At 42.3% G+C, this 123,578-nt stretch overlaps 3 protein-coding genes and 1 long non-coding RNA gene across 6 annotated transcripts; 2 read left to right on the forward strand and 2 right to left on the reverse strand.

Moving 5' to 3' along the window:
- Window positions 1–16,216: 16,216 nt before the first annotated feature.
- Window positions 16,217–17,941, forward strand: LOC131274379 (uncharacterized). Its single transcript, XR_009181645.1, has 2 exons — window positions 16,217–16,650; window positions 17,359–17,941. It is a non-coding gene; the product is annotated as an uncharacterized lncRNA (long non-coding RNA).
- Window positions 17,942–26,282: 8,341 nt separating this feature from the next.
- On the reverse strand, window positions 26,283–32,860 carry LOC131274378 (orphan sodium- and chloride-dependent neurotransmitter transporter NTT5-like). Of its 2 annotated transcripts, none has more exons than XM_071209383.1 (9): window positions 32,557–32,860; window positions 31,976–32,133; window positions 31,680–31,806; window positions 30,589–31,498; window positions 29,082–29,268; window positions 28,566–28,664; window positions 28,463–28,485; window positions 26,803–26,965; window positions 26,283–26,584 (listed from the first exon to the last, which is right to left on the reverse strand). In XM_071209383.1, exons 4-9 carry the CDS (start codon window positions 30,828–30,830, stop codon window positions 26,342–26,344), a joined length of 957 nt encoding a protein of 318 aa, XP_071065484.1. In that variant the 5' UTR covers window positions 30,831–31,498; window positions 31,680–31,806; window positions 31,976–32,133; window positions 32,557–32,860; the 3' UTR covers window positions 26,283–26,341. The 2 variants fall into 2 exon arrangements, with proteins under 2 accessions (XP_071065484.1, XP_071065483.1); XM_071209382.1 differs by adding an exon at window positions 28,186–28,345 and having other exon boundaries at window positions 28,463–28,664.
- Window positions 32,861–56,521: 23,661 nt separating this feature from the next.
- LOC131274377 (ubiquitin-like modifier-activating enzyme 6) lies at window positions 56,522–58,072 on the forward strand. The gene has a single exon (XM_058280568.1). It carries the CDS (start codon window positions 56,557–56,559, stop codon window positions 58,036–58,038), a length of 1,482 nt encoding a protein of 493 aa, XP_058136551.1. The 5' UTR covers window positions 56,522–56,556; the 3' UTR covers window positions 58,039–58,072.
- A 16,611-nt stretch (window positions 58,073–74,683) lies between these two features.
- On the reverse strand, window positions 74,684–109,318 carry LOC101428853 (orphan sodium- and chloride-dependent neurotransmitter transporter NTT5). 2 transcript variants are annotated; one of them, XM_058280567.2, is made up of 13 exons: window positions 109,090–109,318; window positions 96,132–96,236; window positions 95,069–95,535; window positions 94,512–94,669; window positions 94,202–94,328; window positions 93,812–93,987; window positions 93,483–93,593; window positions 93,056–93,297; window positions 79,716–79,902; window positions 79,191–79,392; window positions 78,881–79,040; window positions 75,186–75,348; window positions 74,684–74,931 (listed from the first exon to the last, which is right to left on the reverse strand). In XM_058280567.2, the coding sequence occupies exons 2-13, from the start codon at window positions 96,179–96,181 to the stop codon at window positions 74,692–74,694; spliced, it is 2,283 nt and encodes a 760-aa protein (XP_058136550.1). In that variant the 5' UTR covers window positions 96,182–96,236; window positions 109,090–109,318; the 3' UTR covers window positions 74,684–74,691. The 2 variants fall into 2 exon arrangements, with proteins under 2 accessions (XP_058136550.1, XP_058136549.1); XM_058280566.2 differs by having other exon boundaries at window positions 108,831–109,318.
- Between the last annotated feature and the right edge of the window lie 14,260 nt (window positions 109,319–123,578).

Genomic DNA, 123,578 nt, shown 5'->3' on the forward strand with positions numbered 1-123,578 from the left:
ACTTAAACACAAGAACTAAAACTAGGGAAACAGACTTGGCCTAGTGGTTAGGGCATCCATCTACCACATGGGAGGTCCGCGGTTCAAACCCTGGGCCTCCTTGACCCATGTGGAGCTGGCCCATGCGCAGTGCTGATGTGCGCAAGGAGTGCCATGCAGGGGTGTCCCCCGCATAGGGAAGCCCCACATGCAAGGACTGTGCCCTGTAAGGAGAGCCACGCTGTGCGAAAGAACGTGCAGCCTGCTTAAGAATGGTGCCACCCACACAGAGAGCTGACACAACAAGATGATGCAACAAAAGGAAACACAGATTCCTGTGCTGCTGACAACAACAGAAGTGGACAAAGAAACAAGATGCAGCAAATAGACACAGAGAACAGACAACTGGGGTTGGGGGGGAAGGGGAGAGAAATAAATAAATAAATAAATCTTTAAAAAAGAACTTAGACTATAAAATTCCTAGAAGAAAAGCTAAGGGAATATCATCAGGGCCTTATATTAGGCAATGGATTGTTAGACTTCACACTAAAAGCATGAAGAAGAAAAGAAGAAATAGATAAACTGGACCCCTTCATGACTGAAAAGCCTTTGTGGAGAGGTCTGGTTGAACAGAATGGCAGTGTAAGAGGCTCTAGGCTGCCATTTCCCTACAGAATCTTTGAGCAACTAGAAAAAACTAGCAGAACCATCTTCCTCAAAACTCCAGAAATCAGTTAAAGGGTTGCAGTGAATGTTTGGGCAAATGCCAAAACAAGAAAACAAAGTCTTAAAAATGGTAGACGTTCCTGGTGCCTTGGCTGGCCCCTCCTGCATACCTTCCCCAGTGAGGGGTACAGTCAGCCTGTGCTCCCATCGTGGGTCCCTGGCCCTGACCCAGAAGGAGCACAGTAATCCTAAGCACACACCAGGGTGCCTGTGTGTCAGTGCCAATCTATGGGGTGGCAGCCTAAAAGACTAAACCAGGAAACTTGCCTCTGACTCACCCTTAGAGAACTTGCCCTGGAGGCAGAAGCAGTTTTGGGGAGAGCTAACACAGAGTAAGAAACGATGAAGTCCAAGTGGCCTGGGTCGAATGATTACCTGCTTTAAGAAATACAATAAAGTACCTCGGAGGGGTCAAGTCTTTTAGTTCAAGGAGACAAAGGAAAGAACAGAGAAAGAACTAAAAGATATCAAGAAAACAATGAATGAACATTAGGGGAATCTCAATAGAGAGAACTTTTTTTTAACGGAACCAAACAGAAATACTGTAGCTGAAGAACACAATATCTGAAATGAAAAATTTCCTAGAGAGTTTCAATAGCAGATTGGAGCAGGCAGAAGAAAGAATCAGTGAACCTGAAGACAAGCTTGAGGAACAGGAAGAAAAAATAATGAAAAAAGTAAGCAGACTCTAAGAGGCCTGTGGGACACCATGAAGCTACCAATATAGGCACTATGGAAGGCCCAGAAGGAGAAGAAAGAGAGAAAGCGGCAGAAGGAAGATTCAAAGAAAAATAATGGCAAAAAACTTCCCAAATTTAATTAAAGACATAAATATGCACATTCAAGAAGTCCAGTGAATTCCAAACAGGATGAACTTGAAGAAAAGCATACCCAAACACATAGTAGTCAAACTGTTGAATGCCAAGGCTGAGAGAGCTCTGAAAGATGCAAGAGAAAAGCAATGGGTTATGTCTAAGGGAGTCCCAACTGGATTAAGTGCCTATTTCTCATGAGAGCAGGAAGGCAGTAGGGTGAAATATTTAAATTACTGAAAGAAAATAATTTCTAACTAAGAATTTTATATCCAGTGAGACGATCTTTTAAATTTGAGAGAAAGATTAAGAAATTTCCAGAAAACAAAAGCTGAGGGAGTTTGTCACCACTAGACCTGCCCTACAAGCGGTGCTAAAGAGAGTTCTTCAGACTCAAAGGACACTAGCCAGTGGATCAAGTGGCATAAAGAAATAAAGACCTTTTGTAAAACAACAAGCAAAAACAATAAGCAAACAACATGCAGACAATGAGAAAAAAAACAAACATCAAATGGGCAAACAATGAGCAAAAAATGAGCAAAAAAAAAGAACAACAAGCAAACAGACAAGAGAGCCAGGTCAGGGGAGCTGATGTGTCTTGCTGGTTGAGTGCCAGCCTCCCACATATGAGGTCCCAGGTTCAATGTCCAGTCCCTGTATCTCAATAAATAAATAAATAAATAAATACAAATGTCATACGCAGAACTCCAGTATACACCTATACCCAGATACTCAAATCCAACAATTTCCTCTTTTTGCCACATTTGCCAATCATTTTAGCAATCTATTTGTCAATCCATTAGTCCATCTACCCACCTATTTAACTGTCTATGTATTTTTCAACCCATTTTCTGAACACTGGAGTATAGTTTGTGTACACTGTGTTCCTTGAACACCTCATACTGCCAAGTACATTTCCTAAGGGCAAGGATACTTACTTGTGGATCCACCTTAAGTGCAGTTATCAAGTTCAATAAATTTTTTAACATTGATATAAAGCTTACAGTCTATATTCCATTTTTTTCATGTGTACCAATTATGTCCTCTTCAGCTTTCTCTCCTCCCTTGTTAGATCCGTCCAAGATCATGTATTGCTTTTAATTTTCATTTCTCTTTAGCTGCTGTTTTTTTAAAATGTAGGAACATGTATACAATATAAATTTTCCCATCTCAACCACTTCCAAACATAAATTCAATGGGATTAATCACATTCACAATTATGGTACCCTCACTGCTTTCATTATTAAATCTTTCCCATCTCCCCAAAGAGAAACTCCCCAAAGAGAAACCTCATCGCGCATTAACTCCCCATTCTCCTCCACACCTCCCCCCCTCCACCCACACCTGGCAACCTGTATTCTAATGTCTGTCTCTATGAGCTTGCACAGTCTCCTATATTTTCTTTGTAGTTATAATGGGGCTTAAATTTACCATCCTAAATCTATACAAGCTCATTTTCTTTGATACTAACTAAATTTCAATAGTATATACCAAGAATGTTCCTATATCCCCCCATCCTTGTCACAAATTACATGTTTATACATTGAGTCCCAAACCACTGACTTATTATATTTTATGGATTTTCCTTTTAGAGCCTGTAGGAAGTTAAAAGTGGATTTACAAACCAAAATACAACAGAACTGGCATTTCTATTTACCATGTCATTACCCTCATCAGAAATCTTCATTTCCCCAGGCAGTCTCAATCTATTGTCTATTGCCATCTCCTTCAAATCTGCAGAACTCTCTTAAGCATCACTTGTAGGGCTGGTATAGTGGTGACAAACTCCCTCAGCTTTTATTTGGAAATGTCTTAATCTCTCTGTCATCTTTGAAATGACAGTTTTGACAGATAAAGAATTCTTGGGCAGTTTTTTCTTTTGCTTTCAGCACTTTAAATATGTCATTCCACTGCCTGCTTGCCTTCATGGTTTCTAATGAGAAATCAACTCTTAAACTTATTGAGGCTCCCTTTTATGTGATATGCTGCTTCTCTCTTGTAGCTTTTCGAATTCTATGTTTGGCATTCAACAGTTTGATTATAATATGTTTCAGCATGGACCTGTTCAGGTTTATCCGTTTTGGAGTTCACCAAGTGTCTTAGATGTGTATATTCATTATTGTAGTGCTGATTGGCACTTCTCTAATGACTAAATAGTTAAGCATCTTTTTTCACATGCAGATTAGCTGCTTGCATATTGTGTATTAGCCATGTGGAGATATATCTCTTCAAATCTTTGCATATTTTAAAATGGTCTTGTCTTTTAATTACTGAGTTGTATGAGTTTTATATATTCTAGATATAAGTCCCTTATCAGATGTATGTTTTGCAAATATTTTCTCCCATATTTGGTGTTGCCTTTTCACTTTCTTGGTAGTATCATTTGTAACTCTGAAGGTTTTTATTTTTTGTAGTTCAATTTATTTTTTCTTTTGTCTCTCATTCTTTGGTGTCTTACTTAAGAAACCTTGCTCAGCCCAATGTCAACAAAATGTTTTTTAGTTTTCTGTTGTGGTCTTTATTCACCTTAGTTCATTAAAAATGTCCTTGTTTTAAAGATCTTATAAATAAAGCCACAACCCACTAATGTGGGATAGAAGTCAAAACAAAAAACAAAAGCAAACAAACAAACAAAAAGACCTTTTGTAAAGGTAACCAGATGTGTAATTATGTCAGTACTACTGTACTGTACTTTTTTGGTATGTAACTCCACTTTTTATTTTTACAGGTTTTAAAAAGCAAATGCATAAAAAGTAACGATAAATCTATGGTTTTGGACATACAATGTATAAAGATATAATTTGTAACAAGCATGACAAAAGGTGGGGGTGGTGGTGGGTACATTATAGATTTAGGATATTAAATTTAAGCTCCACGGTAACTACAAAGAAAATACATGGAAAAAAATATAAGAAAGAAATGAGAAGGAACTCAAAATTGTACACTACAAAAATCAAATAATAATGAAATTAGGCATTAATGGAAGAATTGAGGGACAAAAAAAGGTATGACTTACAAAAACTGAAGAGCAAAACGGCAGACGTTTTTCATCGTCAGCAGTTACTTTAAATGTAAATTGATCAACCTCTCCAGTCAGAAGCAAAGATTGGCAGAGTGGATAAAAAAGCATGATCCACCTATATGCTATTAATCAGTGACTTACCTCAACTTCAAAGACACAGTAGGTTGAAAATGAAAGGATGGGAAAAAATATACCATGCAAATATAAGAAATATATATATACCAAAAGAGAGCTGGTGTAGCTATACTTAAAGCAGATAAAATAGACTCTAAGTAAAAAACTGTTACAAGGGACAAAGAAGGTCACTACATACTGATAAAGGGGTCAATTCAATGAGAAGAGATAACAATTATAAATATACATACAACTAATGGCAGAACTTCAAAATATATTAAGGAAATACCAACAGATTTGAAGGGAGAAATAGATGGTTCTATATGAATAGTAGGAGATTTCAATACATCACTTTCAATTATGGATAGAACAGATAGATTGAACCTCAGTAATGAAATCAGAGACTTGAACAATATTATGAACCAACTAGATCTAAACAGATACATAAAGAACACTGCACCCAACAGCAGCAGAATATGCATTCTTTCCTAGCGCACATGGATTATTCTCCCAGGATAGACCATATGTTGGGTCATAAAACAAGTTTCAATAAATTAAAAAATATTGAAATCATACAAAGTATCTCTGACTACGATGGAATATAGCTAGAAATCAATAAGAGAGGGAGGACTGGAAAATGCAAAAATATGTGGAACTTAACCAATTTGTCAAAGAAGAAATCACAAGGGACATTAGGAAATATCTTGAGGCAAATGAAAATGAAAACCAAAACGTATGGGATGCAGCAAAGGCAGTGCTGATAGGAAAATCAAAAGCTCTAAATGCTTACATTAAAAAAGAAGACTTGGGAAACAGACTTGGCCCAGTGGTTAGGGCATCGGTCTACCACATGGGAGGTCCCTGGTTCAAACCCCGGGCCTCCTTGACCTGTGTGGAGCTGGCCCATGCGCAGTGCTGATGCATGCAAGGAATGCCCAGCCACGCAGGGGTGTCCCCCACGTAGGGAAGCCCCACATGCAGGGAGCGCACCCCTTAAGGAGAGCCGCCCAAAGCAAAAGAAAGTGCAGCCTGCCTAGGAATGGTGCCGCACGCACGGAAAGCTGACACAAGATGACGCAACAAAAAGAGACACAGATTCCTGTGCAGCTGACAACAACAGAGGCAGACAAAAAAACAAGACACAGTGAATAGACACAGAGAACAGACAACTGGGGGGGGGAGGGGAGAGAAATAAATAAATAAATAAATAAATCTTAAAAAAAAAAAAAAAGAAGACAACTTCAGAACTGGAGGCTCTAGAAAAAGAAGAGCAAACTAAACCCTAAGTGAGCAGAAGGGAAAAAAACCCACAATGATTAGAGCAGAGATAAATGAAAAAGAGAAGTTAAAAAAAAAAATAGAATCAACAAAACCAGAAGTTGGTTCTTTGAAAATAAATAAAATCAATAAATCAATAAAATAGACAAAGCTTCACCTGGATTGACAGTGAAAGAAAGGCATAGGGTGCAAATAACTAAAATCAGAAATGAAGGGCAGGACTTTACTACTGACCCCACAGAAATACAAAGGATTACGAGGATGTTATTACAACTATACACCAACAAATTAGATAATCCAGATGAAATGGACAAATTCCTAGAAACACATAAAGTGCTGTGGCAGTTTGAAATTATTTAAGAATCCCAAAAAGAGATAGAGATTATGCTTGTAAACTGGTCTGTTCCCCTGGGCATGATACCCTTTGACTGATTTAAATTCAAAGGCTTTACATTTACTTGATTAAATCAAGATTAGGGCTTTGATTCAACCACGTCATTAGGGCATGTGGGATTGAGTCCCTACCCGTTTGGTGGGCTATATAAACAGACGCTCAATCAAGAACACATAGAAGTAGATACACAGAGAAGAAACACACAGAAGAATAGAGAGTGTTCCATGGACACGAAAGAGGAGAGAACCTGTCAGCTTTCATCCTGCGGGGGAAAAGAGATGAGCCATTCACCTGATAATTTACAGCTGACTCTGTGAAGAAAGCAGAGCAGCCGAGCCCAGAAAGAAAGAAGCCCTCCAGCCTATGGCTAAGATGGGAAGAAGCTTGGCCCACAGATCTTAAGAGGAAAGAGGAAAGCTGAACCCTTGCAGACATTGTCGCCATCTTGCTTCAACACGTGGCAACAGATTTTGTTGAGGAAATACCTCTAATGGTACTGTAAGTTGGATTCTTTAGGGTCTTGTGACTGTACACTTCTACCCCAAATAAGTACTTTTTATAAAAGCCAAAAGATTTCTGGTACTTTGCACCAGAACCACTTTGGCTAATACAACTACCTACACTGACTCAAGAAGAAATAAAAGATCTCAACAGACCAATAACAAGTAAATACATTGAATCAGTAACCCAAAACTTTCCAACAAAGAAAAATCTAGGACTAGATGCCTTCACTGGTGAATTTTACCAAACATTCCAAAAGAATTAACAATCTTGCTCTAATTCTTTTAAAAAATTGAAGAGGGAAGACTCATTCTATAAGGCCATCATCTTCATCCCAAAGCCAGATAAAACACAAGAAAAGAGAATTACAGACCAATACCCATGACGAATACAGTTAAAAAATCCTCAACAAAATACTAGCAAACTGAATCCAACAACACATTAAAAGAATTTTAACCTTAAATAAGTGGGATTATCCCAGGTATGCAAGGGTGGTTCAACATAAAAAACTCAATTAATGTAATACCATATTAATAGAATGAAGGAAAAATAAACCATGAGTACCTCAATCTTTTGCAGAAAAGGCATTTGACAAAACCCAGCACCTCTTCTTGACAAAAACACTGAGAAAATTAGTAAAAGAAAGAAACTTCCACAACATGATAAAGGCCATACATGAAAAACCCACAGCTAACGTAATACTCAACAATGAAAGACTGAAAGCTTTCCCTCTAAGATCAGTAATGAGGCCAGGATGCCCACTGTCACCAATGTTATTCAACAATGTAATGGAAGCTCTAGTCACAGCAATTAGGCAAGAAAAAGATATAAAAGTCATCCAAATTGGAAAGTAAAAAGTAAAACTTTCACTATTTGCAGATGACATGATCCTATACACAGAAAATCCTGAAAAAACTACAACAAAGCTACTCGAGCTAATAAAGAATTTAGCTAAGTGGTGGAGTACAAGCTCAGTACCTCAAAATCAGTGGTGTTTCTATTCACAAGCAAAGAACAAGTGGAAGAAGAAATCAATAAAAAAATTTCATTTCCAATAACAACTAAAAGAATCAAATATCTAGGAATAAGTCTAATCAAGGGTGTAAAGGACTTCACGCAGAAAAATACAAAACATTGCTAAAAGAAATTAAAAACCTAAATAAATGGAAGGATATTCTGTGTTCATGGACTGGAAGCCTAATATCATTAAGAAGTCAATACTTCTACCCAAATCAATTTATAGATTCAATGCAACCCCAATCAAAATTCCAACAACCTTCTTTGCAGAAATGGAAATGCCAATAAAAAATTTATATTGAAAGGTAAGGGGCCCTGAATACCCAAAGCCATCTTGAAAGCTTTGAATGAGGGGAGGGGGGAAGGGGGGGAGGGGGGAGGGGGGAGGGGAGAAGGAAAAAAAACAAACTTACTACAGAGCCACAGTACTCAAACAGCATAGAACTGACATAAGGACAGATACGTAGACAAATGGAATCAAGTTAGAGTTCAGGAATAAACCCTCACATCTATGGCAAATTGATTTTTTTTTTCGAGGTATTGGGGCCAGGGAATGAACCTGGGACCTCATACGTGGGAAGCAGGCACTCAACCACTTGAGCTACATCCGCTGCATATGGCCAACGGATTTTTGACAACAGTGCCAAGTCCACTAAATGGGGAAAAATGTAGTCGTTAACAATGGTGCTGGAAAAACTGAATATCCATATACAAAAGAATGAAGGGGAAGGTGGAGGTGGCTCAAGCGATTAAACTCCCACCTACCACATGGGAGGTTCCTGGTTTGGTTCCCTGCGCCTCCTAAAGAAGACAAGCAAGACAACAAACGGACATGATGGGCTAGTGTGGCAAGCTGACGCAACAAGAGACACAGAAGGAAAACAAAATTAGAGACACAACAAAAGCAGAGAGTGGAGATGGCTCAAACAATTAGGTGCCTTCCTTCAACATGGGAGGTCCCAGGTAATGGTTCCTGGTACCTCCTAAAAAGAAGATGAGCATACAACAAGGGGGTAGGGAGAAATAAATAAATAATAAAAGATAAGTCTTAAAAAAAAAAAGAATGATGGCAAACCCCTACCTCACCTATATACAAAATTAACTCAAAAGGGATAAAAGAGGGGAGCAGATGTGGCTCGAGCAGCTGTGCACCCCCCCCCCCACATGGGAAGTCCCAGGTTTGGTTCCCGGTGCCTCCTGAAAAAACAAAAACAAAAGCAACAAGCAAAACAAACAAACAAACAAAAAACAACTCAGGAAAGCGAGTGTGGCTTATTGGATATGTGGTTTCCAAATATTTTCTCCCATTCTGTAGGTTGCCTTTTATTTTCATAATGAAGTCCTTTTGTTACTTGTGCTGTTGGTGTAAAGTATAAGAAACCAATGCTTAATATAAGGTCCTGAAGATACTTTCCTATGTCTTCTTCTAGGAGTTTTATTGTTTTGATTCTTGTGTTTAAGTCTTAGATAGCTTTTTTTTAGGCACTGGGGGCTGGGGATTTCCAGAATATATAAAGAATCCTACAACTCAACAACAAAAAGACAAACAACCCAATTTCCAAATGGGCAAATAGCCAAAAGTACGTGACGAGAGGCTCAACATCAATAGTCTTTAGGGAGATGTGAATGCAAATCACAATGAGATACCATTTCACATTCACTAGAATGGCTACTCTCTCTCTCTCTATATATATATAAAACTGAAGTGCTGGAGAGGATGTGGAGAAATAGGAACACTTATTCATTAATGGCAGAATATAAAATGGTGCAGCTGTTATGGAAAACAGTTTGGCAGTGCCTCAGAAAGTCAAGTATAGAATTACATGGGACCTGGCAACCCACTTCTAGGTATATACCCCAAAAGAACTGAAAACAGGGAGTTGATCAGAATGAACAATGATATGCAAAACGGCATTATTCACAATTTCCAAAAGACAGAAGCAGTCCGTTTCTCTCCACAGATAAATGGACAAACTATATATATAAAGGAACTTTATTCAGCCATAAAGAGGTATGAATTTCTAATACATGCAACAACATGGACGAGCCTTGAAGACATAATGTTGAGTGAAATAAGCCAGACACAAAAGGACAAATATTATATGATCTCACGAATATGAAATAGTTAGAAAATGGAAATTTGTAGAGTCAGAAACTAGAATATAGGTTCCCAGGGGCCAGGATGGAGGTGGGGAACGGGGAGTAAATGCTTAATTGGAACTGAGTTCCTGTGTGGGGTGATGGAGAAGTTTTAGTAATGGATGGTGATGACAGCACAACAGTGTCCACTGAATTATATATTTGAATTTGGTTAAAATGGGAAATATTAGGTTGAATATGTTACTTGCATAAAAATGTTAAAAACCATAAGACTATACAACCCAAACAGTGAGCTCTCATGTAAATTATGGACTATAATTAGTAGTATAATTATAATAATATTGTTTCATCAATTGTAACAAACTACCAAACTAATGAAAAGTGTTAACAGGGAAAACTTTTATGTGGGGTGGGGTATATGAGAACTCTATATTTACTGCATGAGTTTTCTGTAAAGCCACAATTTCTCCAATTTAAAAAAAAACTTTGTGCATCAAAGGATATTATAAAAAAGTAAGAAAGACAATCTACAGAATGGGAAAAAATATTTCAATAATATATCATTATAAGGGTCTAGTATCTAGAATAAATAAAGAATTCATACAACTGAAAATCAAAAGACAAAACAACCCGATTTAAAAATGGACATTTCACGGAAGAAACACAAATGGCCTACAAGCCCATGAAAAGATTCTCAATATTGCTAAGCAGGAAAATGCAACTCAAAACCACATCTAGGCCCTGCCCAGTACTGATGGTGGAGTGAGAAGCTTCAGGGCTCTGTTCCCTAATGGTAGCTTTGAACCACCAGCAAGAACTGGCAGGAACATCTTTCTCAAAGCTCCAGAAAACAGTTAAAAGACCACAGTATCAGAACGCATGCTGAATCAAGAGAAAAGCTGCTTAAAAGTGGTAGTACCTTGTGGCCCCTCTCCCCTCTTGCGGGCTTGGCGCGCCGTGCTCCCTGCGCCATGCTCCCTGCGCGGACCCCTGGTCCCAGTTTTGGAGGGAGTGGGGGCCTCTGCACAAGCTGGGAGCGCGGACGCCCGGCCCAATCTGCCTGCTGGTGGCCTGAGGGACTTGCTGTCCCAGAACCGGCCCTGCACGTAGATGTCGGCACAGAGAGCTCCCCTACAGGACACTGTGGGAGAAGAGTCAGGCGGCTGCCCAGGGTGGGGCTGGCTGGCTGCGCATGGCAGGGCAGAGGGCACCTTCCTATCGTGTCAATGTCGAATTCCTGGGACCAAATGTGCACACCCAAGACAAGACACCTGCCCAGGAAGGACCGGGGAGGCCCGCGCCTCATCCTGGACCTATCGTCTAGAATCACTGTGAATAAGCCCTCAGGAGAACACTTGCATAAATCAATCTTCAAAGACTGGAAAGGGTGTGTTTTCTTTTTTTCCTTCTTCTTTCTTTTTAAAAATTTCCCATTGGCATTCAAGGAAAGCTCTGTCGTAACACTAGCTGGATACAAGCTTAAGGAACAGACATCTCTGAGTCTAAAATATAAATAAAAAGAAAAACAAAACACACAAAAAAGAAAAAAGTGAAGTCCAGCAATAACCCGTAAAATATAAAAATGTCCAGGTTTCAACAGAAGATAACAAATCATACAAAGAAACAGGAAGTGACGGCCCAGGCACAGGAGAAGATTAAAGCCTTAGAGACCATCAATGAAGAGGACCAGACCTGGGACATTCCAGACAAGGACTTTCAAAAAGTGCTCCTAAATATGTTCAAAGAGCTAAAGGAAAACATGGCCAAAGAGCTAAAGGAAATCAGGAAAATGATAGATGAACATAAATAGAATACAAATAGGGAGGTGGAAATTATGAAAAGAAACAAACAAAGCTGAAGACCACAGTAACAGAAGTTTTAAAGGTCCCTAGATGGAAGCGGATGTGGCTCAAGCAATTGGGCTTCCGCTTACCACGTGGGAAGAATGGGGTTTTGTTCCCGGTGCCTCGTGGAGAAGGTGGGCTGGGCATGGCTGGCAGGCGCAATGAGCTGACGCAGTGAGAGACACAACAAACCAGGGAGCTGAGGTGGCTCAGGTGAGTGAGTGCCTCTCTTCCACATGGGAGGTCCTGAGTTCAGTTCCCGGTGCCTCCTAATAGGAAAATGGGCAGACACAAAGAGCACACAGTGCGTGGACACCGAAAGCAGATAGTGACAGCAAACAACAAGGGGGGGAGGTGTGGATAAATAAAGAAAATAAATCTTTAAAAAGTAAAACGTCCCTAGAAGGATTCAACAGCAGGTTGGAACTGTAGGAGGAAGAATCCAAGAATAGAAATTGAAAATAAGACAAATAAAATCATCCAGTCTAAGGAACAGAAAGATGAAAGAATGAAGAAAAGTGAATGGAGCCTGAGGAGCCTATGAGACACACCATCAGGTGTAGCAGTATATACACATTGTGGATGTCCCAGAAGAAGAAGAAAGAGAGAAAGGGGCAGAGAGAAGATTCGAGGAAATTGTGGCTGAAAACTTCCCTAATTTAATTAAAGACATGAACATACACATCCAAGATGTTCAACAAACTCCAAGTAGGATGGGAAGTAGACTTGGCCCAGTGGTTAGGGCGTCCATCTACCACATGAGAGGTCTGTGGTTCAAACCCCGGGCCTCCTTGACCCGTGTGCAGCTGGCCCATGCACAGTGCTGATGCGTGCAAGGAGTGCCCTGCCACGCAGGGGTGTCCCCGTGTAGGGGAGCCCCACGGGCAAGGAGTGCACCCCATAAGGAGAGCTGCCCAGCATGAAAGAAAGTGCAGCCTGCCCAAGAATGGCACTGCACACACGGAGAGCTGACACAACAAGATGACGTAACAAAGAGAAACACAGATTCCTGTGCCGCTCACAACAACAGAAGCGGACAAAGAAGAAGATGCGGCAAACAGACACAGAGAACAGACAATCTGGGCTGGGGTGGGGACTGGGGCGGGGGCCGGGGCGGGGCGGGGTGGAGGAGAGAAACAAATAAATAAATAAATCTTAAAAAAAAAAATAAACCAAAAAAACTCCAAGTAGGAGGGAAGTGGATGTGGCTCAAGCAATGAGGCTCCCTTCCACCATATAGGAGGTCCAGGGTTCGATGCCCAGGGCCTCCTGGTGAAGGCAAGCTGGCTCACGCTGCAAGCTCGTCCATGCGGAGTGCCGGCCCATGCAGAGAGCTGACGCAGCACGATGACACAACAAAAAAAGAGACACAGAGGAGAGAGAATAAGAGATTTAGCAAAAGCAGGAAGCTGAGATGGCACAAGAGAATGATCGCCTCTCTCCCACTCCAGAAGGTCCCAAGACCTGTTCCCGGAGCCACCTAATGAGAATACAAGCAGACATAGAAGAACACACGGTGAATTGTCACAGAGAGCAGAAAATGGAGGGAGTGGGGAGAAATAAATAAATAAATCTTTTTTTTTTAAAAAAAAAAACAAACTCCAGACAGGATAAGCCCAAAATAGACTCACAGAGCATTAGAATCAAACCATCAAATGCCAATGATGATGAGAGAATCCTGAAAGCTGCCAGAGAGAAGCAATGTGTCACCTACAAGGCAGCCTCAGTAAGATTAAGCCCCAATTTTCTCATCAGAAACCATGGAGTCAAGAAAGCAGTGGAAGACTTAAAGAGTTGAAAGCAAAAAATTGTGAACCAATAAATAATTCTATATCTGGCAAAATTGTTTTTTAAAAAATGGGGGTGGGCTGGGGATTAAGTCATTCCCAGATAAACAGAAGCTGAGGGAGGGGAGTGGATATGGCTCAAGCAGATGGGCACCTGCTTCCCACATGGGAGGTCCCGGGTTCGGTTCCTGCTGCAGGAGAGCAGATGTGACTCAGTGGTTGAGCCCCCACTTCTCACATATGAGGTTCTGGGTTCCTGGCCCCAATACCGCCACCTCCAAAAAAAAAGAAAGAAAGAAAAGGGTGAGGGAGCTTGTCACCACTAGACTGGCCCCCTAAGAAATGCTAAGAGGAGGTCTGCGGCCTGAAAAGAAAGGACCCTAGAAAATTGACTGAAGCCACATGAATAAAGATCTCCAATAACCATAATGACCTGGGTAAATATAAATACCAGTACAACCGTACTTTTGATTTGTAACTCCATTTTACTTCCTACAGGATCAAAAAGCAAACGCACAGAAGGTAATGAGAAATCAGTGGCTTTGGATTCATAATGTGTAAACAGGCAATTTGTGACAAGAACTGCATAAAGGCGGGGGGGGCTGGAGGGGTAGAGGAACACAGTTCATGTTGGCTATTAAGTTAAGTTGGTATCAAAGTAAACGAGACTGTCAAAGATTAGGATGTTAAATTTAAGACCCATGGTAGCGACAAAGAAAATATCAGAGACTGTGAAGACATAAGGACCGAAAGTAGACTACAGGTTACAGGGTGGAGGGCAGGGGTAATGGGGAGTTGTTGCGAAGTGGGTCTAGGATTTCTCTTTGGGTGACGGGAAGGTTCTAGGTATGGACGACGGGGAGGGTACTGCAGTGTCCCACTGGGCGGTGTGCTGGCCGGGCTTGGGATGGGAAGATTTATGTTGTATATATGTTTCCACAATTTAAAAAAAAAGAAAGAGAAACTAAAGAGACATGAGAAGGGGACTCATGGGGATGTTATTTGCAACACGGGCCCTCCTCCTGGTTTAAATTTTAGGTTTTAGTTTACCTGCAAGGCCTGTACAGTCTCAATAGATGCCATGATCTTAAATGTTTGCTCTCTTACACATTTCCGAAGGGGGCACAGCCAATCTTACAAATTTGTATATTTTTATATTATTTTAGAGGTGTATATACATATTATATATGTATAGTTTGTACATGTGTATTTTTTACAAATTGGAATTGTATAATATATTGTGTATCAGATATTGTTATATATTATAAATAGGATAAAGACATATCAATACATAGTCTAATAGTCTATGAATGTGTGTTTATCACAAATTGGATATTAAATAATATATATAATGTACTGGATAATATTGTTAAATATGACATATAGGCTATAAATACAACATATATACGTATATAATTATATACGTAAATATGTGCTTTATGAACCTGTGTGTGTCTTACAAACTGGAGATATGAGTTTTCCTATGCCATAAAGGATTCTGTAAACACATGACTTTTAATGGCTATTAATTTTCCAGGGTCATCCTCAACAGTCCAAGCCCCTCCCGCGCCCCGGGCGCAGCTCCCGCTTCTCACCGGTCGCGGGGCGCTGCCCGCAGCCCGCTCTCCCTCCGCCTTCTCCTCCGGGCGGTGCCAGCTCAGGGTCGCCCTCCGGGATTCGGGTCACGGCCGGCTCTGCGCGGGGGCTCGGCCCGCGGGCGCCCTGCCCCGCCGCCGGCTCTTGGGGCCCCGGTGCGCTCCTGCCACCGGCTCTTGCCGGCGGGGACCCTGCGCCCCGGGCCGGGGTGGCCGGGAGCGCCGCGCCCACGCCCTCCCAACCCCGGGGGAGGGGGCGAGGGGGACGGGGAGGGGGGCTGGGGGCCACCCGGGGCGGGGGGGAGAAGGACCGGCCCGGCTTCCGCCCCCTGGCGGCTTCCTACCCCGCCCGCCCCGCCTCAGGGCAACAGGGACCCTAAATTCCTAGAAAGGGGAGGGGGAGGGCCGCTGTCTGGCCCCGGAGAGGGCGGGGGCGCGGGGACCGGCGCTTGGCTGCCCGAGAGGACAGGGGCTGGGGACCCTCCTGGACCCCTCTTTACCCGCCACTGGCGCGCGGATCTGAACACCGGTCACCTCCGCGGGCGCTTGGGGCGCTGGGGAGGGGGCGGCCTTGGCGCGCGACCAGGCGCCAGAGCCGATTTCCACCTTTCCAAGCGGTGGGGAGGCCGCTCGGGCCACTGGATCTAGGCCACCCTGGAGGCGGTCACATCCGGGGTCCCCCCGACGCCCCCCAGCCACGCCCTGGGCCCACCCCCGCCGGCCAGACCCGAGGTGAGAGACCCCCGCCTGGGCCCCGCTCCCACAGGCCGGCTCTCCCGCCCCTGCATCCCGAGCCCCAGGGCACCTTCTCTCCCGGTTTCTCCTTGGGGGAGGGTCCCCAGGTGCCGGTTACCCGGCAGCTTCGCCCTGGGCTGGGCCGCTGAGGTCGGCGGGCACGGGCAGGTACTGGCGAGTAGCACCTGCAGGGTGCACTGGGGCGTAGCTTCCCAGGTAGGCCCCACGTCCGGGAACGCAGCCTCGGGCGTCCAGCCCCTCGGCCGGTTGCCACCCCATCGGCAGGCCCGGGCAGGGGCTGGGAAGTGGCAGCTGGGCTCGCTGTGGCTGGTGGGTGCGAGGGGTTCCTGGTGGAAAGGGCAATCCGCCCACAGCCTGTGAGTGGGATCCCAGTGGATCCATTTCATTACCCAGCACTAGTGCTGCCCAGCCCCAGCTCTCCAACCAAACTTCCCCGGGTGACAGCGCAGGGCGACCAGGAGAAGCAGGCGAGAGGGGCAAGGACGCTGTGCCCATGACGCTGAAGGCTGGGCCTGGGCGGGATTACCCAAACGTGCTTCTTCAGGTCAGAGTGTGACCCCTCGCCCCAAGGAACAAGAGGCCCTGGGCCCAGTGCTCCAGCAACACTTGCCAAACGGATGGCCACTTCTGAGGCCATCCTGAGGCCGGGCAAATGATCAGGTCACCCAGTCGCCCACCCAGTCGCCGCCTGCTCTCTTGACAGAAGCTGAGTGAAATGAAACAGGGTAAGCTCAACCTTTTAAAAGCAAAATGTCAAAACAGAGTAATACACAATTTTTCTTGGACCCAAAAAAAAGTGTTATTCCCTCTCCCAGAAAGTTCCCTCATGTGCCTTCCAGTCCTCCCTCTACGGTCATTGATCAGTTCGATTAGTTTTGCCTATTCTGTAGCTTCATATAAATGGAATGTCACACTATATTTTCTTTAATATCTATATATTCTGTGGCGTAACATGAAGTTTTTGTGAACGCGCTAGTAATTCAAGGGAACTGGTTTTATGAATGGGAAAAGTAAAACAAATCTCTTGGGCCTAAAAGTGCTCTCTCTATCCAGGTTTTAAATTATAAATCACTTCTCTTTGCTTACAAGAGAGTCCAAGGAATCAGGATATTTACAACGCGCGAAGCTGAGCAATCCTGGTGGAGGCTAACCAGTATGACCGAGCCTCAATGCTGCTATGTCCTCAATAATCTGCTTCCTAGGCGGAGCTTTCCTGCCATTCAATGAAAAAGACTAAACCTTTCTTGGCAATTTTTGGAGACAGCTGTGTCTGCAATTATTATAAACTTGGGGCTTCAGAAAATTACTTGGAATCATAAAATGTGGTTTTGTAGAAAACAGTGTTAGTTCATAAAACCTCTGCTATTTTTCACTTAAGGTATAAATATCATCACCCATGTATTTTATTTTCCTTTCCTTTCTTTGCTTTCCAGGAAGCTATAAAGAATCAGGACAACTTTTGAGATTTTGAGATGGCCACTCTAATTTTTCATCTCCTTTTTACAAAAGAATGACTAGGACAAGTTTCAAAGAAATAAGACAAACTATAAAGAAATTAAATTGAAAGATGAAGCCGTGATACCACTGAGAGATAAATGTAGTTCTGGAAGACCAAATTCTGTCTCTGGTTCCTGGCAACTTCTTCCTGGGGGATTATCCTACCCCAGACCTGGCTCTCAAAGGCCACATGGTGGTCTGCAGGTTAGGCTGACTGAGAAGAGGGCAGGAGTTGCCAAAGAAAAATAACAACATACCTAAGGGGTCCCTGTGGCATGCTAGAAGGAGTGCTCCTGAAGAGAGAGATGAAGCATGATAAAACGAAACAAAACAACTAAAGAGCACCTCAGGAGATTAAAGCATGGCACAAAAAGACTTTTTGTAAATAGAAAAAGAACATGATATTTAAACTTAAAAATTCAGTATGTGAATTGAATAAGAGAATGGTCACTGTTGAGACATATGTTAGTGGTAGAAGGGAGACACTAAAGCACAGAAGAATAAATTGAGAAAAAATCACGAGTAAAAATATTTGAAAGCCACCTCCAAAAGAACGGAGCTATGCCTAACAATTCCCTAAGAAGAAAAAGGAATGGACGGGGAAGAGGCAATAAGTAGACACATAATAGAAGATCATTTCCCCCAGTAAAGAAAGGCCCATTTTTGCAACTTGAAGTGCGTCATTGTGTTCCAGGCAGTTCTGATGACAAAAGATGTGTATCTGGGCATATCCTGGTGAAATTTGTGAACTCCAAGGATCAAGAGAAAAATGTACAGGCATTTTTCTCAGGACAGAAAGACAAGTTACACACAAAAGAAATGTCTCATCATGCTGAGGGTGGGGGAGATAGGAGGTTTTGGTGAGGGAGATAGGTGGTACCTGGGAAGAAATCTGCCTGGAAAGGGGGCAGAAGGGAGGGGAGCCCAAGGACCCAGACATCCAGGTCCAGGGGACACGGCCTCACGGCCTTCGTCCTGGACACAGGTGGAGAAGCTGCCAGCGGTGACCAGTCCCTCCTGAGAAGCCCGCCTGGGCCAGAGGTCCTCTCATTTGTGGGCCAGGCCGGGCAGATGCGAGAGGCTGAGTCCTCGCCCCCTTGGCCGTCTCGGCTGGAGCCTCAGAACCCTGCCAGTGGCTCACCTGGTCTTGAAACTGGGGATTTGGAGTCTGCCTCTGTGACCAAAAGGAGGGTCCTCCCGTTGGAGCCTGTGTGACACCAAGTGTCGAGGAACTGAGATGTCTGGTCCAAGGCAAGAAAAATGACCTCTTCCCAGTCCCTCTGGTGCCTGGAACTCTTGAGGATTTCTGGGGAATCTTTTTTTTTTTAAGATTTTATTTTACTTATTTCTTCCCTCCCTTCCCCCTTGTTATTTGTGCTCGCTGTCTGCTTTCTCTGTTTGTTGTGTGCTCTTTGTCTCCTCGACTTTTTTTTTTAGAAGGCACTGGAAACCAAACCTGGACTGTCCCATGTGGGAGGGAGGCACCCAATTGCTTGAGCCACCTCCGTTCCCTCCTTGTTGTGTCTCTCATTGTGTCATCATCTCATCGCGTCAGCTCGCTGTCTTGCTCATCTTAAAAGACACCAGGAACCAAACCCAGGACTTCCCATGCTGATTCACTTCCCATTCTGGGGAATCTTTATAGACCATGCTCCACGAAAACCATTCCTTTAGGTCTGTCCTCACTATACTTGAAACCCATGCTCAATAAATAAATCTTGTGTGAATGAGTGAATGAAGCTTCCTGAGGGAGGGGAAAGCCCAAATGTAAGGGGCCACAAGCTGCAGAAAACCCCTTCACCAACTCTTGCAGTGAGGTCCTGAACCCTGACATCTGAGTCCATGCCTGAATGAGTGGGGAGAGAGACCGGAACATTTTGATTTAGGGACCATGTCAGTTACACTATGTATTAACTCTTGTCTTCTAGTTCTTCGGGGCAGTAATATCCCGCTTAATCCTCACTTGTGTGAGTTAGGATGACAGTCACTTCCATCTATCCATCGAGTTGGTGAGCAATAAGAGGTTAAGGAAGAGAAGGTGACTGCCCACACTCGCATGGCTGTGTCATTCGTACTGAAATCTATCTCCAGACGCTGTGCTCTTTGTGCTAAGGTCATGTGTTGCCTCAAAGCAAATAATGCTATCAACAGTTCCAGTCCACTGGGCTCCAAAGCAAGGTTTCTGCCCCAGTTTCTCCGTCATTCTGAGTCCAAAGCTCTGCCTCAAATTCCAACATTTCTAATCAGGGTCCTGACACCTTGCACAGCTGAAAACACAGGTGGAGGGAGGAATTTGAGGGCCCAATGGAGAAAATGGCAAGTCCTCTTCGGGGAATCCTAAGGGTGAGATGTGGGTGGGCACCAGCTTTTGGAGAGGCCGAGATAAGGCACCAAGTAGGAGCTCAAAGCCGATTGACTCATTGCAGGAAGCTAGGAAAGACAGTTTCCCTCCCTAAACTTCATTCTGTTTTGAAGATTAAGGATGCCAAAGCTTACACCTCACAGGGCTTTGTGAAGAGATAAGGAGGTGTCAGGGAAGGTGCCCAGGACGGGGCCAGGGATATCTGCAACAGCACCCAGAACATTCTCTGATTCCCTTCACTGGGTTCAGAGAACTGTTGTGGAAAGGGGTACATGCAACGTAAGTTGTCCCCTTTTCCTCTTTTGCTGCTGGCCTCATCTCTTGAGGACTTCAAGAGGTGGAAAGAAACGGAATTAAAGACAGGTGCCTGTTCCGAGGCCACGGCACTGGGTGCTCAGTCATGGGAAAAGAAGAGATGAACTGGGGCGGGGGCGGGGACGACAAGCAGGAGGGCCTTAGTGGCACGGTCCCCGTTTGCCCCCAATCGCTCTTCCTCAGTCCCAACGTCCCTTTAGAAAAGGCGTAAAAATCTTCACCCTCTGATGTGGAGAAACTGGAACCATCACACACCGCCGGCGGGTAGGTAAAATGGTGCAGCTACTGTGTCAGATCGTCTGGTAGTTCAGGGAAAGGTTACACAGTTACCTAAGCACCCAGTGATTCCACTCCTATGTATAGACCCCAAAGAAATGAAACATGACCACATACAAACTTAGGGTGATGAAACTATTCTAAAGTTGATTGTGGCAATGGTCGCACAGCTCTGTGAATATACTAAAAGCCACTGTTTCGTAAACTTTAGGTGAATTGTGTGTATATGAATTATTCCCAATAAAGCTACTATAGAACCTTAGACCTATAAAACAAAGAAAGCTTGGGAAGCGAGGTGGAAAAAACAAAATTAACAACTGATTTTGAGTACTCTATGGGAAGAGGGCGTACAAGAGAGACTGGGGTGGGGGTAGGGGGTATACGGGAACCTCATATTTTTTAATGTAACTTTTTTTGTGTGATGTATATATCTTTAAAAAAATACCATTTACAAAAATGATGGGGTGGGGAGGAGTGGGTTATATGGGAACCTCATGTTTTTTATGTTTTTTAATGTAACGGTCTTTGTGATCTATTAACTTTAATTTTAAAAAGTGTAAAAAAGAAAAAAAAAAGAGAGAGACTGGGGAGTCCAACTCCTAAAATCTATTGACTGCTTTACTGGAGAGCTGGAAGCCAAGGAGACATAATGGGCGGCCCTACCAGGGACAGAAAAGGCCAATGGGTGTCAACGACTATAGCCACATCCTCAAGGGGACGTGGCCTCTAACTCCAGAAGAATTAGCTTGCCTCTACTGCCCAATTAACCTCTTCTCAGCCCGAGGAGGTAAGGCAGTCCAGTCCCAGGCGAGCCACCCCAAACTTCAAATCCCAGCCCTCGTGCAGGGAATGGATCATACCTCTACCATCATGCAGCCTCCTCCTCTGCCGTCATGTAGCCTTCTCACGGGCTTACCTATCCTGCATTCTTAGGCAATCTAAAATCCTCCTCGGTTTTTTAGGACTTTGTTCATTCTTCTAGGGTCCAAAGTTGTTTATGACATGTTCTCATTAACTTTTGGAATCCTATTAACTTTTTGCATCTGTAAATATTAGGTTTTGATTGTATTAGTTTTTTTTTTTAAAGAAACTTGGCGTTTGACTTTGTTGAACCTATTTTCTATTTCATTAATTTCTGCTTATTATTTTCTTTCTTCTACTTATTTTGGGTTCACTCAGTTCTTTTTCTAGCTTTTTAAATTGGATGTTTAACTCATTTTCAGTCTTCTTTTCTACCATCATAATTTAAAATTAATTTACCACTTCAGCTCCTTTCTGTCAGTATGATATGTAGGTTATATAGTTCACTTCTATACTTGCTGATTTTCATTATGACTTATTCCTTGGCCCATGGATTTTTTTCCAATGAGGATTTTTTTTTATATCATGTTTTGTTTTTTAAAGATTTTTATTTATTTCTCCCCCCCTTCCTCCATTGTCTGCTCTGTGTCCATTTGCTGTGTTCTTCTGTGTCTGTTTGTATTCTCATTAGGTGGCTCTGGGAACCGATCCTGGGACCTTCCAGAGTGGGAGAGAGGTGACCATTCTCTCGCACCACCTCAGCTCCCTGGTCTGCTGCGTCTCTTATTGTCTCTCCTCTGTGTCTTTTTGTTGCATCATCGTGCTGCCTCAGCTCTCCACGTTAGCCAGCACTCCTGCAGGGGGCAGCACTCCAGCGTGGGGGGACGGCACTCCGTGTGGGCCAGCTTGCCTTTGCCAGGAGGCACTGCGTATTTGGAACCCTGGACCTCCTATATGATAGACGGGAGTCCAATTGCTTGAGCCACTTCCATGTCCCATAATGTGGATTTTTAAATGTCCAGTTGTATGTGTTTTTATTTCCATTGTTCATATCTGATATCATTACATTGTAGTCATAGAACATATTCTGTATGATAGCAACTATTTGCAATCTGTTGAAACTTGTACTATGACTGTAATAACTTTATATTGTGTGCTAGAGAAGACCTTTTTTCTCTAGTTATTAAACACAGGATTTTGTATATGACCATTACATCAAGCTTATGTTTATGTCTTATATACTTCCTGTTTTTTCTGCTTCATCCATGGGTTCCTGATAAACATGTATTACTTTCCCATAAAAATGTTGGATTTTGCTAAATTAGGCCCATACAGCTTTCAATTTTTTAATCTTCCTCATATATGCAACCTTTTCACCTCCTTACCTTAAATAATGTTTTATTGCCATGTGTATTATGTGTTTAGTGTTTGCCTTTAGTGTTTATCTTCTTCCTCCCTTATACTTTAAATCTTTGTGTCCTTATATTATATGTGTCTCCTATAAATAGCAGTAGCTGGATTTTTTAGAAATTCAGTTTTCAATCTTTGTCTTTTACTTAGTGTGTTTAGTTCATTTTTAAATAATTGTGATCATTGGCATATGTTTATTTATTTCAAATATGTTATTTCCTGCCATCTAAAAAAGTCTTTTTCTTTTTACATTTCCTTTTAAATATTGTTTCACATTTTTGGGGATTGACTTTTAATTTTTTTCTTCTGCTGGTTTGTGAATTTTGGCAGAGACTTCTAGTGCTAATAGCTGTATTCTCCAATCCTTCCACCTTCCTGCTCTGGCCTTGTTCTTGCCGATGGAATGTGAACAGGAGTGATGAGCTCCACCCCCAGACCTGGCCCATTACACCCCTTCTCCTTCCCCACCTGCCAGCTCAGTGGAGAAGACCAGAGCTCAGCAGAGGGAAGCGCTGCAAGACGGAAGGCGGCTGGGTTCCTTAACGACTCAGTGAAGCAGAGCACCCTACCCCCTTTCCAGTACTTACTAATGTAGGCAAAAAATAAAATTTGATTGAATTATCAAGATTTTGTATTTTGTTAGAGAAATGAGCATGATTATAGATTGTCTTTATTTTATTATTGGTTACCCTTGAAATTTTGGCATGAATCCTTATCAAAGTATAAATATCAATATAAATTTATCACCCTGCTGAAATATTCTGTCTCTAAAACTAATGTTATTTCCAGTACTTTAGTTCTATGTCAGTTTTTTTTTTTTTTTAAGATTTACTTATTTATTTCTCTCCCCTTCCCTCTACCCTCCACCCTGGTTGTCTGTTCTCTGTGTCTATTTGCTGCGTCTTCTTTGTCCGCTTCTGTTGTTGTCAGCAGCATGGAAATCTGTGTTTCTTTTTGTTGCGTCATCTTGTTTTGTCAGCTCTTTGTGTGTGTGGCACCATTCCTGGGCAGGTTGCACTTTCCTTCATGCTGGGCGGTTCTCCTTACGGGGCACACTCCATGTGCGTGGGGCTCCCCTACACGGGGGACACCCCTGTGTGGCAGGGCACTCCTTGTGTGGCACCAGCACTGTGCATGGGCCAGCTCCACACAGGTCAAGGAGGCCCGGGGTTTGAACCGTGGACCTCCCATGTGGTATACAGACACCCTAACCACTGGGCCAAGTCCGCTGCCCTATGTCAGTTTTTTAAACCCTACAGAAGAACCATTGTTGTTATTTACATTAACCCACATTATCATCATTTGCTTGGCTTAGCATTCTTTCCGTCTGAGGTCTCAGATCTTCCTTCTAGGATCATTTCCCTTCTCCTTGAAGTATATTCTTTACCGAGGATCTGTGGATGGGGAACTGTTTTGTCTGTCTGAAAATACCTGTTTTGCCTGGTTCTTGAAAAATAGTCTTGCTGGATTTATAATTCTAAATTGACAACTGTTTTCTATCAGTCCTTGGAAGATACTTCTGGCTTCCGTTGCTGAAGCCATATGTCAGATTATTGCCATTCTTTTGTAGGTAATGTCTTTTTTCTTTGGTTGCTTTCTAGATCTTCTGTTTTTGGTGTGCTGCAGTTTCCTCTTTTAATCTTCCTTTAAATGACAAATTAAAAGGAAATTAAGGATTTCTTTCCTCAGTTTTGAAAATGTTCAGCTTTTTACTCTTTGTTTATTGCTTCTCCGTTTTTCCAGTCATCTATTTCTGAAACTCCTTTTAAATATATGTTGGACTTTCCCATTATCCTCCAAATATCTCAATCTTTTATATTTTTAATTCCTTAGTTTCTCTGTGCTACATTATTGGTAATTTTTTCAGGTTTGTCTCCCACTTCACTAATTCTCTTATTTTTCTGACTGTTTATCTATTAAGGTTGTTATTCTTAATGATTGTAATTTTTATTTCTAAAAGGTTGAGTTCTTTTTAAAAATATTCTTATCATTTTGGAAAATCTCTTGCACTTTGCTCTGAATTTCAAGTCCCTCCTTTTGTCTTTAAATATATTCAGCATATTTATTTTATATTATGTACCTGATAATTCAGGTATGTTACGTCTTTGCAAGTCTGATTCTGCTTCTTGTTTTTTGCTAATCCTCCATTCTCCCTTAGGGTGTCTGGTTTCCTTATTTTGTAATTTCTTTTTGTGACCTCATGTTCATTGAAAGTTTATCTGTGGGAATACTATGAAACCTGGTAGTTGTGTTTCCCACAGAAATGATTTATATTTACGCATGACAGTTACCAGGGTTAGAGTGCTATCCATCTGACAGACACTTTTTTGGGGGGTGGGTACCGGGGGATTGAACCTGGGCGCTCGTATGCAGGTCGCTGGTGCGCGACCACTGAGCCACACAGCTTCCTTGAACTGGCTTCATCACTTGCTTTGCTTGCTGTCTGTTTCAGGAAGCACCGGTACCAAACCCAGCTCCCATGTGGGAGGTGAGAACCCACATGCTTGAGCAACATCTGCTCTCGCCAGATACTTTTTATATTAATGTCAACATGGATTATGTAGGTTGTGTGAATTTGAATCCAAATCCCATGTGAGAGAAGGCTCATGGTTAAAAATTCTCAAAAAAAAAAAAAAAAAAAAAAAACCACAATAGTTTTCTCATTTCAGAAATAAGACCAAGACATAAAAATTTTCTTGCTATCTCACCCTTTCACAGAAACTATAACCCTTCAGCTTTATGTGTATGTAGGGTGGGGGTTCCTCTCTTGTATGGACCCAAAGACCCTTGTCTTCTATGTCCCACCCAGCCTCTAAAACCAAAATCTCTAGGTTACTAGAGAGTGGCAATTGTCCCAAGGCAGTTACTAGCTTCAATACTTGCTTACCAATCTGAATTCAAGGCTTCATTTTTGGCCTCTTGAGAACTTCTTCTCATCTTCTAAGTGCATATGCATTTAAGAAGATTTTAAAAATATATTTTTGTCATATTTTAGGTGCATTTTGTCTTATGTTATTGTCATATTGCCTGAAATGAAGTCCTCCCTGGGTCTTCTTCAATGTCTCCAACCCTTACTCCTTCCCACTTTCCCTGCCAAATACCTTTCCACCAGACTCTCAGACCATCTTAGTAAAAATACATGTTATTTTGAGTCTCTTGGTAGACTTGGTTAAGTAACCAGTTACTCAAGAGATGTGTGAGATCACTAATTAGCAGAGTTAATCACTTTGCCATAATCAGTGAATCCACTATTTTCTGAGCAAGCTGTCCCCACTTGGTCTAGTTTACTTACAGGAAGTTCCAGAAAGAGAGGACCTTAAATCTGTCAGAGCTAGTGGAAGGCAAGACTGGGAGTTGGACACCTTTTTATGACGAAAGTAAGGCTCCACTGAACTGATTTATTTATGAGCACCACTTTTACCCTAGTTTCCTGGGGAACCAACCTAGAGTAGAACAATTCCAAGAGGAACATAGCCTAGGAGAAGTAGAGTCAGCAAAGAACATTATTATTATGGTGCTGGTGAGGATGAGGGGAAGGACTGCTATGTTAGTTATTATCAGGCCAGAAGAACTTTCCCAATCCAGGAGGACAAAGGTGTTTGGATCCAGTTATATTAGCAGTTGCCAAGTTTACCTCTTCTAATGTTAGGTTGGCATCCGGGGACTTCCACTTTGAAAAATAAGTGATGTTATGGCAAATGAACCAAGTCTTTATTTCCAAGAGGAATTACATGGCAAGAAAGTTTTCCCCCCGGTTATTTATCCATTTTAACCATCTTTAGATTTTGCCTCCTCTGATGCCATAGATGAGACTTTTCTGGGCCCTCTTCAGCTTCAGAATTGAAGGCAGCTGTGGTCCCTCTGAGGGTTGTGACTGAGAAAGCCCTCTGAGCGAGGGTGTACAAGGAGTAGGCAGGGATAGGAATGATGGAAATGGTGATGATGAGTCTGAGCAAGGTCTGAGCCCATGATGGGTAGGTTCGGATCACCTCATTTGACTGTGGAGACAGGGGAGGAAGGTTTTAGAATGCCCAGGTTCTCTGAAGTGGGAGGCCTGCAGAGTATGGATGTGGGAGAAGAGCCAGGCAAGATGACTAGGTAACTGAATCCCCAGGAAATTGGGGGATAAAATAACTGGGTCCTAAAGACAAAGGTGGATTGGAAGGTCTGGTGCCCACTCCCTGGGGGTTTCTGGAATTCAGGGAGGGAGGCTCACAGTGGCTGAGTCCCAGGCCAAGTATTTGGGGCTTTGCAGAGACAGGTGAATCAGGCTGGTTGCAAACAGGACTAGCAGCACAAATGGAGTCAGACAGCCCCACAGCCAACGATAGATGGTGGAGATGGGACGGTCCAACATGATCTTCAGGTCTGCAATGAACCTGGGAGGGAGTGCCACAGAACTGTGGAGGCCCAGTCAGGTCTACCCAGCCTTGGGGGGAGGCTAGCCCAAACCTAGCATGGGAAACAGCACGTAACATCTCTTAAATCTTCTTTTTCACCTCTACAAATTTGGCCCCAGCTCAAACCTCATCCTCTCTCACCTGGAACCTAACACCAACCTCATTACTGTTCTTCTTTTCTCCAATTTTCTCATCCCTTAGGCTCTTCTTTGCCGTAGCCCCAGGATTTTTAAAATCATTTCTCTCCCCCGTCACCCTCAGTAGGAAGGTTAATTCCTGAATATAATTTCTCCCAGCCCACATTTCCAGACTTCTTTGGTACACATTTCTCAACCTTAATACGTATGCAAGGTGGGTTCGTTCTGCCTAAAATGCCCTTCTTCCTCTCTCTCCCTTGACAAACTCCTATTCATCCATCCAGACTGTGTTCCAGGATCCTGTCCTCTGGGATGCCTTCTCTGACTCTTCAGTACTCTCTGGATGCCATCTATGCTCTTGGAGTGCCCTCAGCTAACTCAATGACCACCTTATCCTAGGATCTGCCTGTAAATATCTTCCTCTTTGGACTCTGTACTTTTTGAGAACAGAAATGAAAATATAATTCATTTCAGGATCCCAGTATTTACCATAAGGCCTGTCAGGCACGTAGGGGGTGCTATGAAATATTAGAGAGTATGTGGTTTAGTGACCTGATGCCAAGAACCACTATCACCTAAAAATGCTGCCACCTGAGCCTTTCACCCTTGGATTACACTGTGCTCCTGAAACTTCAGTGTGCATATCAATCACCTGGGGGATCTTGTTAAAATGCAGATACCGATTTGAAGGTCTGGGGTAGAGCCTGAGAGTCTACATTTCTAATAAGCTTCCAGGTGATGCCAAAGCTGCTGGTCCACAGAATACATTTTGAGAAGCAAGGAATTATACACTTTAGCTGTCCATACTACCCTGGTTAAAAGTAGGGCTCAGGAGCCCCCTTGGACTTGACATAGATTGCTCACTACTTCTCCATTTCACAGCTATTTTCTCCAGGAACCAGCCCATGCCTTTCTCCTTCCCACCCTCTTAGGGGCTCTTCTTAAGCCCTGAAATCAGAGACCTGAACATTAAAGCAGGGGCAACAAGGGAGGGGTCAGCATTTCCTTGGGCCCTTAGCTGTGTGGGTGCAAGGCAGGAGACTCCTGGGCTTGGGACATCACCTCCTGGCCCCATAGATCCAGGCCATGGCCACGTTCTCCAAGATGCCAATGAAGAAGAGGGGCAGAGATACCCAGTAATCATCCAGCAGATTCACATAGTAGCTGCCCGAGGGCCTCGCGAAAATGAGGCTGCCCAGGAACATAAGCACACAGATACTCACTGGGGAAAACATCAGTTTGGGATGAAGGTCAGAATTCAAGCTGGACTGTACGAGAGTCCCAGTGGAATTAAGCTAATAACGGCCATGGGTGGAGGCAGGGTCATAGGTCAGAGTACCTGTGAGCAGCTTTGTACGTTTCCTGAGGGAGGAGAAGGTGTCCTGGAGGGGGGTGATGATGCCCTGCATGATCCCTACCATGGTGCTCAGCCCCAGGTTTACCAGCAACAGGAAGACAACGATGGCCCAGACGATGGCTCCAGGAAATCCAGAGATGAGGTCAGTGAATGACACGAAGGCCACACCAGGACCCTCCATAACCTGTGAGTGAAGTGAGGAGTGGTGGCAAGGGTTCTGAGCTCAGCATGCAGAGTCCCAACTCCACTGCCCATCCCTTCCCCAAGGAAAGTATCCTTAGCACTGTTGATGGAAACTACTCCACCAGTCTGGCCAGGAAGGCACAGGAAACCCCTGTTTCCACCTGCAACAGCCACTGGTCTAGCAGCTCTTTTGGGCTGGATGAACAGGCTTTATGAATTGTAGTTCTTAAGGCTACAGAGGCTACAACTGCCTTGTCATAAAAGGATACTGTGAACCTTAGTTATGGCTGTCCAGGATGCTTCTGAGAATGGTGTTTTGTTTTTTTTTTGGTTGCTAAAGACACTAAAGAGAGTTGAAACTTCTGGTGCACTGGGGGCTTTGGGGAACTCTAGAGCTCCATCCCCAACTCATACCTACCTTTTTCAATTCCTCCGTTAAGTTGCATGGGGCCAAATGCTCTGTCACCTTGTTTTTCACTTTCTCAGGGAGGCTGCTGAGCCACTTGCTGTAGATGGAGGGTGGATCTTGAAACAGACTGTCTGGAGGCTCGGCTTCAGGAAGCAACACCCCAGCGGCCACCAGAGTCCTCACTGTCTCTGCGTTCCTGGGGACAAGGGTGGGATCACATGAAACCATTTGGCCCTTTGAGAAAACTTCTCCTCCCTTATCTTCCAGATGAAAAGGGATATCGCTAGCCTATAGTTTTTGATAACCAGATCAGAGGTAGACCCTGAACTGAAACCTAGGTCTCCAGGATCCTATGGTATGCGACCACCACCTACTTTCATAAACACAAAGCTGTCTGGAGGAGTTTAGAGAGTGTCTGGGTCAGGTGGACCCCAGGCAAGGTTCTTCCTACAGTACCGAGGGCTTTAAAACTCTTACCTCCTACCAGACAATCTCAGAATAAAGTCAAAGCCTCTCACTCTTGATCTGGGCCCTGCTGGCTTCTCCAACCCTATCTTTCCCCACAACTCTCTTCACCCTCTGTACTTTAGTCATATTCAACTAATGAATCTTCTTCAACTTGCCATGATCTCTCCCATGTCATTATCTTTGGTACATGATGGTCTCTCTGCTTAGAACTTTCAACCCCAACTCTACCCCACACTTGTTCCCTATATGGCTAATTTGTACAAATCCTTACTCAGTTCACAGAACTCTATTTATTACCATTGAAATCTGTCAAGATGTGTTTTAATAAGGGCACATAAACAGCTGCAGAAGGTAGAACAGTATGATTATATACCATATATGGTATATATGTCTATGAATGGGAAATATTTATAAGGATGCTATCAGTGGTTATTTATTAGCAGACAAACTCAACGTAGATTTGCCTCCACTAGGAAACCTTCCCTATCTGCCCCAGGCAGTTAGTGGCTCCCTCCTCTGCAACTCCCCATCATTTCTGCGACCAGTTCCTACCTAGTTTGTGATTATCTCAGTATTTGCTTCTACAAAAGACTGATTTTCCTAAGGGCAGGGATGGTGGCCTGATTCACCGTTGGCTATGTTCCCAGAACTCAACACAGGGTTGGTAGATAGATGTTTTATAAATATCTGATGAATGTTTTTGGAATGAATGTCACAGGAGAAAAAAAAATAGGTGAATGAGTATGCTCTGAGTTCTCTAGTATTTGGGCCACTTTTCTAAAGATGGTTTAGCTGAAGGTATCCCCTAATTTTCCCATGGCAGTTTTCAGTTAAGAATGGGGTGAAAATCTCTAGTTTAGGAAGGCAGCTCTGAAACAGGTACATGTGGAGAAATTCAGGTGTTTCTAAAGTTTAGGATGCTCCAAGTTGAGGGCCCCAGATTTACTGAGCTAGAACCCCTGAGGTTGGGAACCTATAGTAGAGTTCTGTGGGCTATTTCTAAGATTTTGGTTTTTGTGATGATCTCAATATGAAAGATTGGGCTCACATCAGGTAACATTTCCGGGTGTTCACTGTTGCCAAGTGGCCCATCATGGCAAATACAACCAATGTAGCAATCACTGAGGTGGCCAAGTTGAGAAAAGCCACAGCAAAGGCATCACTGATACAGTTGTTGGACCGAGGGATATACGAGCTGATTGCGGTGAAGCTGCCAAAGCCTGGGCCCAGGGATAAAAAGACCTGGTTCCCTGTCCGGCGCCACACTTCCACAGAGAGCAGAGCTGGCATCTGAGGGGAGAAGCACCGTGCAAATGGGGATATAAAAGGAAGAGAGGTCAACTATTATAGAGATGAAAGAAGGGAACAAGGGAGAGACGGACATGTGAGGGCCGCTATCAGACTGACAACCATATTGTCCCTAACATCCCCATTTGGAATAGAGGATTAAAGGAAGATGGGGCACCTCACCTTGGGAGCCAACAAACTCTTGAGACCAAAAAATGCGCCTTCCAGCAGGAGACTTGGGATAAGGAGACCAAAAAGGATGAGGAAAGGAAGGAGTACTGAGACATACAGCATCTGAATAGGAAGTATGATTCAGAAATAGGGTTCAGCAAGGGCAGAAGTTGGGGATAGTAAGTAGGATAAAAGGTGATTGGGAATCAGAGGTGAGATTAGAAAGCAGGAAAGTTGGAGAACTACAGGTATCAGAGTTAGGTAAAAATTAGTGGTCTTGGATGGAAAACAGTCCATCAAGTTAGTAAATTAGTGGAGGCTTACCTTCCCTGTGGACCTGAGCCCTTGGATCATGGAGATGCAGACAAATAACCAAGTTATAAGGAGAGACATACTGAGATGGAAGATTGGTAACCCATGCTTCTCAATTTCATCTGTGGCCTCCAATATTCGCCGGTACCAGAAGTATGTGGTAGATGAAGTCCGCGCACATTCAGGATCTGAGGTGAACTGGCCATGGAGGAAACTGGCCAGAGAGGTGTCCCCCCTTCTTTACTTCCACCCCTCCTTTCTATCCCATTTCATCATCTTCCTGCTCAGAACACGCCTCTCAATGATCTTTCTTTACTCCCTGTCCTTTCTCACCCCTCCCACTTGCCCTTTTCCTCCCTTTCTTCTCACCCAAATCACTGGAGTTCTCCTGTAAGGGGCACACTGTCCAAGGCAGTGGGTACTGGAAAGACTGACTCAAATAGAAAAGGCTCCAGCCCATAAGCATACTGTAGTACAAGCCCACGATGACGCACACCTAGGGACAACGAAGAAGGTGGCAAGGGAAGAAAGGTGGGCCAGCAGAAGGGAGGGAATTTGACCTGGGGATTGGGGAACTGAGATGACTTGGCCCCTAGGGGACCCCTGCCAGGACAAGTGGGGGATGGAGGCGGGATGCCCAGGCTGGGCAGCTCAGGGCTCCTCACCGTGAAGCTGGCATAACCCAAACCACCAATCCAGGGGCTGATGACCTTCCACACACCAAGGCTGCCCTGACGCAGCCTCTGACCAGCTGCCATCTCCAGGAAGAGGAGAGGAATCCCGATCAAAAACAGCATGAGGACGTAGATGATGAAAAAACTGCCTGTGAAGGGGATTTAGAGAGGGGCTTTGAGAACCATCTAGCCTTTCAGTGCCTGGACTTCTTCAGGCATCCAGGAAAACATGTTCCCCACCAGGGCCACAAGCATCAGGACTCAACGGCTTCCACATCCCCTACATCCCAGGTGTCCAGTCCCCAAGCCCCAATTCCTAGGAGATACAGACACCTAGTTTCCAGCCCTGCCCCTGGCCCAGGCCTCCATCCTCACCATCCTCAAGAACCTTTGTGTTCAGATACCCTGCCCCCACCCTCCCAAGGTCCTAGGTGTTCAGATACCTGGATCCTGCCCCAGTCAGGATCCCAAATCCTCAGCCCCTAAATATCTCAGAGACCCCAGAGTAGCCAGGGCAGGCCTCCGGATCCTGACCCCCTTGTGGGCCCATGAGCCCTGGTCCCCAGGCTTACCACCTCCATTGTGAAAGCACAGATAGGGAAAGCGCCAGATGGTGCCCAGCCCCACAGCAAAGCCCACCTGGGCCAGGAGATACTCAATTTTATTGGCCCAGGATGGTCGTTCAAGGAGGCTTTTGTCCTCTGGCTCCTCATTTTCTATGGTCTCCAATGTTTCATCTTCCTCAGACCATATATATGATGGCAGAGGCTCCAACTCTTGTCTCTGCCCAAACGAATCACTCGTAGACAAAAACTCTTTCTTCGAAGGCTGGGAAGTCAATGTAATAGTAGACAGGACTTCGGAATCCAAAGCTCCAGTCATCTGGGATTTCACATTCTGGGCTTCCATATTTTCACTAACAGTCTCCGTTGTGGGCGGACTCCAGTTCCTGTTTCTGTTGACCTTAAGAACATCAAGAACTTCAGGCTATATGTTTGTGCTAAGGAAAGACAAGTCAAATCCTACAAGAACTGAGGCCCTCCCCCAACGCAAGGGGATGTGGAGAACAGGGGGTCTCCACCTTGAGAAAGATACAATGAATATGCCTATGGTTAGACAAAACAAATTTTAAAACAATAACATTTACAACAATACTAAAAGACACAAAACACCTAGGAATAATTTTTTAAAAGTTGAGCAAGACCTTTACACAAAAATTATAAAACATTATTGAAGAAAACAAAGGAGGCCAAGATAAGTGAAGGAATATAACAAGTTCAAAAATTGAAATTCTCAATAGTATAATGATGTGAATTCTCCCTAAATTGATCTACAGATTTAATGCAACTCCTATTGAAAGCACAGACAATTTTGGTGGAGAAGAATAAAATGTAAATACTAATTAGAAAGCTATAGCAATTAAGAATGTACAGGGCAGCGGACTTGGCCCAGTGGTTAGGGCGTCTGTCTACCACATGGGAGGCCCGCGGTTCAAACCCCCGGCCTCCTTGACCCATGTGGAGCTGCCCCATGCACAGTGCTGATGCGTGCAAGGAGTGCCCTGCCCCACGCGCAAGGAGTGCACCCTGTAAGGAGACCCGCCCAGCACGAAAGAAAGTGCAGCCTGCCCAGGAATGGCGCAAATCACACGGAGAGCTGATGCAGCAAGATGATGCAACAAAAGAGACACAGATTCCCGTGCTGCTGACAACAACAGAAGCGGACAAAGAAGATGCAGCAAATAGACACAGAGAACAGACAACCGGGGTGGGGGCAAAGGGAGAGAAATAAATAAATAAAATCTTTAAAAGAAAAAAAAAAAGAATGTACAGTATTGGCACAGGGATCTATGGCACAAATAGATTGATGAACAGTATGCTACACTGTCCAAAATGATAGCTAAAGTCACACATAACTATTTGAGTATATTAATTAAAATTAAATAACATTAAACATTCAGTTCCTCAGGCACACGTGGCTACTGGCTACCAGATTGGGCAGCAAAGATGTAGAACATTTTCCATCATCACAGAAAGCTATACTGGACATTATGGGGAGAGTTCAGAAACATACTCAAACACATATGGAAATCTCATTTACAACAAAGATGGCACTGCAGAGCCTGAGGGAAAGGACAGTTTTTGCAATAAATGCCTAGTTCCTAGGGCAAATGAATGTCCATTTGGAAATAAATGCACATTGCCCTCCCAAACTCACATATTAAACAAAAATCTATTTAGAGCAGATTTTAATTCTAATTTTGAAAGATAAACAATATCAGAATATCTCCATGACTTGGGATAGGCAAAGATTTCTCAAATAGAACACACACAAAAAACTGATCAGAAAGGAATACAGCAGACTGAATTAAAAATAGGAACTTCTATTCATCAAAAGGTAGCACAAATTGAGTGTACAGACAAGCCACAGAGTTGAGGAAGATGACGTGCAGCACATATGCTAGAATAATGGCCCTTGGAAGACGTCCACATCCCATCCCCAGACCCTCTGAGTACATTACTATACATGGCGAAAGGACTCTGCAAATGTGATAAAGTTAGCGGTCTTGAAATGGGAAGATTATCCTGGATTATCTGGATGGACCCCATGTAATCACAAGGTCCTTTTAAAGAAAAGGAGGCAGAAGGTCAGAGACAGAGGAGGAGATGGGATGGCAAAAGAAGAGGCTGGAGTGGTATGCTTTAAATAGGCATGAAGGGGCTATGAGCCAAGGAATGCAAGAAGAATGCAAGAAGCTAGCAAAGGTGAGGAAGCAGATTCTTCCCTAGAGCTTCCAGAAGGAACACAGGCCTGGTGATTTTAGCCCAGTAAAACTGATTTTGGACTTCTGACCCCCAGAACTGTAAGATAATACATGGTTTTTTATGCCACTAAATTTGTAGTAATTTGTTACTGCAGCAGTGGGGAACGAATGCAATATAAAACCAAAAATATATTTAAAAAAGAAAAAGAAAATCCTACAAATAAATAAGAAAAAGCAGACAACCTAAAACATGGAGGGGAGGGGGGCAGAAGGCTTGAACAGGTACTTCAGTAAAGAAGATATATAAGTGGTCAATAAACATATGAAAAGGTACTCCATTAGTCAGGGAAAAAATGTAAATTAAAACCACAATTAGAACAGATAGATAGATATGTGATAAATCTAGTGTGGTAAAACATAAATTGTAACTCTAGGCTGATGGGTGTCTGGATAGTCACTACACAGATCTTTCAAATTTCCTATGTTTGAATTTTTCAGTAATAAAATGCTGGGAGGAAACCACAATTAGATGCCCCTATATCCCTAGAAGAGCTAAAATGAAAAAGACTAATCAAACCAAATGAGAGTAACTATGGGAAACTTCTGGAACTTTCACACAATGCTGGTAGAAGCATAAACTAGTACAATGACTTCAGAAAACTAGCAGACAATATCTACAGACTTTAAGCATTTTCATTCCTTATGAACAATTCCTACGTGATCACCCAACAGAAATGAGTATAGAAGTACTCCAAAAAGAGAAGAAACTGTTTCCTTGCCTTTGTTAGCTTCTAGAGGCTGTCTACAGAAATATAGCAGCACTATTCATAATAGCCAAACCTGAAAACAAACCAAATATCCTTCAGTAATAGAATGGATGACTGGTAGTACATTCATATAATGGATATACAAAAATAAAAAGAATGACTTGATAAACAACCACCTAGATAAATCTCAAAAATATTATTTTGAATGAAAATAGCTAGGCTCAAGAGAGAATATAGTATATAATTCCATTTATATGAAATTCAGAAACAGACAAATGGAAGCCAGGTGTCAGAAGCCAGGAGAGTGTGCTCACACTGTGATAACTTATCCAGCTTTAATTATGATTTGTGCAACTTTCTCTAAGTAGTATGATACTTCAATAAAATTTTATCTAAAAAATAATTATTGGCAAACCAAAAGAAAAATAAATAGATTATAATATAATTATAATAATAAAATTAGAAAATCTATTTTAAAAAGGAAAGATGTCATTTACAATAGCAACAACATTTATATGGCATCAAGAAATAAACCTAAACATTAAAACAGACCTAAATAAATACAGAAATATCTCATGTTCATGAACAGAAATATTCAATATTGTAAAGATGGAATTTCTCCCCAAATTTGCATTATAGATTTAATGCAATGCCAACCATATTTGCAATGCGATTTTTCATAATAAAAAGATTTTACAATAGAAGATATAAGGCAACAAGAATGAAGAGACTATTGCTAGACTTCTGGTACTGGTCAAGATAGAATTAGTCAACTATATACAGTCTAGCACTCCTACTAATTACAGCTCAGAACTCTATATAGAATACAAAAACTAAGTACCCAAAGACCCTGAGAAATAAACAAGAATAGTTGGACTGAGGACTAAAGTAAAAACTTGAACAATGACTTGTAACTGGGGGAGGGGGTGAATGTCATATATATATTTTTCCTCCTTTGTTTCCCAATTGACCCCAAGACTGAGCCAAACCATAGATGTGCAAAAATCACTAAAAGCTAAAACTCAAGGAGAAATACCCTATTTCTAGGCAGAGGACCAGGAAAAGGAACTCCTGAGCACCAAAGAGAGTGGGAGAAATAACATTTTTTTCTTCTTTTCTTCTCCTTTATCTCTACCACCTGTGCCCTGAAGCATGATGGATGGATGCATGGGCACTGAAAAAACCAAGAGACCTGACTCTACAGCTACAGAAACTGCAAAATGGGTCCCTGTTGACCAAAGAGTGTTGGGGTAATTCCCATTATGTTTTTTTTTAGTTTATTGAAGTATACTACTCATACATAAACATACTTAAACAATAAACATATAGTAATAGTTGTGAACTTATAAAACAAACATATATAACATCATACAGGACTCTAACTCACCCTACCACCAATAACTTGCATTATTATTAAACAGTTTTAGCTAATGATTAAAGAGCATTGTCAAAATATTACTACTAATCAAAGTTCAAAAGATTTTTCCCCCAACCCACCCTATTACTATTATCTTTATATCATTTAAATATGAACATACATAAACAATAAGTGTACAGTAAAATTGTGAACTTACAAAATAAACATACATAACATCATACAGGGGTCCCACATATCAACCCTCCACAAACACCTTGCATTGTTGTGAGACATCTGTTACAAATTACGAAGGAATATTGTCAAAATCTTACTACAAATTATAGCCCTTATCTTAACGTTTGGTGTGTTTTCCCCCCAACCCACCCTATTATTGTTTTTCAATATATTTTTTTATGACAGAAGTTGTAAATTTATAAAACAATGGTGCACATGTGCAAAATTCCCAAACAACACCCCTCTATCAATGCACCACACTGTGGTGGAACATTTGTTACAGATAAGATAATATCGTCTGATTGTTACCATGTCCATAGTGTACATTCGGCTCATATTTTTCATACTGCCCCACTATCAATCAGCACAGTACATCTTTGGCACAGATGCAAGAATATTATATTATTATTGCTAACCACAGTCCACAGATGACTCCAGTTGTATTTTTCCCATGATTTTTCACTTTCCCACCACCCTGCAATCCTCATTATATTTAATCTCACCACTTCACCCTTAAGGCTGTCCATTCACACAGAATTACACAACAGCATCGGAATTAAAACCAGAGAGAAATCTGTCTTTTTGTCCAGAGGAACAGTGAAAAGAGGACTCAAGGAGCCAGAAAGCATGTGGGAAATCGTAGATAGGAGAAAGGTGGAGACAGAGATCCTCTCATTTGATATATATACCAACATAAGTCCTAGGGTTACTTCCAAATTACATGGCAAAGAACAAATGTAAAAACAAGTAAAGTAAAGGCTTTGAAACCTGAACTATGATATAAACCACAGATCAAGCCATAGGCTAACCCTGGGTGGCGTATACCAACCCAAATAGTATAGCAAAGGTTTTGAAAATTGAAGTAATGTAATCAACAGCAACAAAAACATGACAGAACTTGTCATCTGAGTCTAACTAGGTTGATTGCTGGCACAAACAAACAAACGAAAGTCAACATTCCCTAGAGGTTACTAACAGGACTCTAAGTCTTACGATATAATATTCAAAATCCTAGGGTACGAGGATACAATCCAAAATTACTCATCACTTGAAAAAACAAAAAACAAAAAATCACAAGATACATAATGTTTATTAGCCTTTAGGGAAATGCAAATAAAAACCACAATGAGAGAACTGGAGAAGAGATATATTTTTAGATAATTCATTTTTCTTTAACCCTTGCTTATTCATACTCTTTAATTAAAATAACCTATCTGGATCAATAACGATTTAGCATGACTACTGTTGAACAAGATTTTGAGTTTTTCTGCCTCATAAAATTATGAGTTGCCAAATTGTTATCTGCTGTAATTCATTCCAATGAAATGTGAAGAACTGCCAAATAGAAATTTGATTATCCAGAAAGAATTATGGCCTAAATGTAAATTAAATAACTAAACCGATAATTTATTTCATTCTTAGAGATTATGTCCAATAGTTAGAGCTGTTATGTAAAAATTAGATTTTCACAAATAAAAAATTTATATTATAGTTTTTACAAATAACTAATTTCTATTATATTTGCATTATTATTTACATTTATAAATGTTTGTTGCTATGCTATCTATTTTTTATAATTGATTATGTTAAAGCTAACCTGGCCTTGCACTCATTTAAAATGTGTACTTTCTTTCAATCTATTTTCTTTTCATTTTATAATTTTATAATAAAGGACTTTTTAGCAGCTAAAATAAAAAGCCATTTATTATACACTTGGGATAGATATGGTAAGTGAATATATCTCAATAAAACTGCTTAAAAAACAAATAAATGTGTGAGAATAGCCCAAAATAGCAGCTATGTATAGCAGGGGAAATGGAGAGATTGAGAGGTGAGGCATTTTCTTGTTTGTCTGTTTTTTGTTTATTATTGAAATAATGAAAATGCTTGAATAATGATTGACGTGATAAACACAACTATGTGATTATACCTAATACCACTGATTGTACATTTTGGATAAACAGTATGCTTTATTAATATTTATCAATAAAATTGATTCGTTTAAAAAAAACATGACATCTGGGTGAAACACATGATCTTTTTTTTTTTTTTTTTAAAGATTTATTTTTATTTATTTAATTCCCCTCCCATTCCCCAGTTGTCTGTTTTCTGTGTCTTTTTGCTGCGTCTTGTTTCTTTGTCCGCTTCTGTTGTCATCAGCGGCACGGGAAGTGTGGGGGCGCCATTCCTGGGCAGGCTGCACTTTCTTTTGCACTGGGCAGCTCTCCTTACGGGGTGCACTCCTTGCGCGTGGGGCTCCCCTATGCGGGGGACACCCCTGCGTGGGGCGGCACTCCTTGCGCGCATCAGCACTGCACATGGGCCAGCTCCACATGGGTCAAGGAGGCCCGGGGTTTGAATCCGGGACCTCCCATGTGGTAGACCGACGCCCTAACCACTGGGCCAAAGTCCATTTCCCTGATCCTTTGTTTTAAAGGATATTATTGGGACAGTTGGCAAAACTTGGAATGGCCTCTCTATGTGAAGGATATATGGGAGCTCTCTGTACTGTTAGTGCAACTTTGCCGTAAGTTTGAAATCATTTCAAAATTTAAAAGTAAATGCACAATAAGAGTGTAATTTAAAAAAAGGGAAAAAACACAATGAGATACTACCTCACACTCATTAAAATGGCTATTATTTTAAAAATGGAAATTAATAAATGCTGATGAGGATACAGAGAAATAGGAATACTTTTACACTGTTGGTGGGAATGTAAAATGGTGCAGCTGCTGGTTCATACTCAAAAGAATTGAAAGCACAGCCTTGAACAGATACTTTTACACCAAAGTTCACAGCAGCATTATTCACAAAAGGTGGAAGCAGCCCAAATGTCCATCAGTAGACGCATGAATGCACATATAATGGAATATTAGCCTTAAAAGAGAATGAAGTCCTGATACATGCCACAACATGGATGAACCTTAAAGACATCATATTGAATGAAGTAAGTCAAAGACAAAGGAAAAAATATTGTATTGTTAGGGGTAATGAAGTGTTAATGCATAAAGGGTATAGAGTTTCTTTTGGGGGCAATGGGAAAGTTCTGACAATAGATGGTGGTGAGGATAACACAACACTGTGAATGAATTAATCCCACTGAATGGTATGCTTGGGAGTGGTTTAGATTGGAAAGTTTATGTTGTATAAATGTTGCCACAATTTTAAAAAAAGAGCAGTTAAGGAGAAAATGACAATTAAATATACTACATGATCCTGGACTGGCTCTAATAATGGAGGAGAAAAGACCCAAAAGGAATATGCACTGCAAGTTTTATATCAATGTTAAATTTCTTGAATTTGTTAACTATACTTAAGGTGGCACATAAGTGAATATCCTTTTTCCTAGGAAATGTATATGAAAGTGTATTGTCAGGGCTCTCTAGGGAAACAGAATCAACAAGAGATATCTGTCAATAGTATGCGATTTTATAAGAGTTTATCCCTGGAAGGATGCAGAAGTCCAGGTTCTGCAGGCAGGCTGCAACCAGGGGCTCCAATGAAAGTCCCATGAAGGTTCTTGATGATTTCTGGGAAATTCTCTCTCAATGCTGGAATCACTTCCCCTTCTAAGACAGTCAACTGATTGGATAAAGCGTCACTCATTGCTGATGGCAATCTCCCTGACTGATGTAATTGTAACTGGCTATCTATGATTTACCACCACAGTAAAGTCAATGATGATTAAAGTCCATAAATGCCCTTGTATTATAGTTAGCCCAGTGCTTACTTGACCAAACAACTGGACACAATTGCCTGGCCGAGTTGACACAAAGCCTGACCATCACAGGAAGTATTATGTGTTCAAGAAGGATTAAGTACACAGAGAGCTGACACAGCAAGATGATGCAACAAAAAGAAACACAGATTCCCGTGCCGCTGACAACAGAAGTGGACAAAGAACATCAGCAAATGAACACAGAGAACAGACAGCTGATGGGGGGGGGTGGAGAGGAATAAATAAAATATAAATCTTAAAAAAAAGTATACAACCTACTCTCAGATGTTTGGAAAATATAGACAGATGAAAGATGCTGACATATGATGACGGGGGGTTGAGAGTGAGAGAGAGAGCGACAGAATGATACAGCAAATATGACAAAATGTTAAGACTGGTGAATCTATGTATCTAGGGGACAGGTATGTTGTAGTCCCTAGTATGAGTTTTGAATAATGTTTGCAAACCATCCTATAAGTTTGAAACTATTTGAAAAGAAAAAGCCTATCGAGAGAAAAAAAAAAACAAAACACACGATAATCTGGTCAATTGCCAAGGGAAAAGACAATCAACAGATGCCAAGCCTGAGGTGACCCAGATGATGGAATTATTAAACAAAAAAAAATTTAAGTAACTATTATATTCTTTCTCCATAAGGTAAAGGTGAACACTCTTGAAATGAGTGTGTCAATAGAAGTTCTCAGCAGAGAAATATAAACTCTAAAAGGTACTAAATGGAAAATTTAGAACTGAAAAGTAAAACACTGGAAAGAAAAACTCAGATGGAATTTGAAAATAAATCACTAGAAATGACCCAGTCCAAAGAAAAGATAGAAAAAAAGATTGAAAACAGAATGAATAGAGCCGTAGGGACTTGTGGGGCAATGTGTATGGAAAACCCAAGAATGATGGAGAAAGAGATTGGTAAAGAAAAAAATATTTGAAGAAACAATGATTGAAAACTCCCCAAATTTGGTGAAAGGTATAAATTTACAAATTCAAAAAATTCATTAAAACTAAAGAGGAGGGAAACGGACTTTGGCCCAGTGGTTAGGGCGTCCGTCTACCACATGGGAGGTCCGCGGTTCAAGCCCCGGGCCTCCTTGACCCGTGTGGAGCTGGCCCGTGCGCAGTGCTGATGCGCGCAAGGAGTGCCGTGCTACACAGGGGTGTCCCCCGCGTAGGGGAGCCCCACGTGCAAGGAGTGCGCCCTGTAAGGAGAGCCGCCCAGCGCGAAGGAGGGAGCAGCCTGCCGAGGAATGGCGCTACCCACACTTCCCGTGCCGCTGACAACAACAGAAGCGGACAAAGAAACAAGACGCAGCAAAAAGACACAGAAAACAGAAAACTGGGGGGGGGGGGAGGGGAATTAAATAAATAAATAAATAAATAAACAAACAAACAAAAAAACTAAAGAGGAGGGAAGCGGACTTGGCCCAGCGGTTACGGCGTCCACCTACTACATGGGAGGTCTGCAGTTCAAACCCCGGGCCTCCTTGACCTGTGTGGAGCTGGCCCATGCGCAGTGCTGAGGCACGCAAGGAGTGCCAGGCCATGCAGGGGTGTCCCCACGTAGGGGAGCCCCACGTGCAAGGAGTGCACCCCGTAAGGAGAGCCGCCCAGGGCAAAAGCAAGTGCAGCCTGCCCAGGAATGGAGCCACACACACGGAGAGCTGACACAACAAGATGACACAACAAAAAGAAATATATTCCCATGCCGCTGACAAAGAGGAGCGTGCAGCAGGTGGACACAGAGAGCAGACAACTGGGGTAGGGGTGGGGGGAAGGGTAGAGAAATAAATAAATAAGTCTTTTTAAAAAAATCTGTTAGAAAAAAAAAGGAATGGCTACGGGTTTCTCACAAGAAAATGAGGCAGCCAGAAGACAGCACAGAAAGTGGCACAGAAAAGAATTATCAACCCATAATTCTATAAATATCCTTCAGTGTATTAATCAGCCAAAGGGGTGCTGATGCAAAATACCAGAAACTGGTTGGTTTTTCTAAAGGGTATTTATTTAGGGTAGGAGCTTACAGATACCAGGCCATAAAGCATAAATTACTTCCTTCACCAAAGTCTATATTCAGGTACTGGAGCAAGACGGCTGCCGACATCTGCAAGGGTTCAGGCTTCCTGGGTTCCTCTGGGCTCAGCTCCTCTGTTTTCTCCACAAGGTCAGCTGTAGACTATCAGCTGAATGGCTCTCTCTCTCTCCCTGGGGCTCCTGCTTCAGCATCAAACTCTAACATCAAAACTCCAACATCAAAAACCCCCAACTCTGTCCTTTGCCATGCCTTTTATCTGTGAGTCCCCATCCGCCAAAGGGTGGGGACTCAATGCCCTACTGGCACAAGACGTTTACATAATTACTTAATCGAGTAAACCTACGAATCCAAAATAATCTAATATGCCCAGAGGAAAAGATCAATTTACAAACATAACCCAATATTTCTTTTTGGAATTCACCAATAATGTCAACCTGCTACATTCAGGAAAGAAGGTGAGATAAAGACATTCTCAAACGAAGAATAATAGAATTCATCACTAGCAGAATTGCTCTAGCAGAAATTTCATTAGAAATGTCCTTACAGGAAATGGTATCAGAGGAATAATGGGACCTTCAGTAATGAGGGAGGAACAAAAGAATGTCTGATGTTTAGGTTTAGCTAACCGAGGGCTGGCATCTGGTTCTGTTGTAGAATTTGAGAGAAGTTCAATTACTTGAGTATAGAGAGGCCAGGACTCAGGAAAGATTTTGAGAAGGAAAAATGGTTTATTGACGGCCGGCCGGACTCGGGAACTTTCTGTTTGAATCCCAAGCCCTGAACAAGATTTTCAAATGTCTTTTATACTGCGAGGAAAGGCCAAATGGTCTTTGTTTCAGTTCTCAATAGGCTTCAATTAGCATATATATTTTGCACATCTTAGGTAAGCTTTTAGCATGGACTCCAGACATTCTAGATAAGCCTTTAGCATATTTGGTTTGCATTTCCCCTGAATACTTAAAGTTTATAGACCTTGCATTGTTAAACTGTTTCCTGCTCCCCAAGGGCAGGACTGCAGCCTTTTATCATCCCACACCCACAAGTCACAGATAGTTTAGATTATCTCTGAAGAGACAAAGAGCCTGCCACCCATAGCCCACATCAGTTCCACCTTCACTAAGATAGTAAAGGTTTGAGTACAGTGGAAAAGGCCATTGATGGGTTTAAGTCCTAATGCATCCTGAAAAATTGGTCTGGATTTGAAAAATCTTGGTTACAAAAAAGTGGATTGGTTCTTGTAATAAAGTTTGTACTAAATATAAGTTAAACAATAGAAAGATTTAGCCAGAAATAAGTCTTTGTTTTGGTGCTGGATTGCAAATGAACTTGCTTTGTAACCAGCAAGGGTAGGCAAGAAGTCCTGGTAAAAGTTTGGTGGTAGAAGTTCCCCCTCGCTAAGGTGGCAGTAATTAAGTTGTAGCTCAAAAACGGCCATATCAGAAAATGAAAATTATGAGTCAAATCGATGGGCTTTGTGTTTCTGTCTGTTTATTTCATTCCAGTGTATATTTTCTTTTTTTTTTTTTTTAAAGATTTATTTATTTATTTAATTTCCCCCCCTCCCCTGGTTGTCTGTTCTTGGTGTCTATTTGCTGCGTCTTGTTTCTTTGTCCGCTTCTGTTGTCGTCAGCGGCACGGGAAGTGTGGGCGGCGCCATTCCTGGGCAGGCTGCTCTTTCTTTTCACGCTGGGCGGCTTTCCTCATGGGCGCACTCCTTGCGAGTGGGGCTCCCCCACGCAGGGACACCCTTGCATGGCACAGCACTCCTTGCGTGCATCAGCGCTGCGCATGGCCAGCTCCACACGAGTCAAGGAGGCCCGGGGTTTGAACCGCGGACCTCCCATATGGTAGACGGACGCCCTAACCACTGGGCCAAAGTCCGTTTCCCTCCAGTGTATATTTTCATGCCTCCAGTTGGTAATATTGTGTGAAATGGTGAACTTTGGTTGGGCTGGAGTGCCTCCCCTGCCATTAACAAAGGAGTAGAATAATTATAGTTTATAAAGCAGACCGCGGAGTCTGAACGTACGCGTACTCCACTCCCTTGCTTCTGAACACATTACGGTCCTTGTGCCATTTGCCGAGGCTCAGGAATTCTCCACGTCTGCACACCCAGGCTTGTTAAATCTGGCCCCAGTCATATTTGTGGCTGGGTCACAGGACAGTGGCTTAAATCATGGCCCTGCTAAGACAGAGGTCCCCCGAGAGAGCGCTGGACCCTGTGAAGCTTCTTCAAGTCATTTTATTTTTTTTAAAGATTTATTTATTGATTTCTCTCCCCGCCCCAGTTGTCGTTCTCTGTGTCTATTTGTTGCATGTTCTTCTTTGTCTGCTTCTGTCGTCAAGTCATTTTAGCAGCCAAGTCTTTGTCCTGGAACTTGCCTGCCATTGCCTTCTCCCACCCCCTCCCCTGGTGGGGTGCATGGCAAGGACAGAGAGCCTAGGGCTCACCTCTCCACCAGGTCCACACCTGCAAGCAACATTCCTATTTAACCACACCCAGTTACCTGAAAAAAAGTGAAGTAGGAAGGCTGCCGGCAAAGCCAAAATAAATGCCATGAAAATCCTTTCCCAGGGCAGTCACAAGCCAGGATACCCTTGCATAATTTACCTTCACCCATGTTTTACCTTTCTACTTCTTGCTACTGAATTTCTCTTTGCAGGTTTGTGTCAGAATGCTTTGGAATGTTTTTAAAACTGTAAAAATAAAAATGCCTTGGTCTAGCAAGGAAGCTATTGCCTCAAACCCCAAACCCTGTTAGCTAGAGCAATTAACCTCTAATCATTTAATGGTCTCTTGATGACCGGTTTAACTGGGAAACTATCAGACAATAAAGTCATAAAACTAAAGCGCCTAAAACTTCTGGAAGAATAGGAGGGGAAAATAAACACAATTTGGCTTGGCAGCTTCAAGTTAAAATCTAGTCAGCCTGTCTCCCAGGTCTAAAACTACCCCAGGAATGCCCGGTGGCAGGGGCTCTGTGAATCAGAGAGCAGCCAAACATTTCCTGAGATATACTTCAGGAACTTCTGTTTGGGTCAGTCAGTCTCAGACCCTATAATGATCAGGGGTGCCAAAAACCAGAGCAAGAAACTGAATGTCCCCCATTCCTCAGGCCCATCCATTCAGAAAACAGCCAAATATCTCCTGGGACAGATGTCACAGGTGCTTTGATTTGGGGCCACTGCTCAGGCCTCCCAGTCGGCTTAGGGTCATTGATCTGATATCCAGAATCAGATAGCCCCAAGAAAAAACCTCACGTGCCATCAATTAAAATCAAAGGGCTCCTTAAAATACTAAAGGAATAAAATTATTTTGTTTGAATCTGCACTTAATTTTGTGTTCAACTTTGAAATCTATTTAACTTTGTCAGTTTCCTTGTGCCTAGAAAATCAAATTTAGGCAAGTGGACATGGCTAAGCTGATAGAGCGTCCACCTACCATATGGGAGGGTCCAGGGTTTGATACCCAGGGTCTCTGGACCCATGTGGTAAGCTGGCCTGCACGGAGCTGCCTCATGCACGGAATGCCATGCCACACAGGGGCGCCCCATGTGGGGGTGCCCCACACGCAATGAGTGCGCCCTGTAAGGAGAGCCGCCCCATGTGAAAAAAGCGCAGCCCATCCAGGAGTGGTGCCGCACACACGCAGAGCTGATGCAGCAAGATGACATAACAAAAAAGAGACGCGGTTACCTGGTGTGACTGAGAGTGCAAGCAGACACAGAAGAACACACAGAGAGTTGACACAGAGAGCAGACAATGGGGGGGAAGGGGAGAGAAATAAATAAAAATAAATCTTTAAAAAAAAACAGAAAATCAAATTTAAAGTTCTCCTGTTACAAGTTGGATGACAGTAAAAGGTAACTTGGAAATGAATCTTTGAATGCCAGTACTGTCTTGCTGGTAAATTTAATGCATAACTCATGAGTGAAATTTATTTAATTGCTGAAAAAAGGTGGAAAAACTGCACAGAATTGTTACTAATAAAATTACTTTAATTGCATAATTAATAAAAGTACCCAAATTAATTTTAAGTAAAACCTTTAAAAAAAACTAAGAGTTAAAATCATTGTATAAGTACCTTTATATATATATAGATATAGATATATAAATTTATAACTGAAATTATTACAGCAGAGCAAATGTAGCCTAGATTTCAGCTATTGTAATAGTAATCTTAAACTAATTTACCTTTGATTATGGTTACTTCAAGTTTATCTAGTGCTTACTATAATAATAGTAATTATAACTTAAACTTATCTTTAATTATAGTTATTTTATAACTAATTTCACCTACCCCTAGACTTCAACTATTGTGATGGTAATTATAAACTGAGTTTGCCTTTGCTTATGGATACTGCCAGTCTAAAACAAAAAAAAAATTGTATCATAGAATTGGGAACATTTTGGTTATAAGCCACTAATTTTAAAAAGCCACAAAGGGGGGAAATCATGAACCACTAATCTGGAAAAGCCAGTAAAAGAGAGCCTTCAGGGAAATCTTTCAAGTGTTATTTTACAGTTAAACTTGTTTTGTGGAAAAAAAAAAAAAATTCTTTGTTTAAACAGTAACAGTTTCAACTTATTTAGCCTGAGTGTTATCTCTTTGGTTTGTAAAATACCAGGTTAATAAGTTAACATTATATGTATTAGATCTTAAAATAATAAAAAAACTGTAAGTTCATGTTTAATAAAATTGAGTTTAAAAATATATAATCTGCCCTCTCCTAAATGCATAAAGTAAAATCCATCGGTTGCCAATTATAATTTAAGGTAAATTAACCACTCTAAGTAATTGTATTTAGGTATAAAAATTTGTGAGAGTAACTTCCAAATTAAAGCATTTAAATGGCTAGTTCTAAAAATCCATTATTAATTAGAAATCTAATTGGTATTAATAGAAAAAAATAACTTCGTAACAATAAAATCTGTCTGAAAGTCACCTCAATGTGCATATTCAAGTGGTGGGAGTAAAATGTTACCTTGATTCCACTGGGAATCTTCAGTTTGCATCTTAAAAATAAAAAGTGGTTTTTCCTCTACTACTAAAATATAATAGCTGTGTAATTAACATCTTCATAATAAAAGTATAAAAGTAAAAACAAAGTACTAAAAATTCATTTAATATATAACACATTGCATTAAAAGTGTTTAAAAGATATATGAAAGTCAAAACATAGACTCCAGCATTGTCAAAGTCTCTTGTGCATTCGAACCAGGCATCCAATACACTGCAGGGTACTTCTCCATGTGAGTTATTGACTAGATTGGTCACTGACCCCTAAAACAATACAAGTATCTACTACATCTCTGTTCATGCTCCTGAAGTGTGTAGGAACTACATTGCAGTTTCGAACTCCTGTAGCAGCCAACAGTGGCTCAGTACAGCCAAATGTACAATGGATATCGTCTCCAGACTGGCACTGTTTCATAGTGCCAGAGATCACTATGCACCAAGCCAGTAAAATCTACTCTCTAGTTTCTCTCTAGTGTCAACAATGCTGCAGCTTCTGTGAAGAACATACAAAGTGGAGCAATGAATATGAGAATACTGTGAGTAGAACTTAAACGTAAACACTGAATTGACACTATAGCTTGCTCCCATGGAGAAATAACCTGTACAGTATTGCAAACCTGAAGCTTAAAGCTATTAATTACAGCTCAAAAAATGACTTATGCATTAAGTAGTACATTAATTAGTATTGAGTACTATACCTACATCCTATTCTAGATCTATGTTTGATAACTATGGTAATGCTTCTAGTAAATCATATGCAAAAAAACATTGACCATGTATTCAAAGTCCTAATCAATTTCATTTTCTGAATAGTTAATGAACATGTCTATAAGATAAAAATGGCCACCTTACCTAAAAGCAGTAAAGTCAACAGCTTTTTAATTGAAAAAGCCACCAAATTAACTTGGAAACAACCTCTCACAGTCTTCACCCCACGCCAGGTAAAAAATGTGCTTAAGTCCAGAGCCATCAGTGGCTTACAGGTAGTTGGTTAATTAATACCAGGCTCAATTATGAGAAACCCCTGAGGTGCAAATAAGGGTGTATCGAACTCTCAAGCCAGGTTTCCTTCCTGCCCCTTATTCCAGCACCTGTCCTAGTACTTAAAGCTCCACAGTGTACCACAGTGTGCCCAGGGCAGCTGGTTTAGGGTTCACCCGGGAAACTGATGGGTGCCTTGTTAAAAATGCTCAGATATACCTGCCAGGAGCAGTGCAGTAAAAAGTTCTTCATGAACTTCACCAGAGCACTCATCTGGGGAGGAATGCCCTAACCAGCTTAGCCAAACAGGTTTTCAAAAAAACAAAAGTCAGATAAAAACAGTCAAAAGAAATTATCAAAAGTTGCTCAATTCAAGTCAAAATATAAAACCTTTACTCTATAATTCTGATCACTCCCACAGCTATTAAAGCTAAAGTAATGTCCAGCTTTATTTACTAATCCTAAATAAAATCATCTACCCAAGATGGCCAGTTCACCAGAATCACCTGATGAAACATACGAGCGCCAGTCATTGGACAGCCTGGGATATGTCTTTAAAAAACAAAGCTAAGTGCCTAATAACATTTCTATTACAATTTCTCTCTGGGGTTAACCAACAGCATAAAATAACTTAAATATTTATTTTTATTTTTATTTTTAACTGAAATATATATATATTTATTTATTTATTTATACTGCTCCCCACCAACTTTGGGAAGGTGCCACCTTTGCAGGCACCTAACCTTTTCTACTTCTGTGGTCCAATATCCTCTTAGAGAAACCATGCTTCTCAAAATTCTAATTAAGTTTGTTTCTTCCAGAATGGGCATCTTGTTAGCCATATGAAAACTTCATCCAGCTTCATACAGAATGCCAAATCCATCTTCCTCCAGTCAAAATAAAATAACAAAGTTTTTACCCCTTGTCAGGTAGGGACTACTGCCCATGGCCAGCAGGAAATAGCTACAGAAAAAAGATCATCTCCCTTCAGCACCCCTTTAAGATTAAAGGTGTAATCTCTCTAAAGGGAAAATAAAGCATGCTAATATAATAGAAAATTAATAGACAGATCTGGAACCTGGCAACCACATGGACATCAGTAACCCCCAAGATAGCTGCTGGAAAACCCCCCAACCCCAAGATTCTGCTATCCAAAACAAAGACTTCTTCTTGGAACAAGAAAAAGCCCCAGATACTACCCAAGAACTTTATCTTTAAGCCCTCACTGGGAAATTAATAGGTAGGGTAATCAATCAAACAACAAATAGCTGCCCTCCTCATAATTCCAACAATAGGGATGCCAAAGCTTAACAAATTAAGCTGGCATCAAAGGGGGAAAAGGATATGGGCTCGGGGGGGTGGGGGGGGGAAGCTGCGTGTTTCTTCATAAATAACCTGGACCGTGTATGTAAGCTAAATGTGTTAATTCAAGTTTACCTGGAATGTGGGGGGTATGTGTTAATTCAAGCCTACCTAGAGAGTATGTGTTAATTTAAAATCTATCTGATACTAGATAAAACACTTGAAACTCTAAGAAACTAACAAAAAGTCCTTTTGCATATAAGCACCATTTAACTCCCCACTCCTACATCCTCTGTAGAAAAGGAACCCAAAGATCCTATTCAGGGCTCAGATTTTTGAACAGGAATCCCCAAGCCTGGCCGGTCATCAATAATTTTTCCTTCCCAAGAATATTACTGAGTCCTGGCCTTCTAAACGCAATCATTGAATCTCTCTGCTTCCACAAGAGGGGAATAGAAATATTTCTTAAATGGGAAAAGGGAGGGGGCTGCCAGAGCAGGCTGGAGAACTGTCTCAGAGAAAGTTTGAATTACAAGGCTCATAGCCTTGACACCAGACAGGAGGCTCTATTATATTAATCTGGTCTGTGTTGTAACAAATACAATCCAACCAAGCATTGAACTGAGAGCTACCAACAATCGCCATCTGCTGGCAGACCAGGTAAGTGCACACATCAAAATTTTAAGTAGGAGAGGCTTTTTCTAGCCTCTATAGCCTCCCTCCCAAGTCCCCAGGAAGTGAGTCTATAACCAGTTACTGGGTCCAGTGCGCAGTTTCAAGCAGCTATAGGATAATCCAAACAATCCAGGTAGAGCCAAGAATTAAAGAGCAGTGGTAATACACTGCCTCCTGCCACTAAATCCCTACAAGAGAAAGAAATTGAGCATCTGAGTAAACTACATCCTAATCAGATGCGTAGATATCAACAAAAAATTACAAGCCATATTAAGAAAATAGAAGACATGGAACAAGAAAAGGAATATATCAAAGCCCAGAAGAGATGCAGAATTTGACAGAACTAATTGGTGAGTTGTACATAAATTTCCAAAATCAAATTAATGAGTTGAAAGACATATGGTCAAAGAGATAAATGACATCAAGAAAACAGAGCGAGTGCAAAAAAGGATTTGAAATTCTGAACAGAAAAGTAAAAGAGCTCATGAGAATGAAACACACAATACTTAAGATCAAAAACACATTTGAGGCATACAACAGCAGACTTGAAATGATAGAAGAAAGAATAAGTGATACCAAAGACAGAAAAGTTAAAATTGAAGAGAGAACAGAGAAAGAAAAGAATGGAAAAAATTGAGCGGGGGTTCAAGAGTTGAATGACAATGCAAAATGCAACAACATACATGTCCTGGGAGTTCCAGAAGGAGAAGAAAAAGGAAAAGGGCCAGAAAGAGTATATGAGGAAATCATAGCTGAAAATTTCCCAACTCTCATGAATGAAATGAACTTACATGTCCAAGAAGCATACTGTACCATAATCAGAATCAATCCAAATAGGTCTATTCTGAGACACATACTACTCAGAATGTCAAATGCCAAAGATAAAGAAAAAATTCTCAGAGAAGCAGGGAGAAGCAAACCATCACATACAAGGGACGTCCAGTAAGACTTAGCGCAGTTTCTCTTCAGAAACCAAGGAGATGAGAAGACAGTGCTATGATGCAATTAGAATACTGAAAGAGAAAAACTGCCAGCCAAGAATTCTTCATCCAGCAAAACTGTCCTAAAAATATGAAGGCAAGTATAAAATATTTACAAAAAAAAACCCAGAGACGAAGGGAGTTTGCAAAAAAGAATCTACCTCTGCAGAAAATATTAAAGGAAGCCTTAGAACCTAAAAGAAAAAGACAGTAGAAACAACCTTGGAGGAGAGTATAAAGAAAGAATACTAGAAAGGATTACTGAAAGAGTAAAAAGATAGACAAAAATAAGATAGGACATATGAAAACCAAAGAATAAAATGGAGGAAGTAAATAGTACATTTATAGTAATATCACTGAATGTGAATGGATTAAACTCCCCAATAAAAGATACAGGCTGACAGAATGGATTAAAAAACAAGAGCCATCCTCAAGCTGCTTACAAGAAACCACCTTAGACCCAGGGATACAAACTGGCTCAAAGTGAAGGGTTGGAAAAAGATATTCCATGTGAAAAGTAACCAGAAAAGAGCAGGGGTAGCTATAATATCAGGCAAAACAGACTTAAAATGCAAAAAAGGGGAAGCAGATTGGCTCAACGGATAGAGGGCCCACCTACCACATGGGAGGGTCCGTGGTTCAAACCCTGGGCCTCCTTGACCTGTGTGGAGCTGGCCCATGCACAAGGAGCGCCGTGCTACGCAGGGGTGTCCCCCACGTACGGGAGCCCCACACGCTGGGAGTGTGCCCCATAAGGAGAGCCGCCCCACGTAAAAGAAGCGCAGCATGCCCGTAAGTGGCACCACACACACGGAGAGCTGACACAACAAAAAGAGACAGATTCCCAGTGCTGCTGACAAGAAAATAAGCAGACACAGAAGAACACACAGCGAATGAACACAGGGAGCAGACAACATGGGGGGAAGGTGGGGAAGGGAAAAGAAATAAAAAAATAAATGCAAAAAGTTATAAGAGATATGGAAAGCCATTATATATTAATAAAAGGGACAATCCACCAGGAATATATAACAGTCATAAATATCTATGCACCCAACCAGGTACCCCAAAATACATGAGACAAACTCTGAGAAAACTGAAGGGATAAACAGAAATCTCTACAATAATCATCAAAGACTTCAACACCCCACTCACATCATTAGACAGAACAACTAGACAGAAGATCAACAAGAAACAGAGAACTTGAACAATATTATAAACGAGTTACACCTAACAGACATATACAGAACACTGCATTCAAACTCAGGGGGTTATACATTCTTCTCAAGTGCCCATGGATTTTTCTCCAGGATAGACCACATGTTAGGGCACAATGCAGCTCTCAATAAATATAAAAAGACTGAAATCATACAAAGCACCTTCTCAGATCATAATGGAATGACACCTGGAAATAAAAAATAGACAGGAAAAAGTAAATTTGCAAATGTGTGGAGGCTGAATAACACACTCCTAAATAATCAGTGTATCAAAGAAGAAATTGCAAGTGAAATCTGTAAATATATTGAGACAAATGAAAATGAGAATGCAACATATCAAAACTTATGAGATACAGCAAAGGCAGTCTTGAGAGGGGAATTTATAGCCCTAAATGCCTATATTAAAAAAGGAGAAAGAGTTAAACTCAAAGATTTAACCAAACTACTAAAGAAACTAGAAAAGGAAGAGAGAACAACAAACCAATCCCAAAGCAAGCAGAAGGAAAGAAATAATAAAGATTAGAGGAGAAATAAATGAAATTGAGAACAAAAAACCAATAGAGAAAATCAACAAAACCAAAGCTGGTTCTTTGAGATCAATAAAAGTGACAAACCCTTAGTTAGACTAACAAAGAAAAAAAGAGAGAAGATGCAAATAAACACAATCAGAAACAATAAGGGGGAAGTTACAACTGACCCCACAGAAATAAAAGGAATCATAAGAGGATATTATGAAAACCTGTATACCAACAAACTAGACAACCTAGATGAAATGGACAAATTCCTAGATATGCCAATAACCTACACTGATGCTACAAGAAATACAAGAACTTAACAAACCAATCACATTTAAAGAGATTGAACCTCTCATTAAAAATCTTCCAGCGAAGAAAAGTTCAGGAGCAGATGGCTTCACAGGTGAGTTCTACCAAGCATTTCAAAAAGAATTAATACCAATCTGCTTCTTCCAAAAAATTGAAGAGGAGGGAAAATTACTCAACACACTTTATGAACACGTGAAGGTTGGGCTCTTGTGCGAACTCGGCCAGGTAACTGTGCCCAGTCATTTGGCCAAGCAAGCACTGGGCTAACTGTAATACAAGGGCATTTATGGACTTTGGTCACCATTGACTTTACTACAGTGGTAGATCATAGATAGCTGATTACAATTACATCAATCAGGGAGATTGCCATCAGCAATGAGTGACGCTTTATCCAATCAGTTGAATCCCTTAAAAGGGGAAGTGATTCCAGCATTGAGTGAGAATTTCCCAGCTCGTCTTTGGACAGCCAGAGTCTCCCAGAACTCATCAAGAACCTTCACTGGACTTTCATTGGAGCCCCTGGTTGCAGCCTGCCTGCAGAACCTGGACTTGTGCATCCCCACAGGCACGTGAGAGACTCTTATAATAAAATTGCATACTATTGACAGATATCTCTTGTTGATTCTGTTTCCCTAGAGAACCCTGACTAATGCAGAAGCCAAAGTAACCCCAATACCAAAACCAGATAAAGATACTACAAGAAAATTACACACCAATCTTCCTAATGAACATAGATGCAAAAATTCTCAACAAAATACTTGTAAATCGAATCCAACAGCATATCAAAGACTTATACCTCAGGACCAAGAGGGATTTATTCCTGGTATGCAAGGCTGGTTCGACATAAGAAAATCAAAGTAACATACCACATTAAAAAAATTGAAGGGAACATCTCAATTGATGCAGAAAAGACATTCGACAAAATCCAGCATGCTTTTTTGATAAAAACACTTCAAAAGATAGGAAAAGAAGGAAAATTCCTCAATACAATAAAAGGCATATATGAAAAACCCACATCCAACATCATATTCATCATCTAAGATTGGGAACAAGACAAGGATGCCACAGTCACCACTGTTATTCAATATTGTACTAGAAGTTCTAGCTAGGGCAATTAGACAAGAAAAGAAAAATTAAAGGCATCCAAATAGGAAAAAGGAAGTAAAACTCTTACTGTACATGTCCCTGTACTTAAAAATCCTGAAGCAGCCACAACAAAGGTACTTGGGCTAATAAATCAGTTCAGCAAAGCGGAAGGATACAAGATCAACACGCAAAAATCAGTAATGTTTTTGTACTCTAGCACTCAAGAATCTGAGTAGGAAATCACAGGGAAAATTCCATTTTCAATAGCAACAAAAAGACTCAAATACCTAGGAATTAATTTAACGAAGGAAGTATAGGATCTATATGCAGAAAACTACAAAACAATGCTAAAAGAAATTTTAAAAGACCTAAACAAATGGAAAGATATTCTGGGTTCATGGATTGGAAGAACACATATTGTGAAGATGTCATCTTACTCAAACTGATTTATAGATTCAATGCAATACCCATCAAAATCCCAAGAGCCTACTTTACAGAATTAGAAAAGGCAATTACCAAATTCATTTGGAAGGGAAAGTACACCTGAAAGCCAAAAACATTCTAAAAAAGAAAAGTGATGTAGGAGGAATTTCACTGCCTGACCTTGAAACATATTACAAAGCTACAGTGATCAAAACAGCATGGTATTGGCATAAAGACAGAGACACCTCAATCAGTGGAACAGAACTGAGAACCCAGACATAAACTCTGAGCTATCCAGTCAAATGGTTTTGTTGTTTTTTTGAACCAGTGTTTGACAAACCTACCAAGTTAATGTTAATGGACAAAACAGTCTCTTCAACAAATGGTGCTGGGACAACTGGATATCTATAACCACAAGAATGAAAGAGGACCTCTATCTCACTCCCTATACAAGAATCAATTCAAAATGAATCAAAGACCTAAATGTAAAAGCCAGGACCATAAAACTAATAGAACAAAATGTAGGGAAACATCTTCAAGACCTTGCAGTATGTGGTGGTTTCTTGGACCTTACACCCAAAGCATGTGCAACAAAAGATAAATAAGTGGGATTTTCTCAAAATTAAACTCTTTTGCACCGCACAGGACTTTGTCAAAAGAGTGAAAAGACAGCCAACCCAATGGGAGAAAATATTTGGAAATCACATATCCAATAAGCATTTAATATCCAGGATATATAAAGAAATGTTACAACTAAACAATAAAAAGACAAATGACTGAATTTAAAAATGGGCAAAAGAAGGGAAGCGGACTTGGCCTAATGGATAGGGCATCTGCCTACCACATGGGAGGTCTGAGGTTCAAACCCCAGGCCTCCTTGACCCGTATGGAGCTGGCCCACGGGCAGTGCTGATGCGTGCAAGGAGTGCCGTGCCACACAGGGGTGTCCCCTGCGTAGGGGAGCCCCACGTGCAAGGAGTGCGCCCCGTAAGGAGAGCCGCCCAGCGCAAAAAAAGTGCAGCCTGCCAGGAATGGTGCTGCACACACAGAGCTGACACAGCAAGATGACACAACAAAGAAAGACACAGATTCCCATGCCACTGACAACAGCAGAAAGTGGACAAAAAGAAAAACACGCCCCTTCCCTGGCTCGGCGTAGCCGGCGGCGGCGTGTGTGGCGGCGATGGAGGAGTTCGAGCAGGTGGCGGCGTCTGAAGGGGAAGAGGCATCCTGTTCTTCCTGGGGGGCCGGCAGCACACATACAAATTTGCCTGTCATGTCAGCAGATTCTGTGGAAATTGATGATGCATTATATAGTCGACAGAGATATGTCCTTGGAGACACAGCAATGCAGAAGATGGCCAAGTCCCATATATTCTTAAGTGGCATGGGTGGTCTTGGTTTGGAAATTGCAAAGAATATTGTTCTTGCAGGGATTAAGGCACTTACAATTCATGATACAAAAAAATGTCAAGCATGGGATCTAGGAACCAACTTCTTTCTCTGTGAAGATGATGTTGTTAATATGAGAAACAGGGCTGATGCTGTACTTCAACACATTGCAGAACTAAATCCATATGTTCACGTCACATCAACTTCTGTTCCTTTAAATGAAAGTACAGATCTCTCCTTCTTAGATAAGTATCAGTGTGTAGTATTGACTGAGATCAAACTTTCCTTGCAGAAGATCAATGACTTTTGCCGTTCTCAATGCCCTCCTATTAAGTTCATCAGTGCAGATGTACATGGTATTTGGTCACGGTTGTTTTGTGATTTTGGTGATGAGTTTGAAGTTTTAGATACAACAGGAGAAGAACCAAAGGAAATTTTCATTTCAAACATAACACAGGCTAATCCTGGCATTGTCACTTGTCTTGAAAATCATCCTCACAAACTTGAGACAGGACAATTTGTAACATTTAGAGAAATTAATGGAATGACAGGGTTAAATGGGTCTACACACCAAATAACTGTGGTATCACCATTTTCTTTTAGTATTGGTAATACTATAGAACTGGAACCATATTTACATGGAGGCATAGCAGTCCAAATTAAGACTACGAAAACATTTTGTTTTGAACCACTGGAGAAGCAGATAAAACATCCAAAGTGCCTTATTGTGGATTTTAGCAAACCTGAGGCACCATTACAGATACATGCAGCCATGCTTGCCTTGGACCAGTTTCAGGAGAACTATCATCGCAAACCAAATATTGGATGTCGACAAGATTCAGAGGAGCTATTGAAACTAGCATCATCTATAAGTGACATCTTGGAAGAGAAGCCTGAAGTAAATGCTCACATTGTGAATTGGCTCTTTTGTACTGCTAAAGGCTTTTTACCCCCACTTGCAGCAGCAGTCGGAGGAATTGCCAGTCAAGAAGTATTGAAAGCTGTGACAGGAAAGTTCTCTCCTTTGTGCCAGTGGTTATATATCGAAGCAGCAGATATTGTTGAATCACTAGACAAACCTGAATGTGAAGAATTTCTTCCACGTGGAGATAGGTACGATGCCTTACAAGCCTCCATTGGAGACACTTTATGTCAGAAGTTACAAAATTTGAATATCTTCTTAGTAGGATGTGGAGCAATTGGCTGTGAAATGTTAAAAAATTTTGCTTTACTTGGTGTTGGCACAGGCAAAAAGAAGGGAATGGTAAGATAGAAATCCATAAGAGTTAAAAGTCTGTATTTCTGTTGCTGCCCATTTTAAGCTATGTTTCTTTCCTAAAATTGTTAAACAAAAAGTTTTCTGCATTGCCTACCTCATAAAATTATTGTGAAGGTGAGATGTGAAAAGGCCTTTCAAACTGTAAAGCACACTATCATTGTTATTATTTCTGATAAATATTACTTATCACTTGGTAAATAAATCTTTTAAATGAGAGATGCTACCATTAGAAAGTCATGAAGTACTCAGAAGTAGTTTACATTGATTGTGAAACAAAGAAGTTGAAATGATATAAACTTTGGCATACACTTTAAATTCTTAAGACTTTTTTTATAAATGTGAGTTAATAAGTCATATCACATATTTAAATAAAAATATACTCTGCTGGTACTGTTTTGTACCAGATGGTAAAAAAAAAAAAAAAAAAAACACACAGCAAATGGACACAGAGAACTGACAACTGGGGCAGCGGGGGGGGGGGCGGCGGAGAAATAAATAAATCTTAAAAAAAAAGGACAAAAGGCTTGAATAGTTATTTATCCAAAGCAGATATACAGATGGCAAAAAAAGCACCTGAAGAAAAGCTCAACATCACTAAAGATTAGGGAAATGCAAATCAAAACTACAATGAGATATTATTTCAAACCAATCAGAATGGACACTATTAAAAAGACAAAGAGGGAAGCAGACTTGGCCAGTGGTTAGGGCGTCCATCTACCACACGGGAGGTCCGCGGTTCAAACCCCGGGCCTCCTTGACCCGTGTGGAGCTGGCCCATGCGCAGTGCTGATGCGCGCAAGGAGTGCCCTGCCATGCAGGGGTGTCCCCCCACATAGGGGAGCCCCACGCGCAAGGAGTGAGCCCCGTAAGGAGAGCTGCCCAACACGAAAGAAAATGCAGCCTGCCCAGGAATGATGCTGCACACATGGAGAGCTGACACAGCAAGATGACCCAACTAAAAGAGACACAGATTCCCGTGCCGCTGACAACAACAGAAGCAGACAAAAAAGAACATGCAGCAAATGGACACAGAGAACAGGCAACTGAGGGGAGATGGGGAAGGGGAGAGAAATAAATAAAAATAAATCTTAAAAAAAAAAAAGACAAAGAACTGCAAGTGTTGGAGAGGAGGTGGAGAGAGAGGAATATTATTCACTGTTGGTGGGAATGCAGAATGGTACAGCCACTGCGCAGGACTGTTCAGCAGTTCCTAAAGAAGTTGAATATAGACTTGCCACATGACCCTGCAATACCACTACTGGGTATAAACCCAGAAGAAACTGAGAGCAGTGACATGAACAGACATCTGCACACCAATGTTCACAGCAGCATTATTCATGATTTGCCAAAAGTTAGAAACAACCCAGGTGTCCATCAACAGATGAATGGGTAAACAAACTGTGGTGTACTCACACGATGGACTACTGTGCAGCTGTAAGAAGTGAAGTCATAAAGCATATAACAACATGGATGAACCTGGAGGACATTATGTTGAGTGAAGCAAGACAGACACAAAAGGACAAATACTATATGATTGTGTTACTATGTAGTAAATATATTGTGTAACATATATTGTATGATTCAAAAAATAATTTATATGTATCCAGTACATTTGAGAAATGTATGTTTTTATTCAACTATGTTTTCTTTTTAGTTTTTATTTGTTTATACTTTTGATTATTAAATGTGCAAAATAAAGTTATTTAAAAAAAAGACAACATACCCCGGACAGAATAAATCCTAATAGACCTACTCCAAGACATCTACTATTCAGATGGTCAAAGGCCTAAGATATAGAAAGGATTTTTGAGAGCAGTAAGAGAAAAGCAATGTACTATTTACAAAGGAGTCTCAGTGAGGCCAAGTGTCAATCTCTCTTCAGAAACCATGGAGGCAAGAAGGCAATGGTATGATATATTTAAGGTACTGAAAGAGAAAAACTGCCAGCCAAGAATTCTTTACCCAGTAGAACTATCCTTCAGAAATGAAGGAAAGTGTGAAGGCTTTACAAACAAAAACTGAGAAAGTATGTTACAAGAGACTGAATCTACAAGAGATGTTAAAGGATGTGTTAGAGACTGATATGAAAAGACAAGCGAGACAGCCCTAGAGAAGATGTAGAAAGGAAGAACACAAGTAAGACAAGTTGAAGGGTTAAAAGACTGACGGTAATAAGGAATGACAACAGAAAGCCAAGGGATGAAATGGACGAAGCAATGCCTTTAGAGTGACACTGAATGCTAATGGACTTAACCCCCCAATTAAAAGACAAAGACTAATAGAACGGATTAAAAAAAAAACATGAGCCATCTATTTATTGTCTAGAAGAGACTCACCTTAAACACAAGGACACAATCAGGCTGAAAGATATTCCACACTAATAGCAATCACAAAAGAGCAGGTGTAGAACTACCATACGACCCAGCAATCTTTTGGTATACACCCAAAAAAATTGAAAGCAGGGACTCAAATAGACATTTGCACACCAATGTCCATACCAGCATTATTCACAATTTCCAAAAGATAGGAGCAACCCAAGAGTCCATCAATAGATGAATGGATAAATAAAATGTGGTATATACAATGGAATATTATTCAGCCATAAAAAGGAAAATGAAGTTCTGATACATGCAACAACATGAATGAATCTTGAAGACATCATGTTGAGGAAAATAAGCCAGACACAAAAGGGAAAAAATTATACAAGCTCACTGACTTGCAACAATTAGAACAAACAAACTCGTAGAATTAGATTCTAGCATATAGGTTACCAGGGGACAAGGTGAGGACAGGGAAGCTAAACCTTAAAATGCACAGGGTTCCTATTTAGAATGATGGATATGTTTTGATAATTGATGGTGATGATAGTAGCACAACATCGTGAACATAATTAACAGCACTGAAAATATATCTGAATATAATTAAAAGGAGAAATGTTAGATTATATATATGGTAACAGAATTTTTTAAAAATTTTAAGTCATGGATGGGGAGCAGATGTGGCTCAAGCAGCTGAGCACCCACCTCCCACATGGGAGCTCCCAGGCTCAGTTCATGGTGCCTTCTGAAAAAAACAAAACTAAACGACAAGTAAAAACAAATGAAAGTACCAACTCAGAGAAGCCGATGTGGCTCAATGTTTGAGCACCGGCTTCCCACATGCGAGGACCCAGGTTCAATTCCCAGTCCCCAGTACCTAAAAAAAAAAGTCATGAAACTACCCAACACAAACAGTGAGCTCAAAGTTAAACCAAGGACCTTAATTAATAGCACTATTATAAAAATGTGCTATCATCAATTGTAACAAATGGTCCACACCAATGCAAGGTGTTGGTGGTGGGGCGATATATGGGAACCCTGTATTTTATGCATGATTATTCTGCAAACCCACAACTTTCCTAATAAAGAAAAAAATGGTATACCTAAATCCAACCATATTAATAATTACATTAGATTTAAATGGTCTAAACACATCAACTAAAAAACAATGATTGTCAGATTGGGGGGAAAAAAGATCCAACTATATGCTGTCTATAAAAACTCACTTTAGGGAAAACGGACTTGGCCCAGTGGTTAGGGCATCCGTCTACCACATGGGAGGTCCACGGTTCAAACCCCGGGCCTCCTTGACCCGTGTGGAGCTGGCCCACGCGCAGTGCTGATGCGCGCAAGGAGTGCCGCGCCATGCAGGGGTGTCCCCCACATAGGGGAGCCCCACGCGCAAGGAGTGAGCCCGGTAGGGAGAGCAGCCCAGCATGAAAGAAGGTACAGCCTGCCCAGGAATGGTGCCACTCACACAGAGAGCTGACATGACAAGATGATGCAACAAAAAGAAACACAGATTCCCGTGCCGCTGACAACAACAGAAGCAGACAAAAGAAGACGACACAGCAAATAGACACAGAGAACAGACAACTGGGGTGGGGGGAAGGGGAGAGAAATAAATAAATAAATAAATCTTTTTTTAAAAAGTGGCCATGGTAGTTGCTGAGGGCAGGGAGAGGGAAGAAGAGATGTGATGTGAGGGCATTTTCAGGACTTGGAGTTGCCCTAAATGATATTGTAGGGACAGATGCTGGACATTACATAAGGAGAGCTGCCCAGCGTGAAAGAAAGTGCAGCCTGCCCAGGAATGGTGCCGCCCACACTTCCCGTGCCGCTGACGACAACAGAAGTGGACAAAGAAACAAGACACAGCAAATAGACACAGAGAACAGACAACCAGGGGAGGGGGGGAATTAAATAAATAAATAAATCTTTTTTTAAAAAAAAACTCACTTTAAATATAATGGTATATGTTTGTGTACGTGTGTATACAGTGTATATAGTAAAAGTATAGGTTTTTGGGAAAGGAATGATGAATATGTTCTAAAATTATATTGTGATGAATGCGCAACTCTGAAACAATTTTGAGTATAGTAAAAATCACTGAACTGTACACTTTAAAGGGGTGAATTTTATGACATGTGAATTATATCTAAATAAATGTTTTTTAAAAAGCCAAGGACAGGAAAAAATATACCACACAAAAATCAAAAGAAAGCTAGAATAACTATGTTAATGCTACACAAAGTGGATTTCAGAATAAGTAAACCTCCCAGAGATAAAGAGGGACAGTACATAATGTTAAAAGGGTCTATTAACCAAGACATAACAATCCTAAATGTATATGCACCTAGCAACAGAGCTCCAAATACTAAAAGAACCTATAGAAGACAAAGATAAACCTTGTATAATACTTTGAAACTTCAGCACTAGTCTGAGTAATTGACAGAACAAACAGAAAACCATTAAGAATGTATAACACTTGAATAACAGTATCAATCAAACCTAATTTATATCTATAGAACACTCTGATCAAAAATAGCAGAATACACATTCTTCTGAAGTACATATACAACACTCATCAAGATAGACCATATTAAGGGAAACGGACTTTGGCCCAGTGGTTAGGGCGTCCGTCTACCATATGGGAGGTCCGCGGTTCAAACCCCGGACCTCCTTGACCCGTGTGGAGCTGGCCATGCGCAGTGCTGATGCGCGCAAGGAGTGCCGTGCCACGCAAGGGTGTCCCCCGCGTGGGGGAGCCCCACGCGCAAGGAGTGCGCCCATGAGGAAAGCCGCCCAGCGTGAAAAGAAAGAGCAGCCTGCCTGGGAATGGCGCCGCCCACACTTCCCGTGCCGCTGACGACAACAGAAGTGGACAAAGAAACAAGACGCAGCAAACAGACACCAAGAACAGACAACCAGGGGAGGGGGGGGGAATTAAATAAATAAAATAAAATCTTTAAAAAAAAAAAAAAAAAAAAAAGATAGACCATATTAAGAAGCAGACTTGGCCCAATGAATAGGGCATCTGCCTACCACATGGGAGGTCCACAGTTCAAACCCCGGGCCTCCTTGACCCGTGTGGAGCTGACCCATGCGCAGTGCTGATGCGCGCAAGGAGTGCTGTGCCACGCAGGGGTGTCCCCTGCCCCACGCGCAAACAGTGCGCCCTGTAAGAAGAGCCGCCTAGTGCGAAAGGAAGTGCAGCCTGCCCAGGAATGGTGCTGCACACATGGAGAGCTGACACAACAAGATGACGCAACAAAAAGAAACACAGATTCCCAGTGCCACTGATAAGGATAGAAGCAGTCACAGAAAAACACACAGCGAATGGACACAGAGAGCAGACAACTGGGAGGGGGGAAGGGGAGAGAAATTAATAAAAAATAAATCTTTAAAAAAAAAAAAAAAGATAGACCATATCCTGGCCCATAAAACAAGTCTTGAGAATTTTAAAAAGAATTGAAATCATACAAAGTATGTTCTGTGACTATAATGGAATTAAACTAGAAGTCAAAAAAACATAAACTGAAATTATTTGGAAATCAAACAAGATATCCTTAAGTAGGTCATGGGTCATAGAGGAATAATCAAGGGAAATGAGAAAATATTTTGTATTGGATAAAAATGAAAATACAACTAGAACTCTGTTACATTTGTAAAACAGAACACAAAATTATACAGCCAATTTGGAAAAGAGTCTGGCAGTTTTTTTAAAAAGTTGAACACATACTTGCCATATGATCCAGCAATACCACCGAGTTATTTATCTGAGAGGTTCTATTCACTCAAAAACCTGGTGTCCTTCAACTGATGCTTTAACAGGTACATTCATGAAATGCAATACTACTCAGCAATAAAAACACAGAAACTACTGGCACACTCAACAACATCTATGCATTTCAAATGCATTATGTTAAGGGAAAGAAGCCAGACTCAAAAGGATACATATTGTATTATTTCATTTAAATGACATTCTGGAAAAGGCAGAACTATAGTGATAGAGAACAAACACTGATTGCCAGGGGCTAAGGCTTGGACCACAAAGTGACAACACAAGGGAGTTTTGGGGGGTGATGGAACTGTTCCGTATCTTGACTGTGGTGCTTATTACGTGACTCTACATATTCATCAAAACTCATGGAACTGTATACCAAAAGAGTGAATTTTATTGTACGTGAAATTTTTTAAAAAAGAATGTTTCTGAAAAGAATATATCAAGGCTTATTAGAAAGCTATAATAACTAAGACAGTGAAGCAATTGTGTAAGGATAGAAAAAATAACCAATGAAACAGAATAAAGAGCCCAGAAACAGACTCACACATATATAAAACTCTTATTAAAAGTTGGAGTTGGCACTGCAGATGAGTGGGAAGGATTCTATTTAATGATGCTGGCACAATTGTATGTCTACATTTTAAAAATTTTTTTGGATTCACGCCTCATACCTACTACCAAAAAATCAACTCAAAAAGGATCAAGTACTCAAATATTTAAAAAGCAAAAATTAAAAACCTGCAGATAACATACAAAATACCTTTCAAGAAAACGTGTATATATATATATATAATCAATAGTAATACACACACATGCACACACACATATTTATAAAGAGAACTCAAAATCAGGTAAACTATATAAGGTTACATACGTTGATTGTAAAACCATAAGAAGCAAGGAACTGATCACCTTAAAAGTCAGGAGAGTGGTTACCTCTAGAAGAGGAGGGGGGTGGGCCCCTGGGGCCTTACTTACGGGGTGCTGATGTTCTAGTTCTTGACCAGGGTGGTGGTGACAAGAGTGCCTGAATGCCCTCCACGTCCCCAAGGCACCACGGAAGGCAGCTCGGCTTATACCCTCCGTAGGTGCACTACCCAAGAAGGCTGGCTGTCGGGCCCAGGAGCCTGGCAGGAAAAGGTTGTGGGGTGTAACACTGTGAGCAGGACGTGAGGGGGCTCAGAAGAGGTTAAGTTAGGGTGAAACTCCCCACATCAGGGAACGATTCTGTCAGGAGACCTGACACGAGTCTCTACAATGAAGTCCCCCCCCTCGCATGGGGACCTCCTGGGCCAGTCTGTTAGCCAGAGGAGAGAGAAGCGGTGACCACCGAGAGAGACCATCGCAGTCAGGTCCCCAGAAAAATGGGAGATGATTGTCTATTATTCCCTTCTTCCCATCCTTGGAGACTTTTGGCTTGGATAAAGGATGGGGCCTTTAGAGCTTAAAAACGGCAGAGGCCTTGGGGCTGGAAACACAGTCCTGGAACAGGGGGAGGAGACGAAGCAAAGGAAGAGGAGCTCGCCCCCTGCCCTGCTCCGTTCACATCCCTTAGGTCACAAACCTGTCCAGGGCTAGACGTGGAGAAGCTGTTGATTCAATCAGATGAGATTGGAATTTTTAAATGGAGGCCAGAAAGATTTTTTAAAAATTGTTATTGTAGTAGTGCACATAACAACTAAAAATTTCCCATTTTAACCACTTTCAAGTATACAATTCACCACATTCACAATACTGTGCTACTATCACCAATACCCTAACTTTTTCATCATCTCACACAGAAACTCTGCACCCATTAAGCAATAACTCCCTCTTCTCCTCCTTATCCCTGGGCCCTGGTAACCTATAATCTACTCTCTGTCTCTAAGAAATTTGCTTATTCTATGTATTTCACATAAATGAGATTATTCAATATTCTCTTTTTGTGTCTGGCTTATTTCACCCAACTAAATGTCTTCAAGGTTCATCCATGTTCTAGCATGTATCAGAATGCCATTCCTCTTTACAGTTGAATAATATTCCAATATTCCACATTTTGTATATTCATTCATCTATTAATAGGCACTTGAATTGTTTCTACCTTTTGGCTATTGCAAATACCGCTGCTAGGAACACTGGTATACAAATATCTCTTTGAGTTACTGCTCTCAATTTCTTTTGGATATATACCAAGAAGCAGAGGTGCTAGGTTATCTGGTAAGTATATTTTCACCTTTTTGAGAAACTGCCAAACTGATTTCCACAGTGGCTATATACCACTTTACAATGCCACCAACAATGTATCCGGGTTCCAATTTCTCCACATCTTTGTCAACACTTATTATTTTGTTTGTTTTTGATAGCCAGCTTAATTGGTGTGAAGTGGTATCTCGTTGTGGTTTTGATCTGCATTTCCCTAATGGCTAATGATGCTGGGCATCTTTTCATATTCTTATTGGCCCTTTGCATATCTTCTTTGGAAAAATGTCTTATGAATGAAAACTACCAAGAGTTAAGAGAGCTGGGAAATGGACTTTGGCCCAGTGGTTAGGGCGTCCGTCTACCATATGGGAGGTCCACGGTTCAAACCCTGGGCCTCCTTGACCCGTGTGAAGCTGGCCACGCGCAGTGCTGATGCGCGCAAGGAGTGCTGTGCCACGCGAGGGTGTCCCCCGCGTGGGGGAGCCCCACGCGCAAGGAGTGCGCCCGTGAGGAAAGCCGCCCAGCGTGAAAAGAAAGAGCAGCCTGCCCAGGAATGGCGCCGCCCACACTTCCCGTGCCGCTGACGACAACAGAAGCGGACAAAGAAACAAGACAAAGAAACAAGACGCAGCAAATAGACACCAAGAACAGACAACCAGGGGAGGGGGGGAAATAAAATAAATAAATAAATCTTAAAAAAAAAAAAAAAAAAAAAAAGAGTTAAGAGAGCTGAAACTCAACAAGAAAAAGAGTCAACACTATATAGACAGGTTCAGTATCTGGGGAAAACAAAAACTTTTCCTATTTGTACCCTACCACTTCAGACTATTAATAGTTTTCTTTTTTTAATCAAAAGGAAAAATATCTGGGAAGCAGATTTGGCTCAACTGATAAGAGCATCTGCCTACCACATGAGAGACCCAGGGTTCAAACTCAGGGCCTCCTGACCCGTGTGGAGCTGGCCCACGCGGAGTGCTGATGCGCACAAGGAGTGTCATGCCACGCAGGGGTGTTCCTCGCGTAGGGGAGCCCCACGCACAAGGAGTGCGCCCTGCATGGACAACCACCTTGTGCAAAAAAAAGTACAGCCTGCCCAGGAGTGGTGCCACACACAGAGAGCTGACGCAGCAAGATGATGCAACAAAAAAAAGACACAGATTCCTGGTGCTGCTGATGAGAATACAAGCGGACACAGAAGAACACACAGCGAATGGACAGAGAGAGCAGAAAGCTGGGGAGGGTGGGGGGGGGAGAAGGGGAGAGAAATAAATTTTTTAAAAAAAGGAGCAATATCTGTGGAAAATTCTCACATGCAGACTAAAAAGTTTTATACCTTTTTAAAATATCAATTTTTAAGTTAGTATTTTACCTATTTGAAATATCAACTTTGTGGGTAAATCTATTTATTTAACCAATATTTTATTGCCTACTTGGCCTTGGGAAAAACATGCATGAGACACTGTTCTGTGCTTTATGGCTGCAGTACCAAACAAACAAAATTCTTGCCTTCTTGGAGTTCACAATTCTAGTAAAATTTTTATTCTAGTAATTTGAAATATATAATTAATGGAGAACATTTTGGTGTGGAATATCTGTTTATAAAATCTGAACAAATTTAGAGAAAAATTATATAATTCCAGCACACTTATCATATTTATCAACTCTCTGAGTTTGGGTTAACGGTTTAATTTTCCCAACAAGCATTTGGAATTGCTTCTTCATTTCTATCTGACAAATAAGGAAGTTCAGACTAAGAAGAGCAAGTGATATGCTGAGGGCCACAGAACTACTTAGAAATTTGATTTAGCATATAAACACAGATCTGTCTGCCTCCAAATGCCATGCTCTTCACACGACGCCACACCCACATGCCATGCTCTTCCCACAAGACCACCAAGCCCCTCGAGACAGGGAGTGCAACAGGCCCTTCAGGGGTGGTTTGTGATTATATTTTGCTGCCCCTCAGACTCCCAAATCAGTGAGAGGAAATGTGAGCATTTCAACTTGAGGCCTGTGCAACCTAACCACATACAGCCCTAAGGCAGATTTTGCTCAGTTTGTCTGCCTGGGCTCTAGGTCCACCAGGGTTAGAGCCCTGCCCTATCCCTGGATGGAAACACAGATAGAGATACAGGTTTGAAGATGGGAAAGTTGACAGAGACCATCATGAATTCACTTTAGGAAATGATGGGAGGGTGAGGAGTTGTGGGCACCAATTTATTGCTGAGAAACAAACATCAAGAGCCTCAGACCACATGACAGAAAAGAAGATAAAAATGTAAGGTTAGAGAGGGTAAGTAAAAACCCTAGAGTTCTGAATTTGAATTGAAAGAATGAGTGTGAATTCATGAGGGAAAGAAAAGTATTCTCTATCTTTATCTATTGAAAAAAGCCTAGAAACAATGATCAAAGCGACAGCACTGAAGACCCTAGCACAAAGCTGTGCTCTTTAGATACCATTTCCCATTACAAAAAACAAAATCAAAAACATATCTTTGGGAAAATACCTTATTTAAGGTTTGGAGCACATAACATACAGGTTAATCCTAGATGAGTCATACCAGAAGCAAGGAAACTATGAGAGACGGGGGTCTTGTCAAAAGGATTCAGGAATTGGGAAGCAGATGTGACTCAGGCAACTGGGCTTCCACCTACCACACCCGAGCTCAGTGGTTCGGATCCCAGCGCCTCCTAAGGAAGACAGTGAGCTGGCGCAATGGGCAGGCACAGCAAGCTGACACGAGACACAAGAAGAAAAATCATAATGAGAGACACAAAACAGGGAACAGAGATTCCCGGTGCCTTCTGAAGAAGACAGTGGGCTGACAGGCAGGAGAAGCAAGCTGATGCAGCAAGATAGCACAAGAGAAATGCAGGCAGGAAAAACACAATGAGAGACACAACAAAGGAGGGAGCACAAATGGCTCAAGCAATAAGGCACCTCCCTCCCACATCAGAGGTCCAGCTTTGGCTCCCAGTGCCTCCTAAAGAAACAAGGAAAATGAACAGACGCAGCAAGTGCAAACAAGGGAGTGGGGAGAAATAAATAAAAATAAAATAAATCTTTAGGAAAAAAAAAGGATTCAGGAGTCAACTTGAAGAGACTCCCACTAGTCAAAGATGACATGATTTAAACATGAATAAGAATAGCTTCAACTAACAGAAACACATCAAATAGGTTTAAACAAATGAGTCTGTAAAGATACAAAAAGGAAAAACACCCAGTGTTTACCTTTGGATGACATAAGGCAACAAACTAATTTTTTTAACTGGTAAATAAAAGGAAAGAAACAAGCACTTAATCTAAATTACAAACTGTATCACTCTCTCTCTTTTTTAAAAGATTTATTTGTTTCTCTCCCCTTCCCCCTCCCCGACCCTGGTTGTCTGTTCTCTGTGTCTATTTGCTGCGTTTTCTTCTTTGTCTGCTTCTGTTGTCAGCAGCACGGGAATCTGTGTTTCTTTTTGTTGCATCATCTTGTTCTGTCAGTTCTCTGTGTGTGCAGCACCATTCCTGGGCAGGCTGCACTTTCTTTCGCGCTGGGCGGCTCTCCTGACAGGGAGCACTCCTTGTGCGTGGGGCTCCCCTGCGTGGCAGGGCACTCCTCGCGCACATCAGCATTGCGCGTGGGCCAGCTGTACACGGGTCAAGGAGGCCCGGGGTTTGAACCTCGGACCACCCATGTGGTAGACGGACGCCCTAACCACTGGGCCAAGTCTGCCGCCCAAACTGTATCTCTTTATAAAAGTATTCCAGGGGAAACGGACTTGGCCCAGTGGTTAGGGCGTCCATCTACCACATGGGTGGTCCGCGGTTCAAACCCCGGGCCTCCTTGACCCGTGTGAAGCTGGCCCACGCGCAGTGCTGATGTGCGCGAGGAGTGCCCTGCCACGCAGGGGTGTCCCCTGCGTAGGGGAGCCCCACGCACAAGGAGTGTGCCCCGTAAGGAGAGCCGCCCAGCGTGAAAGAAAGTGCAGCCTGCCCAGGAATGGCGCCGCCCACACTTCCCGTGCCGCTGATGACAACAGAAGCGGACAAAGAAACAAGACGCAGCAAATAGACACAGAGAACAGACAACCAGGGGAGGGGGGGAATTAAATAAATAATAAATAAATCTTTAAAAAAAAAAAAGTATTCCAGTTAATTTTTTAAAAGAGGGAAATGATAAACTTAGAATATCACGATTTTGTAAACTCAAACAAATGGATCTAGACAATGATCATCAATGGTGGTTAATATCACCAAAAAATAAATAAAAAGGAAGGAAGGGAGGGAGGGACGAAGGGAGGGACAGAGTAAAGAAGGAAGGAAGGGAGGGAGGGAGGAAGGAACCTCGCAAAAGGACAAATATTGTATATTCCAGTTATATGAAATATCTAGGCTAGGCAAATTCAAAGAGGTAGAAAGTCGATTAAAGGTTCCCAGGGTCTGAGGGAGGGCAAATGCGGAATTATAGATGATGGGGACAGGATTTCTGTTTGGAGCAATGAAAAAGATTTGGAAATAGATTTGGTGATGGTTGCACAACATTGTGAACATAATTAATGCCACCGAATTGTACACTTAAAAATGGTTAAAATGGTAAATTCTATGGTATATATATTTTGCCACAATAAAATGAAAAAGAGAGAACCAGATGTTGTGTGCCTCCTGATAGAAGTATATAAAACCATGCATGAAGTATTGTCTCCAGAATATTGAACCTAAAACTAATCAATTTCCTGACCTAACTTTATAAGAAATAAAGGGGACAGTGGAATATATTAAATGATACCACAAGGAGGCAACCAGCAGAATTCAGATGATTGGAAACCCTATAGGACAAACAACCCAGTTTTATCAGCAAGGAAAATAGAAGGGGGAGGGCTATGGATTGAAAGAGTCTTAAGAAAGATAACTAATTGCAATATATGAACTTTATTTGGATGCCAATTTAAACAAACATTTTTAAAATTCTGAGACAGTTCCTTAAACAGTTAAACACAGAGTCATCCTGTGATCCAGCAATTCTGCACCTAGGTGTTTACACACCCAAGAGAAATAAAAGTATACATCCACGCTAAAACTTGTACATGAACGTTCAGAGCATTATTCATTAGAGTCCAAAAGTGGAAACAACCCAAAATGCCCATCAACTGATGAACAGATAAATAAAATGTAGTATACCCATATGATAAAATATTCTTCAGCAATAAAAAGAAATTAAACAGATATGTGCTACCATGTACATGAATCTTTGAAAACATTACAGTAAGAATAGGCATATCTACAGAAATAGATCAGAAAAAAATAACAAAAAACTTTATAAGCATTATTGTTCAGCAAACCCACACTTTACTTATAAAGAAAAAAAGAAAGTAGATTAGTGTTGCCTAAGACTGCCGGGGCGGAAATGGTGGTGGTACCGGGTGTGACGACTAAAGCATACAGGGTTTCTTTTTCAGGTAATGAAAACGTTCTAAAATTTAAAGATGTGATGAATACACAACTGTGAATACACTAAAAACCACTGAATTGTACATTTTAAATGGAAGAATGGTATGGTATGTGATTAAAGCTCTCAATAAAGCTATATAAAAAGATAAGCCTACCAGAAAAAAAATGAGACAACCAAGAAAAACTGCATACTGACTGGATATCTGATATTAAGGGATTACTATTATTTAAGTGTGATAATAGTTTTATGGATTGAAAAGAGCTTTTTATTTTATTTTATTTAAAGATTTATTTATTTATTTAATTCCCCCCCCTCCCCTGGTTGTCTGTTCTTGGTGTCTATTTGCTGCGTCTTGTTTCTTTGTCCGCTTCTGTTGTTGTCAGCGGCACGGGAAGTGTGGGCGGCGCCATTCCTGGACAGGCTGCACTTTCTTTTCACGCTGGGCGGCTTTTCCTCACGGGCGCACTCCTTGCGCGTGGGGCTCCCCCACGCGGGGGACACCCCTGCGTGGCAGGGCACTCCTTGCGCGCATCAGCACTGCGCACGGCCAGCTCCACATGGGTCAAGGAGGCCCGGGGTTTGAACCGCGGACCTCCCATATGGTAGACGGACGCCCTAACCACTGGGCCAAAGTCCGTTTCCCGAAAAGAGCTTTTTAAAGAGAGATACATAGTGATATACCTACAGATAAAATTTTAAACCTGGGATTTACTTCAAAATAATGGGAAAGCACGCGGGGTGGAGGGGTGGAGATGAAAAAGATTGTTTTTGAGTTGATGGTTTTGAAGCTGGGGGATGAGTACTTACTGGTTCATTATGCTATTATGTTATGCGCTTGAAATTTCCTGAAACAAAAGAGCTATAAGCCAGAAGACAAGGAAGGGTCTTTTGTCAGGCCCTCCTGATGAAATATGAAGGTAGTACCTACACCTCACACCATTCTTGTGAGGAGCAGAAGCAAAGCCTTGTAAGGAAGGCTCCACTTCTCTAACGAGGTCCTGTTCCCCAACAGCAGTCCAAAAGTCAACCCTGTGATCACCCCCAAAGGAGCTGGGAAACCCCGCTTTAGACTAGGGACCCCCAGAGCTACGCAGAGAAGCACCTACAAGAGGTCAACCTTCCTATCTCTGTTAGAAGCCTTACAGCACCGGGAGCTGATAACTGCTAGACCTCAATTCAAACAACCCTGCAGTTAAGTGCCAAAGCACATTCGGCAAGGGATCTGAGAAAAATTTAGAGTGGGAGCAGGAGACATTTACACCAAGGTCTTCACCGCACCCCCATCGGTTTACCCGGCACACCCTACTTTTCAATTCCTCTCCCACAGGCTCCATCCCCAAAGCTGAAATGGGGGGGCAGAAGAGAGGATAAACGGCTGGGTTCCCAAAAGGAAGGCGGTTAGAGACCCTGACTAACCATGGGGAGACCGCCTCACCGCCCCAACCCCCCTTACCGGACTCACCAGCACGAGTCGGCAGGCTGACAGGTGGTTTGGCCGGCGCGGGGCGCGCGCGGGGGCCCGGGGGCGGCGGGGCGCGCGCGGGGGCCCCTGGGCGGCGGGGCGCGCGCGCGGGGGCCCATGGGCGGCGGGGCGCGCGGGGGCCCCTGGGCGGCGGGGCGCGCGTGGGGGCCCCTGGGCGGCGGGGCGCGCGCGCGGGGGCCCCTGGGCGGCGGGGCGCGCGCGGGGGCCCATGGGCGGCGGGGCGCGCGCGGGGGCCCATGGGCGGCGGGGCGCGCGGGGGCCCCTGGGCGGCGGGGCGCGCGTGGGGGCCAATGGCCGCCGAGCGGTGCAGGCTGCCGATGTCGGGAGACCGCTGGGTCCGCAGCTTTCCTCAGCCACACCCGTCCTTCAAGTCCCACCCGCCAATAGTTGGGGAGGTCTTCTTTTTTCTTCCTTTTATTACGTTAACTTACTCAGGAGCAGCCTTTCCCGTGGTCCTTAAGCAGTCTGGAATCCTGGAATCTTTGAGCAGCTAAGGGAAACGCCTTCCCTAGATCTTCAGGAATCTCGATGACCTCTACCCCCAGCTCCCAGCCCGGGTCGCTGACTGGCTGGCTGCGGTCCTTTTGTATGGTATTTCATCTTAGTTACGGAATCACTCTTTCCACAAGTTCCAAGAGACCCACTCAGTTATCCATTAGGCAATTTCATTTGATTTAGCCCCGTGGTAAAACCAGTGACGTCTCTTACCAAGATGCCTTACACCCTTGGAGGGCTCAGCAATACAACTTGGTAGTTCCACATCGATTCACAGATGCACTTAGTTCACAAAACAGTCTTGGAACCAGTATTGCAACCTCTTTATAATAAAGTTTTAGACCCATGGTAGGATGGCCATGTCCCATTAGCAAACATTAATTTCCATTCCATCTTTGGTGAAGCCACCATTTCCCAGGAACATTTTCTTGGGAAAAGGCAGAGCAAACTCAGGACTGGATGTTTGGCTCCTGAAGGAATGGAAGCCACACAAGTGGAAGACTGAACACCTGTAACACGTCGAGAGGAAAGGGGCCATTCACAGGCAGTGCTTAGACTCCCTGTGGCCAGATTTACTGACCCGTAGCATTATTCCTCCAGCCCTGTTCCAGGAGATATGCAGACCAGGAGAGGCAGGCTCAGGATGCATCCACAGCAGGCAACAGCATCCATAAGCTATGTGGTTGGTACATTTTGTACAGTATTGAGGAAAATGATGGGGCAAGCACAGTCAGAGTGGTACAGGGAAGATGGGGCCTGGAGGTCTGCAAAGCTAGGTCCCAGGAGCTTCGGTAGATGATGGCCCTACCCTTGAGAATAAAAGGGGTTCCAGATTCAGAGACTTCAACAGTTACAAGCTGATGTTAAGAGTTGCCTGTTAGATCTTCTTTGAAGGATGTATGACGTTAGGTCAAATGAATGAAGTCACCACCACAGATTGTATCATTAACTTGTTTTATCAACTTTTAGGGTTTTCTCCCCTTGGATTTCTCTACTGGGTATTACCTGGTCGTTTACAGGTAGTGATTTGAATGATATAGACTCATTCCAGGTCTCGGGACTAACAGAGACCCCATGTTTATGGTAGTACATACAGTATGTGGGGATGGGTAGGATGACAATGACAAAAAGGATGGCCATCAAGAAGATCGTCCATGGTGGGTACTGTCGAAGCACCTCTGATGACTGTGGAGAGATGGGAAAGGGGTTCAGAATACAGAAGTTCCAAGAAGGAATACGGAGGGGGAAAGTGGGAGGGGTAACCAGGGCAGAGGGCTAACAAATTTCAGGCAGTTAGAGAATGAGTCCTCAGACCAAGAGTGTATTGAATTCATCAAATGCAATGAATATACCACACTAATGAAAAAAAAAAAAAAGTATATTGAAAGGTCTGGTCCCACCTCCCTAGGGGATTCTGGGGTGCAGGGATGGAGGCTCACAGTGCTTGAGTCCCAGGCCACGTAGATGATGGGTTTCACACACAAGTAAATCAGGCTGGTTATAAACAGGACTAGCAGCACAAACGGAGACAGATAGCACCACAGCCAACGATAGATGGGAGGGATGGGGTGGCCCACCATTATTTTCAGGTCTTCAAGGAACCTGGGAAGAAGGGTCAAAAGACTATGGGAGTCCCAGTAATGCCTTGCCAGCCATGGGGAAGGGGCCAGTCCAACCTTAGCTTCTTTCAAATATTCTAGTTCACCTATAAACCTCTGTCGCAGCTCAAGCCTCATCCTTTCTCATATCCTCCCCTAGTTTGTCTTCCCTTCCAACTCAAAAAGATTTTTCAAACATCCCTTACTGCTCAAGAACCTTCCAATGCTCTCAGAATAAAGGCCACGTTTCTTTCATTCATTCCGTGAATATGATAATGTCAGTGGTGTGCCAGGGACTCTTCTAGGTGCTAGGTATCCAGTCGTTAACAACATAGATTTTAAAAAGTAATACACTGCCCTCAAAAAGCTTACCTTAATTTCTTCCAGACAACATATCCAGCTTCCTTAAGCAAACTTTCTCAAGCTTAAGAAATATAACTAGTGGGGCCCTTTGTCCTACTTTTGTCTGCCTATTCATTGTCCAGACTGCTTGAGCATCCCCTCCTCTAGGATGCCTTCCTTGACTCGCTAGTCTTCCTAAATAACCGTCTGTACTACCTCTATTATAGATGTATCCGGCTCTGGGATTATCTACTTATATATGTCTTCTCCCTTTGCACTCTTTGCTTTTTAAGAGAAACTAAATCTAATTCACTACTATCCTTATTATTCACCACAAGACTTTCCTAACAGAGATAAGGTCACTAAAATATTCATGAGTTAATAAATGAGTGAGCTGACTCCAAAGACCACTATCACCAGGAAGTGCTGCCAACTGAGCCTTCCACCCTAGGCTTCTACCACTTGGATAGAAAAAGGTTGGACTTGAGAGTGCCTTGCATTTAGTCTGGATTCTCCCATTCCACAGTTATCTTCTCGAGGCCCCAGCCCCTGGTTACTTGTCCCTCTTACCTGTCCATTCTGCTTTCAAAATAAAGTACTAAAACTATATAGGAATGGGGAATGAATTTTAAAAATCAATTTTTATGTTGTCTAAATAAGAAGGAATTTTTTTCAAATTTACACTTAATTTACAAATAACATTTTGCTAATGCCAACATGGAAAGGTGTAGAGGTGTGAATGGGAATGAGGGTGGAGATAGAGGTGAGAGAGAAATGAGATCGTGGTAAGGTGCCTGCCCTGACTGCAGATGGGGGAGGGAGGGTGGAAGTTCGATAAATAGTTAAATTTAAGACATTTTTAAGAGAAAAAGAAACATAAATATGGAAGTTAATAATTTAAGAGTACCTTCTATATGACTGAATATATACAACTTCAAACTCAGAGAAGGCAGTTTGATTAATCTATTGGAGGGCAGACATGCAGGTGGTTAACCGCTGAGAGGGGAGCTGTTAGAAAGTTTCCCTTATCCCAGGCCCTTCTGTCATATAAGGCAAAAGTCATCTGTCATTATATTACGGAATTTACTTCTTCTATGTCTATTATTCCTTGCTTTATATATTTCAAAGTCATATTAGGTGCAACAAATTTAGGTATACTATATTTCCCTGGTGAATTAAACCTTATATCTTGAGGAAGAATCCTTCTTTATCTCTATTAATACTTTCTTACCTTAAAGATTACTTTGTATAATAACTACACAAGCCTGAAATTGATTAATTTTTGCTGGAATATCTTTTTTATCCCTGTACTTTCAACACTTTTGTGTCTTTATATTTAAGAAGTGTCTTTTGTGAACAGCATATTTTGATTTTATTTTTAAGCCAATTTGATATTGGCCTTTCAAGTAGATATTTACTCTACTTATATTAATGTAATTACTGATATATTTGGTTTCACATCTACCATCTTACTATATAATTTCTTTGTCACACAGTTGTATGCCCTTTTCTCTTTTCTTGCTTTTTTATACCTTAAGTGTTTTTGAATTGTCAATCTTTCTAATAGTATATGTTAAATATTTTTATTCTTTTAATCATTAACTCAGTGCCTTAATGACTTAAAGTAAAATTTAAGACTTTTACCACTACTCAGATACTATAAGACCTTAAAACACATTTAAATCTACTTATATCCTCCTACCGTTATTACTCTTTTTAAGTATTCTTCCTTAACATATTTTAAATCCAAGACATATACACACACATACAAACACAGGCCCTTCTCTCTACCTATACCCTTACCACCCTAGCCCAAGCCATTGTTTGCTCCCACTTGGATTATGAAAACAGCTCCTGGTGCTCCTCCCTACTTCACTCTCAACTCCTTATACTCTGCTCTCCACACAGCAGTAATTGATAGCACTAAGTTCTCATCATGGCTTACTAGGCTCTCCATGATCTGACCCCTTACTTCTCTGCCTCATCTCCTAATATTCTTTTTTTAAAAAAGATTTATTTTATTTATTTATTCCCCTCCCCCTGTTGTTGGTTGCGTTTGCTGTCTGCTTTCTGTGTCCATTTGCTGTGTGCTCTCTGTGTCTGCTTGTCTTCTCTTCAGGAGGCACCAGGAACCGATCCTGGGACCTCCGATGTAGGGGAGAGGCACTCAATTGCTTGAACAACCTCAGCTCCCTAATTTGTTGTGTCTTTCATTGTCTCTCCTCTTTGCCTTTTTGTTGCACTAACACACTGTGCAGGCCAGCTCTCCACGTGGGTCAGCTTGCCTTCACCAGAAGGCCCCAGGAAATGACCCTGAACCTCCCATATGGTAGATGGAACCCAATTGTTTCAGCCGCATCTGCTTCCCTCTTAACATTCTTATCCTCACTCACTCTATTTGAGCCTCCCTGACTTCCTTCAAAGTTTCAAACATAATGCTTCTTTTGGGCCTTGGCACTTACTCTTTCCTCCGCTTGAAATTTTTTTCTCAGCATCTTTTCATGCCTCCCTACCTCATTTCATTCAGGAGTCTGTTCAAATGTCATCAGAGGCCTTCCCTGAAATCCTGAAATCCTTTCTAAACTGGCACCCACACATAATCCCACTTTTTTTTTTTTTTTAGGTACCACGGACCAGGGATTGAACCCAGGATCTTACAGGTGGGAAGCCAGTGCTCAACCACTGAGCCATATCGGCTTCTCTGAGTTGCTTTCTTCGTTTGTTTTGCTTATTGTTTGTTTCTTTCAGGAGGCATTGGGAACCAAACCTGGGACCTCCCCTATAGGAAGCAAGTGCTCAACCACTGGAGCCACATCCACTCCCCCATAATCCCACTCTTGATCATCTTAACTTTTGATTTCCTCATGTTACTTATCACCACCCTATATTTTTGTTTTATAATTTTTATTTGTCCATTTGGTTATTGTCTATCTCCACCACTAAAATGTAAGCACTACGAGGACAGGAATGCTTGTTTTATTCAATGGTATATCCCCAGTGACTAAAACAGTGCCTGGCACATATTAAGCACTCCAATAAGTATGTTAAATAAATGAATGAATAAATCAAAAGGCTTCCCAAAAGGCCCTAAAGGTAAGGGTCCCTGACTACTGGCTAAGAGTAGAAGCAATGAAAAAAGGGTCATCCTTCCCTATAAGCCCAAGCTTTGTGAGAACCCAGGCCCAGGCCATCACCTCCTGGCCCCATAGGCCCAGGCCACGGCTATGTTTTCAAAAATGATGATGGTAACGATGGGTAGAACAGACCAGTAGTAATCCAGCATTCTTATGTAGTAGAAACCTGGAGGTCGAATGAAGAAGAGGCTTCCCAGGAACATGAGCACAGAGACACACACTGGAAGAAACATTGGATTTGTATCAAGCTCACAGGTCTAGCTAGGTGGCAAAAGCTAAGCAGAGGTCACAAACCGATAAGACTGAGGCTGGATAACAGTCTCAATGGAATCAGCACCATGGGTGGAGGCAGGGTGCTAGGTCAGAGTACCTGTGAGCAGCTTTGGATGTTTCCTGGGGAAGGAGAAGGTGTCCTGGAGGGGGGTGATGATGCCCTGCATGATCCCTACCATGGTGCTCAGCCGCAGGTTTACCATCAAGAGGAAGAAGAAGATAGACCATAAGTCTGATCCAGGAATTAATGCCAGGGCTTCAATGAAGGCCAGGAATACAAAGTTTGGACCTTCTTGAACCTATAAAGGGAGAAAAGGCAGGAGCCAAAGTGTTCTTGAACTTAACAAAAAAAATAACAAGGATCTATCTACCTTCCCTGGAAAATTCCCCCTAAGTCCTGGGTCACAGAAAAAAGTCAGACGTCCAAGCTGACCCTCTGACATGGAAAACCAATCCACTTGGCATTGGAAAGACATTCTGTAAGCTACAGCTCTTTGCACTACTAGAACTGCAGGTTACCTTGGTGCTTCCGGGATTTTTTTCTAGTGCTAATAAAAGCTAAAACTTCTGTTTTACACAGGCTTTGAGGAACCCTTGGCGCCCCTCAGTTACCTTTACTGACCTTCAAAATTTGCTTCTGTATGTCGCATTCAGACACCTTGCTGAGGACCATACTCTTGATGAGTGGAGGAAGGCCGTTGAGCCAGGAGGTAAAGATTGCTGTTGGATTACCATGCAGGCTTACAGGGGGCCGGGCCTCGGGAGGCAGCACCCCCTCAGCTACCAGCTTTATGAGTAGTTCAGCATTCCTGGGGAAAAGGGGTAGAATCACAAAGAACCATTCGGCCCTCTAAGAGACTGCCCCCTTTTCCCTTATTTCCAGATGAGAAAGGACATCACTAGCACAGGTAAGGTAGAGCCTGGGATGAAACTTAGACAGTACCTATCTTCAGGGCCATGAATTTGTTTTAGCCTGAAGAATTTATAACCATGGGGGCCCCAGAAGAAACATTTTCTATAGTCTTGTTGGAGACTGGAGTTCCTGCTCTAGTGATGGAGTCTCTTATATTCACCACCGACTTCTCTTACACTCCCTCCTTACACTAATGGATAAAAGTCAACCTTCTAAACTTTGAATTACAGAACATCAAGGAGCACCATTTACTTAGATTTAGACGGCAATGTAAACAGTGCCCCCATGGAGGTGTGATATATAAGAGAAACTGCTTCTTGGGCTCTTTGATATGAGCCCTGCGGATCTCTCCAGCATCATCTTTCCCTATAAACCTCTTCACATTCCATGTCCTGGCCAGATTTAACTATTTACAGTTTCAGGGCTTGCCATAATCTTTCATGCACAATATCAACCCCATCCCACCACCATGCTTCACATCGCTAACTCCCACAAATCTTTAAAAAGTCAGGTCATTGCTCTATAAGAACTACAATGGAAAGCTTACCAAGATTTGTGAATAAGGGCAAAAATGATGCTGTAGAAAAACAGATAGAGTTTGATCATTTTAGAAAATAAAGCATTAGATATTCTTCTGGTAATACATAAATATTTGGCGCACCTACTCACTGAAAGTAACAAAAATCTGGAAAATATTTTTAATCTTCTTAAAACAATAAAAAAATTTGATATGATAATAAAGGTAATATCAGGCAAAAAATGAAATACAGACAAGAGCAGTGGGGATAGAAGACTTCCAAAGCCACTTTGCCCCAAAGGTATATGCAAAATATAGCAAACTGTACCTATAGTTTCCAATTTCATGATCTTTTAGATACAAAAGGGGACTATGGGAGAGTGGAGGTGGCTCAAGCCAGTGGGCACCTACCTCCCACATGGGAGGTCCCAGGTCCAGTTCCTGGTGCCTCCAAAAAAAAAAGAGGACAAGCACACAATGAACAGACAGAGAGAGCAGACAGCAAGCGCAAACACGGGATGAAGGGAGAAATAAATAAAATAAATCTTTAAAAAGAAGAGGAGGGGCTATGGGAGACAGTTATAAAACACCAAGCCCTGCCCAAATTAAGAGTTTAAATAGGTGTGCCCCTTTTAAATCAGATCCTTCAAAAGACATCACCTTCAGTGTAAAAATGAACCTGTAAAGACTTCCGGGAAGAAGGCAGACTAGAATGATACGGGGCTCGCTTCTCCTCCAGAAAAATAGCTAGAGGACAGGCTGAAACAGTCTAAAAAAAGATCTTCCAAAGTTTGGGACACCAGGCAAAGGCTGGACACCAGCCAGAGGAGAGAGGGACAGAACTGTGAGCTGAAACCAGCAGCTGCTGCTGCCACAGGTACTTCCCCCACCCCTAAAGACACTTTAGAATTCTTGGGCCTCTGGGCCTGCCGCTACAGACAAAGGGGGATCCAGGGATCTACCACCCCAGGAAAGGGGAGAGAGCAGAGCCTAAGGCTGACTCAGCTTCTGACTAACAGATTTGGTCTGCTGTGTCCCAGGAGCCCTTCCAGGTCACGTGGGACCACTCCATTGTTTGCCTGGGAGCCAGCAAGGGGCTCAAGACAGACAGCCCTCCCAATCTCCTCCTCTACTAGCAGGGACTGACTGTTGAGGACTCAGACGAGAATGGAAATATTTCCAACCCAGGAAAAGGGAGGGAGCTGCCAGATAAGGCTGGAGAACTGTCTCAAAAAAAGTTTGAATTACAAGGCTCATAGCCTCCAGACAGAAGTTTTATCACCCTGATCCAGACTGTGTTGCAACAAGTACACAGCCAGCATTGAACTGGGAGCTGCCAAAGATCACCATTTGCTGGCAGACCAAGGAAGAGCATACAGGAAAATTAAAAATAAGTAGAAGAGGCTTTTTCTGGCCTCTATAGCCTCCCTGCCCAAGACCTTAGGAAGCGAGTCTACAGCCAATTTCTGGGTCCAATGCCCAGTTATGAACAACCAGCAGGATAATCCTAACAATCCAGGTAGAGCCAAGAATCAAAGAGAAGTGGTAACACACAGCTTCCTGCCACTAAACCCCTCCATAAGAAAGAAACTGAGCATCTGCGTAAACTACATCCTAATCAGATGCCTAGATATCAGCAAAAAATTACAAGCCATACTAACAAAATAGAAGACATGGACCAAGGAAAGGAATATTATCAAAGCCCCAGAAGAGATGCAGAATTTGAGAGAACTAATCAGCAAGATGAGCACAAAATCAAATTAATGAGTTGAAAGACATATGGTCAAAGAGATAAATGACATCAAGGAAACACTGAGAGAGTGCAAAAAAGAATCTGCAATCCTGAACAGAAAAGTAAAAGAGCTCATGGGAATTAAACACACAAAACGTAAGATCAAAAACACATTTGAGGCATACAACAGCACCCTTGAAATGATAGAAGAAAGAATAAATGATACTGAAGACAGAAAAGCTAAAATCAAAGAGAGAAAAGAATGGGAAAAAATGTGCAGGGACTCAAGAGAGTTGAATGACAACACAAAACACAACATATGTGTCATGGGAGTTCCAGAAGGAGAGGAGAAGGGAAAAGGGGCAGAAAGAGTATATGAGGAAATCATAGCTGAAAATCTCCCAACTTTCATGAAAGAAATGAACTTACATGTCCAAGAAGTGCACATACCCCAATCAGAATAAATCCAAATAGAACTACTCCAAGACAAATATTACTCAGGATGTCAAATGTCAAAGAGAAAGAGAAAAGTTTCAGAGCTGCAAAGGAAAAACAAACCACACATACAAAGGATGTCCAGTAAGACTTAGCGCAGACTTCTCTTCAGAAACCATGGAGGCAGGAAGACAGTGGTATGATACAATTAGGATACTGAAAGAGAAAACCTGCCAGCTGAGAATTCTTTATCCAGCAAAACTGTCCTTCAAATATGAAGGTGAGAATAAAATACTCACAAACAAACAGAATCTGAGAGTTTGCAAAAAAGAATACAACTTTGTGGGAAATATTAAAGGAAGCCTTAGAACCTGAAAAAAAAAAAGACAGGAAAGAAAGGATTGGAAGAGACTATAAAAGAAAGAATAGCAGAAAGGATAACCAAAAAAGTAAAAGGACAGACAAAAAATTATATGACATGAATGTGAATGGAGTAAACTCATCAATCAAAAGATACGGGCTGACAGAATGGATAAAAAAACATGAGTTGTCCATATGCTCCTTACAAGAAACTCACCTTAGACTTAGGAATATAAAGCAGCTCAAAGTGAAAGGTTGGAAAAATATGCTCCACACAAATAGAAACCAGAAAAGAGCAGGGGTAGCTATACTGATATTAGATAAAATAGACTTTAAATGCAAAGAAGTTATAAGAGATACAGAAGGCCATTATATATTAATAAAAGGGACAATCCACCAGGAAGATATAACAGTCATAAACATCTTTGCACCTAACCAGGGTGTCCCAAAATAACATGACACAAACTCTCGCAAAACTGAAGGGAGAAATAGACATCTCTATAAGTTGGAGGCTTCAACAGTCCCCTCCCATCATTCAGTAGAGCAACTAGACAGAAGATCAACAGGAAACAGAGGACTTAAACAATATGATAAATGAGTTAGACCTAACAGACATACAGAACACTGCATCCAAACTCAGCAGATTATACATTCTTCTCAAAATGTCCACGGATCTTTCTCTAGGATAGACCACATGTTAGGGCATACTGTAGCTCTCAATATAAAAAGATTGAAATTATATGAAGCATCTTCTCTGATCATAATGGAATGAAACTGTAAATCAGTAATAGGCAGGAAAAAGGTAAATCTGCCAATGTGTGGAGGCTGAACAACACACTCCTAAATGATCAGTAGGTCAAAGAAAAAATTGCAAGTGAAATAAGTACATATATTGGGAAAAATGAAAACGAGAATACAACATATCAAAACTTATGAAATACAGTGAAGGCAGTCTTGAGAGGGAAATTAATAGCCCAAATGCCTATATTAAAAAAGAAGAAAAAGCTAAACTCAAAGCTTTAACTCTACAACTAGTGTATTAGTCAGCTAAAGGGGTGCTGATGCAAAATACCAGAAGTCTATTGGCTTTTATAAAGGATATTTATTTCGGGTAGGAGCTTAAAGATACCAGGCCATAAAGCATAAGTTACTTCCCTCACCAAAGTCTATTTTCACTTGTTGGAGCAAGATGGCTGCCAACATCTGTGAGGGTTCAGGCTTCCTGGGTTCCTCTCTTCCCAGCTCTTGCTTCTTTCAGGGCTCAGGGTTCCTCTCTTCTTGGGTTTGCTTCTCTTTCCTCTATGTGCTTACTTCCCAGGGCTCCAGCTTAAGACTTCAGTATCAAACTCCAACATCAAAACTCCAGCATCAAAAAGCCTCCAACTCTGCCCTTTGTCATGTCTTTTATCTGTGAGTCCCCACCCACCAAGGGGTGGGGACTCAACACTCTACTGACATGGCCCAATCAAAGCTGTAATCATAATTTAATCATGCCCAGGTACAGACCAGTTTACAAACATAATCCAATATCTACTTTTGGAATTCATAACTACACCAAAATGCTACAACTAGAGAAACTAAAAAAGAACAGCACACCAATCCCAAAGCAAACATAAGGAAAGAAATAATAAAGATTAAAGGAGAAATAAATGAAATTGAGAACAAAAACCTATAGAGAAAATCAACAAAACCAAAACCTGGTTCTTTGAGAAGATCAATAAAAGTGACAAACCCCTATCTAGACTAAAAGTAAAAAAGAGAGAAGATACAAATAAATACAGTCAGAACTGAAAAGCGGGTAGTTACAACTGACCCCAAAGAAATACAAAGAATCATAAGAGAGTATTATGAGAAACTGCATGTCAACAAACTAGACAACCTAGGTGAAATGGACAAATTCCTAGAAATGCACAAACAACCTACACTGACACTACAAGAAATACAAGAACTTAACAAACAAATCACTTTTAGGGAGATTGAACCTCTCTTCAAAAATCTTCCAGCAAAGAAAAGTCCAGGACCAGATGGCTTCACAGGTGAGTTCTACCAAGCATTTCAAAAAGAATTAACACCAATCCTGTTTAAACTCTTCCAAAAAACTGAAGAGGAGGGAAAATTACCCAAATGATTTTATGAAGCCAACATCACCCCAATACCAAAACTAGATAAAGACACTACAAGAAAATTACAGACCAATCCCTCTAATGAACACAGATGCAAAACTTCTCAACAAAATACTTGCAAATCGAATCCAAAAGCATATCAAAGACTTATACATCATGACCAAGTGGAATTTATTCCTGGTATGCAAGGCTGGTTCAATATAAGAAAATCAGTTGAAATAATACACCACATTAACAAATTGAAGAAAAAAACACATGATCATCTCAATCGATGCAGAAAAGGCATTCGACAAAATCTAGCATCTTTTTTTGATAAAAACATTTCAAAAGATATGAATTGAAGGAAAATTCCTCAATATGATAAAAGGCATATATGAAAAACCCACTGCCAATATCATATTCAAAGGGGAAAGGTTGAATGCATTCCCTCTAAGATTGGGAACAAGACAAGGATGCCACAGTCACCACTGTTATTCAATATTGTACTAGAAGTTCTAGCTAGGGCAATTAGACAAGAATAAAAAAATTACAGGCATCCAAATAGGAAAAAGGAAGTAAAACTCTGTTTGCAGATGACATGATCCTGTACTTAGAAAACCCTGAAGTATCCACAACAAAGTTACTTGAGCTAATAAATGAGTTCAGCAAAGTGGAAGGATACAAGATCAACACGTAAAAATCAGTAATATTTTTGTACAATAGTACTAAACAATCTGAGGAGGAAATCAGGGGGGAAATTCCATTTTCAATAGCAACAAAAAGACTCAAATACCTAGGAATTAATTTAACCAAGGAAGTACAGGACCTATACAGGACCTATATATAGAAAACTACAACACAATGCTAAAAGAAATTTAAAAGACCTGAACAAATAGAAAGACATTCTAGGTTCATCGATTGGAAGAATAATTATCATGAAGATGTCAACCTTACCCAAACTGATTCACAGATTCAATGCAACAGAATCAATCGAAATCCTAACAGCTTACTTTACAGAATTAGAAAAGGCAATTACCAAATTCATTTCGAAGGGAACCTGAAAGCCAAAAGCATTCTAAAAAAGAAGAGCAACACAGGAGGAATTTCACTGCCTGACCTTGAAACATATTACAAAGCTACAGTGGTTAAAACAGCATGGTACTGGTATAAAGACAGACACTTCGATCAGTGGAACAGAATTGATAACCCAGAAATAACCCTCAGCTATACAGTCACTGGCTTTTTTTTTTTTCAACTCATGTTTGACAAACCTACCAAGTTAATTTTAATGGGAAAAAGTCTCTTCAACCAATGGTGCTGGGACATCTGAATATCTATAACCAAAAGAAAGAGGACCTCTATCTCACTCCTTATACAAGAATCAACTCAAAATGGATCAAAGACCTAAATATAAAAGCCAGGACCGGGAAACGGACTTGGCCCAGTGGTTAGGGCATCCGTCTACCACATGGGAGGTCTGCAGTTCAAACCCCGGGCCTCCTTGACCCATGTGGAGCTGGCCCACACGCAGTGCTGATGCGCACAAGGAGTGCCCTGCCATGCAGGGGTGTCCCCCCACATAGGGGAGCCCCACGCGCAAAGAGTGCACCCGTAAGGAGAGCCACCCAGCGCGAAAGAAAGTGCAACCTGCCCAGGAATGGCGCCGCCCACGCTTCCCGTGCCACTGACAACAACAGAAGTGGACAAAGAAACAAGACGCAGCAAATAGACACAGAGAACAGACAACCGGGATAGGGGGAGAGGAGAGAAATAAATAAATAAATAAATCTTAAAAAAAAAAAAAGCCAGGATCATAAAACTACTAGAAGAAAATGTAGAGAAACATCTTCAAGACCTTATAGTAGGTGGTGGTTTCTTAGACCTTACACCCAAAGCACGTGCAACAAAAGAAAAAATAAGACCTCCTCAAAATTAAAAACTTTTGTACATCCCAGGACTTTGTCAAAAGGGTGAAAAGACAGCCAATACAATAAGAGAAAATATTTGGAAATCACATATCCGATAAGGTTTAATATCCAGGATATATAAAGAGATGTTACAACCAAAACTTAAAAAGACAAATGATCCAATTAAAAAATGGGCAAAAGACTTGAGTAGACATTTGTCCAAAGCAGAAATACAGATGGCAAAAAAAAAAAAAAAAGAAGAAATGCTCAACACCACTAATGATTAGGGAAATGCAAATTAAAACTACAATGAGCTATCATTTCATACCTATCAGAATGGCCACTATTAAAAAGACAGCGAACTACAAGTGTAATGTTGGAGAGAATGTGGAGAGATAGGAACACTAATTCACTGTTGGTGGAAATGCAGAATGGTACAGCCACTGTGGAGGACTGTTTGGCAGTTCCTAAAGAACTTGAAAATAGATTTGCCACATGACCCTGCAATACCACTATTGGGTATATAGCCAGAAGAACTGAGAGCAGTGACATGAACAGACATCTGCACACAGATGTTCAGAGCTACATTATACACAATTTCCAAAAGTTAGAAACAACCCAGACCTCCATCAAGATGAATGGATAAACAAACTGTGGTGTATTCACACAATGGACTATTATGCAGCTGTAAGAAGAAATGAATTCGTAAAGCATATGACAACAAGGATCAACCTGGAGGACATTATTTTGAGCGAAGCAAGCCAGACCCAAAAGGACAAATACTGTATGACTGCATCACTATGAACCAAATATATTGTGTAACATATTTTATGATTCAAAAACAATTTTTATGTATCCAGTACACTTGAGAAATGTATGTTTTTATACAACTGTTCTCTTTTTAGTTTTTAATTGTTTATATTTTCAATTATTAAATGTACGAAATAAAGTTAAAAAAGAAAATGAGCCTGTACCTTGCATCCAATTCTTCCACACAATAAGTAATTCAAAGAAAGTTGGAAATGAGTAAAATGGGGAAATTTTAAAACTTACTAACATGTTATAACCACAGGCCAGCTCTAGCTCAGATATGCAGCCTAAATTTCTTACCCTGGTTTTCTCAAAATCTCAAGCCAAGAACTGAATTTCCATCAGTCTCTTTCAAGTGTCCCTATACATGAGTAGAAGCAAAAATCCTATCTGGATGAATACATCTTCATTTTAGGCCTTAAAAATTCCTATAAATAATAGTCCAAAAAGAATGAGGATATGGTCAAAGATAACCAAGTACACAAAAATGAGACACCATGAGCAATAACCAACAGAAACAACACAGTAAAAATAGTACCTACAGTGACTTCAAAATACTAGAATTAGACTTCAGCTCCTACACTTTGATTTATTGGACTTACTCCACTCAGCTAACATGGAGTTGAAGAAGGTCAACCACCACAACATGGAGCCTAGAGTGTCTACAACTGGAAGCAGGAGGAGTGCATCCAGTACCCATATGGAATCTAAGCCCTCACTTGACATAGATGTGCAATGGACACAACCAATCCAATGTCCACAGAGAAAATGTGGAATGGGTGTGGGAACGGTAGCCATGGTGGCTGCTGGGTGTGGGGAACGGGAGGAAGAGATGAGATGTGGAGGCGTTTTCGGGACGTGGAGTTGTCCTGGATAGTGCTTCACGGACAATTACGGGACATTATAGATCCCCCCAGGGCCCACTGGATGGAACGTGAGAGAGTCTGGGCTATGATGTGGACCATTGACTATGGGGTGCAGTGATGCTCAGAGATGAACTTACCAGGTGCAATGGATGTGTCATGATGATGGGAGAGAGTGTTGCTGTGGGGGGAGTGGGGGGCGGGGGCGGTGGGGTTGAATGGGACCTCATATTTTTCATAATGTAATTTAAAAAAATAAATAAATAATTTAAAAAAAAATACTAGAATTATCAAAGATTATGATACAACTAGGTTTGCTATGTTTAAAAAGTAAAAGGCAACCTTAAAAATATTTGCAGAGAACAAGAAAGTATAATTGACCATGAACATTAAAAAAAAAACTACACAGAAACTTTTGAAATAAAATATAACAAATTAAAAATTCAGTAGACACTTCTACTTCCAAGCATGATGGAGTAAACGGATCCAATTTACCCTCTCACTGTAAACTACTAGACAGAATACATAAAGCAAAGTTTTCAGACACTGGCAAATAGGCATCACAGGACTCTGATCCCTGAAAAAGAGAAACAAGTGAGTTGAGCCCTACGATTGCCCTTGTTTTCTGCCTAATCCATATTCCAGTCTCCAGAATAGGAAAAAGATATTTATATTATATATAGTATATATTAGATATATTACATCTATAGAGACAGAGAAAGCATACAAATGATAAAGCAAATGCGAATTAGGGAATCTGGGGGAAGATTACACAGGAGTCAGGAGGGCTTGGTAAAATTCTCGTGACTTTTCTATACATTTGTAATTATATAAAAATAAAAAGTACTTCAAAATTAGACAGCTTTAAGAGAATGAAAAGTAGACATCTGTGGCTTGAAGTTGTGTGTCACCCAGAAAAGCAAGTTCTTAATTTACTCCACTCCTGTGGGTGTGAACCCATTGTAAGTAGGACCTTGTGATGAGGTTACCTCAGTTAAGGTGTGGCCCACCTCAGTCAGGATGGGTCTTCCTCCTATTAGACTGGAGTCCTTTATAAGCTGAGTGACATTCAGACAGACAGAAAGAAAGCCATAGAGGAAGCAGCCAGAAGCTGAAATCTATGGAACCCAGAAGAGAAACGACAGACCAGGGGATGCTGCCACTGCCTTGCCATGTAACAAGCTACGGTTCAAGGATCGCCAGCAGCCAGCCTTAGAATGCCACAGTTTTGAGAAAGAAAGCACTACCTGATGACACCTTGACTTGGACTTTCTCTTAGCCTCAAAACTATATGCAAATAAACTACCATTGTTTAAGCCGAGCCATTGAGGAGGCTAGGAAACTAAAACAGCATCCTACAATGCAGGAGAAAACAAATTTAACACATGTAACTGATAAATGACTAGTATCCAGAACATTTAAAGAACTCCAAAGAAAAAGACAGACGGTTCAGCAGAAAAAAATGAACAAACAAGTTGACCATGCATTTTACTAAAAGGAAACCTCATGGCCAATAAATATATATAAAGATCCTTAACCTTATTAATCAATAAGAAACTTAAATTAAAATTAAAATGAGAAAGAGTTACATTCCCATCAAATTGGAAAGACCTGAAAAACTTGACAATCCAAGTGTTTGCAAGAAGTGAGGCAATAGGAACTTTGATACATACATTTCATGCATACGTACATTATATAAACTGCCACAATTTCTGAGGAAAGTAATTTGGCATTATCTAGTGACATTCAAGGAAAGTGTAGTGGATTAAAAAATCAAGACCATGGTATTTAGCAACTGTTCACATCAAGAGGGTAAAAGTCTATTTTCCCAACTCTTGAATCTGGGGTGGCTCTGTGATTTCCTTTGACCAAAGAAATGCAGCAGCAATGACAATGGGAGCATCCTGTGCTTAGGCTTCAAGACCTTTACAGATTCTGCCTTCGGGCTCTATGAGCGTTCAGGTCAAGAAGCCCAAGCTGGCCACACGGCGAGGCCTGTTGGAGGAGAAGAGCCCTTACCACTCTGCAGACTGACTGCAGACAAACGAGGAAACCGAGCCAACACCACAGGAAGCAAAGCAGTACAGTCACAGTGGAGCCCAGGCCCTAGCCAAGCCACAGGCTGAATGCAGCCGTAAGTGAACACAAGCGAGACCCCAGAACTTTCAAGCCAACCCATGAGAAATAACATATCATTGTTATTTTAAGCCACTTAATTTGGAGTGACTTGTTATACAGTAATAGGTAACTATGCCCCAACAATCCCACTCACAGGTAGACACCCTGCAAAAGTGTGCATATAGGTAGTACATAAGGAACTTGTAAAGAATGTTCAAAACAGAACTCTTTAGAGAAGCGGACATGGCTCAACTGACAGAGCGTCCACCTACCCTATGGAGGGTCCAGGGTTCAATCCCCAGGGCCTCCTGAACTTTGTGGCGAGCTGACATACGCACAGTACTGCCACGTGCAAGGAGTGCTGTGCCACACGGGGGCGCCCCCGCATCGGGGAGCCCCACGCACAAGGAGTGTGCCCCCTGAGAGCCGCCCGCCCCGTGTTAAAAAAAGAGCAGCCCGCTCAGGAATGGCGCTGCATACACTGAGAGGTGACACAGCAAGTTGACACAACTAAAAAAGAGATGCAGTTTCCCAGTGCCGCCTGATAATACATGAGGACACAGAAGAACACACAGTGAATGGACACAGAGAGCAGACAACGGGCAGGAAGGGGAGAGAAATAAATAAAATAAATCTTTAAAAAACAAAAACACAAAAACCAAAAACAGCAGAATTGTTTACAGTAGCCCAAAACTGGAAAGACTTCAATGTTCACCAATAAAATAAATTATGGTATATTCATATACAGGAACATTACAAAACATTAAAAAAACATAAACTAAAGCTACACATAACAATATGGATAAATCTTATGAGCATATGTTGAATGAAAGAAGTAAACCACAAAATAATACAAAGAGAATTTAAATATAAGGAAACAAATTAAACTACATAAATGGATATACTAAACTATATTGCTTTATATAAATGGACAAATTATAGAGTTTAGATATGCCTACATACAATGATAAAAGTACAAATAAAAGGAAATTAAATAATTACCATAAAAGCTAGAAAGAAGTATGCTTATAGAAAGGGAAATATGGAGAGCTGCTAAGGCACATTCTAGTTCTTGGGTGCTATTTATAGTTCTTCACTCTGCAAATTTTGTCTCATGCATTTTTCTGTCTATATGCAATGTCTCATAATAAAATATTCATATTAAAAAATAATACCACTGCCCCCAGCCCAAAAGACTGGCAAAAATTTAAACCTTTGACCATATCAACTGTTGGCCAGAATATAGAACAAATGGAATTCTCACAGTTTAGGTGGGAGAGTAAACTAACTCCTTTGAAAATCAGGTATTATATGGTAAAACTGAAGACATACATACCTTACCTAGCAATTCCATTCCTAAATATATACCCTAGAGAACTCTTGCATATGTGAACCAGAAGATATATCTATTTCCAGGTTTCTTCTAGAAGAAAGTGGTAGTTATTTGTGGGGAGTAGGAGTACTGGGAACAAATTCAGCTCAGGTCATCTCCTCTGGGAAGCCTCCTCTGAAGTAGCCAGGCAAACAGAGCCTCTTTTGTCCTACACCATCATCCTGCTACCAGTAATTGCTGGCTTATAACTGTCTGACTTGATGTTAAATTCCCTTCATCTCCTCCCTTCCCAAACTGAAAATTCACTAAAGGCAAGGACTATGGTCTGACTCATCTGTCCAAATCCCTGTGGTAGATAAAAGGTATTTTCAAAACCTCTGATGAAAATAACGCTTAAAGAATAAAAAAGTGGATGAGCAGATGAAAAGGTCTCTAGTACTGAGGGTCCTTTTAGGGTTTAGAGAGCCCTAAATTTAGGAGCCAACAGTTAAGCATGGAGCACTAACATAACAGAGGGCCTTAGAAGGTTTTCCACATGGTTATGGCCTTACATACTATTCTGTTGTATACCTGGGACTGCAGTAATCTAGAATATTTGCCATCTTTGACATATTTCCATGGTGGTACTCTGAGGTAAGACTTGCAATCTCTCAGGTTGAGGATTTCCAGGGTCAGAAAAGGGTTCTGAGAAGGTTACTATATGACAGGGGATTCTATTATTCCTATTTTTAGTTATAGGAGGAAGTAGAGCCTTGCAAGTGCACCCAAGGTAGAGATATGGGAACGTGGGTCTTTGCAGCACCCTTAAGGTTAGGGTCGTTGGGTTTTGTGTTCCCCGGGGCTGGGATCCTCAGGTAAGGAGCTGGCCTTACCTCTCGTTGCAGCGGTGTATGATGACTGTGGCCCAGAAGCCCAGCACAGAGAAGATGGCTGGTATGACAAGCAAGATGGTGCCCAGGTTGACCAGGACCACAGCAAAGGCGTCACTGAGACAGTTGTTGGACTGGGGCATGTACGAAGAGAAGGAGGCAATGGTGCCAAAGCCTAGGCCCAGAGCAAGCAAAACATGGATCCCCACTTGGTGCCACACATTTATGGAGTACACAGCTGATATCTAAAAGAAAGAAGACAAGTATAAAGGGTCTCATAAAAGAGAGAGGAGAAGATAACAGAAAAGTCAGGGGTAGGGAGGACAAGTAAGATAACAGGGAGTAAGATAACAGGGAAAGGGGGGCTTAAAAACAGGCAGCTACTGCGCCCCTTAAGACCTGATGGGGGAGTGAGGAAGACAGACCTAACCTTGACAACCACCAGATGTTGAAGGCCAAATAATGCCCCGTCCAGCAGTAGACTCCGAATGAGTAAACTGAAGATGATGAAATAGGGGGACAGTACCAAGATATACATTGCCTGAATCGAAAGGGGGACCATATTAGCAACCAGATACCAGTAGGGTCAACAGTCAACAGGAATCAAGTTCTGAGTCAGAAATTAGTATGAGTTAGAAGACAGCTTTCAGCAGGGGCCAGTGGAAGTAAAAGGCCAGGGAAAGTGAGAAATTAGAAATAATAATTAGTTGAAGGCTAAAGCATCTGAGAATGTTAAGGAGTTCAAAAATGGTGGCTCACCTTGCCAGTGCTCTTGAGCCCATTGATCATGATACTACCAATAAGAAACCAGAACAAAAAGAGGGGCACGCTCAGATGGAAGACCGGTGGCCCACCACCATCAATGCTGTCTGAGGCCTCCAAGGTCCGGCGGTACCAGAAGTACGTGGCAGGTGTCGTCCGTAAACATTCAGGATCTGGGGGAACCTGGCTTTGGACACACCTGCTAGACAGGATGACCCCTCCCTTCTACTTTATTCTCTCCTCCCTTTCCTCACTTCACCTTCCCCCTCCCATTTCTTTTTCCTTTTACTATCTTCATCCTTATTCTTCCTCACTCCTTTCTCCTCCTCCAAATTCCCTTCTACTTCTCAGTTTCCCCCTTCTCCTCCATTTTCTCTTCCTCCTCACCAAAACCACTGGAGTTCTTCAGTAAGGGACATCTCTCCCATGGAACAGGATTCTGGATTGATTCACCCAAGTAGAATAAGTTCCAGGCAGTTACTGCACTGAAGTACAAGCCCACAATGAGGCACACCTGGGGACAAGGGAGGAGGTGACTGGGGGGGAAGGGTGGGAGCAGGAAAAGGGAGGGGAATTGTCAGAGGACTGGGAAATTGGAGAGACTTGACCCATGTGAAGTCATGGGATCCCTGCCAGGGCAAGGGTTGGGATGGAGGTGGGATATAAAGGGCAGGCTGGGCAGCTCAGGGCTCCTCACCATGAAGCTGGCATAACCCAAACCACCAATCCAGGGGCTGATGACCTTCCACGCACCAAGGCTGCTCTGCCGCAGCCCCTGACCAGCTGCCATCTCCAGGAAGAGGAGAGGAATCCCGATCAAAAACAGCATGAGGACGTAGATGATGAAAAAACTGCCTGTGCAGGGAATTCAGGGAGGGACTCTGAAAACCATCTAGCCTTTCAGTGGCTTCTTCAGGGGTCCAGGAAAACATGCTTTCCCCTAGTGATCTCCCTCAGGGCCAGGCATCAGGACTCAACTGCTTCCAAATCCCCCAATTCCAGGTGAACTGTCCCCTGGCCCAATTCCTGGAAGACAGAGACACCCAGTTTCCACCCCTGCCCCTGGCCCAGGCCTCCATCCCTACCATCCTCATGTTCAGTTATCCTGTGCCTCCACCCCTCTTGGGCACCTGGCTACTGTCCTGCTCAGAGTACCAAGTCTCCAACCTCTACATGTCTCAGAGACCCTAGAGTTTGAAGCCTCTGGCCCGTTATCCCCACATGGATCCAAGTCGTGGTCCCCCGCCTTACTACCTCCATTATGAAGCCACAGATGGGGTAATCTCCAGAGGGTGAACGGCTTCAAGGTGTAGCCCGCCTGGGCCAGGATGTAGTCAATTTTGTTAGACCAGAATGGACGGGAGGGAAGGACCTCATCCTCTTCCTTCTCTGTCACCTGCATCTTCTCAGCTGAAGGTTCCTTGTTCAGGTCTGAGGCAGCCTCCATCTCCCCTGCAGAGGTTTGCTTAAAATGGCTCATCCTGGATTGAGCCTCCTGAGCCTGGGTCTCCCAGGCCTCAGCTTGTGCAGCCCAGGCCTCTGAAACCAAGGCCGTTGCAGACCAAGTCTTTGTGCCCCAAGATCGGGTTTCCGAGGCATTTTCAGAAAGCTTTGTCTCAGCAGATAAAGTTTTTGTTGGCAAGGATTCTGAAGACTGGGACTCAGTCTTCACAGGAGCAGCTCTGTCTTCCGCAAGGGAGAAGTTGCCTTCCTGGGTAGACCTTAAGGATACCAAAAACTGTTGATTTTAGATGTTAGAGCCAAGGAAAGACTGAGTTCCAAATCAATCCCCAATGCCTCCTTAAAGTGAACCTTTCATTTCTGTCCCTACCACCACTGAAATTAAAATTACAAAAAAAAATCTCTTGTAAAAGTTTTACTTCTTAGAAATGTTTTGATGCAAGGGTAGGGATGGGCACAGCCCAAGCTAAGAGTCAGGAATCCTACTCAAAGGGATGCTGAGAACTTTGAGGTATACTACCTAGGGATGGAGATACCACTTATAGTGGGCTTTTAAATCAATAAAATTATTTTAATCCTGAATCTGTCTTGTAACCTTGGGAAGTTGTTTACCTTTCTGAGCTTTGGTTTTTCATCTGCAAAACATCCAGGTCTCTGCTCAACTATCACCTCATCAGAAATACCTTCCCTGCCCACCTATCTAAATTAGCAGTTACCTACCTACCACTCTCTCTACCCTACCCACTTTATTTTTCTTCATAGCATCTCCTACCCCTCATGTTATTATCTATGGATTTATATATTCACTGTCTATCTCCCCCACTGCTCTATCACCAGCCAGAGGAAGATGCTCTACCTCCTCCTATCATGGGCCGCTCTCCTCTTTGCTCTCCACGCTCCTGGCATTCTGACCTTTTGTTGGCTCACAAAAACCTTTACCAGGAAATAGGCAAGGAGTGTCCTAAAAAAAAGAAAAGAAAAATCCAGGCTGTTGAAGGAGGGGAAGAGAGAGGGAGCTGAAGTTTTCTTTCAGGAAGGCAGGGATATGCTATCCAAAAGCAGATACAATGGGTAGGCTTTAAGGCAGCAGTGGCACACCTGAGTCACATGGATAATCAGCAGTGAGATACACTTTACAAAAAGAGTTCTTGGTAGCTCAAGAAAATGTTTATAATTGAATGATAGGGAAGTGGACTTGGCCCAATGGATGGGGCATCCGCCTGCCACATGGGAGGTCTGCGGTTCAGACCGGGCCTCCCTGACCCATGTGGGGCTGACCGATGTGCGGTGCTGATGTGCGCAGGAAGTGCCCTGCCGCATGGGGTGTGTGCCCTGTGGGGAGAGCCGCCCAGTGTGGGGGTGGGTGCAGCCTGCCCAGGGGTGGCACCGCACACACGGAGAGCTGACACAGGATGACGAGACAGAGGGAGATGTGGATTCCCAGTGCCGCTGATGGGGATGGAAGCTGTCAAGGAGGAGTGTGCAGTGGGTGGGTACGGAGAGCGGACAGCTTGGGGAGGGCGGGTAAGGGGAGAGAAATGGATAAAAAATAAATATTTAAAAATAATAATAATAATAATAATTGAATGATAGATATAAAAATCAAAACTAAAATGAAAATCTTTATCCTTAGTTCTTTCTCTACTGCATTTAAAAATGCAATTACAGGGAAGCGGATTTGGCCCAATGGATAGGGCGACCGCCTACCACATGGGAGGTCCGCGGTTCAAACCCTGGGTCTCCTTGACCCCTGTGGAGCTGGCCCACGTGCAGTGCTGATGCGCGCAAGGAGTGCCGGGCCATGCAGGGGTGTCCCCCACGTAGGGGAGCCCCATGCACAAGGAGTACACCCCGTAAGGAGAGCCGCCCAGCGCGAAAGAAAGTGCAGCCTGCCCAGGAATGGCGCCGCCCACACGCAGAGCTGACACAACAAGATGATGCAACAAAAAGAAACACAGATTCCCGGTGACGCTGATAAGGATAGAAGCGGTCACAGAAGAGCACACAGCAAATGGACACAGAGAGAAGACAATTGGGGGGGGAGAGAAATAAATAAAAATAAAATCTTAAAAAAAAATGCAATTACAGAAAAGGCTGAAAGGAAACACATCGATATATGAAAATGTTAGGATTACAGGTATTTTCATATCCTTTCTGCTTCTTAAATTAGTTTTGCAAACTGTCTACAAAAAAAATAAGCACTACTTTAATAATCAAGAAAAATATATATCAATTGGTAAAAATAAAAAGGTGATACTAGAAATACTAACAAAATTAATTTTTAGAATAAATAAAATTTTCATTTTAAAAAGGTGATACACTAGATACAGTCAGATTGAAGGGGTTCTCACCAGCCAGATCTGGGAGAATTAGAGCATCAAAACAAATAATAATAAAAATAATAGTAACAGATGAGAACCAATAGAATAAAATGAGAATCCTTGAATTCATAGTGATATAAATAAAGAGAAGTAAAAGCTCTTCTTTACAGTGGAATGCAAACTAATAAATGTATAAGTGGTGGAATCAGAAAATCATTTGGAAACCGTCAAAGGAATAACTGGCTCAGGAAATGGCTTATCAATGATTGTTAACACTAGAGAGTGAAAGTCTGATGAAGAACAAGGCATTACATAGTGTTAATGTATCTCCCACAAGATACTTATTAGGGAAGCAGGCATGGCTCAACTGATAGAGCATTCATCTACCATATGGAGGGTCCAGGGTTCGATACCCAGGACCTCCTGACCCATGTGGTAAGTTGGCCTGTGCGCAGTGCTGCCGCGCACAAGAAGTGCCATGTCACACATGGGTGCCCAGGCATAGGGGTGCCCCGCGTGCAAGAAGTGCACCTTCCAAGGAGAGCCACCCCATGTGAAAAAAGCGCAACCACCCAGGAGTGGCACTGCACACATGGAGAGTTGACACAGCTAGATGACGCAACAAAAAAGAGATGTGGTTTCCCAGTGCTGCCTGACAATACAAGCGGACGCAGAAGAACACACAGTGGATGGACACGGAGAGAGCAGACAACGGGGGAAAAGAGGAAAAAAAAAGATACTTTATTAATTACAAACAAACAAACCAAAAAACAGTACCTTTACAGTGTCAGACACTATCTTAACCAAGTAATAAAAGTCAATTGGGGGAAGCAGAGGTGGCTCAACTGATACAGCATCCACCTACCATATGGGAGGTCCAGGGTTCGATATCCAGAGCCTCCTGACCCATGTGGTGAGCTGGCCCATGCACAGAGCTGCTGTGCACAAGGAATACCGTGCCACGCAGGGGTGCCCCCATGTGGGGGTGCCCCATGAGCAAGGAGTATACCCTGCAAGGAGAGCTGCCCCGTGTGAAAAAAGCACAGCCCGCCCAGGAGTGGTGCTGCACACACAGAGAGCTGACTTAGCAAGATGATGCAACAAAAGAGATACAGTTTCCCAGTGCCACCAAAGGTGCAAGCAAACACAGAAGAACACATAGTGAGTGGACACAGAGAGCAGACAACAAGGGGGAAGGGGAGAGAAATAAATAAAATAAATCTTTAAAAAAAAAGTCAATCGGGGGAAGTAGATGTGGGTGAAGTGACTGGGTTCCAACCCACCACATGGGAGGTCCCTGTTCGATTACCGGGGCCTCCTGAAGAAGACAGCAAGCTGCTGTGACAGGCTGACACAAGATGATACAACAAGAGACACAAGAAGAAAAACATAATGATGAGAAACACAACAAATCAGGGAAAGGAGGTGGCTCAAGCAATTAGGCACCTTCTTCCCACATCTGAGGTCCTGGGTTTGCTTCTCATACATTCTAAAGAAACAAGGAAGGCAGGAAGCGGACTTGACCCAGTGGTTAGGGCATCCGTCTACCACATGGAAGGTCCGCGGTTCAAACCCCGGGCCTCCTTGACCCGTGTGGAGCTGGCCCACGCGCAGTGCTGATGAATGCAAGGAGTGCCCTGCCACGCAGGGGTGTCCCCCATGTAGGGGAGCACCATGCACGAGGAGTACACCCTGCAAGGAGAGCCACCCCATGTGAAAAAAATGCAGCCTGCCCAGGAGTGGCGCCGCACAGAGAGAGCTGACACAGCAAGATGACACAACAAAAAGGGACACAGATTCCCAGCACCACTGGCAAGAATGCAAGCAGACACAGAAGAACACAAAGAGAAAGGACACAGAGAGGAAACGATGGCGGAAGGGGTAGGGAAGGGGAGAGAAATAAATAAATAAATCTTAAAAAAAAAAAAAACAAGGAAGATGAACAGACACAGCAAGTGCAAACAACGAGGGGGTGGGAGAAACAAATAAATAAATAGTCAATTGATATCATGTGCTTCCTGATATGAGTATTGGAAATGGTAAAGATGTGGGTAACCATAAAAAAAAACTGATTTTTACTCTTTATTTATTTAAAATACATGTGAAAGTTTAAGCATTATAACTTAAGTTGTGGGTTTTATAGTATATGTAGATTTAATAATATGAAAAGTATAAAGGAGGGGGCACAAATATTGGACCCATACAGTTGCAAAATTTCTACATGTTATGTGAAGTGCTAAAATGCTAACTCCAGAAAGGGGAAGTTTAGGGTTGTACATGTAACTGGAAGAAAAGCTTCTGTGCTAAACATGGGCAAGTGTGGCATAGTGAACCCTGTTGCAGACAATGAATGTAGTCAATAGTACAAACATAAGAATGTTCTTCTATGAATCAGAACAAATATATATTAATATTATAAGATGTTAATAAAGAGGGTTGGATCTGAGCTGAAAAGCACCTAAAGTATGGACTGTACTGAACAGTACTATATGAATAATTTTTCATCAACTGTAAAAATGAAAGAGAGAATTATTCTAAGGGACAGAAACCAGACACAAAGTACAGTATATTGTTTTACTTCATTTATATAAATTGTAAATATAAATAAATTCATAGAGATGGGTTTAGATTAGTGGATATGTATGTGAGGGGAAGGACAGAGGGACTGAAAAATGACTGCTAAGGGGTACAGGGTTTTTCTTTTCATTGTAATGAAAACACTCATGGTAATGAATACACAATTCTGTGATTATACCAAAAGCCATTGAAGTGTACTTTGGATGGATTGTATGGTATGTGAATATATCTCAAAAATATTGCTTTTTTTAAAAAGTTAAGGGAAGTGGATATGGCTCAAGCAGTTGGACACCTGCCTACCACATGGGATGTCCCAGGTTTGGTTCCTGGTGCCTCCTAAAGAAGATGAGCAAGACAGCGAGCTGATGCGATGAGATGACACAATGAAGAGACACGACAAGGAAACACATTGAGAGACACAACAAACAGGGAGCGGAAATGCCTCCCACTTAGGAGGTCCCGGGTTTGGTTTCTGGTGTCTCCTAAAAAGAAGATGAGTACACAACAAACAGACACAGAGAGTAGACAGTGAGCGCAAACTACAGGGGTGGTAGGGGGAATTAATAAATAAAATAAATATATATTTTTTAAAGTTAACTCTAAAGACTACCAAGATTGAATTGCAATCCCAAGAAAAATTGCTAAAAAAATGCTGCAAAGAGTTATAACTATAAAGATAATAAATTAAACAGACTACTAAAATTTATTCAAACAACCCAAAAGACAGGAACGAAAAAAGCAAAACAGGCAAACAGAAAACAAATAATAAAATGGGAGACCATAATACCATATTAATAATTACTTAAATGTTCCTGGATTAAGCATTCCAATTAAAAGGCAAAGACAGTCAGAATAAATAACAAAGCAACACCCATCATATGCTTCTGTAAGAGGGTGTTCAAAGACAAATGAAAGTAAATTAATGGAAAAATGATATACCATGCAAACATAATCATAAGAAGTCTGCAGTGGTTACATTAGTATTGCATAAAATAAACCTCATGATAAAGAGGTTTAATTTATATATTATCAGATATAAAGACATTTGCTAATGATTAAAAGGAAAATTCATTAGGAAAGCAATAATTTCAAATGTGTATGAACATAATAACAAGCCTCAAAATACATGAAGAAAAAATTTTAAGAAGCCAAGGGAGAAATAAACGAATTCCACAATCATGGCAGTAGATGTCAACATCCCTCTCTCATTAATTGGTAGGAAAAGGGACCAATAAATCAGGAAATATAGAGAGGATCCAAAAAATGTTATCAACTGATTTGACTTAATTGCTATTTATAAAACCCCAAACTGGAGAATACACATTCTTTATAAATACCACATGCTGGGCCATAAAACAAGTCTCAGTAAATTTACAAGGACTTGCAATCACAACAAATACATTCGCTAATTAATTTAATAGCTACAATGTAATTTAAATTTAAAATCAGTAACAACCAGATATTTAAGGAAGGAAGCTCTGAATATTTGGAAATTAAAGAAATACACTACTAAATAGTCCATAGGTCAATGGTCAAAGTTGAAATCATACAGGAAATTATTAATATAAAATATTTTAAACTGAAGAATGATTAAACTATCAAAATTTGTGAGATCCAGCTATGCAATGGTTGGAGAAAATTGTATAGTTATATTAGTTAGCCAAAGGGGTGCTGATGCAAAATACCAGAAACTGATTGGTTTTCATAAAGGGTATATATATGGGGTAGGAGCTTATAGATACCAGGCCATAAAGCATATGTTACTTCCCTCACCAAAGTCTATTTTCAGGTATTGGAGCAAGATGGCTGCCAACAGCTGGGAGGGTTCAGGCTTCCTGAGTTCCTCCCTTCATGGGGCTTGCTTCTCTTTCCTCTATGAGCTTACTTCCCAGGGCTCCAGCTTAAGGCTTCAGCATCAAACTCCAACATCAAAAACCCTCAAATTCTGTCTTTTGCCATGCCTTTTATCTGCAAATCCCTACCCACTAAGGGGTGGGGACTTAACACCCTAATGGTGTGGCCCAATCAAAGCCCCAATCATAACTAAATCACACCCGAGGTACAGACCAGATTACAAACATAACCCAATATCTATTTTTGGAATTCATAACCATATCAAACTGCTACACTCCACTCTGTAATTCCAAAAAGACATTATAATATTCAAAAAGAACCTTACATCAGTAACAATATAAGTACTAAATCATATCACAATCAATTTAAAGAAATACAGTTTGTCTTGGGGCAAAGTCCTGTCTGCTTCTGTGATAGATCTCTAACCTTACAAAACAATTTATTTGTTTCCAATACACAAATGGACAAAGGATAAACATTTTCATTACAAAAAGGAGAAATTGGAAGGGAAACAAATAATGGATCCTCTACAGTTGAGTAAACCTGCAGGGCATCCTCCATTCAATTTCAGTCTGAGAGCCATTCTTAAGATGATGGTTTCTTCTCCTTGGTGCCTTATGGGGACCTGTCCTTTCCATATTCTTGCCCAACAGCCATTTTCTTGACTCCACCCTCATCAAGCATCTGGGTGTTGATGAGCTCCATCCTCTATGCACCCTGGGGTAGCAAAACTCTCCCAGAACATTGGGCAGGAACATCCACCCTCTTCAGACTTCTGGGGTAAACTCACCCTCTAGTACACAGGGGTGGGGTTCCTCTCTTGACCCAAGGTGACGTCTTAATTCCAGATGTCAGCTGCCATGGTTTTCCTCTTGAAGTCATTTCCCCATCAATCTCTCCTTTCCATGTCCCTTTTATTCCAGGCTGACAGTGGTTTTGTTCATACAGCTCTCTCAAAAACCTTGTTAGTTTAGCATGCAGGAAACAGGGGTCCAAGCCATCAGACAGTGAGACTTTCCACAAGTCTTTCTGTTGGAGGTTTGCAATAATTAACAAGCTGTAGCTTAGTTTTCCCTGATATTTATTGGGAAAAGGCTAACCCCATCCCCCATAAGCCTACATGTCCAAGGCCATGGCACTTCCCCCACAGATTAAATAAAGAAACCACATAGAGACCAGAGTAAAGGGAAATGGAAACCTTCCCTACATGCATATCAGAGGGAGATAAAATCCCTATAGAACAAAGAAATATTTGCTCCTGAAGCATTCCAAGAAACCATAACTCCCTAACCCATTATCTTCTAGTCACTGTCAGGGAAAGCTTTCATCTCTAGGGCTTCCTATTGGTCCCTGCACTTCACTCAGACCCTCAAACCCCTCCCACCAACTATCATTCCCCTGCCTAGGAAAGTTCTGTATAAATTCAAGTCCCCCACTTCCAGGAGTGGACTGAAGTCTCTCTTCAGACCCCCACCATGCTGGTGGGGGGGCTGAAGTCTGTTCTTCAGACCCCCTCCATTGGGAGAGCTTCTCAATAAATCTTTCTTTGTCTAGAGTCATTTCAGTCTCCATGTCCCAATAAAGGCCGTATCTTCTCCAACACTTTCCTAGATAACTGCATCTTCAATCTTGATTTACCAGTTCCAAGTTTAGTTAAGTCCTCCAATGGTGCACTTCCATCTGGGAGTTTGATTTCTAGAGGTTTGGAAATTCCAGAATCAGTTTCTGTTTTCTTTGTGTCTGACAGTCAGTCCTCAGCATATCTCTCTCGTCTAGCATTTTGCTATAAGCTGCGAGCAGAAGCCAAGCCACATTCTCCAGGTTTACTTTTGAAATTTCTTCAGCTAAATGCCCAGGCTCGCCATTTTCAAATTCTACTTTCAGTGAAACACCAGGAGTTAATCTTGCTAAGTTCTCTGCAACTTTAAAACACAGATCACCTTTCCTCCAGTTTCCAATAATAGTTTCATCATTTACTTCTAAGGCATCATAAAAAGTCTCTTTAGCATCCATATTTCTATCAACAGTCTTTTCCAAGCACTGTAGGCCTTTTCTTCCAAGCATCTCACAATTCCTCCAAAAAATACCCCTTACCCATTTATAAAACCGTTCCAGCATTTTGGTAATAGCAAAAGTACTTCTCCACTCCTCGGTACCAAAGTCTGTATTAGTCAGCCAAAGGGGTGCTGATGCAAAATGCCAGAAATTGGTTGATTTTTATAAAGGATATATATATGGGGTAGGAGCTTACAGATGCCAGGCCATAAAGTATATGTTACTTCCCTCACCAAAGTCTATTTTCAGGTATTGGAGCAAGATGGCTGCCAACAGCTGGGAGGGTTCAGGCTTCCTGGGTTCCTCCCTTCATGGGGCTTGTGTCTCTTTCCTCTATGAGCTTACTTCCTGAGGCTCCAGCTTAAGGCTTCAGCATCAAACTCCAACATCAAAAACCCTCAAATTCTGTCTTTTGCCATGTCTTTTATCTGCAAGTCCCCACCCACGAAGGGGAACATGGCCCAATCAAAGCCCCAATCATAACTCAGTCACACCCAAGTACAGACCAGATTACAAGCATAATCAAATATCTATTTTTGGAATTCATAACCATATCAAACGACTAGAATAGTTTTACGTGTTTATATTAGAAAAGAGGAAAATCTCTAACGGATGACCTACACAAGTTAGAAAAACAAAAGCAAAGTAAATCCAAAGTATGAGGAAGGAAGGAAATAATAAATATAAAATCAGAAAATAATTAAATTAAGTAGAAAAACATAATAGTGGGAAGAAGTGGTTCAGGCGACTGGGCTTCCACCTACCACATAGGAGGTTGCTGGTTCAGATCTTAGTACCTCCTAAAGAAGACGGCGAGCTGACACAAGAGACAAAAGAAAAGAAAACATAATGAGAGACTCAACAAAGCAGGAAGCGGAGGTGGCTCGAGTTATTAGGCACCTCCCTCCCACATCAGAGGTCCCATGTTTGGTTCCTGGTGCCTCCTAAAGAAACAAGGAAGACGAACAGACACAGCAAGTACAAATAACAAGGGGTTGGGAAAAAATTAATTAAATAAACCTTACCAAAAATAAAAGAAAGAAAAACATAATAGAGAAAACAAAGCCAAAGCTGGTTCTTTAAAATGATCTTTGAAATGATCACAAAAACTGATAAAGCCCAAGATAGGCTGATATAGACCAAAAAAAAAAAAAAAGAAACACAAATCACCAATATCAGGAATTAATGAGGTGTTATTCCACATAGCCTACAGCCATTAAATGGAATATAGAATATTATGATAATTTTATGCCAGCAAATTTAAGAACACAGATGAAATGGGAGAATTCCTTAAAAATACAACTTAACAAAATGGCCACTGGGTGAAATGTAAAAACTATATAGTCCCATATCTACTATAAAAATTGAATTCTTTATCAAAAACCTTCCCACTTACATTATTAAAAAGAAAGCTAAAAATACAACATAGGACTGTACAGCATAGTAAAACCTCATGTGAAATATGAATATGGGTAATATTGTATATATAAGACTGTTTTCCCTTGAACCTGAACAAATGTTATATATGTTGTTACAAGATGTTTATATCAGGAAAAAAAACGCCATTATGCTAACTGAAAGAAACCAGACACAAAGTACTACATATTGTATGATTCCATTTATAGAAAACATAAATATAAATTAATTTATAAAGATGGAATTAGATTGGTGGTTATGTAAGGCTTGGGAAGGATAAAGGGATTAAGAGGTGACTGCTAAGGGGTGTAGAGTTTTCCTTTTTGAAGAATGAAATTGTTCTAAAATTTTTTGTGGTGATGAATGCACGACACCTGATTTTACTAAAAGTCAGCGGTTATACACGTTAAAAGATTTTATTGTATATGAATTTATCTCAATAAAACTGCTTTTTTAAAAAAACCACACCTTTTTAAAAACTTAGAATCAGTAAATTGTGGTTACCAGGGATGGGAGGAGAGGGGAGTAGGGAGTTACTACTAAATAAGTATGGGTTTTGGTTTGGGACGATGAAAACAGTCTGGAAATTGTGGTGAAAGTTACACAGTGTTGTCAAAGTATTTAATATCACAGAATTGCCCACTTAAAATGGTTAAAGTTATTTTTATGTATATTTTACCACAATTAAAAGTAAATAAAAAAATTTTAAAGGAAAAAAGAAATTTCCCACCAAGAAAAAAACTAATTGTGGTAAATATCCTCATGAACATTAGATGAAAATCCTCAACAAAGGTTGCAAATATATAAAAGGGATAATACATAATAAGCCTGTGGGGTTCATCCCAGAAATGTAATGTTGACTTAACACTCAGAAGTCAATTAATATAATTCATATTCTAACAGAATAAAGGGAAAAATAAGATGATCATTTCAACACATTCAGAAAACAGCAATTCAAAATCTATTCATAATAAAAATGGTCAGTAAATTAGGAATAAGGCACTTTCTCAATCTGATAAAGAGCATCTACAAAAACCATACAGCTAACAAGATCCTCTATGAAGAAATATTGAATGCCTTCCTCTTAAGATTGAGGACAAGGTAGGCATGCCTATTCTTGCCCTTCTATTCAACATTATACTGCAGGTCCTAGCCAGAGCAATGAGGAAGAAAGAGGAGGCATAAAATTGGAAAAGAAGTAAAACTTTCTCTATTTGCTGATAGCATAATTGTTGAGTTAGAAAATTCTAAGAAAACCATGAAACCACTAGTAAAATTGACAAACTTATCAAGGTCTTAGAATACAAAGTCAATAAAAAATTAAATGTATTTTTATATACTAGCAGCAAACAGCTGGAAAATAAATTTGAAAAGCAATTCCATTTATAAATCAACAAACATATAAAATTCTTAGGAAGATATTTCTAAAAGATTTATTTACTTATTTCTACACATACACCCCCCCCCCCCATTGGTTTGCTCTATGTGTTCTGTGTCTGCTTGTCTTCTCTTTAGGAGACATGAGGAACCAATCCTAGGACCTTCCGGAGTGGGAGAGAGGCACTCAATCTCTTGTGCTACCTCAGCTACCTGGTCAGCTATGTCTCTTTTTGTTGCATCATCTTGCAGCACCAGTTCTCTGCATGGGCCAGCACTCCACGTGGGCCAGCTCTCCAGTTGGGGTAGGTCATGGCACAGGGCAACTTGCCTTCACCAGGAGGCCCCAGGAATCAAACCTTGGACCTCCCACATTGTAGATGGGAGCCCAATCGCTTGAGTCACATCTGCTTCCCATTTGGGGAAGATTTTTAACAAAATATTTATAAGATCTCTACATTGAAACTACAAAACTGTGGTGAAAAAGAATAAAAGACCTAAATAAATGGAGAGATACAGCATGTTCCCAGATTGAAAGGCTCAATACAGTTAAGATTTATATTCCTCCCAAACTGATCTACAGATTGAACACAATCCCAATCATAATTCCACCAGACTTTTTTTGTGGAAATTTACAACCTAAATCTAAAATATATATGGAAACACAAGGGACTTTGTAATATAGAAAACACTACTGAAAATAAGAACAAAGCTGGAGTACTGAAACTACCTGACTTCAGGACTTACTATAAGCCTACAGAAATTAAGACACTGAAAAACTGGCATAAAGATCAACAAGTAGATCAATGGACCAGAATAAAGCTTAGTGGAGGGGAGTGGGTGTAATTCAGTGGTTGAGCATTTGCTTCCCATATATGAGGTCCTGGGTTCAATGCCCAGTACTTCCTTAAAAAAATAAAAAAGCTTAGTGAATGGGTTTAACAAGAGGATTAGATTTTACTGAAGAAACAGTTCACTGAAATAGATAGGCCAGAATAGGCCAGAAAAGTAACCAAGAATGTAGCACAGAGAGATACAGATGTGGAAAATATGAAAAAGTTAAAAATGGAAGTTAGGAAAACAGATATGCCTCAAGTGCTCGAGCTCCTGCCTACCACATGGGAGGTCCCCGGTTTGGTGCCTGGTGCCTCCTAAGGAAGATGAGCAAGACAGCGAGCTGACCCAAATGGCAGCTGCAGTGAGCTGACGCAACAAGAGACACAGGAAAACCCAATGAGAGACACAACAAAGCAGGAATTGGAGGTGGCTCAGAAGATTTGGTGCTTCCCTCCCACATCGGAGGTCCAGGGTTTGGTTCCCAGAGCCTCCTGAAAAGAAGACGGGCACACACGAGCAGACACAGCAAATGCAAACAACGACGGGGGTGGGGAGAAATGAATAAAATAAATCTTTAACCAAAAAAAGGAAGTTAAAAAAAGTTTTAAAGGTCTGACAAATGTTTAATTGGAGTTCCAGAAGGAAAGGAGAGAAAATGATGCAGAAAAAATATCTGAAAAGGGTAAACCTGAGAATTTTCCATAACTGATAAAACACACGTTATCTCAAATGCAAAAACCCCAAAAAAGTCCATGGGAGTCAAAAATAAATCTAAAACTTCTTTAAAAATAAGGTTTGTTATATGAAAAAATAAATCTATATCTAGATATATCATTGTAAAAAACACTTTAATTACAAAAAGAATGGAGAGTATCTACAAGGGAGGGACAGGGAGGTGACATTCTATAGCAAAAATGGAAACCACAATACAGGAGTAGGACAGGCGCAGGGAAAAGAACTGTCAGACCCATCTTAGCCACTTCCCCGAGGACCAGAGAAGCCCTGGCGGTGGCGCAAGGTGTGACCCCTACACCATCACTGCCCAGCAACCCCTCTCCCAGGTTCATGCCCACGGAGGTGTTCAGGCACCCCAGCAATATCCATCTGCCTCAGTTTACCTCCTTCCCTGAAACCACAGCCTTCAGAAAGGAAAGCTGGGAGCTGGTGTCCAGGTTCCTCGAGGAGCGGACGGAGCGGTCCCTAACAGTCCGGTGACTGCTGCTTTCGCCAACGAGCTGGGGCTGATGGCCGGCCGTTGAGAAGAGCGGGCGAGAGCTTTGCCCCAACTGATTCAGGGGGCCAAGAACTGAAGGCAGCTTCCTAGGTCCCCCGGGAGAAAAAAGGAGGGTAGGAGGGAACTCACGGCCTACTTGATACCTCGGCTCCAGACGGCCCAGGGCGTCCAGCAGCTTGTGACCTTGTGACCTCGGGGAGTCGGGGGCCGGCCTCTCACACCCCAGACCGATCACGGCTTCAGGGCTCCCCCGGGCCAAGTCACCCGCATCCTGGCCTCGGAGCCCTTGCCCGGCCCTTCGGTCCAATCAGTAAGGTGAAAGTGAGGTGGAAGAACCGTCAGACGTGTAACCTGGCGATCCCCGCCGGCCTTTTCAGAACTGCTCAGCCCCAAGGTCGCGCGCGACGCCCAGCGACGCAACTCACGCCCCGCCTTTCCCGCCGTTTCTGCGCGCATGCGCCGCTGCTCCCCCAACGCGCACCCTTCCGACCTAAAGGAGGATTTCGCCACTCTGCCCTCAACACCCCGCCCCCTAAATCATGCGCACGCGCAGAAACCCTCGGCCCGCACATGCGCAGCTGCGACTCTTGTATTCCTCTTTTTAAATCCGTCTGTTCTTCCTCCTCCGCCCTCCGCCACCCCACAGGCCAGGCTCTTGGCCGGGCCCCTGCCTGGCGCTTGTGTCTTGTTTCCACTCCCCTGAGCAAGGGTGGTGGTAAGTAAGTAGGAGGCTTGATCGTCCATTACATTCCTTCTTGCCTTCAAACTTTCGACACTTATTTAAGGATCCCCTGCCAGTCACCAAACCTTAAATATGCACCAAGAAGCTCCTTGAAAAGCTCTTCAAAGAGTTCAGAAATCTATTAGGGTTGTAGACAAGAGGCAAAAACTCAGCCAGCCAGCACCATATGAGTGAACCATCTTAAAAGTGGGTCCTCCAGCCCCAGTCAAGCCTTCAGATAACTGTAGCCCTAGCTGATATCTTTTTTAGGAGGCACAGGGGAATGACCCCAGGACTTCCTACAGGGAAAGCAGGTGCTCAACCACTGAGCTACACCTGCTCCCCACTGGCTGACATCTTAACTGCAGCCACATTAGACACTATGAGCCAGAGCCAGCCAGCAAAACTTCCCCCATTCCTGACCCACAGACACTGTGTGAGATAATAAATGTTTATTGTTTTAAGCTGCTAAATTTTGGGTAATTTGTTACAGAGCAAGAGATAAGTAATACTATGTTAGAAAGAAAGCTGCACCTGTAAGAGAACTAAAGCTCACTCAATTGTGAAGAAAAGAATTTTATTAAGGATCTTGCAAGAACAGGCACACCACCTGGACAAAATGGCCAGAGCACCAAACAGCAAGAAACACTGACATTTATACCCTAAACCTAACACGCAGGTCCCTCCCATGTTCCCCATCGATTGGGTACTTCAGGGGTTACAGCCTATCCAAATCGTCTAATTAAGTTCCGCAGTTCCACTCTCAGTCACCGCTCCCGCGTTCCCTACTCTCCAGCAGGCTGGGCAGGCTTGGGGCTGCTGTCATTCCTGGTGCACTTTTCACATTTGGTGCAGTTTCCCCTATTGACCCCACCTCCAATTCTCACCATTGGCCCTTCTCACTTTGACCCTGCCCCCAGCACTCACCATTGCCCCCCTCCCATTTTGGTGCCACTTTTCAAATTCCTGGCACACAAAAGCCGCTAGAACCCCTTCCCCTCCCTCCTCAAACGACAGAGCGGCTCTGGCTTCCACTTTGTGAAAATTAAACTTAACCCTTTCCCACATATTAGGATGGGGGGTAGAAAAAGAGAGGAGTCAAATTTGACTCAAAGACTTGGACCTCGGGAAGCGGACTTGGCCCAGTGGTTAGAGCGTCCGTCTACCACATGGGAGGTCCACGGTTCAAACCCCGGGCCTCCTTGACCCGTGTGCAGCTGGCCCACGTGCAGTGCTGATGCACGCAAGGAGTGCCGGGCCATGCTGGGGTGTCCCCCACACAGGGGAGCCCCACGCACAAGGAGTGCACCCCGTAAGGAGAGCTGCCCAGCGCAAAAGAAAGATCAGCCTGTCCAGGAGTGGCGCCACACACACGGAGAGCTGACACAACAAGAATAGACAGATTCCTGGTGCCACTGACAACAATACAACAATGGAAGCAGACACAGAAGAACATGCAGCGAACGAATAGACACAAAGAGCAGACAACTGTGGTGGGGGGGCGGGGCGGGCAGGAAGGGGAGAGAAATAAATAAAAAATAAATCTTAAAAAAAAAAAAAAGACTTGGACCTGAACAATTGGAAAATGGAAAGGAAGAGGACTGTGGTGGAGGCAGGGGTAGGATCAATAGTTTCATCTTGTAAGAAATGGGGATCAGTTTGGTTTTCACATAGAAGTAATTAATATAAAGCAGGGAGGGGGAAAATATTAATTAATGTAACCTGGCAGCCTCCTGCCTCAGTCTCCCTCACCTGGGTTAAGCAGCAACCAAAGAAACCAGCTTAATCCAGTCCTAGAGCTGGTAAAAAAAAAAAAAGATGCACAAGAAAGAGCTAAAGGGCAGCAGATGTGGCTCAAGTGATAGCACTTCTGCCTACCATATGGGAGGAGCCGGGTTTGATCCCTGGGGCCTCCTGGTAAAGAAAAAAAAAGAGAAAGTGCGACCATGCAAGCAAGTGCCCGTGTGAGTGCCCGTGCAGAAGCCAGTGCCCTCGCAAGGGCCCACGTGGGGGCCCATGTGGAAGCCAGTGCCCGCGCAAGTGAGTCATGCAGCGAGACGATGACACAACGAAAGAGAAACAAAAGGGAGAGCCAAGGTGAAGCGCAGCAGAAACCAGGAACTGAGGACACACAAGTGACAGGGAACCTCTCTACAGACCAGAGGTCCCCAGGATCAAATACTGGTGAATCCTAGAGGAGAAAAATGAGAAGACAAAGAGAGAAATAGATACAGAAGATCACACAGCAAAGGGACACAGACAACAGAAAACAGCAGGGTGGGGGGAGAGGAGAGAAAATTTTAAAACTTTAAGAAAAAGAAAAAAAAAGAGCTAAGTCAATACCAATTCAGCACTAAATTCCATTCCTTATTTGGCAAAAGGAGCAGGTAAAAGCCAAAATGGGGTAAAAGCCTGCCCAGGAATGGCACCGCACACATGGAGAGCTGACACAACAAGATGATGCAACAAAAAGAGACACATTTTGCTGGTGCCGCTGATAAGGATAGAAGCGGTCACAGAAGAACACACAGCAAATGGACACAAACAGCAGACAACCGGGGGGTGGAGAGGGGGTGGAAGGGGAAAGAAATAAAAAATAAATCTTAAAAAAAAAAAGCCAAAATGACTGGAATGTGAGGGGGGGGAATGTTCATCAAAAACTGGGGGGACTTGTGTGGGAAACTTAGACCTCTCGGATAAGCTGTAACCTCTGAAGTATCCAATCTATGGAGAAACAGAGGAAGGGCTTGCGTGCTAGGTTTAGGGGTATAAATTGTGTCATTTTTCCTTGTTCAGCAGGCCAGCCACGGTTTCTAGTTGTGCACCCCTTCCTGCAAGATTAAAAATAAATCTTTTCTTCTCCACGATTGGGTGAGTCTTATTTTCCTCCAGAAGGAAATTTCTTTCTTACAACTTTGTGGGCATGTCCAGGATTCTGAAGCTTCAGAGAGCAGACCCCTGGGGTAGACGACGGCGGGGGGGGGGGGGGGGTGTGCCCTGCTGTTTAAGTGGTCTTGGACTCCACCGGCAGGGGCCTCACCGCTGGCAGCCAAGAGACCCAAGAACAGATGCTTAGATCTGCTGATTGTGGACGAGAAAAAGGGAACGGAAAACCTGCCTCTCGTTGACCAAGTGACTCCGTGCATGGACCAAGGTAAGAACAAAAGCTATTAAGTATTACCTTGGTGGTCAGAAATTCTGATGAGTCTGAGGTTGATTGTGCATGGATGAGATAGATGCGTGACATACTGGGTGAAGTGTGTGCAGAGTCCCAATTAGAATTTCCCTTCTCCCGCGAGGGAAAGGGCCAGAAATGGATGAAGCAAAAGATTCGAGAGAAAGAAACCCAGATGAGATTCTGAATGGGAAATAGAAGAGTTGGTCAACTGGGAAAAAGGGGAAAGGGGTATCTGTAGGATCCCCCCAGAGATATTCCTCCAGATAATCCATTAGGGAGGATGTTAAGGCACTGGACCAATAGTGATCGGACCAGGGGAAAAGACAAGAAGAAAATGATTAAATACTGCTGTTATGTCTGGACCAAGGAAAGTATTTTACTGCCTGACATATTCTGGCCAAAATCTGGGGCAGATGAGTATTGACTCTGAGCTGACCTTGTACTGTATGTTAATGAGAAAATACCCTTCTCCAAAGAAGAGTCTAATAACTATGCCATGTGCTGGTTAAAGGGAAAGGGGGCCACTCTCTATCCTATGAAAGCTGAAAATCTAGACCCAGAAACTAAGCCTGCAGGAACTAAGGCTGCAGAAACTGAGGTTGCAGAAACTAAAGCTGCAGAAACCAAAGCCTGGGACCCCCTGTCTAATCTCCCTCCTCCTTGTGTTCCCCCTCCCCTCCCAGGAGAAGGGCCATCAGACTTGGAGGGCCCAATAGAACCCATTGTAAGCCCTGGGGAGCCGGAAAATCAAAACAGCCCCACCGATTACAATCCACCAACAGCCGAGGAAAGAATTGGAATAGTGTAAGAAAGATATACAAAATTTCCCATTCCCCAGAGCACCTGAGGAGAAGAGAGTGAAAGAGCAAACCTCCAGTGAGCCTTTGTATCCACTGAGAGAAGTACCCATGGGACCACGGAAGATTGGCTATGTAAATGCCCCACTGACAAGTACTGAAGTAAGGAACTTCAAAAAGGAGATGAAATCTCTCATGGAAGATCCAGCAAGGTTGGCTGAACCAGTAGATCAATTCTCAGGTCCTAGTTTATACACCTGGCCCAAACTTATGTCCATACTGAATATCCTCTTTACGGGAGAAGAAAGAGGAATGGTGCAGAGGGCAGCTATGAAGGAGTGGGAAAGCCAGCATCCACCCCGACAGGGGGTAATGGCAGCAGAACAGAAGTTCCCAAACACAGACCCTAATTGGGATAATAATGACCTGGGGGACAGAGCACAAATGAAAGATTTTAGAGACCTTATTCTACAGGGGATCAGATTGGCCGTACCCAAATCTCAAAACTTGAGTAAGGCCTCTGAAGTAGCCCAGGAGAAGGATGAAACTCCCTCTGCCTACTTGCAACGATTGAGGGACCAAGTGAGGAAATACTCAGGGATGGACCCGATGATCCTGTGGCTCAGGGAATGTTAAATTCAGCTACATGAAGGGGTATTGACCTGATATTCAGAAGAAGATCCAAAAAATAGAGGGGTGGATGGCTAAGTCATTGAAAAAGTTATTGAGAGAGTCCCAGAGAAAGTGTTTTTAAGGAGAGAAGAGGAAAAGCAGAAACAGAAAGCAAAGGTTGTGATAAGCACAGTTGACCACAGGGTTAAGAAAAGATTGCAGATGAGTCAGGGAGGAAACAGGCAGAGGTGAGATAAAGATGCAAATGAGCGTATTTAGATAAGGGGAGGTGGAAAATGCAGGGCTCTGCAGGGTGCTATCGCTGTGGGAGGCCTGGTCATTTCAAAAGGGAATGGCCAGGTTTAAAGAAAGAGAGTCAGGGCAATCCCCCTCAGGAATTTTAAAGATTAAGGGGGTCTGAGGCTCCTCACTTCAAAAGCCCACCAGGAGAAGTGAATTTGACTCATCGCATAACGCGTCCATCTACCACATGGGAGGTCCAGGGTTCAAACCCCGGGCCTCCTGACCCATGTGGTGAGCTGGCCCATTGGCAGTGCTGATGCGTACAAGGAGTGCCCTGCCATGCAAGGGTGTCCCTGCGTAGGGGAGCCCCATGCACAAGGAGTGCGCCCCGTAAGGAGAGCCGCCCAGCACGAAAGAAAGTGCAGCCTGCCCAGGAATGGCGCTGCACACACCGAGAGCTGACACAACAAGATGATGCAACAAAAAGAAACACAGACTTCCGGTGCCGCTGATAACAACAGAAGCGGACAAAGAAGAACACGCAGCAAATGGACACAGAGAACAGACAACTGGGGAGGGGGGGAGGGGAGAGAAATAAATAAATAAATCTTTAAAAAAAAAAAGACAATTAAAAAAAACCAAACAAACAAACAATCCCCCAATCCCCCTAAGGGGAGTCAGGGACTTCAACCCATCATCAAAGGCCTCCTTTGGGATGGACTCTTAGAGCTCTGTATGCCCCCTTCAATTCTCCCATCTTGCCCATTCAGAAATTGGATGGTACTTGGAAGATGGTACACGATCTAAGGGCTGGGAAGCAGCTGTGGCTCAAGCAGTTGAGCTCCTGTTTACCATATGGAGGACCTGGGTTCGATCCCTGGGACCTTCTGGTAAAAAAAGAAAAAAAAAGAAAAAAGATGCCTCAGAACAGTGTGGTGAAGTGAGGCACGAAAAAGATGATGACACAACCAGATAGAAAAAACAAAGAACAAAAAAAAGATCTAAGGGCCATTAATCAAATTGTTCAGGTTCAACACCCAGTAGTCCCAAATCCATACACTCCCCTTAGTAAGATCCTCTGCCATCATAAATGCTTTAGTGCAATACATCTAAAGGATGCCTTTTGGGCCTGACCCCTTGATCCAGAGAGTAGGGACTTGTTTGCCTTTGAGTGGGAGGATCCCTCCCCCGAAAGAAAACAGCAATATAGGTGGACAGTTCTACCCCAAGGCTTCACAGAATCCCCCAACCTCTTTGAGCAGAAACTGGAAAAAGTATTGGAGAAATTTGCAATCCTGTCTGAAATTTCCCTTTTACAATATGTAGATGATCTGTTAATATCAAGTGAAGAAAGGCAGACAGTGGTCCAAACAACAAAGAGCTTATTGAGGAAAACGGACTTTGGCCCAGTGGTTAGGGCGTCCGTCTACCATATGGGAGGTCCGCGGTTCAAACCCCGGGCCTCCTTGACCCGTGTGGAGCTGGCCATGCGCAGTGCTGATGCGCGCAAGGAGTGCCATGCCACGCAAGGGTGTCCCCCGCGTGGGGGAGCCACACGCGCAAGGAGTGCGCCCGTGAGGAAAGCCGCCCAGCGTGAAAAAGAAAGAGCAGCCTGCCCAGGAATGGTGCCGCCCACACTTCCCGTGCCGCTGACGACAACAGAAGCAGACAAAGAAACAAGACGCAGCAAATAGACACCAAGAACAGACAACCAGGGGAGGGGGGGAAATTAAATAAATAAATAAATCTTTTTTAAAAAAAAAAGAGCTTATTGAATTTCCTGGGAGATCAAGGGCTAAGAGTGTCAAAAAGTAAGCTACAATTTGTAAAAAAAGGAAGTCAAATACCTGGGTCATCTCATTAGCAAGAGAAGAAGGAAGATAAATTCAGAAATAATTCAGGCCATTACTTAATTACCTCTTCTCTGGACAAAAAGAGAACTAAGAAGATTTTTGGGATTGGTGAGATATTGTAGATTATGGATAGATTCTTATGCATCCCAAACCAAGGGGTTATACCAAAACCTGTTGAAGGAGGAGCCTGACATATTAGAGTGGAAGGAGGGGGAAGTAAAGGCCTTAGAGGGGCTCAAACGTGCATTGGTGCAAGCCCCTGTTCTAATCCTCCCCTCCCTCGAAAAACCTTTCCATCTGTTTGTGACAGTAGATAAGGGGACAGCCTTGGGAGTCCTAACCCAGATCTGGGGAGGCCAAAGGAAACCGGTGGCCTTCCTTTCCAAAATCCTGGATCCTGTCTCCAGGGAATGGCCAGGGTGTGTTCAGGTTGTGGCAGCAATGGCTCTCATAGTAGGAAAAAAGCAGGAAACTGACCTTGGAGGGGCCTTAGTTGTCAGCACCCCTCATCAGGTCAGGACTATTTTGTCTCAAAAAGCAGAAATGTGGTTAACAGATTCCCGAATTCTGAAATATGAGGCAATTCTAGTGGAAAAAGATGATTTACTACTTACAATAGATCATAGTCTGAACCCAGCCTCTTTCCTTTGGAAAGGTCCCAACCAGGTAGAAACTCCTGAACATGATTGTTTAGACTTAATTGAACACCAAACCCAAGTCCAGCCCGACCTAGGGGAGCTTCCCTTACATTCAAGGGGAAAGTTTCTCATAGATGGGACTTCTACGGTCCTGGAAGGAAAAAGGCACAATGGCTATGCTGTTGCTGATGGGCTAACTTGTGAGGTGAAAGAAGCTGGCCGACAGCCCAATGAATGGCCGGCTCAGACTTGTGAGCTGTATATGTTAAATCAAGCCCTTAAATTGTTAGAGGAAAAAGATGGCACAGTCTACATGGATTCTAAATATGCCTTCAGTGTGGCCCACATCTTTAGAAAAATTTGGGAAGGGGATTGATCAGTAGCAGAGGGAGGGAATTAGTCCATGTAGAACTGGTAAAATAAGTGTTAGCCAGTCTGCTCTTACCAAAAAACAATCCATGGTACATACGAATGGACATCAGAAATGTCACACTTTCAAAGCAAAAGGCAACAGATTGGCTGATGGTAAAAGGCAAAGAGGCTCCCCTCTGTTCTCCTCTGGAATGGATGGTCCTGATACCTTCCATCCACAAAGAAATTGGAATCCCTGTATTCTCTGAAAAGGAAGTAAAAAAACTAGAACAATTGGGGGGACCTTAGATAGCCAAGGGAAGTGGCTCCTCCCAGACAGCCAGCAGATATTGAATAAGCAAATAATGAGGGAAGTACCAGTGGTTTTGCACCAAGGGAGTCACTAGGGGGTACAAACCATGTGTGACCTGGTCCTCAAGCATTTTGGGTGTGTAGACCTTATACTACAGCCAAACAAATAAATAAATGGTATGAAATCTGTCAGAGAATTAATAAGCAAGTTTTAAGAAAGAAAGTGCCAAGGAGAAGGGACCCCAGCCTCAAACCATTCCAGAATATTCAGGTTGATTATACTGAAATGCCCCCCTGTAGGTCAACTAAAATATGTTCTGGTTATTGTAGATCACCTAACAAGGTAGGTAGAAGCAGACCCTCTAGCTTCAGCTACAGCATCGAGAACTTCAAAAATCATCCTTGAACAAATCACTCCCCAGTATGGGTTAGTAGACAATAAAGATTCATACAATGGCAGTCACTTTGCATCCAGAGTATTGCAAAATAGTATGCAGGGTCTAGGTGTCGCATGGAACTTCCATACACCCTGGCACCTGCCATCCTCAGGGAATGTGGAAAGAACGAACCAAACAAAAAAACATCTCTTTAAGTTAAGCTTAAAACCCAAATTACCATGGGTTAAATGTTTACCTCTAGCTCTGTTAAGAATCCGGACTGCCCCTAGAAGGGAACTGGGAATCTCTCCTTATGAAATGCCCTTTGGTCTGCCCTTCCCTGGGAAGCCCGGAGAACTCCCCTCCTTCAAGTCAAAGGATCTCTTTCTTCAGAATTATATACTGGCCTTGTCTTCTACTTTGTCATCCCTCAAACATCAGGGTTTGCTGGTCCAGACCTTGCCTCTTGAATTCACTGTCCATCAACACCAACCCGGCAGTTGGGTCCTAATGAAGTCGTGGAAGGAGTCCAGACTTCAGCCAACCTGGGAAGGACCCCATCAAGTTTTGCTGACGACTGAGACTGCAGTCCAGACTGCAGAAAAAGGCTGGACCTACTACTCTACTCTTGAGGAAAGAAGATCAGTACCCGAGCCAGACAATGAGTACCCAGGAACACCGTCCCAGTCCTGGGAAATAACTCCAACTTTGGATCCCTTAAGGAGCACTCTGAGAAGGCAGTAGTTGGGAAGGTATATCAGAAGACGGAGGGACTGGTCCGACTCTGTATCAGTGAACTTTGCAGGAAGCTGTCCCTCCACTTAGAGGGAAGGCTATTATCTATATCCGCCTTATCTAGTGCCTTAAGAAACTAGCAGGTAAAGGATTTAAAGTTTCTGAAAGTTTCCGAAAATGAGAATAATTATACTATGGTGTTTCAGATTCAAGTCATGACAAGCCCCATAAAATCGATAGTAAATATAACTGAAGGCCTAGAATCTCAGACTGTGCACTGTGACGCCTGCCAAGTGATAAGGTGTGGGGATTTAGGACAGCAGCAGCTGAGTGGGCAAAATAAATATCTATGCCTGGAGTCACCGAGATGCTATCTCAACCTCCCCCCTGTCTCGACTGGAGCTTTGTGTGGTGGACTACTGAGTACAAGGGGTGGACTGCCGGGGACGGAGGAGGCCGTACTCACTTGAAACCATTAGGGGACAAGATAGCCTTTTATAAAGGTAGTACCCCCACCAGACTGCAAAAACCTCCAGTGTAACCCGGTAGTAATAACCACTAGAAAGACAGACAAATTCAGCCAGAACAAACGTTATTCTCCCCCTGACAGAGTCTGTGGGATGGGGGTGGGCGTTACAGGTGAAGATCCTCTGAGGAAGTTCCGTATTCAAGTGCTTCCTCCCCCTGTGGATATGACGTCAACAATGCCCCCTCCAGCTAACCCTTCAGAGACAGCAAGGGAAAACCCACCAAAGGCCAGTTCCCCGATGCAGAATGATCCCAAAGCAGTCAGTATACTTAAGGCAGAGAATTTAAAGCAGACCATAGAAATAGAGACAGGATATGGAAACGCAAATGCCTGGGTAGAATGGGCCAGATATACAGTCCAGAGTCTGAACAAGAGCAACTGTTAGCAACTGTTATGCTGTGCCACAGGCGGGCCCACTGCTCATATCATACCCTTTCCATTAGGTATGGAAGAGCGTGAAGGGGAGTTTAAGTGCATGGGGTGCCTCTTCCAGAGTGCTGCTCCTGGTGAAAATTGTACATTGTCCTCTCTCTTCCTTCCTGTCACAAAGGGAAACATCAAAGTTATACCAGCTTACCACCTTGATCCAAGAAGTCACTCTGCCTGTCTCTCTAGATGGGAAAAAAACCTCTAGGACATGGGACCACGGCCTTGTGTACACAAGTATGGAATTTGAGTGAGGATAGTACGGGCAATTTCTCCAGTTTAGCCATACCCCGAGCAGACCTTCGCTGTTACTGCGGAAAGGGTGTCCTCCACCCGGTGTTACCTGAGAAGTGGGGCAGAACCTGTGCTCTGGTCCAGGTGGCTATCCCATTCCCCTTGGCATTTGAAAGAGAAGCAAAAATAACATCCCAAGGAGGGAGAGAGAAGTCTACTTAGTTCTTTTGATGAGCAGATCTATCTAGACAATATACAAATTCCCCAAGGCATCCCAGACGAATTTAAGGCTAAAAATCAAGTAGCAGCTAGGTTTGAGTCATTCTTGTTCTGGTGGGTCACCATTAATAAAAATATAGATTGGATTAATTACATTTATTATAATCAACAGAAGTTTTTAATTACACCAAAGATGCAGTTAAGGGAATTGCAGGACAATTAGATGCTACTAGCAGAAATGCATGGGAAAATAGAATAGCCTTAGATATGATGCTAGCTGAGAAAGGGGGAGTCTGTGTTGTGATTGGAGGTAGTTGCTGTACATCATCCCCAATAACACTGCCCCTGACGGAACTATCACTAAAGCTTTACAAGGCCTAACAGCCCTATCTGAGGAATTAGCAGAGAATTCTGGCATTAGCAATTCACTCACAAGATGGCTAAAAATTTGGTTTGGAAAATGGAAAGGGTTGCACTATCTATCTTAATTTCCCTCATTATCTCAGCTGGGGTGCTTACCACAATTGGATGTTGTATTATTCCATGTGCCTGAGGGCTAGTTCAAAAACTCATTGAGGAAAGCAGATGTGGCTCAAGTGATAGAGCGTCCGCCTACCACATGGGAGGTCCAGGGTTCAAACCAGAGCCTCCTGACCCATGTGGTGAGCTGGCCCACATGCAGTGCTGATGTGCACAAGGAGTGCCATGCCACGCAGGGGTGTCCCCTGCGTAGGGGAGTCCCACACACAAGGAGTGTACCCCACAAGGAGAGCCCCCCTGCGTGAAAAAAGCACAGCCCGCCCAGGAGTGGTGCCGCACACACGGAGAGCTGATGCAGCAAGATGATGCAACAAAAAGAGACACAGATTCCAGGTGCCACTGACAAGAATGCAAGCAGACACAGAAGAACACACAGTAAATGGACACAGAGAGCAGACAATGGAAGAGGGGGGTAGGAAGAGAAATAAATAAATAAAATAAATCTTTTTTTTAAGTAATAAAAAGCAGGGAAGAAAAAAATTAATTAATATAACCTGACAGCCTACTGCCTCAGTCTCTTATTCCTGGGTTAAGCAAAGAACAAGAAAAAACAGCTTAAGCCAGTCCTGTAACTGGTTTAAAAAAAATGCACAAGAAAGAGCTAAGTCAATACCAATTCAGCCCTAAACTCCATTCCTTATTTGGCAAAAGGAGCAGGTAGAAGCCAAAATGGTTGGAATGTGGTAGGGGAAACTGTTAATCAAAAACTGGGGGACTTGCTCAAGAAAGTTCAACCTCTCGGATAAGCTGTAACCTCTAAAGTATCCAATCTATGGAGAAACAGAGGAAGGGCTTGCGTGCTAGGCTTAGGGGTATAAATTGTGTCATTTTCCCTTGTTCGGCAGGCCAGCCACGTTTTCTGGTTGTGCACCCCTTCTTGCAAGATTGAAAATAAATTCTTTTCTTCTCCACAATCAGGTGAGCCTTATTTTCTTCCAGAAGGAGATTTCTTTCTTACAATCTTGGACATGTTAAATTTGAGATGCCAGTTACCCAGCTGAGGGAAGATGTTCAGTAGGCAAATGGATATATGCGGTTGAAGAGAGAGTTTGGAGTAGAGATAGAAATTGATGAGTCAGAAGCACATAGATTGTGATCAGCACCATGAGACTGGTTATGATCACCATGGAAGTATAAGTAGAAATGACTGGAAGTCTCCAAATTTTAGAAGTTAGAAAGAAAGAGCATCCATCAGAAATTTAAAAGAAGCAACCAGTGAAGAAGGCAGGAAGAAAACCAAGAAAAACTTTGGTGTCTTAGAGGTCAAAAGAAGGAAGGAACACTCAGTGGGATCAAACACATAGGGCTGCCATAGTCAGTCTTTAGCACACCTCGGAATCACCTAGAGGATGGTGAAAACAGATTACCAGGCCCCATCCCCACAGTTTCTGATCCAGTAATTTCTGGGGTAGGGGTTGAGAATCAGAAATCTATGTTTCTAACAAGGTCCCAGGTAATGCTTACGCCACTGGTGTGGGGACCACGTTTTGAGAACTGTTGCTATAGAAAAGTCAAGTAACATATGGACTGATAGTTGATCATGTGAGTATCACAGATGACACTGAAAAAAAGTGGTTTTGGTGAAGGAAGAATTGAAAATACTTTGGATGTTATGCCAATGGATTTTTTTTAACGTAGGATGAAGTTATACTTAGGATATTATGCTGGGACTAGAAAGAAACAGGGCTCTCTTCTCCAGGAAAATAGCTAGAGGACAGGCTGAAACAGCCTAGAAAAAGATTTTCTAGGGTTTAGGACACCGGGCAAAGACTGGACACCACACAGAGGAGGGAGGAACAAGGAAAGGAAATTGCGACGACAGAACTGTGAGTTGAAACCAGCAGCTGGCTGCTACCAGCACCCTGCCCCACACTAAAGACTCTTTAGAATTCTCAGGCCTCTGGGCCTGCAGCTACAGACAAAAGGGGATCCAGGGATCTACCACCCCAGGAAAGGGGAGCAAGAGGGACAGAGCCTAAGGCTGACTCAGCTTTTGACTTACAAATTTGGTCTGCTGTGTCCCAGGAGCCCTTTTAGGCATGGGGGAGGCGGGGTGCACCATTGTATGCCATGGGAGCCAATCTTGGGCTAAAGATATATGACCTTCCCAATCTCCTTCTCTACTAACCTGGACTGATTGCTGAGGACTAAGAGGGGAGTGGAAATCTTTCCTACCTGGGAAAAGGGAGGGGGCTGCCAGAGCAGGCTGCAGAACTTTCTAAGAGAAAGTTTGAATTACAAGGCCCTTAGCCTCCAGGCAGGAAGCTCTAGCACATTGAACTGTCTTGTTAGAAACACACTCCGACCAGGCATTGAACTGAAAGCTGCCAAAGGGCACCATCTTCTGGCAGACCAAGGAAGTGCACACAGGAAAACTAAAAATAAGTAGGAGAGGCTTTTTCCAGCCTCTATAGCCTCCCTGCCGAAGCCCTAGCAAGCAAGTCTACAACCAATTTTTAGGTCCAGTGCCCAATTTTCAGCAACTATCAGGGACAAACCTAACAAAACAGGTTGAACCAAGAATCAAAGAGCAGTGGTAACACACAGTCTCCTGCCACTAAATCCCTACAAAAGATAAAGAAATTGAGCATCTGCATAAACTACATCCTAATCAGATGCCTAGAAATCAGCAAAAAAATTATGAGCCATACTAAGGAAATAGAAAACTTGGCTCAAGAAAAGGAATATATCAAAGTCCCAGAAGAGATGCAGAATTTGAGAAAGCTAATCAGCAAGATGAGCACAAATTTCCAAAATCAAATTAATGAGTTGAAAGACAATATGGTGAAAGAGATAAATGACATCAAGAAGACAATGAGGGGGAAACGGACTTGGCCCAGTGGTTAGGGCGTCCGCCTACCACATGG

The sequence above is a fragment of the Dasypus novemcinctus genome, chromosome 18 (assembly GCF_030445035.2).
Source record: "Dasypus novemcinctus isolate mDasNov1 chromosome 18, mDasNov1.1.hap2, whole genome shotgun sequence".
NCBI lineage: Eukaryota > Metazoa > Chordata > Mammalia > Cingulata > Dasypodidae > Dasypus > Dasypus novemcinctus.

Excerpts from the sequence above, each read along its gene's own strand:
- LOC101428853 (XM_058280567.2), bottom strand. The coding sequence starts at position 96,181 with ATGCCAGGAGCGTGGAGAGCAAAGAGGAGAGCGGCCCATGATAGGAGG. Across the intron at positions 95,536-96,131 it reads GCGGCCCATGATAGGAGGAG|GTCTACCCAGGAAGGCAACT; the intron begins GTAGAGCATCTT and ends GGTATCCTTAAG. Across the intron at positions 93,594-93,811 it reads GGCTCAAGAGCACTGGCAAG|GCAATGTATATCTTGGTACT; the intron begins GTGAGCCACCAT and ends CTTTCGATTCAG.
- LOC131274378 (XM_071209382.1), bottom strand. The coding sequence starts at position 30,830 with ATGCCAGCTCTGCTCTCTGTGGAAGTGTGGCGCCGGACAGGGAACCAG. Across the intron at positions 28,665-29,081 it reads TAACGGAGGAATTGAAAAAG|GTTATGGAGGGTCCTGGTGT; the intron begins GTAGGTATGAGT and ends CTTCACTCACAG. Across the intron at positions 26,585-26,802 it reads TGGCCTGGGACTCAGCCACT|TCAAATGAGGTGATCCGAAC; the intron begins GTGAGCCTCCCT and ends CTGTCTCCACAG.
- LOC131274377 (XM_058280568.1), top strand. The coding sequence starts at position 56,557 with ATGGAGGAGTTCGAGCAGGTGGCGGCGTCTGAAGGGGAAGAGGCATCC.